General features: G+C 43.0%; 3 protein-coding genes across 9 annotated transcripts; 2 read left to right on the top strand and 1 right to left on the bottom strand.

Moving 5' to 3' along the window:
• Positions 1-10,640: 10,640 nt before the first annotated feature.
• Positions 10,641-30,627, top strand: STAT5A (signal transducer and activator of transcription 5A). 3 transcript variants are annotated; one of them, XM_081271349.1, is made up of 18 exons: positions 10,644-10,805; positions 11,121-11,277; positions 12,524-12,613; positions 15,388-15,562; positions 20,750-20,880; positions 21,090-21,241; positions 21,711-21,866; positions 22,205-22,384; positions 23,951-24,038; positions 24,140-24,262; positions 24,630-24,722; positions 25,434-25,640; positions 26,256-26,350; positions 26,446-26,576; positions 27,251-27,406; positions 28,023-28,077; positions 28,397-28,501; positions 29,397-29,705. In XM_081271349.1, exons 1-18 carry the CDS (start codon positions 10,678-10,680, stop codon positions 29,557-29,559), a joined length of 2,385 nt encoding a protein of 794 aa, XP_081127475.1. In that variant the 5' UTR covers positions 10,644-10,677; the 3' UTR covers positions 29,560-29,705. The 3 variants fall into 3 exon arrangements, with proteins under 3 accessions (XP_081127477.1, XP_081127475.1, XP_081127476.1); XM_081271350.1 differs by lacking the exon at positions 11,121-11,277 and having other exon boundaries at positions 10,788-10,805; positions 29,397-29,704; XM_081271351.1 differs by lacking the exons at positions 28,023-28,077; positions 28,397-28,501 and having other exon boundaries at positions 10,641-10,805; positions 29,397-30,627.
• A 1,723-nt stretch (positions 30,628-32,350) lies between these two features.
• On the bottom strand, positions 32,351-92,144 carry STAT3 (signal transducer and activator of transcription 3). Of its 5 annotated transcripts, none has more exons than XM_081271357.1 (24): positions 91,891-92,144; positions 60,219-60,372; positions 58,943-59,087; positions 57,357-57,455; positions 53,572-53,667; positions 53,348-53,429; positions 52,938-53,032; positions 52,638-52,789; positions 51,417-51,575; positions 51,181-51,273; positions 50,320-50,379; positions 45,702-45,731; positions 45,509-45,602; positions 45,368-45,415; positions 42,045-42,128; positions 40,872-40,970; positions 40,624-40,759; positions 39,834-39,886; positions 39,512-39,606; positions 39,254-39,393; positions 38,328-38,540; positions 35,159-35,201; positions 34,756-34,818; positions 32,351-34,127 (listed from the first exon to the last, which is right to left on the bottom strand). In XM_081271357.1, the coding sequence occupies exons 2-23, from the start codon at positions 60,344-60,346 to the stop codon at positions 34,794-34,796; spliced, it is 2,169 nt and encodes a 722-aa protein (XP_081127483.1). In that variant the 5' UTR covers positions 60,347-60,372; positions 91,891-92,144; the 3' UTR covers positions 32,351-34,127; positions 34,756-34,793. The 5 variants fall into 5 exon arrangements, with proteins under 5 accessions (XP_081127483.1, XP_081127482.1, XP_081127484.1 ...); XM_081271356.1 differs by having other exon boundaries at positions 34,756-34,868; positions 38,331-38,540; XM_081271358.1 differs by having other exon boundaries at positions 38,331-38,540.
• Positions 92,145-95,142: 2,998 nt separating this feature from the next.
• On the top strand, positions 95,143-126,392 carry LOC308636356 (leucine-rich repeat-containing protein 37A2-like; the record flags this gene model as incomplete). The annotated part of the gene is made up of 16 exons (XM_081271771.1): positions 95,143-96,489; positions 96,646-97,263; positions 98,863-99,557; positions 102,140-102,259; positions 103,241-103,312; positions 107,138-107,209; positions 107,793-107,873; positions 112,639-112,710; positions 113,431-113,505; positions 114,811-114,929; positions 117,056-118,686; positions 119,046-119,150; positions 124,498-124,547; positions 125,960-126,011; positions 126,092-126,231; positions 126,332-126,392. 16 exons carry the CDS (start codon positions 95,143-95,145, stop codon positions 126,390-126,392), a joined length of 5,310 nt encoding a protein of 1,769 aa, XP_081127897.1.
• Positions 126,393-130,029: the final 3,637 nt, after the last annotated feature.

Raw genomic sequence — 130,029 nt, 5'->3', positions numbered from 1 at the left:
CCACTCCCCAGCCGGAGCGGCAAGCACATGCTGCTTTGTTTGGGGAGGGTCGACCACCACTACAGGGCTCCGGCCAGCGCTCGTGGTCGTGGCAGTCCCCCCCCACCAACTCCGTGTCCCGCCCACGTCCCTCCCTCCGCGCCAGGGCCTGCGTTCTGGGTCCTCTCCCTTCACAGGCCGAGGTCAAAAGTCCACAGCAGCCCTGATCAATAATTATCTTGGGCTTGCTCCCGTGAGAGTGGCTCTGCCAGGTCTCCAGCCACACCACCCGGACGGGTGAGAAGCCTGGATGGAAACAGCAGGAGCTTACACTTGGCCCAAACGGACTGGATTCGTGCACTGTCCCAGGGTGAATCTATGGGGGGTCAGGGGAGACAGTTGCCTCCCCAGGGAAATCTTGCTAGCTCCCACCAGTCAGGGCTGCGGAAGCGACTGCTTTATCCAGCGGAGAATAAGCGGGATCGTCTCAGTAGGATCCAGGGGAAGAGGGTCTCCCAGATCCTTTCCCCCGTGGTGGGGAGGGGTTGCGGTGTGTGAGAAGGCAGCCTGAGTCACCCACTCTCCTCCCCTGCGTTCCATCTCCAGAGCTGGCCAGTGGTTTCCCTGGCAACCCTCCAAGGGCCAGCATTGAAACAAGGCATATCAGAGCCCCAGAAACCCAGCTGCAGGAGCAAAAGAGGAAAGACCCCCTTCTCAGCCCCACACAGAGGGCCCCCTTCCCTACCGTTTCCTACAAGTTGTCCCGCTAAAATTTTTCATGGCCAGAGATGACCAAGAGCTGCAAGCTCTCCCATAATCCTCTTTTGACAGCCCTTCCCATCAGCCTTCCCTTCACCTTCGGAATAACACCAGTCACAAAAGTCTTTGGGTCCTTAGCTGATCACAAAGCTCTTCTCCCCTAACCAGACTACTGATCCTATCACACAGTCTGGGCTAACACCTGGCACAGTGCTCTGCACAGAATAGATGCAGGCAGCTTGGAGGCTGGAACAGGAAGCAGGATGGAAGCAGCAACCCTGAGATCTCTGGCAACTCCTCTTGACAATCACTGCCCATGATGTTTTGACAGTAAGGCACACATTTTTCCTTGCAAGCCTTCATGCCTGCGCACATGCTGTTGCCTCTGCCTGAACACCTCCTGTCCTCTCACTGCCTGCTCTTCTGTGACCTTTGCTCTAAGAAGCATGAACCTCGCCCTCCCTGGTTCCTGCCTCACATTGCTGACGCTTTTGGTTCAGCACCTCTTGTGTTTGAAGAGTAATTTTTAAACATGTGTCTCTACCCCCCAAAGCAGACACAATATCTTAAGTTAAGTCCCCCCCACTCACACCCAGGCCTGAGTAGACACCTAATAGATATGCTATGTTCTAGGAATGGAATGAAAACTATAAGGACTACATAGGCATTAAAGGTCTAAAATCAGGCTCTGTCGATTCCTTGAGCCATGTGACTCTGAGCAGTTTCTGCCTCCATCTTCTCATTCATAACATGGCAACAATAACAGTATCTACCTCATAATGTCAGAAGAATTAAGTTAATGTGTGCAAAGTGCTTCAAACACTGTCAAGCACTATAATGCTGTTAACTATTATTGTTGTTGATTTTTTTAAGAGAGAGTGAGAGAGGAGAGAGAGAGAGAGAGAGAGAGAGAGAGAGAGAGAGAGAATCTTTAATATTTATTTTTTAGTTCTCGGCGGACACAACATCTTTGTTGGTATGTGGTGCTGAGGATCGAACCCGGGCCACACGCATGCCAGGTGAGCGCGCTACCGCTTGAGCCACATCCCCAGCCCCTGTTGTTGATTTTAAACTAAGATTATATCCTGCTTCCTAAGACTGACCAAGTTCTAGAACTCAATGTAGATCCCATGGTTGCTATGAGTGGCATCTGTGAGGCTGTCAGTTTAAATGTCCCTAAGGGTTGGGCAGGTTGCCACTTTATTTTTGCAGATCATGGCACATTTCTGATCACAAAGCATTTAGCTAGACCTGGCCATCTGTGTGTACCAACACGAAGGGTGGAAAGTTCTGAGATTGCATTAGCTAGACAGAAAGTTGTCATCCTGGAACAAGAAAGAAGGTTCTAACACCTGTCTCTGCTTAACAATTCAGATAAGGAGAGATCCTCTTCTTTGGGCCTCAGGAACATAGTCCTCTAAGTTGAGAGGACACCAGACTGAGACACAAATGGAGTGCTAGAAAGAAACTGAACAGGAAGCTGGGGTCCAGAAAGTTCCCAAGGATACATACCTGGAGATACAGGGGATCATATCTCAGTCCACCTTGGCATATCCAAGAGGAAAAAAAAGGCCTTAAGAGCCTGAAGTTGAGTGTACCCTTGGCCATACAACCCTCTGCTCCTGGCTAGGACTGACTGCGGCCTCCTTCCCTCCCTTTCATAGTTGACCATGCGGCTACCACCATTTCCATCCTCCCTCACTCCTGCCTAGCCACAGGGAAATCATGAGGCCATTTTCTGTAAACATAATTGAAATCACAGCCACAACCCCCTCCAGCTAGAACCCCATGTTCGTGTGGCTTCCCTTTCCAAATCCTGGATCCCAGGAATTGGGCTGGCCTGAGGGGGACCACATGCTACACATTAGTCAAGAAGGGCACTAGCAACAATTTCCCCTTTTCCATATGGGATAAACCAGTTCAGGCCCCCTGAGCCACAGGGTGGAGGCACAGGATATTCAGCAGCCAGTACACCAGAAACCCCAGATCTCTAGGGCCTCAGCATGGAGGGTTGTCATGGGTAGCTGTCTAGGAAGGATGTTGAAGTGATGAAGAGTTAGATATTATTCCAAAGCTTGGCTCTACAAACTCAACAGCTGTGTGGCCTCAATGAAACCACTTAACATCTCTGAGAGCCTCAGTTCCCCTCATGTGTAAGTCAGTTAAGAGGTCAAGCACAAGGGCTGGGGCTACAGCTCAGTGGTAAAGCACTTGCCTTGCATGTGTGAGGCACTGGGTTCGATCCTCAGCACCATATAAGGATAAACAAAGATACTGTGTGTTCATCCACAACGAAAAAAAAATTTTTAAGAGGTAAAGTATATGTTTATAAGTGCACATAATCTTTCTGGGGCATGCACAAGACCCTAGTAACTGTGGGTGTCCCTCCAGAAGGGCCATGGGGGACAGGAAAAGGGAGAGATTAACTTTTCACCATCGGTCCTTTTGAATCTTTTGTATTTTGTACCATATGTATGTCCTACCCATTAGAACATGAGTAAAATGGACATTGTTTAAAGGAAAAAGCAGAGAGTGCTTTTGAAACCAACTAAGCCCTGTGCCTGGCTTAAAGAAGATGCTCAATAAAAGAACATTTTGCCTCTTTCTTTCTCTCAGCCCAATTCCAGTAAGCTTACTGGGCCAGGAGGCAGAGGGGAGGGGAGGAGTGGAGGGGAGGGGAGGGGAGGAGTGGAGGGGAGGGGAGGGGAGGGGATGTGAGTGGTGAGTGTCTGGGTCTTTGCAGGACTCATCCCCTACAGAGCCTCACATGCTCTCCTGTGTGTGCCTCACCTCTCTGGGCTCCCTTCCAGTCAGAGCTAAAGGGGTGGCCTTCTGGAAAGCACAAGGGCTCCCCTTGCCTCCTGGGACAGGGTCACCATGTCCTCTCCACCCAGAGTCCTGAGGCGATGCTGCCTTATCCAGGGCGGGTGGGGCTGATGCAGGAGAGAGAGCAGAGTGCCAGTACCTTGCTAGCTTACTGGGAAGGTTAAGAACTCAAAAGTCAGCCCCGCACCGGGCAACAATGAGGCTGCGGCTGCTGCTGCCCTGGACAGAAGCAGGTCAGTGGGACTAGAGCACGCAGAGGCCAGGGCGGTAGAGGGGAACACCATTGGGTACTGTGGGTTGGGGTGAGAGAAAGGAGGTCTGCTCTCTGAACTCTTGGAGTTCTGGGAAACCCTGGGTTGTTTTAGGAACTTCTTAATCCAATAAACATTTCTGAAGCCTCTATTATGAATAAGCAGTGGGACAGAGACCTTTAGGGAACTAGTTAGAGCCATAAGAAGGGGCCCACAATGCAGATGGGATCGAGGGACAGAGGAGAAAATGCCTAGATTCACTGGTCTTATTATTGTGCCAGGCACTGTGATTGAGTCTTGTCATTTAGGCAAGTGCTCTACCACTGAGCCACTGTGACCAAGTCTTAACAGCAATCCTGGCAGGTGAGCCTTCTGTCTTTCTTTTGCACGTGAGGGTGCTCAGCTCAGAGAAGCAACTCAGTACCCAACATCACACAGCAAAGCCAGGGTTTGCATCAGGTCCTTATGATTCCAAAGCCTTTTTATTTTCCTCTAGGCTACACGGACCCTGGGAAAGATGAGGAGGATTTCACCAGGTGGCCAAGGGAAGAATGATATTCCAGGTAGGTTGAATTGAGTGCGTAAAAGTTTAGTGTTGAGAGGATGGTATAAGGGAGGATTGGATGGCTAGAGCACAGGGTGAAGGAAAACCCCTGGGTTGAGGCTGATGTCAGCGGCAGATGAAGACCAGGCCAGTAGTAAGAGAAAGAAAGGGCTGGGTCGTTGGTTCTGTGTTCGTTTTGACTTTATGTTCCCTATTTGCTCCTGGAGTAGGGAGTCCTACTTTGAGGCTTGGAGCAGGGGAATGAGCAGGGAAGATATAAGTGAGTATAAGATTTAAGAAATCAAGGAAGGGGGTTTGTAATCCCAGCTACTCGGGAGTCTGAGGCAGGAGAATGGCAGTGTCAAGCCAGCCTGGGTAATTTAGTGGGGTCCTATATCAAAATTTTAAAAAATCAATAAAATAAAAAGGGCCATGCCTGTAATTCCAGCAACTTGGGAGGCTGTGGCAGGAGGATCGCAGATTTGAGGCCAGCCTGAGCAACTTAGCAAAACCCTGTCTCAAAATAAAACACAAAAGGGCTGGGGATATAGCTTAGTGGTTCAATCCCCAAATCCAAAAAATAAAATAAATCAAAAGGGCTGGGAACGCAGCTCAGTGGTAGAGTGCTTCTTGGTTCAGTCCCCAGTATGACAAAAAAAATAAAAAGAAAGAAAGAAAGAAAGAAAAAAAAACAGAGAACAAAGGGAAACAGAGATGACAAGAAAGAAACCCCCTCCAGTCATAACAAAGGAAAGTGGCAGAGCCTGGTGGATGGCAGGGAAGGAGGTGTGTAGCCCTCTCCCACGGAACCCCCAGAGGGCTTGAGGTTGGGTACTGAGCTGGCCAAGGCACAAAAGAGTTCTTGTTGGGCTAGAAGGAGGAGAAACTAGCTCAGCCGGAAGAGGGGCGATAGCCATCATGGATGCGGATAAGAAGCCAAGTCTGCTCCGGACAGCAGCCAAGCCCTCCCAGCTGCCCATCCAGTCCCTCCACCAGGCTCTGCAACCAGGAGGACATGCGAATGGTGGGTTCCTCCCTGTCCACCTGATGGGGCCACCAGGATGGCCTTCAACTCTCCTTTCTGTGCCCAGAGAAAAGCCACCTGCCAGCTCTCCCCCATGGCAGCAGGTAAAGGAGGCAGGATCCCCCTCCCTCTGTCCAGTTCCATATGCTTCCCTCCCCTCATTCTGTTCCCAGAAATAGAGGACAGTCACCATGCCTCAGGCAGGGTAGCCTTGTGTTCTGTTGGTGACTTCACAGTAAACTGACTTCTCTGAAGAAGGTGGAGGAGAGGGGACAGAGGTAAGAATGGGCTTCACCCCATCCCACAGCTCCTTGCTCCTTCCCCCTTCCCCCACCCCCACCCCCTCCCCAGGTCTCCTCTGTCTTCATGGACAAGAACAGGGCAGCGTTTCTACAGGGAGATACTCGGTGAGGGGACTGGTCTCAGAGGTGGGGTGTACTCTGAGCGTGGCCTGTGGCTCCACATTAGGATCCTTATGGTTGGGGATACCATGGAGGTAGATAGTCCAAACAGAAGCAAGGTGGGGGCAAAGCAGGATATTAAAGGCCTCAGGGTGTCAGTTCTCCTCTGTCTGCCACAAAGTTCAGAGGGTACAGAAATATTTCCTGGGACTACCTTCAACTTTCTTGGGAAGCCCCCTCCCCATTCTGGCTCCCAGGCAACAGAAACTCTCCTTGAAGAAGGGATTTGGAGCAGAAAAAAACAAAGGGGTCTCTGTACCACCTCCTTCCACCTCCAGGGACAATCAGGTCAAGGTGACCTCCATCTGGTCTCCCTAGGATAGGGGCTTCACCCACTAACCTGGTCCCCAAGGGCAGGGCAGAAAGGGGACTTAGGATTATCGTTCCCTTCCACCATGAACTTGACCCATCTTCACATAACATACGTCACAGTGAATCATTTAACAAAGCAGGGCATGGGCAGCATGGAAGTGGAGGTGCCATGCTCTGTACCCCAGAACAGTCATGAGCTAACCTAACCTATGGAGACCTCTCCAATCTGCAAGTGTGCTGGGGTTGGGAGAGTTCTAGGAGAGTCACACTGAGCCCCTGCCTTAGGTCTGGGCAACTGGGATTGTGGTTCCAGCTGGGCACTCCTGGGCCAGACAGCTTCAGATAGATCTCCTTTGCGGATTAATCAAAGGGGATGATTCTGGCCCTACCTTTCAGATTGATGCGAGTATCAGTGGAATTGAAGAGTTCTACCATGTTGTACACACATGTGCCATGATTCAGTTCAGGATGTGTGTATATAGTATGCTAAATACAAACTAGGCTACAGATCATTACTATTCTTAGTAAAATATGGCCCATTTCTTTTGGGATCTGTATTCCTATAAGTTTTTTTTTCAAATCCTTCCTCACTCCTCATCTCATGCTACAACCTGGAATTTGGGGTGAAGGGCAATTGGGGACAATGAGACCAGCCTCTAACCCTGGTTCAATCCAGACTAGGCAGTTTTTAATCTTCCTGAACCCTATCCTTGAAGCCTCAGTTTTCTCCCCCATAGCATGGTCCCCTAAAACCACTAGGGTGCTTTGTGGTGGGAAATAGCAGAGACCAAACCAAGTGACTGAAAACAAAAAGAAACCCCAAATTTGACATTTCCGGGTAGTTGTGTTATCTGGACGACCACAGTCACCTCTGCCCCCAACCCAACTCTCTGACACTCTGCTCTCCTTTAATCCCTCAAGTGGCCTTTGCCCATCCTGAGAAAGCTCCAAAGTCCCTCCTCCTTCACACTGCATCTCAGAGAACAGAGGCCCAGAGAAAGGGAGAGAAAACCCAGGCAGAAACCAGGAGTCAGGGAGATGGTGGGGATCGGGCTGGGGGGAGAGGAGAATATCAAAGCAAGAGGAGGAAACAAATAGCAAGAGACACAAGATGTAGAGCCTCACAGACAAAGACCCAACCGGAGAGAGATAGAGAGAATAGAGCTAGCGAAACACCTGCTGGACAGAGGTGTGGTATGGGGGTACCTGAGGGCTCTGAAGACTCTGCCACTCCCTTTTAGATTAGCTTTTCCAGTTCTGTTCACTGACACCTCAATAATAGCTCTTTAGGACCCAGACTTACCCACACCTTAGCTAAGCCAAACCCAGTTCAGCCAGATGTTTGGTGGGTGGGAATTCCCTGCAGGAGTTCCCTGCAGGCCCTAGGGGAGAAGTATTCGGAGGCAGTTACCTGAAGTGGGCTGGCAAGGTCCCTTTTCTTAAGCAGCACCCTCATATCACCTTCTTCTAGGTACCTTGATGTGAATCTACAGCCAAAGTGGTCCTCTGCTTCCAGCCCTTGCTCAGAGGACTTGGAAACTCAAGGAATCTGCTCCCAGCCATTGACTTTCACATTTGCCTGCAGCAAAAGGCTGGTGGGCAGCCAGGCACGGTGGTACAAGCCTATAATCCCGGGAACTCGGGAGGTTGAAGATAGGAGGACAGCAAGTTTGAGGCCATCCTTAGCAACTTAGTGATGCCCTAAGAAAACTTAGTGAGACCCTGCCTCAAAAAAAAAAAAAAAAAAAGACTGGGGATATGGCTCAGGGATAAAACATCTCTGGGTTCAATCTTCAACACAACAACAAAAAAATCTGGTGGGCATACTTGGCAATCGAGGCCTGCCCACCTCTTGGTGAAAGATTGAGATCTGCCACCAACCAAGTCACTTCCTCTCTCCAGTGTTTGTTTTCCCATTTGTAAAATTGTCATGGTCACTTTCAGCTCCAATATTTGATTCTCACTCCAGGTGATCCCTAGCTGTATGTGTGTTTGATCCCCGGCCCACCAAAACTATTGCACAGGGTGGTAGGGAAGAAGGGAGAGAAGAGGGCTCGAGGAGCTTCCTCCTACCTAGGCACGCCCTCAGGAACATCTGAAAAGCAAGGTTTCCTCAAATCCTCCATGTGCTCCCTTTCAGTTTTCAATTCCTTTCCTCGTGATTCTGCCAACTAAGTCACTGTGGCCACACATGGAAGGCGGGGAGAACCCAGACATTTCAACTTCTGCAGAAAAACTTGTTTTTTTTTCCTCTGAAGTAAAAAAAAAAAAAAAAAAAAAAAAAGAAAAGAAAAGAAAGAAAGAGAAAAAGAAACAGAGGGAGATAGTGAGGGACAAGAAGGGGGGAGTAGGAGTGAGGAATGGAGAGAAAAGGGCAGATCCAAGAAGGAATTAGGGAGGGAGGAGGCAAATGAGAATTATTCCCCCAGGACACTGGGCCTTGGCTCAGCTGGGCCATGAGTGGGCAGCCAGGCTGGCCCCTCCTTTGGTACTGCCAAAACCAAATGCCAGGCAGAGAGGAGGCCCAGAAGAGAGGGAAGCTGGGCAAAGGGGATGGAAAGCTTCCAGGATAGCCTTACCCAACTCCTCAGGCCTTGTGGGGGGCGGGGAGACCCTTGGGGAAGGGGATTGTGACCTAGGCAAGGGTCTAGGGAAGAGATTCACTGCTGTGGCAAGGCATGTAGGCAGATGCAAGGTTGTCAAGATTCAAGACCACCTCCCTGGGTCTTTTCAAAGCTAGGGCCAGCCTCAGATGTGACCTGGCTGGGGAGAATGGAGGGGCAGATTGGGTTATGTCAGATTGGGTTAGGCCCTGTACGCACTGTGTGTTCCTGGGCAACCCCCTTTTCCTCCCTGGACTTACATTTCTTACCTACAAAGTTCAGGAGGTGGGGGGCAGAGGACTGAATCATATGATTGCCAAGGTTCTTGTCTGGTGCTTCTTCACCAGAGAGTTCAGACGGTGGGAGTAATGGAAGGAGGAAGGAGAGGAGGCGGTGGTAGTGAGGTTGGTTTCTCCGGAATCCCCAGTCCTTTCCCTCTCTTAAGTTTTACCTTTGAGGTCACAAAAGCTGTGGCCTCAAACCTACATGAAAACACACAACACACAACACACACACACACACACACACACACACACACACACCCTTTTCAATCTAGAAACTCAAAGGATGACACTTGCCCGAGCTGGGGGTCATCCCCAGCTAGTCCACCCTTCCCTCCACCCCTTCTGCGAATGAGAAAACTGAAGCTCTGGTTTGGGATTTTCAGAGCCCGGGATTTCCCTCCCAAGCTGTCCAGCGCTTCTTGCCCACCAGGGCCGGGACGCTCCCGTCGAGCCGCCGGCGAGGGCTGGCTGGGATTCCCGGGGGACCCAGCCGTCGGGGCAGCCCCCACGCGCGGCGCCGCCCCGCCTCTCCGGCCGCCTCTCCGGCCGCCGCCGCTGCGCACTCGCCCGGAGCCGGCGACCGAGGGCGGAGGCAGAGAGGGAGCGACAGGGGCTGGGAGGGGTGCTGGCGAGCGCTCGCGCGCTGTGTATGGTCTATCAGAGGCAGCTGACCTTTGAGGAGGAAATCGCTGCTCTCTGCTCCTTCCTGTAGTAACAGCCGCCGCCGCCGCCGCCACCGCCACCGCTGCCGCCTCCCCCGGGAGTCCGGACCCCGAGCAGGAGCCGCGGGCGCAGAGCCGAGCTCGCCGCCGGAGGGCTCAGGCCCCACCAGGTGGGTGGCCAGCGGCGCGGCCCGGGCGGCGTGCTGGGAGGGCCACGCGACTGTTGGCCCGGCGGGCACCCAGGCACCAGGCACCAGCCACCCTGGAGCCCGACGGCTGGGAACCAAGCAGAGATCGCTCCGGCTTGAAGAGGGAGTTTCGTGCAGAGTGTAGAGCGGAAGAGGGACGAGGGACCAGTCGCCAAGATGAAGGGAAGCGGTCCCCCGTGGGCACTGTCCTGGCACGCAGTGGAGGAGAGCGCTGTCGGGCCGGACCCGGAGAGAGGGTGTCACTGGAGCACAACCGAGGGGCATGCCAGAGACCAGTGTCCATCTCCCCAACCCGTTCTCTTTGACAGCCTCAGCCGCGTGCCTGAAGGGACCGGGCTGTCGAGTGGCAAATACTGCGTTGCCCTAATTTTGAACTTGGAGCATCTCCCCTTTAGAAATTAAGAGTCAGGGTCCAAGGCAGGGAGGGGGGTTTTTGCAGCCCTCTCCTAAGGGCCTATGGGCCTCTGCTGTCAAGTTTCTCTTTCAGTTTCTAAGCTGTCCCCCCCACTCTGGGGAAGCCCCAGTAGGGTGAGGGGAGAGGAAGAGGAGGAGGGCACCTGCCTCTCCATACCCCACCCCAAACCTCAGCGGGTTCCTTGTTGGAGGGGAAGGGCGGTCTTCCCCTCCTTACTGTCTTTTCTTCCCTCACAGGAAAAGTGTGTCTGGGGGAGACTGTCGATCTCCGGTGGGCATGAGAGGGCTGGTCGGGTCCCTGCTGTAGGAGGCACCTCTTAAGCCCTCTGTTTGCCCTAGGTGAAGGGCCATGGCGGGCTGGATTCAGGCCCAGCAGCTGCAGGGAGATGCACTGCGCCAGATGCAGGTGCTGTATGGCCAGCACTTCCCCATCGAGGTCCGGCACTACTTGGCACAGTGGATTGAAAGCCAGCCATGGTAGGACGTCTCTACCATCCAGGTCTCCTTGGTCTCTAGATCTCCTCTTTATAGTTTCTTGTGACTCTGCTGGTCCTGTCTCTTCTCTGCGGAAGGGGCGGTGTCCCTGGGAAAGGGGAACAGGGAAATTGGAGCCTCCGAGGGGACAGAGAATGTTTCTAAATTCTAAGCTGCTAGGAACAAGTTCTGTGGGCCCTGGAACACCCTTTAGTTAAGAGCCTGGAATTTCCATGTCACACTTTTAGTGCCTGACCTCCTTGCCCAAGGAGGTGCCACAGTAAGCCCCCCCCCCCCGCCCCCCTGCTCTGCCCCCAGGGATGCCATTGACCTGGACAATCCCCAGGACCGTGCCCAAGCCGCCCAGCTCCTGGAGGGTCTGGTGCAAGAGCTGCAGAAGAAGGCGGAGCACCAGGTGGGGGAAGATGGGTTTTTGCTGAAGATCAAGCTGGGGCACTATGCCACGCAGCTCCAGGTGGGTGTGAACACCAGGTCACCGGCAGGGAGGCACGTCTGCCTTCTTATTTTAGCATCAGAACCTCTGGGGGTTTTGCTGGCCTGGCCACTGACTCACCATGTGACCAGGAGCTTAGTGGCAACTTTTCTTCAATTTCCCCCACCCCCTCTTTCTAAGTCAGACCTGTTGGGTTCCCTTAACTTATTACAAAGCAAGAGGTAGGAGTGTGTGTGCAATGAGTGAACCCGCATTGTGGACAGATCAAACAGAAGGGATGGAGGAGACAGAGTCAGGATACCTTTGCTAGAGAAAGGAAGGCTGGCAGATTCTAGAAATAGGGAAGGAGGCATCTCTCTTGGGGCTCTTTTTATTATAGGTGGGACAGTTGCTGAAGAACAGAGTCGCCTGGGAGGCAAGAACTGGATAAAAGGGCTTTGAATTAAGGGTTGGAAGAAAGATGTAGCCTCTGGGGGGAGTATGGAGGAAGAGAAGGATGTTTTGTAAAGCAGGAAAGGGGTGTGGGTGGTAATCATGGTCAAGCATTTATTGGAACTCCCTTTGTTTTTCTTAGAGAACCCCTCTTAAATCCAGAGTACCAGGGAAATGAGAGTCCATCCCAGAAGGGGAAGGAAACAGGAGAAACCTGAGGGGAAACAAAATAGGAACCCAGGGGCAGGCGTATGGTAGAAAGTACCTTGACATTGGCAGTGGATGCTCTGGGCCTTGAGTCATCTACTCTCTCATTTATTTGACTCTGGACAAGTACTTAGCCTCTCTGAATATCAGTTTTCTTGTTCATAAAAGGGGATAATAATTTCTTTATGTCATAGAGTTTCCATGCTGTGAAAGTCAAAGGAAATGTTAGATTGAAAGTGCTTTGGGCTGGGGATGTGGCTCAAGCGGTAGCGCGCTTGCCTCGCATGCGTGCGGCCCGGGTTCGATCCTCAGCACCACATACCAACAAAAGATGTTGTGTCCGCCGAGAACTGAAAATAAATATTAAAAATTCTCTCTCACTCTCTCTCCTCTCTCACTCTCTCTTTAAAAAAAAAAGTGCTTTGTAAACTGGGTTTTCTGTCACTGCAAACCAAAGAAAAAGATTTATCAGGAATAAAAGAGAGATAGAGGTATCTAATGATGGCTCCTGGGGCTTCCTGGGAAAAGCTGAGGCAGGGGCTGAAGGAGAAGAAGGGGCAGAGGTGGCGGGGATCTGCATGATTGGAGCAGAGGGTGACCACTGGTGGCTGCCATTGCCTTCTTTCAGAACACATATGACCGTTGCCCCATGGAACTGGTCCGCTGCATCCGGCACATTCTGTACAATGAACAGAGGCTGGTCCGAGAAGCCAACAATGTGAGTGCCCTGGGGGTGTGGGAAGAGGAGCTGGTGAGTCCTGCCACCTCATGCCCTCCTCCCCTGACACACTGTGTTTTTGCAAAACTCCGGCATGTGGAGAACACCAAAGAAATAGGAGACTTGGGCAAATGTGAGAGGCAGTGCTGCATGTGGTGTGGAGTGACCCCGGGTTCAGTCCTCGGCTCAACCATTTACCAGTCTTGTGTCTTGAGCAAGTTACTTAACCTCTCTGAATCTCTTTTTCTTCTTTTTTCTCTCTTTTCTTCATAGTGCTAGGTATTGAACCCACGCCATCATGTATGCTGTGCAAGCACTCTACCATTGAGCACATCCCCAGATCCCTTCCATTGTAAAATAGGTGTACCTACCTTATAGGGTTATTATGACAACTAAATGAAATACCATGTGTGTCAAGGTTGGACAAACCGACCAATGAAACAAAAGAGGAAACCTAAACACATATGCATGCATGCACACACACACCTGCAAACTACCTCTTTGTCAGAGATGGCATTACAAATCACCAGGGAAAAAGATTTGATATTCAATAAATAGGACTGGGACCAAAATAAGAAATGGTACCCTGCTGGTGTCTGTGAGGAACACCAAAGGCAAGGTTTAGAAGATGGAAGACAGGCAGGCTAAGAAAAGCAAGACCCAGGGAGCAGGAGGGAGACCTATCTCCACTTTCTGAAATCTTTTTTTTTTTCTTTTTTTTCTTTTTTTTTTTTTTTTTGTGGTGCTGGGGATTGAACCCAGGGCCTTATGCATGTGAGGCAAGCCCTCTACCAACTGAGCTATATCCCCAGCCCCTCACCTTCTAAAATCTAACGGCAGCAAACATCTGCATGGACAATGGAAAATCCTGTATTGTCTGCAGTAAAGCAAAATTAATTTTGTAAAGTGACGTAATGAAAGACCTTAGGGCAGTGCATGAATCACAGTGGTATTATTTATTTATTATTTATTTATGTTATGGACACCTATTGCAGGGATTTTACAGTTCACTCAGTAGATGTTTATTGAGGTCCTACTATGTGTCTGATGCTGGGCTGGGACAGGAGAAACAGATAAAGGCTTTGTCCCTGCCCACAAGGAGTCCCAGCAAAGACAGATTCTCCAGAGGTGAGCCAAGTGCTAAGGGGACATATATGGGAAAAGTGCCATTTCAGATTGAGGCAGCTGGCAGGGCAGTGTCTTGAGGAAGGGGTGGGGCAAGAAGGAGGAAGGGAGGAAGGATGAGTTTTATGGTTCGGAGTAACAGCAGATGGGAGGGAAAGAAGGCTTCAGCCATGGAGTCACATTTGAAGTCTTGCAAGTAGCCAGTGTAGCTGAGGAGAAGGGAGCCAGCTGGGGAGTAAATGGGTAAAGTTGGAGAGGGAGCAGAGGCCAGGTTACAGAGGGTCTTGCAATACAACACTTGTGTCCTGAACTTATAATCACAGAGCTACCTGTGGACATAGAAAGGATGCAGCCCTGATTGAGAAACGCGTGTCTGAAGTACTGGTGTGGTCACATCAGGGGCACAGTCCTTCTCCCTTCCATCAAACTGGAGTTCAAAGCCTCAGGGACAGAGAGGTCATAGCACTTGAGGAAACTCACATCCTTATGCAAGAAAACAGACTAGCAAAAAGTGAAAATACAAGTAAAAGGCACTTTCAGATAAGAATCGTGCTGCTACCAGGCTTAATGGCACATGTCTGTAATCCCTGTGATGCAGGAGGCTGAGACAGGAGGATCTTGAGTTCAAAGCCAGCCTCAGCAGCTTAGAGAGACACAAGCAACTCAGTGAGACCCTGTCTCTAAATAAAATTCAAAAAAGGGCCGGGATGTAGCTCAGTGGTTAAGTTCCCCTGAGTTCAATCTCCAGGACCAAAGAAAGAAAGAAAGTAGTGTTGCTGTAAATTGGCCCCACAGGGAAGGCCCCTCTGAAAAGGAATGAGTTAAAGGACTTGCCTCAGAAGGATTTGGTGTCAGAATGTTCTAGACTGATGGAACAGCAAAGGCAAAGGCCCTGAGGCAGGTACGTGCTTTTGTATTCAAGGAACAGAGATAGAAAGTCCAGGTTGCTGGTGTAGTCAGGCAGCAGGGGATCTGGGTAGAGGAAGGTAAAGGCTATCCTCTAAGCTGGCTGAAACTATACAAAAGAGTTTGGATTTTTTTTCTGAGAACATTTCATTGGAAAGTCTGTGAATTCAGTTAAGTGTTAAAGGATCGCTGAGGTCCAAGGAGGCCTTCTTGGTATACCCCTGATAACTTCATTTTGGTGTCCCCAGGATACCACCTGTTTGAAGTTTGGTCTCCTCGCTCTTCCTTGAGTCATAGGAAGGTCTCGGGTGCAGTGTGGATGGTGTGTGTTCACAAGCCATACCATGCTCTGAAGCTTCAGCACTTCTAGATTAGCTCAGTGAATAAACCTGGAATACGGAGTTGTCCCCATCAGTAGAAGACCCAGTTGACATCTGGCCTGCAGAGTTGACGTTTCTCCAAAGGAAATTCAGTGAACCCTCTTTGGGATACACTGGCGGAGGCTTGTTCTGAAATAGAAATTTCTTCTATGAAGATGCCATTATCTACCCCACTTGTTTCTCTTCTTTCTTTCTCCTTTCTGGAAAATGACTGTCTTTCTGACTCAGGCGACCCTTCTCACCCCAGGTTTGGAGTTTGGGGTCATAGCATTAGCGTTCCCCAAGGCCCGAGGTTTTCTCCCCTCTTCTCTGCCCAGCACTCTACTCCTCGTCACTTGTGACTTCCCCTCAATTTGTCTCTAGTGCAGCTCTCCTGCCGGGATCCTGGTTGACGCCATGTCCCAGAAGCACCTTCAGATCAACCAGACCTTTGAAGAGCTGCGACTGGTCACACAGGACACAGAGAATGAGCTGAAGAAGCTGCAGCAGACCCAGGAATACTTCATCATCCAGTACCAGGAGAGCCTGAGGCTCCAAGGTGAGGAAGAGGTTGTGGGGCAAGGGAACCGTGCATGTCCCTGGTGTGGGAGTGAGGAACATTCTGTGAGCAGGGTAGGGGCAGGGTCAGTGCCCATCTCTCCAGGACCTTGCCCAAAGTCATGGCTCCCTGCCAAAGACTAGATTCTAGGCTAGGCCTTTTGCATGTGTGATTCAATTCAGCGTTTATGACAAGCTTGTAGAGTAGGAGATAGCTGTGTTGTTCCTATTTTTCAGATGGTACAGAGAGTTTCAAAGAGAACAAATGGCTTAGCCTAGGGTGCCTATAATTTATAGAACTTGGTCTCAACTACAGCTATGTTATAGAATCCCTGTCTTACTAAGCTAATTGTAGGTATTCAGAGACTATCTAAACAAATGGAGAGATATGGGCAAAGTGTGTCTTAACCAGAGAGAGGACATGGGAGGGGAATTTCTTGGTTGAGGCAGGCTAGGGGGAGGTACTTCAGGAGTGGCTCACAGGTTGTGGACCTGGGGTAGGGTAACATTGAAAAATTCTCTCTATCCTAGGGCTATAGTTTGCCAGTGGCTGTCATGATAACAGTTCAGGGAAAGAAAAATTGACTTAGAAGGAATGAACAATTTGAGGCAGTTTAAGACATGGCGCATTTGTCACTCACTCTAGACTGACCCTAGAGATGTACCACTCCATTCTAGAGAGAACAAGAAGAGTTGTACTAACATTTCCCTTCATCTTTCTCCTTCTGGCTTTTGAGGTAGAAACAGGTCATTGATTTTAAATCTTTCTTCCATACACACACACACACACACACACATACACACACACACACCACAAACACACACACACATAAACATGCATATATGTATATTTTAATGTATATAGATTATGTGTATATACATCACACATATAGAAAAAGGTTTAAAGATATGATTTTTCCTCTCATTACTGCTTTAGCTGTACCTCATAACTTTAGATATACTGTGTATTGCTATCATTCACTTTGAAACTTTTCTAATTTCTCTTGTGATTAATTCTTTTACCTTGTGTGATATTTAGAAGTATATTATTTAATTTCCAACTATTTTGGGTGTCATATTGGTGTCATGTTGTGACTGATTTCCATATTGTCTTGTTATTGATTCCACTGTGATCAGAGAACATGCTCTATATGGTCTCAGTTCTTATAAATTTATTGAGACTTTTTTTATGGCCTATCATATACTTGATTTTAATGAATGCATCCTATGTATGTGAAGAGGATGTGTATTCTGTAGTTGCTTCCTTTAAAAATAGCAACAATATGCATGGTACAGTGAGTAGGGACTTTGCCTGTAATCCAGGATACTCTAGACACTGAGGCAGATTGCAAGTTTGAGGCCAACCGAGGCAATTTAGTGAGACCCTGTCTCAAAATAAAGTTTTTTAAAAAGGGCTAGAATGTAGCTCAGTGGCACACTGCTTGCCTAGCAAATGTTATGCCCCAAATTCAATCCCTAGTAACACCAAAAAATAAAATAGAATAATAATAATAATAATAACATTAGCATAAAAGGTAAAATTTTACAAAAACAGACTACCAAATATGTACAACATCTATGTTTTCTGAAACAAAATTTAGTGAGAAAAGCTGAATTGCTTTGCATATAGTCATGTGCTGTATAAAAATATTTCTATCAGCAATTAGCCATATGTATGCTGTTATCTACCTCATACCCTACATGTGTGGTAGGCTATACTGTCTAGGTTTGTGTAAGTACGCTTTTACAATGAACAAAAATGATACCTCTTGATGTTCTTAGAATGAAAATATCGTCTAATGACACATTTCTCAGAATGTGTCCTCATTCTTAAATGATGGATAACTGTGTTTGCAAATCTCTTCAGGGTAGGTTAAATAAAACACAGCTGGGTCTTGCTTTCAATTTGTTGTAGTATCTTGTAACCTCTAGAAAATTTCACAGTATACTTATAAAAATATTAGGGTGAAAAAGTAAAATAAGATCTTATGAACTTATGAAAAAATTTTTGATTTTGTGGATATCCTATAAGGGTCTCAGGAACCATCAGAGGTTCTCTTGACTACACTTTGAGAATCACTGATCATGGTCTTTGTTGTTTTGGGGTTTTGCCTAATTGTTTTATTGGTTGCTAAAAGAGAGCAATCAAATCTCCTATTACAACTGTGGAATTGTCTACTTTTCAATTCATTTTGTAGGTTTATGTATTCTGATATAGATACATTTATAATTATTATAATTTTCTGAGCAATTACATAATCATTATGAAATGTCTCTCTTATTTTCTTCTGATATTCTTTGTTTTGAAGCTCACTTCATAAGATATTAATATAACTATTTCAGCCTTCTTTTTCTGTATTTCCATTAGCACATTTTTATCCAGGCCTTTTTAACATTTTTTTAGTTGTAGATGGACACAATACTTTATTTATTTGTTTATTATTATTTCATGCTGGGGGATCAAACCCAGTGCCTCATGCATGCTAGGCACGCACTCTACCCCTGAGCCACCAGCCCCAGCCTTATTCAGGCTTTTTAAAGATTTTGTAATACAAAGGGCATATTGTTGAGTTTTGCTTATTCTGACAATCTCTGCTTTTAATTAAGATGTTTTGTCCGTTAACATTTAATGTAATAATTAGTGTATTTGTATGAAGGTCTGACATCTTATTTTTACTTTTTTCCATATTTTTTATTGGTGCATTTAGTTTTACATAATAGTGGGATTTGTTGTGAGATATTTGAACATGCACACAGTACAACAATATAATTTGGCCAATATAATTTCCCAGTATTTTTCTCTTCCCCTTTCCTCCTCCCTCCCCTGGTCCCTTTTCTTTACTGATCTCCCTTCAATGAGGACTGACATTTTAATATTTGTTTTCTGTTATGTCCTGTTAAGTATCTATTCCTCTGTTCCTCATTTTGGCTTTTTTTTTTTACTCCTTTAATTTTTTCCAGAACTCAATTTTAATTGTTTACCATCTCTTCCTAACCCTGCCCTATTAGTGCTTTCTGTACCCTGACCCAGCACAGTGACTGAAACATCGTAAATGTTGAATGAATGTTGGCAGGATGCTTCTAGCATGTCTTCCTCCATCTGAATCCACCCCATACTGACCCAGAAAAAAAAAAAAACCCAGCTCCTTCATAAAGTGGAAACAGGAGATTTCAGGCTATGGTTTCTACCTAAGTTCTTTGATTACAAGATTTATGAACCTGGATGTGGGTTTCAATTGCCCATGTGTAGGTTTAGGTTTAGATTCTGGTTTAGGTTTGCACCCACCGTGTATATGGTGTCAGTTCTGTCTGTTTTATCTGCCTCACCATTGCAAACACAGACTATTGATCTGTTGTGCAAGTGAAGGCCCAAGTCCCCAGGAGAGAGCAGTTACCTCAGATCCATTTGGCCTCCTTCCCAGAAACACCTGCATATGGCCAGGAGAGACTAAAATGGGTCACTTGCATGGGGAGGCTGGGTACAGGTGTTGGGATCACCACCACCCTTCCCCTCCTGTGGGCCAGCAGGATCCTGGGGGAGCCATCGGGCCCCTCTGCTATGTTCCAAGCAAGGGTAATACTCTTCCCACTCAGTACCTTCCAATGAGATTGGAACCATATTTCCAAGTTCTGGTTCTCTGTTTTTCCTGGATGTCCAGCATTGCTATTGTCTGTCCCAGCTCTGGGGCAGGGACTAGGTCAATGTGATGTGGCCCTCAAGCCAGCCAGGAACTTGACTAAGACATCCAACACACATCTTCTTGATTCAGTCTGAGTAAGGATGCTGTACTGTTCACAAGCGTTATTGGAGCTGTGCGTGGTGGCGCACACCTGTAATCCCAGCGGCTCTGGAGGCTGAGGCAGGATTGCAAGTTTAAAGCCAGTCTCAACAAGTTAGCAAGGCCTCAGCAATGTAGTGAGACTCTGTCTCAAAAAATAAAAAGGACTTGGAATGTGACTGGTTAGGCAACCCTGGGTTCAATACCCAGCACCAAAATAAATAAATAAAGAGGGTTATAGGAAGGGAGTAATAATCCCAGCACTGGGGAGACTGTTTTGTTGCAGAGGGGGATAGGTTTGCAAGCTGAGGAGGTGGGCAGGTAGCTTTAACTGTGGGCATGTTTTGGGGTTATTAATCCTCAGGTAGTTCTTGCTTTACTCGTTTTCTTTCTTTCTTTTCTTTTTCTTCTTTTTTTTAGTATATTTTGTTTATTTAGGTTTTTATAAATTTTATTTTAATGTGTTGTTCAGGATCAAACCCAGGGCCTCATGCATACTAGGCAAGCGGTCTACCACTGAGCCCCAGCCCCAGCCATTGCTTTACCCATGTCTTAAGGATTTGTTCATAGATGTTTTGAAAAAGGTAGGAAGGCCTCCCTCCCTCCCTATTCTTGCCATCAGTGGGATTCCCAGCAGCTGGTGATGCCTCCCTCCACCCTCCCTTTCTAAGGGAATCTTGCTGAATTGTGTCCTGGAGGCCCTGGGTATTGTCCCCATCTTCTGTTGATTTCCTCCCTCCTCTCACCCCCTTCTCTCCCCGTCCCTTTGCATTGACCTACCCTGGACAGACATGTCAGATGCTTTGCAACCCCTAGTGAGACTCACCACTGGGGAGGCACTGCCAGTTCAGGGATGAGACAAAATAAGGGAGCAGGGCCTCCCAGACAAGGTCCCCTGCACATGAGGGTGGGACCCAGCAGCTGCTTGTCTCTGTCACTCTTTTATTCTCGTCCTACCCCCCAGTCACCAATAAGGACCAATCTACATAGAATTCAGGCCTGCCTGGCTGCTCCTTGAGCATTTTCTGCATCGTCATTCCTTTAAAGTCCACGGCAAGGCACTGAGCATTTGCCAGGATTCTCCCATTTTACGCGTGGGGAGCGGAGACACAGGAAAGAAAGTGATTTGCAGAGTTCTCCCAGAGGGGTTTGGGGGCCAGCAGGGTCCTGAGCACCCACTGCCCAAAAGGGAGGCTGGGTCAGGAGGCCAGTGACCAGAGCCCAGAGGCTGCCTTCTGAGGGAGCGTGTTCATCTTTGGGCACCGGCGACTGTAGGTAGGAAGCCCCACTTGCCATCAGTGGGGTGTCTGACCCTGGAGGTCTTGCTCCAGAACAAGTGAGTGGGAATGCTGTGGGCTTCCTGGGGATGCCAGGAGTGATGGTGGTGGGTGTCGTGTCTCCTCCTCCAGCTCAGTTTGCCCAGCTGGCCCAGCTGAACCCCCAGGAGCGCCTGAGCCGGGAGACGGCCCTCCAGCAGAAGCAGGTGTCCCTGGAGGCCTGGCTGCAGCGGGAGGCACAGACACTGCAGCAGTACCGCGTGGTGAGTAGGATCCTGCTTCTCTGGTGACTGGATGGAGGGACAGAGCCAGGGAGAGCAGGGGGCCAGACCCTCTTCTCTGGGGTCCTGTGAGGGCAGGGGTCAGAGAGGGAAGGGACTGCTGGGCCTGCCTGGCTCCCCGGGATTGTAGGGGAGGCCCTGCAGGGCTGTTCCCTGGGAGCCCAGAAGGGCTGCTGTCCCCCTTCCCACAGGAGCTGGCCGAGAAGCATCAGAAGACCCTGCAGCTGCTGCGGAAGCAACAGACCATCATCCTGGATGATGAGCTGATCCAGTGGAAGCGGCGGCAGCAGCTGGCCGGGAACGGAGGGCCCCCCGAGGGCAGCCTGGACGTGCTGCAGTCCTGGTGAGGGCTGTGGGGAGGCAGCAGGGTGGCAGAGCTTCAGGGTGTGCTGCCAGCTGCCTCTTCTGCCTCCTGCCTTGGCCTGAGCAGCAGGCTCCTTCTGTCTTGTGACAGCCCTCATCTCACCAGTGTCCTGGTTTAGATATGGACTTTGTTCCCTGTTCCATTTCTCCAGGGACGCAGTCAGTCACATGTTGGGGAAAGGGACAGGGCTTTGGTATGCAGTGACTCTTGGGCTGATTGGACCCAAATCAGGGTGGCCTCCGGTGCATCCTCTACTTCTGGAAGGCAGGAGTGCCCTGTGTACCCGTGGACCATGGGGTGGGGAATTGCTGTGCCATCCTGGGTGGGTCCTTGCTGTGCAGGTGCAGCTGTGTTGGGGGGAGGTCTCCCTAGGCTGGGAGCCCCCAGGCTCTGTCCCAGGGTGGGGAAGAAGCCATCATTCCCATGTGGGCCCTGGGACTCCTCGCAGGTGTGAGAAGTTGGCCGAGATCATCTGGCAGAACCGGCAGCAGATCCGCAGAGCCGAGCACCTCTGCCAACAGCTGCCCATCCCTGGCCCAGTGGAGGAGATGCTGGCCGAAGTCAATGCCACCATCACAGATATCATCTCTGCCCTGGTCACCAGGTGACTGCTGCCTCTCCACCGTGCCCAGGGCAGAGCAGTTCTCTTGGGGTTGGCATGTGGGAGGCCGCAGGTGCCATCCAGACCACAGGCTGTGCCTCGAATCCTCTCCCACTGCATCTCCAGTTGCTCTGGCTGCTTGGGGCGGCCCTGGCCCAGTTTCTGGTGTGGACACTGAGGGAGGTGCCTCTGCTTGGCTTCCCCTTCTTTCTGGGAACAGAAGCCTCGTGTTGTCCTTCGCCTGCTAGTCCTGTGGGAGGTCCCTTTCCTCAGAGAGAGACTCTTCCCCCACTCCCACGCCTGGATCTCATCGTGTGTCTGGTCACTCATGTCCCCTGCAGCACATTCATCATTGAGAAGCAGCCCCCTCAGGTCCTGAAGACGCAGACCAAGTTTGCGGCCACCGTGCGCCTGCTGGTGGGCGGGAAGCTGAATGTGCACATGAACCCCCCCCAGGTGAAGGCGACCATCATCAGTGAGCAGCAGGCCAAGTCCCTGCTCAAGAACGAGAACACCCGCAAGTGAGTGTGCCTGTCCCTCCTGCCTGCATTCCCCATGCTGAGTTTTGGAGGTCCCATGTACTGGGGCAACAGGTTTGCTTCCTCTGTGCCTGTGTCCCACAGGTCCTGTCTCCTTGGTTCACTCTGCTCCCAAGTACAGTAGACTCAGGGAGGCCCCTCTCAGAGAACTTTCTCCGCCTTGCTGGTTGCTGGAACTTAGTAGGTCATCAAGTATTGCGCTGCCACATGACCTGTTCACTGTGCAGAGCAGTAGGGACACAGCTGTTTCTAGACTGATCTTATGAGGTCCCTCAGCCATTGATTAACAGAGCAAGCTGCTGACACAGAGAAGTGATTACTAGTGTATGTGACCAGGGGCACCTTCAGGGCATCCTGGAAGGGGGTCATGTTGCAGATGGTGGTCTCAGGTTAGCAGTGGGACAAAAGGTGGCTAGTGCCCGAGCTAGAGAAGAAAGACTTTTCCAGACACAGAAACTGTACTATGTCCTGAAGGAAAAGTATAAAGAAAATACATGTGGTCAAGGTTGGGGCCCAGGGGGCAGGGAAGGCTACCCACAACTTATGTGGTGAATGAAAGAATGAGTTGCATGGGAGACCTGGTCCCGTCCTTTATCACCCAGTTAAACTGTTTCCTGAATGCCCAGTCTGTGATCTAGGGAATGTGTGGTAAAGGAGCTCTCAGGTTAGCTGCGGAATCAGAGAATAGCACACTTTTTAAAAATAAGGTATTACCAAAAAGTGTGAGAGAAAATTAAAATAGTGATATCATAGCTTTCAGATGTGGGAGCAGGGCAGGGTGTTGAGCAGCACTAGACAAGTCAAGAAAGGTCTTCTGTGGAGACAGTTGAGCCAAGACTTGAATGAGCACTCAAGAGTGTTTGGGGTAGTGACAAGAGCAAGTGCAAAAGTCCTGAGGTAGGCACCAAGCCTGCCTTGTTCAGCAGTCAAGGCCAGCGTGATTTGCCTGTCCTGAGTGAAGGGAGGGGAACTCAGCCCAGGGAACAGGGCAGGGGTTGATCATGGAGATCCTTGTAGGCCGTCATCAGGGTTTTTATTGTAACTGCACTAGAAGCTGCCAGAGGTCCTGAAAGCCCCACCTCAATCTCAATGTCAGTACTCAAGAAACTTTTTTTTTTTTCTAATTTGATTCTAGGGATTGAACCCACTAAGGCACATCCTCGACCCTTTTTAGTTTTTTATTTTGAGACAGGGTTTTGCTGAGTTGCTTAGGGCCTTGCTAGGTTGCTGAGGCTGGCTTTGAACTTGCGATCCTCCTGCCTCAGCCTCCTGAGCTGCTGGGATTACAGGAGTGCACATCTGCCCCTGACCCAAGAAACTTCTAACCTGGTGCTAGAGACCCAACCTCCCCCTTAGAGACCTTGCCTTGGTCTGGCAGACTGATGGAGAAGACAATATCCCAGAGTGACACCAAGGAATACTCTTAGCGGGTGGGGAGAGGGGCTCCTGGCAAGAGCCAAACGCTGTCAAACGCCAGTCCAAGCTGTGGACAGGATGTTGGTCCTCACGGGGGCCTGTGTGAACTTGGGGTACCCCTCTCCTTTGTAGCGAGTGCAGTGGCGAGATCTTGAACAACTGCTGCGTCATGGAGTACCACCAAGCCACGGGCACCCTCAGCGCCCACTTCAGAAACATGGTGAGCACAGGGCCTGGCCTCAGAGGGAAGGTCTGCCCAAGGCTGAATCCTCGTAACCAGCCAAAGTCTCCCCTGTCCTCTTCTGGCCTCCTGCCCTGCAGTCGCTGAAGAGAATCAAGCGCGCTGACCGACGGGGTGCAGAGTCTGTGACAGAGGAGAAGTTCACGGTCCTGTTTGAGTCTCAGTTCAGTGTTGGCAGCAATGAGCTTGTGTTCCAGGTGAAGGTGAGGCCCCCCACACCCGTCCCCATAGGTCACCCAGAGAGGTAAGGGACCTGTCTGGTTGATTTGGGAAAATCAGAAATCTCTGACTCCTCTAAAGTCTCAGTGCAGTCGTCCCACCCCGCGGTCAGAAATCCCACTCTGCAGGCACCTGTTTGTTGTATTATCACCTGGTGCTGGCCCAGGCAACTTAGTCAAGGACTGAGAAAAAAAAAAAAATTTGTGTTTTGGGTCAGCTTGTGCTTAGCATTTGTTGGGAAGGGCCTGTGCTTGGAATTGTGGGTAAGGAATGAGGGCTGGGAGTTTTGTCGGGGCAGAGAGCAAAATGGTGCTCAGTCCCTTTCACCTTTCTTTTCTTTGACTTCCATAGACCCTGTCCCTCCCTGTGGTTGTCATCGTTCATGGCAGCCAGGACCATAATGCCACCGCCACTGTGCTGTGGGACAATGCCTTTGCTGAGCCGGTGAGTCCCTACAGGATTTCCACATTGTCCCCCTGGGCCCCAGAGCTCTCCATAGGGTCAGCCTTCACTCCATGGGCCCCTGCTAAAGGGGGTCCTGACCCCAGAACCAAAGTGAAGCTGGATGAACAAGTGCCCTGTTCTCAGGCCTGTCCTAGGGCTGTCAAAGTTCCAGGTTTCTGGACTGGACTCTCTGAAGTCCATGAGCCTGCTCTTTGGTCCCTGGTCTCTGAACTTTGTTTGCCTTATGGCTGGGATGCCTGATCCCTGGGTCTGGGTCTCCAATCCTGCAAGCCCCCTCTCCCTGTTTTCTTTCTTCCTTCCTTTCTTTATTTTTTTGTGGGGGGGGATAACCAGGGGTTGAACTCAGGGGCACTCGACCACTGATCCCCATCCCCAGCCCTATTTGGTATTTTATTAGAGACAGAGTCTCACTGAGTTAGTTGCTTAGCACCTCGAAGTTGCTGAGGCTGGCTTTGAACTCAAGGTCCTCCTGCCTCAGCCTCCTGAGCTGCTGGGATTATAGGCATGTATGTCATCATCCCCCCACCCCGCCCCACATGCCCAGCTCCTTCCTCTCTTCCCCCTTGTGTTTCTGTATCCTTTCTGGATTGTCCTCCATCCTCTCTTGGTCTCTGTGTGTCATGTGTATGTGTAAAAATTTCCAGCTCTCTCCATCTGCCTTTTCTTCCCGTTTCTCCATCTCCCTCTCAGGGCAGGGTGCCATTTGCCGTGCCTGACAAAGTGCTGTGGCCACAGCTGTGTGAAGCTCTCAACATGAAATTCAAGGCCGAAGTGCAGAGCAACCGCGGCCTGACCAAGGAGAACCTCGTGTTCCTGGCGCAGAAATTGTTCAACAGCAGCAGCGCCCACCTCGAGGACTACAACAGCATGTCAGTGTCCTGGTCCCAGTTCAACAGGGTGAGGAACCTGGGCTTCCAACTGCCTGCCTGAGACTACTGGGGTCCTGTCACTTCTCCACATCAGGGACAGGCTGATGCCTGGGGCTAGAGTCCCACCCTTCACCTTCCACCCCCAAGCACTTCTTCCTACAATCAGGAGAGATGGGGGCTTAGACCCCAGGAAATACAGACAGGGGCCACAAGGAATTGCACTCAGCTGTGCAAGCTGGAGCAGGATGGTGGAAGGAACCTGGGGCTGGGGTTCAAGTACTAGATCTGTTAACTAATTTGCAGGCCCGTTTGACCCCCTGTGCTTCAGTTTCCCATCTGTCACATGAGAGGGTGAAGGAGAAATGTCCTTGGAAGGCCATCCAGCCTGGACAGTGCTTTACAGCACCCACCCCCAAGCCAGGTGAAATGGCATGTGCCTGCAATCCCAACAATTGGGGAGGCTGAGGCAGGAGGATCACAAGTTAGAGGCCAACCTCAGTAAATTAAGCGAGAACCTGTCTCAAACAACAGTTCACCCTGCACCAGGGGGTCGTGTGGGACCCTTGTGTCTAGAAGCATGGGGCAAGTTCACTCTGGGTGACTTGGACCCCAGCCTTGACTCTGGGTTTCCTGGGGCTCTCAGGAGAACTTGCCAGGCTGGAACTACACCTTCTGGCAGTGGTTTGACGGGGTGATGGAAGTGCTAAAGAAGCACCACAAGCCCCACTGGAACGACGGGTGAGGAACAAGATCACAGAGCCGGGAGGCAGGGGGACAGCCTGGGGACACCAGCTGTCGGCCCAGCAGTAACATCACATGCTCCATGCACCCAGGGCCATCCTAGGTTTTGTGAATAAGCAACAGGCGCATGACCTGCTCATCAACAAGCCCGATGGGACCTTCTTATTGCGCTTCAGCGACTCGGAAATTGGGGGCATCACCATTGCCTGGAAGTTTGACTCTCGTGAGTGCCCACGTCACCCTCACTCCTACCCAGGGGCTCTGTCTCCCATGTCCTTGCTCCCCATCCTCCTTCAGGCCTGTGTCCTCAGAAGGCACCCACTGGGAAAAGCAGGAACTAAGCTCAGCATGGGAGGAGTGTTGCTTGGAAATGTAACCACTTCCTAGCATTTTTCATCTTGGAGAACCTAAAATTGCTGGCCCCACAGACTCCAGAACTGCTGAGTGGGTCCCCAGATGTTTCATGCTGTCCCTGCTCTGCCATGGTTGGCCTTGCTGGTGTCTACATGCCCAGTTTGCTAAGTAGAATGTTCCAGTGTCCGCTTTCCCATGCAAAAAGGCATGCAGGCTGGGGTCATAGTGTGAGACAGGAAAAACCCAGGTTTCTCTGTGAGCCCTCCTGAAAACCCCATAAGCCAGGGCTGGGGCTGGGGTTCAGTGGTAGAGCACTTGCCTAACCTGTGTGAGGCACTGGGTTCGATTCTCAGCACCACATATAAATAAATGAAGTCCATTGACAACTGAAAAAAAAAAAAAGTTAAAGAAAAAAACCCAAAAGCCAGATGCAGTGGTTCATACCTGTAATCCCGGTGACTTGGAAAGCTGAGGCAGGAAATTCACAATCATGACCTTCTCCTGTGGGAGTAGCTTGCGGGAATGAGGTTGTTCCTTTCACAGCTGACCGCAACCTGTGGAACCTGAAACCATTCACCACGCGGGATTTCTCTATCCGATCCCTGGCTGACCGACTGGGGGACCTGAGCTATCTCATCTACGTGTTCCCTGACCGCCCCAAGGCTGAGGTCTTCTCCAAGTACTACACTCCCGTTGTAGGTGGGTCCTGATGCCTGACCCCCTGGGCCTTTCCCAAGCCCCTGAACAGAGCCATAGGGTTGGGCAGTGAGGGTTCCCCAGGAGAGACCAGATGCCGTTTCCCCTGTAGATTTTGATCCATGGGACAATGAAGAGGACCTCAGGGCTCACAACTGTGGGAGAGGAAGTGAAACTTGTACTAGTTTTTTTTTTTTTTTTCTCGGGCAAGCTAAAGAAGCTGAATTCTCACTTTGCAGGGTTGGGGGAGAAAGCGGGATGATTCCCATCCTCACGGACCTCTGACTTTCTCACCCCACCCCACCCCACAACCTGCCCCCAAGTTGAGTGTAGGAAGCAAAATGGACAGGTTTCTCCTCTTCAGCCTCCCCGGGCTGCGGCTTCTTGTTTCTGTCTCTTGTCAGGGGTGGGAGCAGGAGGAGGGAGAGTAAAACCAGAAAAGGAATCAGAGATGGGACTAAAGCCAGGGGGTGGTGACCCTCAGCAGGTGTTTTTTTGTGAGTCCTTGGGAAATCTCATCCTGAGAAGGCCTCAGGGTGGTGCGGGCAGGAGGCGGAGGGCATGGCTGGGCTTCTACTCACGTGCATCTCCCAGAGACCTTGCTTTTCTTTCCGTCAAGGGGGCAAGGCGGTGGACGGGTATGTGAAGCCACAGATCAAGCAAGTGGTCCCAGAGTAAGTGTCCAGGGCCCAGCTGCAGGCCTCCTGCTGCCTCTCCCTTCCCCACCCTGACACAGCCACCCCTAACCCTGGGCCAACATCCCTGATCCCCTGGGAAACCTGGCTCAACCCTGGCATGGGAAGGGACTGGACCTGATTGTGCTGTGACTGACATCCAGGGCTCCATTCCCATAGCTGGGGACCTTGGGCCCGGTGGGACACTTTGTCCTTGTACACCTCAGAAAGGACCTAAAGATTTCCTCAGAGCCCCTGCCCAGGTCAGCTGCCAGCCAGCCCCCAGGCAACGGAGGCCATGTTCTGCTTCCCTCTGCAGATTTGTGAACGCAAATACAGACGCTGGAACCAGCGCCACGTACATGGACCAGGCCCCCTCCCCGTCTGTGTGTCCCCAGGCTCACTACAACGTGTACCCACAGAAGTAAGTTGTGTTCTTCTGGGGTCTATGGGGAGGAACTGGGCCCTGGCCTCAGGCTGGAGGCCTGGAGGGCTGGTGGGACCAAGGAATCCGGAGCTCCTCTAGGTCTGCAACCACCAGGCTAGGCCTGGGTGGGTAGAGTTTTTTACACAGGTGAGGCTGTTGGAAGGGTTTGATTCAGGGTAGCTGTGCATCAGAGGGGAGCAGGGTAGAAAATGGATCCTTTCTGCACTGTGGTGGCCTGGGAGGAGCAAGCAGCAGTGGGACCGCCACAGGCATGGCAGTCAGGTTGCTTACACCATAAAATGGAGTGAACACCTGCCTTAAGAGGCTGTGAGGACTGGTTAAAAGCTTTTTGTGAGTCCTCAGTGAAAGATGTGTATGAGGTCATTGAATGGCATCACAGGTGGGTGCAGTTCATCAACCCAACCGCTCCGCTTACAGATGAGCACAGGGAGAGGGAAACGACTCCCTAGATCATGCTATGAGGTAGCAAGAGATTCAAGTGAGCTGGGCACGGTGGTGCAGGCCTATAATCCCAGTGGCTCTGGAGGCTGAAGCCTGAGGATCCTGAGTTCAAAGCCAGCCTCAGCAACTTATCAAGGCCCTGAGCAACTCAGTGAGACCCCGTCTCTAAATAAAATATAAAAAAAGGCCTGGGATGTGGCTCAGTGGTCAAGCACCCCTGGGTACCAAAAAAAAAAAAAAATGCAAGTGGAAGTGGGATGTATCCCAAAGAACCAGTGAGTGACTGCTATCCAGCCTAGAGGAAGGGGTCCCTCCAGAACTGTGTCTGTCCTCATGAGACTAGGATGAGTGGGAAGCAGGCTGGGGACTGTCCTGGAGGACTTGGGGCTAAGAGACATGCCAGTTCCCCTGACATCCTTCTGTTCGCCAGCCCGGATCCCGTCCTCGATCAGGATGGAGAATTTGACTTGGATGAGACCATGGATGTCGCCCGGCACGTGGAAGAACTCTTACGCAGGCCCATGGACAGTATGGACCCCCGCCTCTCCCCGCCTGCTGGTCTCTTCACCTCTGCCAGAAGCTCCCTGTCATGAATATTTGAATGCCACGCTTCTCTTTGGAAACAGTATTCAATGTGGAGACTCTGTTCCAGTTGTGGTCGCAGCACTGCTGTGTGTACTGATGCCTTTGTGTGCATGCGTTTGGGTACGAGGTGTGCCCGCCTCGCCCTTGAGTGGCTGAAGCAGTGGTGGCCTTTTGGTTCAGATCAAGACCTCCAGGAGCCCAATGGGTCTGTCTGTCTCATGCAAGAGATGGAGCTTCTGTCATTGTAGGTACTCGTTGCAGGCAAACCTCTTCCTCTCGTGTCCTGTATCTGCTAGTAGCTATTTAAGTGAAATTATTCCAGAAAAGGAAAGGAGACAGGTAAATGTTCTAAGCTGCAGTTTTACTCCTGAGCTAGAAGCTTCGTCCTCCTGATGCCTGTGTGCATATATGTACACAGATGTGCATCTGTCCCCATGCACATATGGTGGTCTAACTGATGCTTTCCCTCCAGAGGGAGGAGGAGGTTCATTCTTGATATTTCATAATGTAGTGAATGTGGACTCCAGGTTTTTGGTGAGCCCTCTGAGAGCATGTCTAGGCCGGAGCCATTTCCTAACACAGTGAAGTGGGTTCATTTGAACCAGAGCTATTGGAGCTGCTCTGAGCACGTAGTGTCTTGGCCTCTTGTACTTGAGTCCAGGCTGTGGGGTTCCCTGCAATATCCCCTTTTCCATCCTGCCCTGGGCTTCTTTCTTGCCTCTGTTTGCAACCTTGCTGATGAGAAAGGAGGAAAAAATTGTTTCAGGACATGGTGGGTGAACAGAAGGCCTGAGATTTGCAAGGCTGATGCCATCCCCTGGGGAGAGGGGAACTGCAAGGGACAAGCTGCCACCTCCCAGTTGCTGCAGGCCCATGGAGTCTAGAGTGAAGGGTTAGAGCCGCTCCACTCTGCTAGGAGGTGGAATCTGGAACAGGCCTCATGTCCAGAGAAGGCCTAACTCCAGTCTCAAGTGCTCCTCCAAGGTTACATGACATGCAGCCAGGGCAGCTGACAGCAGAGATTGGGAGTCCCAGGTTTAAACCTCTCTGAAGGGAAGTGGGGACAGAAAGATGGATTCTTTTGTACTTTGTACATAGACCACACATTTGTGTAAACAGTGTTTTGGAATAAAATATTTTCATAAATTTTCTGTCTTCCTCCTGGTTTGGGGGACTGGTGGTGGTCTCCCTGGCTGATGACAATCACTAGAGCTGGAGTTGTTTCGTTCCTATGTGGTCTATGCTGTAAGTTTTAGTCTGAGACCGCAACTCTGCTCCCCTCTCTGTCTACTCTAGGAGTCTGACCGCCCCCAGAATACTGTCAATGCTTCTCAGAGGGCTACAGCACTAGGTAAGGGGGCACACATGCCCAAGAACACAGAGGCTTGAGGTCTAGAGAAAAGAAGGGGAAGGACTCACTGGGGGAGGGGGCCCATAGGATGGGCAGAGCTGAGCTCTAGGCCCCTCTTTTATCTACTGCTGCTAAGAGCAATCTTGAAGCTGGCATCTGAGGGTCAGTGTCAAGGTGATTGTCAACCCTCCTGGGGCCAAGGCAGCTGAGAGCCAGTAGGAAAGTCCATCCTCCCCTGGCCTCTTCCCAGAGACCAGCAGGTGGCACCATCCAACTGTCGCTCTGGCGTGAGGAAGGCTGGCCAGGGAGGAGAGAGGACCAGCTTCCCACCTGTAGGCTTCCTAGTCCCCAGCTGTGGTCAGTCTAGGAGGTGAGGCTGGGGCCTTGGAGTGTGGGGTGGGGGAGTAAGGAACTGTGGACAAGTTTATTCAGAACTCAAAGCAGGGTTGGGGGCAGGGGCTTACAGTCTGTCCCAGGGAGGTGCAGGGGCCCAGAGCAGACTGGCAGACGGTAGAGGGTGGGGGTGGGAGAGAAGGCAGGCGCCACCACCCGCCCCAGCCACACTATCTCTGGTTGCATCTCTGCAGGGGAAATGCAGTATCTCACACTGGCTCTGTTTTCATGGCACTGGGGCCGTGAGTGGGGGCAGGGGGGATGCTGATGCAGAGCCAGCACTGGTGTTGGTGGCCTTTCCCTGAATTATCGCCACTGACAGCCCAGGGGCCCCACAGCAACTAGCTAGTGAAATGTCTGTGTGTTGTTCCCACTGAGTGAACTGAAGAGAAGGCGATAATGGGAAACTGTAGCCAAAGGCCTTGGGAGGGAATCTACACCCCAACCCCCCTTTAGGTAGCTTATCGGACCCCAGACAGGACACAGCAGCTTTGGGAGGGAGGAGAGAAGAGAAGAGGGAAAGGGCTGCTTTGACACCTTTGTGTCACTGGACTATGACCCTTTGCTCCTGGGTTACCTCTCACCTGGAGGCTAGTGGCTAACATAAGATGGGGGGCCAGGCATCACCTCAGGAATGAGAGGTGAAGGAAATCTCAGTCCTGGAGCTGGGGCCTCTTCCTCCCAAGGCCCTCTTGCTCCTACCCCAGCTGGGCCTGAGTGGAAGACCCCTCCAGACAGAAGCAGGGCAAAAGGAGCCTCGTCAGCACAAATGGAGCTGCCACGCTATTGGACAGTTCCTATATATAATTTTTATTTCTGGAAGTTAAAGTAGATACAGCAATATACAAAAAAAAAAACCACAATAATATAAATTTTTACACTAGGAAGTATACATTGGAATTCAAATGCAGTGGCTAGGGACAGCAGCTTACAAACCACGGGAATCCCTTGGCTTGGCTGGGGACCGGCAGGGGACAATAGACAAAAAATGGGCAGGTCCTGAGGACTCTGTTTTTTTGAAGGGGGGGCCAGAATAAGACTCGGCTCCTGTAGAACTTTTGCTATATATAATCAGTTAAAACCAGACGAGCATGCTACCTAAAGCCATGAACTTTATAATACCTGTTCCAGAGAAGCCCAAGCCCTTGCCCTAGGTCCCTAGGGATTAAACCCAAAGGTAAGCCCCAACCTCACCTTTCTACATAGTCTCTCAGTTTATGAGTTCAGCTTATTGTGTACTGAAGAGTGTTACTGGAGAAGGGAAAGCTCCCTACACAAATAACCATCTTGAGGCCAGAGGACACAGGTGGTCGAGGCAAGCCCTGTTCATCCTCACCCCCTTAATCCAGGCTATAGTTAATCTGGGTCTAACAAACAGAATTCTAGACAATCTGATCAACTGAGGCAAGGTGGTTTTGAGTCGCCAAATCCAGCCATGCCTCTTGGTCAGAGAAGGCTCATGTCGCCAGCTGCTAAGCGTTCCAAAATGCAGGGCGGAGGTGTGCTGACAGGCGGAGGCAGGCACTGACAGGAAGGCCAGAGCAGGTGCAGGCATTCTCATTGTTCTGCCTCACCCGGGGGCCCCAGAGGGGGCAGACAGTCACCAGCTTTGGGGGAGGCCAGGTGTGTACACCTCACAGGAGGGACAGACCTTGATTTTATCAGTCAGCCTTGGCCCTATATTAACAAGTGAAGAAGGGGTACAGGTGCCTTTGGATGTCACCAAGAAACTGGGATAAGAACCATATTCCCTGAGCTTAACTAGACACTTTGTTGGGGACCTGGAGTCTGAGTCATGTTTAACCTATAACTTCTCTCTTTTGGGACAGGGGTCCTTTAGACGAGGGAAGGAGCTGTGCCACTAGCAGGGATCTGTGGGAAAGGAAGCCAGTGGGATCCTAGGCCTGATAAGGAACACGCAGGAACAAGCTGGCTCTGAACAAGGGCCAAAGTCCAAAGAGAAAGGGAGCAAGGATTTTCAGGCCCCCCTCCCAGCCTTACCCTCTAGCAGGCCAACACACTCCAAGGAAAATAAAATAACAAGAGTCTGGGATGTTTGGTTCTCCTCAACCCTCCCAGTTCAAACCCAATAGCCACGCCATAGCTTCGATGTCTTTTAAGGGTTTGATCTGATACCCATTTCAGGGTTTATATAAATTATCAGCCTGAAGATAGCTGAATGCTTAAAGCACCAAGGAGGCCATGAACTGAGTCTTCTTAAATGCAGAAAGGCTATGCTGCTACAGTGTGTTTTGCCCTTTAATTATTATTATGTTTTTAATTTAGGGGTTTAGATAGTCCTATCTTCTATTTGGACGTTAGCAAGGTTAAAAGTGCAATGCCAAGAGTAGCAGCTACAGGCAGCCTGTGGCATTAGCTCACAGAAATGGGCAGAAGGATGCCGATGGCACCAGGAGGCACTTGTCTAACAACAAATGACAACAATAAGCTGCTGAGAAAGAGGGCAGGGGAACAAAAGAATACAAGACATTTCCGTTTTTCTCCCGCTGGCCACCCCCTTCCATGCCCCCATCATGGTCTCAGAGAACGTTCTTCTTTGCATTTAGATAAAAGCACATCACCCACACTCACTCGTTTCTCTATTTTAAAAAGTGCCCAGATTGCTCAAAGATAGCAGAAGTAGGAGATTTGAAAAAAAAAAAAAATCTGGAACCACAAAGAGGAGCTTCAGATGCTCTGGGGTTTGGCTGCTTAAGGGGCGGTGGAACACGGGTAGGTGCCTCAGTCACATCTCTGCAGCTTCCGTTCTCGCTCCTCACATGGGGGAGGTAGCACACTCCGAGGTCAACTCCATGTCAAATGTGAGGGACTCTGAAGAGAGAGAAAATGTTGGTTCAGCCACCTGACCCTGAAGCAGGCAGGGCACATCCCCCCAGCCCTTCAGGGGACAGGGCTCAGGTCACCATGCTCACCAGTCTTCTGCCCCTTCAGGCCAAAATAGGGTCAGAAAAGCCAGATTTCCTCCCCTTCCTACAGGGCCCTGCCCTCTGGAAGGGCTCAGCTTCTTTCCTACCTGACTCATTCCCAGCTCTCCATGTTTCAAGAAGATCTAAACATGGCAGCCTTAGGCACCAAGTGCCTAAAATGTGACTAGTCCAAATCAAGGTGTGTTATAGTTGTCAAAAGCCTACATTTAGAAGACTTGGGATAAAAAAAAATGCAAAACTAATTTTTTTCTTATGTGTTGAAATGACAGTACATCAGATTTACTGGGTTCAATAAAATATATTGTAAAAATTAACTTCATCTGTTGCTTTTTACTGTCTTCAATAGGGCTACTAGAAAAATTATATTTATATTCATGGTGTACATTCTGTTTCTGCTGGAGAGCTCTAGAACCTCCTCCTACCAATGTGGTGACAGGCTCTGTATACATCAAGATCACGGAAAGTGGGCCGACATGCCTCACAGGGACAAAGTCTGAGCACCAAATACTCACCAAACTGCCCTCCTGCTGAGGGCTCAGCACCTTCACCATTATTTCCAAACTGCATCAATGAATCTAAAGTGCGGGGGGACATCGGCAGGTCAATGGTATTGCTGCAGGTCGTTCTGTAGGAAATGGGGAGCGGCAGGAGGGGAAAGGGCCGGGTTGACAAGACACAATGGAGGAAAAAAAAAAAAAAGAACAAAACACACACACACAAGCCATCAAACTCTGGTCTCCAACAGAAAAATAAAAGCTCAAGCTTTTTAACACACAAGGTCACTCTGAGTGCTAAACACAGCCCAGGAGCTTCCAACCCTTCATGGGATACTCTCACCCGGTGTCCTCCCTATTCCTGGGGGATAACTGAGGACATCAGAAATGAATGCAACATTTGGGAAAGGAAGCCACTTACGGTGTCACACAGATAAACTTGGTCTTCAAGTATGGGGCAGCACCTGAGAAAAAGAAAACTGGACTTACTGATGGTGACCTATGTGTACAGGACTGAAGGAAGCTGTTGGCCTCATTGATGCAGACATGAAACTCCATCCTTATACAGATTGTCTGAAAACCTCCATCTGACCACAGGGGTTGCCCTTCCTCATCACATACTATTTGATGTCTCAGGCATTTGCAGTCTGAAGTCCAATTCTTCATACAAGGCTTTGCCGAGCTGCAGAGACTGTGGTATACCTTGTCTCACCTGAGCCTAGACTAATGGCAACCTTGTGTTCAGTTTTTCCCTGGATTATATAAACATTCAACTGTCTCCATGTGGTCTGAAGACTCTCCTCTTGCCTGGTCATATCTCTTAGATAATTTCTCTGCCTATAGGAACCAACTCTATATAGACTTGGCATAGTGTTCCACCCAGATACCAACATGACCCAGTATTTAAGAGAACACGAAAACAATGGCTTCCCAAGCTGAGGGTTTTATTTCTATTCCTACAAGCACTATAATCTGCCTCTATCACACCTTATTTTTCCCTTTCTCTTTCTTTCTTTCCTGGGGATTGAACCCCAGGAAATGTAGCTCGACCACTGAGCTACATCCCCAGCTCTTTTTATTTTTTGATACAAGATCTTGAGAAGTTGTTGAGGGCCTTGTTAAATTGTTGAGTCTGCCATTGTCCTGCCTCAGTCCCCTGAGTTGTTGGGATTATAGGTGTGTGCTACCACACCTGGCTTCTCTCACACTTTTCTAGGAGGATATTAGTAATCTCCCAGTTGGATAAATACAATAAAAAAAGGGCAGCCTGTATACACAGGGGAGATGTCATGTGGTGAAGTACAACTGATCCAACTAGAAGTCAGGAGACCAGAGAGCCCAGGGACATCTTCAATAGCTAAGAGTCCTGGGGCGAGGCACTTTCTCAAGTAGAGGATGAAAGAGGTTCTGATCATCTATAACCCCAGTCATTTGTAATTCTGATTCTGTTGTTAGAAATGTGACAATTAGAATCAATGAATTTTGGATACTGAATGCTTGCACTAAGAAGTCCAGGAGCCTTGAGAACCCTGGCAGAAGTCCAGGACCTTGAGGATCCAGGTGAACAAACTACATAGGAGGCAAGGTGTTTGAGTCAAGAAAAGCACAGACAGACACATGGGGGGATGGACAGAGAAACTGAGGGATCAGATGCATGATGAGAGTCTGAGAGGGCACCAAGGGGAAGCCTGTAGGTGGCTAGCCAAGTTTACTTTTTGACCAAGAAATAGGTTAAAATCATTACAGAATCCAAAGAAACTGTGGAGGCAGGGTTCTGGTGTCATAAATTCAAATCTTTTGGTCCAGACCTGAGAGGAGCTGACATCCTAGAGAGAAAAGGATTTCATTCTCCAATGATCAAGGGAGCTGAGAAAAATAGCTTTACCCTAAGAGGGAACTGTGGAAGCCAAGAACTAAAGCCCAATAAAGAAGAAAAAGCTGATTTACATGTGGCACCATACAAGGTTGTGAATGTACTTTATCTAATTTATAAGTGGCTCAGAATCCTTCCTTCAGGCCAAAAGAAGATACTGTGTGGGATTCTGGTGGAAAAGTAAGGAGGAGGGAAGAGTCCTGGAAAGAGGATCTATCTCTGAGAAACTTTCATACCATAATGCTCTCAAGATGGAAAAAGAGAAGAAATGGTCACAGGTTCACCTCCCTGAGAGTCTCATTTGAAAGTTCCTATCCTCTAGCCACACTCTTGCCAAGCTCCTTTGCTCACTCACAAGGCAGGCACATCTTAGGTAGTTAGTTTCTTTATTGTGATCAGTGCCTGGCCCCCAAGGGAATGTCTCCTGACAGGAAAGGATGTGCCTCCTGCCCATAGGATGGATGGAGATGGAGGATGCAGCCTCAGACCGGGAGCTGGGATCTTGAAAGCAAAATTAGTCCAAAGGACCAGCACTTAAACCTCAATGTCCTGTGCAGAAAGAACAAAGAGTAGTGTGAGAAAGGCTGATAAACAGATCTCCTAACTGAAACACAAGGTGGAAAGAGAGATAAGCAGTAGACAGGAAGTGAAAGCTAAACTCTTCCACACTATGAACTGAACTCAATACCAGAACAAAGGGAAAAGGAAAGTCAACTGTCAACCAGCTCAAATTCCCTCTTCCAAGTCTCATTTCCCCCCACCCTGAAAAATCCTTGGAGGGAATTCCTGTAAAAGGGCAGGAGGGCAACCAGTGGGGTTGTGCGTGTGTGCTATGTGAACAAGAACAGTTTTTTGGTTTTTGTTTTTTAAATATATTTTTTTAGTTGTTGATGGACCTGTATTTTATCTATTTGTATGCGGTGCTGAGAATTGAACCCGGTGCCTCGCACATGCTAGGCAAGTGCTCTACCACTGAGCCACAACCCCAGCCCAACAAGAACAGTTTTTTGAAAAGCAACTGGGGCAAGGAAGTCAAATCTCCAAAGGATTACTTTAAAGAGCCCACTGTTGGTTCTATAATTACAAAACATTAAATAAAGGGCTGGGGGTGTAGCTCAGAGCACTTGTTGAGCAAGTGTGAGGCCCTGGGTTTGATTCCCAGCACCAAATATATAAATGCAAAGATTTGGCAAATACAGGCTCCTCATCAGGATGTGGACAGAGACTAGAGAGTCAAAGCAGCAAGCACTGAATGGGAACAGACCAGAGGACTCTACCTCCTCTATGCTTGGGACAGCCCCAGAGACTAGAGGCTTAACGTAAACTAACTTGTATTTAACTTTTATACTACATACGCTCTTGCACATTGAAAAATTTCTTATTTTTAATAGCTGTACATTCTAAATACCAATTTCACACCCCTCTCACCAGTTTTTGTCCTCCCCTACAAACTTGACACTCCCCACTCTGTCGCAAACCAGGCTGCGATGCCACTAAGGACCATCTCCTCCAGCAAGCCCTCCTTCAGCTCACCTGACAGTGGCCATGCATTTAGTGATAATAAAAGAAAGCACACCAGACCCAAGGCAGAGTCTCAAACCTTCCGATATCTACTAGATAAGAGTTATTTGGACATTTGCCTGTCTATCCTCTAAGAATCTTGTAGTTTCCAACTTCCCCCAAGAAGTAAATGCCATAAATGTGGAAAATCAACAACTACCTGGGTCAGCTTCAGGATGCTCCTGGCTTTCTGGCCGACAATACTTTCCAAATGCCTCCTCCTTAGGAATGTCAGGGTAGAGATAGACCAGTGGAGACACCAGGATATTGGTAGCGTCCATGATTTTATAGCCCATGATGATTTCAGCAAATGACATATTATTCAGTTGCTGCTTGGTATATGGTTCCACTGACTGAATCTGGGTCTTTCCTAATGGGATTTGGGAAGGAAAGATAATGAAACCCATAGCCAGTAATCTCAGAGAATATGGCTTGTTTATCTTTTCTGAATGAAGAGTTATGCCAGCCCAGAGTTTGATACCCTGAATAGCCATCCAGTTGTGGGGCACCTTGAAAACGTTGAGATTGACTCTCCCCCGACTCTCCTTTTTTCTTTTGTGGTACTGGGAAGTAAATCCAGGGGTGCTTTACCACTGAGCTACATCCCCAGCCCTTTTTTTAAAAAAATAGTTTTTTTTTTTTTTTAATTTTTAGACAGGGTCTCACTAAGTTGCTAAGGCTGACATCAAATTTTTGATCCTCCTGAGTGGCTCAGGTCACAGGCATGTACCACCATGCTTGGCTTAGGCTGACTTTGAAAGGCTATTTAGTTGGTTCCCAGGCTTAAGATATATTAATAAGTTAGGGAAGAAAGGAGATGGGATAAAGAATAAAATTTAAATCTCAAATTAAATCAACAAATATCAGCCACTGGAGCAAGCAACCTGACAAAGCAATTCTTCCGCTGGGAGAATCTGAAGAGAAGTTACTCAACTGTATACAAAGCCTGGGATCAGGAGAGGCAAGTTTGAGGCCATCTACGACCTCCAGGGGGCAGTCGGTGCTTGTGTCTAGTGTCTAGTAGCAGCCAAGCGGTGACAGCAGAGCAAGAGCCAGGGGTGGGGTAAGCAGAGCCAGGCTTACCACTGATGTCCTTTTCCACCCAAGTGAAAGTGACTCCTCCTTCTTTGCTGCTTTCACTGAATCTCAGCAGGAAGGTGCCTGGGGGCTTGGTGCTCAGGATGGCCCGCTCCCGCTCCTTACTGATGAAGCCCATTATGTACCTGGAGCCAAAGAGGGGCAACCACATTGTTAGAGGGCATCCCCAGCCACTGGCTTACTGAGAGAGCACGCGTGACATGTTCGCATGGTGCCCTCTGCCAGGCAGGAGTTTCAACCTACCCTTCATTCCAAAGGGCCAAGATGTACTTCTTCACAAGGTCAATGATATTGTCTAGCCAGACCCAGAAGGAGAAGCCCTTGCCAGCCATGTTTTCCTAGGGAAAAGAATAATAGGAAAGCTAAGTCCACCACCATCCAGCCTTTTCCCTCTTGGAACACAGTATACCTCCAAAGTCCTTCCAGCCCATTTACCCTCCAGGAGGTCCCACTGGCTGCTGGAGGAAGAGTTCAGATCTCTAGGCTTCGCGTCCTCTACAACTACCTCCCAGATGAGCACTCCGCTCCCAAGAGGTGACCACAAGAATTTAACAAGATCACTTACTTTGCAAAATTTAGCCCATGTGATCTGACACCCTGAATAGTTCACACCAGGTCCTAAAGAAAAAAAAAAAAAAACAAGTAGAAAAGTTTCAGCTTTGTTCAAGATCTTATTTCTTAAAAACAGAAAGTACATATATTTGCCCCACAATGGGCCAGGAACCACTGGCTTTCACGTGTGTGAAGGTAGCCATTGTGTGTGCATGCCTCCGTACATGTTTTGCACAAACACACATGCAAACACATATGCCCATATCTGTCACCGGATTCCCACACCCGAGTTGCCCTTTAGCCCAGCAGAAGGTGGGTAAGTATCAAGCCCCTCTTCCTAGCCTGCTGTGGTGGTCTGGGGACCAGGCACACACTAACCAGCTCACAGCTAGGATTAGAAGGTTGCATTTTGTAGCAGCACAGGACAAAGCTACTTTTAACTTTGAGTCTAGATAACACAAAAAGTATTCTACTTAAATTTTTTTTTGAGGGGAGAAAACTTAAAACCTAGCCTGAGTTTATTGAAGAAATGGATGGGAAATGTCAAGCCTTTAGTTCCATCCTCTAACACACACTTAAGGTATCTTCTAAGGTCAGACAGGGTACTGCCCTGGAAGGGCGAAGAAGACAGCAACCAAGAGAAAAGAAATCTTCCTCCCACCTCATAAAAAATGATCACCAGGATGCAAACTTGCTCAGTGCCCTGACTTCCCAACCTGGCACCAGCAGGGTGCCTTGCTCAAGCCCCCAGGCCAGATTCCTGGTCTGAGGAGAGCAGCGGGGTGAATAGGCAAGATGTAGACCTAAGAGTTTCTCTGCCAGCGTGGTCAGCTGCTCGATGCTCAGGCCTCGCTTGGTGGTGGAGGAGAACTGCCAGCTCAGCACCTCAGCCACTTGATCCCAGGTTCCAATTGGGGGCTTGGTGAAAAAATTCACGTTCTATTGAAAATAACACATTTGCTCATTTAGATGAGAGGGTAGTGCTAATGACCTGCCTCAGGTACCAAGAAGTTACAAGAGAACGTGGTTTCCAAGAGGTTGGGACACTAACCTTCGGGTTGTTGGTCAGCATATTATACCACAGGATCGAGGCCCAGGCATTTGGCATCTGACAGATGTTAGAGATCACCACAACTGGCAAGGAGTGGGTCTGTGGAGTGTGTGGGGGATGAGTTAGGGAGGCAGAGGGGTTTTCACAGCTTCCAAAATCTCCATATTGCACAGGTTTGGAGTAAAAAAAAAAAAAAAAAAAAAAAGCACACCTGCTGATAATTCTGGGCAAGAAGGAGGAAGACAATGACTCTCAATGAGTCAGTGCAACGCCCAGAGGGAAAGCATGCCAAACCCAGGCCCGGGGCTTGGCTGGGTCTGTACCAGTAACTTGTACAATCTGACAGCTCAAAGTCTGACTCAAGCCCCAGATCCCACCCTCCCCACTTTTTTTTTTTTAAGGAGGAAAGATGCATTTTTTTTTTTTTTTTTTTTTGAGGAAAGATGCATTTTGACTCATGGTTTCATTTTATTTATTTATTTTTCTGTGGTGCTGAGGATCAAAGCCAGTGGTAGGCAAGCACACCACCACTGAGCTACAACCTCAGTCCCAGATTCCCCATTTATAAGACTTGGAAAAGACATTCTCCAAAATCCCAAGAATCTGCATTTTCCCATGAAACACAGCAGACTCAGAAATCAAAGCCTAGGATTCCTGCTTTTCCTAGTCTAATTCAATTTAAAGATCCAGAAGGCATGCAAAAGAATGCAAATGCCGTGATTTTCTGCATACTCAAAACAGTGGCTGCTGGGGCTGGGATTGGCGGTACAGCACTTGCCTAGGACGTGCAAAGCCCTGGGTTTGATCCTCAGCACCACAGAAAAATAAATAGATAAAATAAAGATATTGTGTCCAACTACAACTTAAAAAAAAAAAAAAGTGGCTGCTAAGGATTTTGCCCAAACTTTCTACAGTTGACCCTAATCATTTCTAAATACAGTTTCTCATATCAAGCCTGCCAAAAGTCAAGTGTTCACATGTTTTCTGAGCATTCGAGCAAATTTTATTCTTGGATGGGACACCAAGAATCTTTTGGAGGAAAAAAACTAATAAATAAATATTGTACTTAGGAAACTGTGTTCATTCCACCTTCTCTAGTAATAAAATCTCACTAGACCTTCTTGTCCTGAGTCACCCCTGCATGTAAGGCCACTCCAATTCTGCGGAACTTACCTCTAGGTCGATCTTGAGGCCTTGGTGATACACCTCAGTCTCAAAGGTGATCAGGTGCAGCTCCTCAGTCACAATCAGGGAGGCCTACAATAGCAAGAAAGACACTCCTCTTCAGAGAGAAGGGAACTTGGTATCAACAGCCACAGTCTTAGAAAGTGACACTCCACAGCCTTACTATGCAAAGAAGGGTGAGCCATAGGATGGTCACAGACAAATTGCCAAGGACACATACTGAGCACATGCTCTCTTTAATATGTGGACTCTCCGATGCTGACCTTCAACCTGACCTTTCACTTGGTTTTTATTATAATATCGTACAAATCCTACAGGTTACTTATAAAGGTGTAAGGCATAAAAAACAACAAAACAATGGACACTCCTGCCATTAGCCGTGACAGATGCCTGTCATCCCAGTGCTCAAAAGGCTGAGACAGAAGGATCACAAGTTCAAAGCCAGGCTTGTACGACTTAGGAAAAGGCAAAATAAAAACTAAAAAGGGATGGAGATGGAGCAAAGTGGTAGAGTGCTATAGGCTCAATCCCTACTTAAAAAAAGAACATCTGTGAATCTGCCGCCCAGTTTGTTGACTGGATTTTCTTTCTTCTCTTCTTCTGTTGTTGTTGTTGCTGTTGTGCTGGAGATCAACCCAGGGCCTCATGCCTCCTCTACCACTGAACTACATGAACTACACCCCAACCACCCAGTTTAAAAGACCATTACCACTGAAATTCTGCAGATGTTTTTCCTCTACTCCATTTCTTTCCATCTTCCTATAGAAATAACTGCCATTTTATTTTTGGATTTATCATTTCCTAGCTTTTCTTTACAGTTTATTTATTTCTCTAAACAATCCATATATTGTTTAGTTTGAGATGATTGTATACTTCAGACAGATGGAATCCCAATCTGTATTCTTCTTGGCTCACTTTTCACTCAATGTGAAATTTGTGTGGGCACCTGCAATTTATTCTTTTTCACGGTTATATAGTGTTCCATTATAGGACTACACCACAACTCAGTTTTCCATTATAATGTTAATGAGTACTTCTTTAATTTTAAGTTCTAAATTAAAACTAAGTAGCACTGATATTTTGTAAATGTCTCCTGTTACTCTAATGCAAAGATTTCTCTATTGTTGAATCCTGCGAATACCTCTGCTTGTTTATTGGGTATAGTTTTAAAAAAAAAAAAAAAAGAGAGAGTGAGAGAGGAGAGAGAGAGAGAGAGAGATTTTTTTAATATTTATTTATTTTTTTTTTAGTTCTCGGCGGACACAACATCTTTGTTGGTATGTGGTGCTGAGGATCGAACCCGGGCCGCACACATTCCAGGCGAGCGCGCTACGGCTTGAGCCACATCCCCCCTATTGGGTATAGTTTTTTTGTTTTGTTTTGTAAGAGTCAGAATCTCACTATGTTACCTGGGTCGGCCTCAAACTCCAGGGCTCAAGTGATCTTCCTGTCCCAGGCTCCTGAAGAGCTGACACTTTAGGTGCATATGCCCAGCTATGTTCCTTTATTATAATGGCAAAATATTTTCAAAAGTGACTAACAATATTTACTCCCACCAGCAGAACAGCAACCTTATTTTTTTGTTTGTTTGTTTTTGTCTTTGGTACTGGAGATTGAACCCAGGGGTACTCTGCCACTGAGCTATATCCCGAGTCTTTTTTATCTTTCGCTTTTAGACAGGGTATCACTAAGTTGCTGAGGCTGGCCTCAAACTTATCATCCTCTTGCCTCAGTCTCCCAAATTGCTGGGACAACAAGCGTGTGCCACAACACCCAGCAGCACCTAATTTATTTATTTATTTTTAAATATTTAGTTTTTAGTTGAACACAATATATTTATTTATTTATTTTTGGTGGGGCTGAGGATCCAACCCAGGGCCTTAAGTGCTCTGCCGCTGAGCCACAACCCCAGCCCCATCAGCAATCTTATTTTTAACAAGAGTTAGTCAGAAATAGAATTACAATTTTTTTTTCCTTTTTGGTGCTAGTCCTCAAGTTTGCTAAATATATGCTTTATCCTTGAGGAACATCCCCAGTCCTTTGAATTTATTTTTAAAATACTCCTTTTCTGATTATGGAGGTAGTATATTCAGTTTAATATGCAAATATAACAGATAATATAAAATAACCTTGTCTATTAACATCATCACTAATATATAAGCTCTGTGGGTATATATGTCTCCAGAAGTTTTACTTTTGAAACAGGCTCCTTAAGTTGCCCAGGGTTGTCTATACTCCTGGACTGAAGCAATAAATCCTGCTTTGGCCTCCTAAGTAGCTGGAGCTATATACATGGGCAACCATGCCTGGCTTCAGAAGTTTTAAACATATGTGAATACATGTAAAATTGTGTAATGCATTTTTTTTTTTTTTTTTGGTACTGGGGATTGAACTCAGGGGCTCTCTACCATTGAGCCACATCCCCAGCCCTATTTTGTATTTTATTTAGAGACAGGATTCCACTGAGTTTAGCATCTAGTTTTTGCTGAGGCTGGCTATGAACTTGCCATCCTCCTGCCTCAGTCTCCCAAGCTGCTGGGATTACAGGCATGTACCACCACACCTGGCCAGTGTATTTTTTAAAAATGCACTACTCAAATTATTTTACATCTTGCTTTTCTTTTTCTTTTTTGACTGCTAGGGATCAAACCCAGGGCCTCATACGCGCTAAGCAAGTGCTCCACCAATGAGCTACAGCCCCAGCCCCAGTTTTGTTCTTAAAAACATTTGATACAGGGCTGGGGATGTGGCTCAAGCAGTAGCGCGCTCGCCTGGCATGCGTGCGGCCCGGGTTCGATCCTCAGCACCACATACAAACAAAGATATTGTGTCCGCCAATAACTAAAAGAAATAAATATTAAAAAAAAAATTCTCTCTCTTTCTCTCTCTCTCTCTCTCTCCTCTCTCTTTAAAAAAATAAATAAATAAAAAACATTTGATACATTTACACCCTTTATTCCATCTCATTTGGAAAAACAGGTCAGTAAAAATGGAGCCAGCTGGCAAAAGATGGAAGGGAATTTGGAAAGCCCCAAGCAAGGTGGAAAGCGTCCCTCCTACCAAGTGGGTGTGGATAGCAACTCAGCAGGGGACTTTCCACTTCTCCTAAATGAGGAGCTAACTCCCCAGACAGTTCTCTGGCTCCAAGCCAGAGAACTCCACTGCATAGGGCCTTCTGAACACCTCAGGGTGGCCCACAGTGACTTTTCTGAAGTAACAGCTTAAAGCCTCTAATTCTGGGCAATAAGAGGACTCTCTTTCTCTCCCTCAAAAGAACCCCACCTCATTGGCTTTCATACCCAACAACTTACATCACAATTGGCGCGGCCCCCATTTCCACATCTTTGCTCTCTGAGGGTCTGTAAAAAAAGAAAAAGTCATATGAAGCTGTCCCAGACCTTCCCTTGGCCAGAGGCCCTATGTGAAGAGGGGTTCGGGCTCCTCTGACATACCAAGTGCTTGAATTCGGCAGAGAGGCTGCCATTGTTGGACTCTTCCATGTTCATCACTTTTGTGTTTGTGCCCAGAATGTTAAACTTCCGGGATCTGAATCACAGGAGAAAAACCAACCACAAGGGTGACTGAGTGGCCAGAGGATAATGTTAGATTAAACAAAACAAAAGGAAGCTTGTAGGCTTAACTTACCCTCTGAGAGCTGCAACGTCCCCAGAGTCTCTGTTAAGAACACAGATTAAGATTGGTGAGAGGACAGGCATTTCTTCAAAGATCCTACTCTGTATTATTTACATGGATGGTGCTCCTGGGAAATTCTTCAATTTAGTTACATTTTAGATGTGAAACATAAATCCCTGTACATGCTTAAGTAATAGACACTCCAGGGGAATCCTGGTCTTTACATTCATCAGAACATAGCATGCCCACAAACCAAGAGTCTAGAGGTGAGGACATGATCTACTTATAATTCTATTCTAGGCTGGACTTATATTTTTCTATAAGATTCAGCTGAACATGAGTAAGAAAGCACATGACCTTAATTGCTGCAAGCAACCATGTAGCTACCCAGAAGGGAAATTTGGAGGGCAAGAGATGGTTAATAATGGCAGAGGAGAGAGACAGATCTTGGATCCTTGAGGACTTCTATGAGTCACTGATCTCACCATCATTGGGAACTTGCCCAAACTCTGCATTTCCAGTTATACTGGGTTGCAAATATCCTAACTTAAGCCACGCTGGATTTTCTATAAAGGTCTGCTATTTCCTGTAACTCAGAGCAAGCACCTTCTTTGAGACAGCTGAAAATATTCTTCCAGTGTGATCACTCTATTTTAAAATTCTGTTGTTGAATATATCATTTTTAAAATATTGATTTTTTAGTTGTAGTTGAACACATACCTTTATTTTATTTATTCATTTTTATGTAGTGCTAGGATCAAACCCAGGGCCTCACATGTGTGAGTTGAATGCTCTTCTGCTGAGCCACAACCCCAGCCTGAATATATCATTTTTTATATAGTCACATTTCTTAGTCCCCCTGCCCCCTTTTTTTTTAATTGGGAACCATTTTAAAAGTTCTTCTCTATTGTTATATATTTACCTACATATACAGAATTAATAATAGGTACTGTTTGTTAAATAGAACATTTTATGTGTGTTTATAAGAGAAAACTGATTAATTTTAAACCATTCATAAGACTTCTTTCCATACATCACATCTTATTTCTTTGTTTATTTGTTGTACTCCTGACAATTAAACCCAGGATCTCAAGCATGCTAAATAAGTGTTAAGCTACATTTCCAGCCACCACACATCACATTTTAAAACATAACAGTTCGCATGATCAGAAAGTTCCCCCTCATGCCTAACTTATGCTTATGTATTTATTCATTTATTTTTTTATTTGCAGTACTGGGGTTGAATTTGGGGGCGCTCTACCAATGAGCTACATGCCTAGTCCTTTTCTTTTTTCTTTTCTAATTAATTTTTTAGTTGTACACAATACCTTTATTTTGTTTATTTATTTTTATATGGTGCTGAGGATCAAACCCAGGGCCTCGCATGTTCTCTACCGCTGAGTCATAATCCCAGCCACCTAGCCCTTTTCTTATTTTTTATTTTGAGACAAGGTCTTGCTAAGTTGCCTAGGCTCGTCTTGAACTTGCAATCCTCCTGAGTTGCTGGAATTACAGGTGTGCACCTGTACATGTATGTATATATGTATGTATGTATATAACACACATATATATGTATATGTATGTACGTGTATAGATATGTATATATATTCCTTTTTAGTATTACTATTTTGTTGTATAATTGGCAACCAATAAACTCTGCTGTTTAAAATGTGCAATTTTTTTTAGTTATAATTGGGCACAATACCTTTATTTATTTAATTTTTTTTTATGTGGTGCTGAGGATTGAACCCAGCACCTCGAACATGCTAGGTGAGCACTCTACCGCTGAACCACAACCCCAGGCCCTAAAATGTGCAATTTGATCAGGTTAATTTATGGATATATATACTATGTCCAACTGTAAAACCATCAGCACAATCATGGAATGTATCAATCACCCTCAAGGTTTTCCTATGACCATTTGTAATCCATTTCCCAGGCCTACACTCTACTCTGCCCTTGGCCAACCACTGTTTTCTGTCACAACAGATCATTTACATTTTTAGAACATATATATTTTTATATCTCTTTTGGGGGGTCTGGTTTCTTTCTACTCCGCATAATTATCTTGAGATTTATTCATGTGTTACAGCTATCAATCAAGCTTTGCTTTTTGTTGGTGAGTATATTCTGTGGATACAGTACAAATCATTTATTCAAGCTTTGCTTTTTGTTGGTGAGTATATTCTGTGGATACAGTACAAATCATTTATTCATTCACCTGCTAATAGACACTTGTGTATATTTGCTTTCATTTTTCTTGGGTTAATACCTAGGAATGAAAGGACTGCATCATATGGCAGACGAAGGTTTCACTTTTTAGGAAACTGCCAAACATTCTTCCAAAGGGGTTGTGCCATTTTCCCATTACATATTTATTTACCTATATTCTCAAGATACCCTTATTAAATTCTAAATATGTTAGAATCTATTCATACAGACTGTTAAAAGTAAAATTTGAACCAGGTGCAGTGGCACATGCCTGTAATCCCAGTGGCTCTGAAGGCTGAGGCAGGAGGATTGCAAGTTCAAAAGCCAGCCTCAACAATAGTGAGGCACTAAGCAACTCAGTAAGACCTTGTCTCTAAATAAATACAAAATAGAGATGGGGATGTGGCTCAGTGGTCAAGTGCCCCTGAGTTTAATCCTCAGTAAAACATAAAATTTAAACTTCCCAATTGAATCCTTAATATAAAAATCCCCCAAAACCACCTGCTGAATAATCCATCTTCTCTTCACTAAGGTGAAATTTCATTTTTAAACATACTAATTCCCATATAAACTAGACGTCTATTTCTAGATTTCAGATTTTGTTTCAATGATCAATCAACTTATTTCTGTCCTAGTTAACACACTAAATTAGTAACTGGAACTTTGTGTCACATTTTAATATCTAGGAGGGCAGCTTCTCATACCACTCCCTCTCCCAGGTGTTTTTAATTAAAAAAAAAATTTAAGGTGGATATGGTGGCTCATGTCTGTAATCCCAGAGACAGGAGGCTGAGGCAGCAGGATTACAAATTAGAGTCCAATCTCAGCAATTTAGCAAGGCCCTATCTCAAAATAAAAAAATAAAAAGGGCTTAAAAAAAATAGAATAGTGGTTGCCAGAAACTAAAGGGAAGGGGAAATGAGGGGAAGTTGTTCAATTGGTATGGAGTTTCAGTTTTGCAAGATGAAAAAGCTCTAAAGACCTATTGCACAACAATGTGAAATACTTAACAAAGCTGAATTGTATACTAAGACATGATTATTATGGTAAACTTTACTATAAGTATTATATTTAATACTAATTATAAATCTTTTTATTTAAAAAATAAATTGCTATCTTTTTCATAAATAAATTTGTTTACTTTTTCAGCTACAGTAAGAAGATAAAGAAATCTTTTTCAGCTAAGATAATAGAAAAACACATTATGGATTTTCAAGAACCCTATTCATATTTTGGTTGTTCCTATATTAACTAGGAAGAATCAACAACTATATAGTAAAATCAGGAATATGACTTTTCTCACTTTTTTAAAAAAAATTAGAGTATTATAGTTATACATATAGTTGGGTTTATCTCATCACTTTTTTTTAAATGTTTATTTTTTAGTTTTTTAGGTGAACACAATATCTTTATTTTTTATTTTTTTTATGTGGTTCTGAGGGTTGAACCCAGTGCCTCACACATGCCAGGCAAGCACACTACCACTTGAGCCACATCCCAAGCCCCTATCTCATCACTTTTGAAACCATCATTTCCTCACTAAAATTTCAGCTTTCTTCAAATAGATCATAAATATTTCTGTTAATTTATCATAATATATTTTTAACTTCTGTTGTTTATTGTGATATCATGTTTCTATTAAAAAGCTAAAACAAGGTTAGTTATTCATTATTGCATATTTATTATACCTACACCTTTGTCAATTTCCTTGATTTCATTAATAATTACTTTCCAGTTTATTCTCATGAAATTTCCTGATAATTATATTACCTAATAAAAACAAGTATACATTTTTTTCTAATCTCTTCAAAGGATAAGTATATTTTAGATTTTGAAAATATTGTCATTATATGGTATTTTTTTTTTTTTTTTTTGGTGGAGAGGTTGCTAGAAATTGAGCCCAGAGCCTTTTACATTCTAGGGAAGCACTCTACCACTGAAGTATATCCCAAGGCCCAGGAACATTTTTTTAAATCCATTCTTTTCATATACTATCCATTTGGCATATATGTATAAGTTACATTTATAAATAAATACTAAATAAAGAAAAAGAGGGACTGATGGTCACAGCAGCTATCCCAACTCAAGTCTAAACCACCAGCATTGTTCTGGCATGAAAAAAATATACTATAAGGCTTCTGGAAACATTTGTTCACAAAACAAAGATTTCTGAACAGAGATAGTCTCTACCATCAAACTGTATCTTTCAAAGTTCTCACTTCTCTGTTCCTCATTTGAAAAAAAAAAAAAAAAAGGACCAGGGCTGGGCTCAGTAGCAGAGTGCTTGCTTACTTGTGTGAGGCCCTGGGTTCTATCCTTAGTACTTCATAAAAAAATAAACAAATAAAATGAAGGCATGTTGTCCATCTACAACTACAATTTTTTTTTCTAAAAAAGAACTATGTTTAGGAATACTTACTTGTCAATGCACACTTTAATCTTAAGCTGATAATTCAACTCAGGGAATTTGACCAGCAACCTATTAAAAAAAATAAATAATTATTTTTTTTAAAAAAGTCAGTATGCTCCCCCACCTCAAACCTCCAGTTTAGATAATGTAAAGTTCATAATTCCTCATTTCTAAGAGGTAAAGAAGTCATAATCCCAAATTCATCCTCCAGGCAAGGCCATCTTTGATCTTTAGCTGAACATTACCCACTTTGGCCAAAAGGTATAGATAAAAAGCCTAAGAACTAAGGACTTGGTCAAAGTTATAGAAGTTTCACAAAAGGATAATAAAAAACATTTAGTGAAAAATATCACAGGAACATGCTCTGTAGCTGGTATTATTTTTATTAAACTTGTAACTCAATACCAAGCTGAAGGTGATTCATATCTGTGATCCCAGTGACTCAGGAGGCTGAAGCAGGAGGATCACAAGTTCAAGGCCAGCCTAGGCAACTTAGTGAGATCCTTTCTTAAAATAAAAAATAAAAAAGGGCTGAGGATGTAATTTACTGGAGAATGCCCCTGGGTTCAATCCCAAGTACTACACACACACACACACACACACACACACCATGCTGGCAAATTTCATACCCACAACATCACTGCCTGTGAGGCCTGAAAAAAACAACCCTGAAAGCAGGTGCAGTGCTGGTGCCTATAGTTCCAGCTACCCAGGCCAAGGTGGGAGAACTACTTGACTCCAGGATGTGGAGACCAGCCCAGGCAATACGGTGAGAGCCCATGTCAGGACAAAACAAAACAAAACACCAACTCTGACTCTAAAGGTATCCTTCAACAAAACTTCCACCCAAGCAGAAATGCCATGGCCTACCTGACTTTAGTGGTGAACTGGACACCAGTCTTGATGACTAGCGGCCGGTCAGGATGCATGGGCATGCAGGGCTGCCGTTCAACCACAAAGGCACTGAAAGGGAAAAGGTCAGCTTGTCACATACTACTGTGGTAACAAGTCTTTTTTCTGATCCTCTGAAGTCAGTTAATCTCTCACCTCAGGACATTTTTTTGGGGGCGAGGGGATGAGAGAAGGTGACAAAGATTTTAAGTTACCTTTTCATTAAGTTTCTGAACAGCTCCACGATTCTCTCCTCCAGCATTGGCCGGTGCTGTACAATGGGGTCCCCTTTGTAGGAAACCTTTTGCTGCAACTCCTCCAGTTTCTTGATTTGCTGGCGGGTCTGAAGTTGGGATTCTGCTAATGAGGTGATCCTGCCAGTAAAATAGGAAAGTTTCCAGTTACCTGGTAAATAGACACAGGTGGGAATGGGAAAGAGAAAGGGAGGGGCATACCATAGGTATAAATACCACTAAGAAAGCCCCTCAAATAACAAAGGGGAATTTTCTTCTATTGTGATAAAACATACATGGCATAAAATAGACAATTTTTAACCATTTTAAGAATATAGTTCAGTGACATTAAGAAAAAGGAATTTATTTGCTTTTTTTTTTTTAATAATCCCTTCCTAAAATTTCGAATTTCAAAGATGGGATTGGACATAAAGGAAGAAATGTTAAAACTTGCAGCATTAGGAGACACTGGTGGAGTCATCACTGGAACATGAAAGCATTAGACTCCGATTCGGTGGATATGAACTATAAAGATTGGCACTCACTTTAATCATCCTAACTTGTCCATATGTCAAAATGTGAAACTGGGAACTAAAGGAGAATAGACAGCCTAAGAAGACTTGGATTTAAGCCAAGCTTACTCCTGTGCAGGTTTGGACAAGCCTCTTCACCAGGGTAGGTCTGGTGCAGGAAGGAAAGGGGTCGATGTGCATGATTCCCACAAGCCCTTTCAATGTCAACTCTCAACAGATATTATGCTTCAAAATGTTAATAACATGCACAGAGAAAAAAATGAGCAGAGAGCCCTGTGGTGGTGCACACCTGTAATATCTGCAAATCAGGAGGCTGAGGCAGGTAGATCACAACTTTGAGGTCAGCCTCAGCAACTTAGTGAGGCCCTAAATAACACAGAGAAACTGACTCAAAATTTAAAAATTAAGGGGCCAGGGTTGTAGATCAGTGACAGGCATGAGGCACTGGGTTGGATCCCCAGGACCACATAAAAATAACAAATACAAAAATAAAGTTAAAAATTTTTTTTTAAATAAAAAGAACTGGAGAAGTAGCTCAGTGGTAAAGTACTGCTGGGTTTAATTCCTAGTACCCAAAAAGAGATTGTACTAACTTTGTGGGCCTATGGTTATGACCATAATTCAATTCAGTTTCTAAAAGGAAAAGAAAAGTTTCTCTTCCAACTGTTACCAGTTTTCCAGACGATCCAGGCAGATGTTAGGAGGGCCTCCAATGCAAGCAATCTGTTGCCGCCTCTTCCAGTCAGCCAGCTCTTCGTCAGTAAGCGTTTTCTGCACATACTCCATTGCTGACAAAAGCCCCGCCAGTTCACTCACGATGCTCTGGTTGGAAACCAAAACAAAGTCAGAAAACATTTCCCCACACTGTCTCTAACCACATTCTTTAGTCAGTTCCAGAGAAGGAACTTATTAGAAACCAGTTCTGCCACAAGACATGCAAGGCACCAGGGAAGCTGTCCAAGGCGCTTACTCTCCGCATCTGGTCCAGCGCTGTGAGCATCTGCTCCAGCTGCTGCATCTTCTGCCTGGTCACGGACTGGTTGTTTCCATTCAGATCCTGCATGTCTGTAGGCAAAGGAAAGACCCCTTGACCAGAGGGAATACTCTCAGCCTTCAAAATAAGGCTTCGGAGCCATGTGCAGTGGTGCCCGCCTACAGTCCCAGCTATTCAGGAGACTGAGAGGTAGGAGGATTGCAAATTCAAGGCCAGACTCAGCAACTTATAGCAAGGTCCCATCTCAAAACACAGACAATAAAAGAGGTACCATTAAGCAGCAGGAGTCCCTCACCTCCCACCATAAAGTCTAACAGAGTTAAGACAAACAAAGTCTTTAAACTCACTTTCTATGGGAGATTTTAACGTCTCTAATATTCACTTGCCTCCTTGACTCTTGAGGGTTTTATAGTTGAAATCAAAGTCATCCTGGAGATTCTCTACCACTTTCATTTTCTGTTCTAGATCCTGTTTAAAATAAATCAAAAACAGAAGTAAAATTTAAAAAAGGTTTCCTTGGGAAAAAAAAAAATTCTGAGAAAGAAAATGTGCATGTAAGACCCACTCTCGATATCCCCAATCCAAGCTTCTCAGCCAGGACCTACTTTACCTGTACTCGCTTTCGAACATCCTGAAGGTGCTGCTCCAGCATCTGCTGCTTTTCTGTCACCACAGCAGCTGTGGGGTGGTTGGCCTGGCCCCCTTGCTGCCAAATAGTGGGTAAGCACACATATGAACACAGAGAACATGGGGGAAGGAACACCCCCATCTGGCCTCCATCCCTCCCTACTACCCTTCCTTGCTATCCCCTGCCACAAGGAGAGGAGAGGAAACAGAGGCAGCGGAACTGTGGGCAGGGTGCCAAGGAATCCCTCATGTTTTACCTGTGTCACTGGCTTTTTACCAACAGATCATTCTATATACCCACTCTGGATTGAACTAGGAGTCCACATGTTGAACTAAGACATGGTCCCTGCCCTCAAACAGTTCATGGGTAAGGATATAAAGAAATTTCAGAACAGACTGGGGTGTAGCTCAGTGGTAGATTATATGCTTGGCATGCTGGGTTCAATTTCCAGCACTACAAAAATAAATAAATTCAGAATACCTGATGATAGCAGATGTCAATCTACTGAAACATGGTGTGCAAACATTTCTGTGGAATAAAAGCACCATCCTGCCCTAAGGATGAAATTCCGTATCAACGGATGTGCTCTCAGGGGAGAAGGAGAGGCTAGTACCTTGAAAAGATCAATTAGTCCATAACATTTTAGGATTTGCTAGGTTTTGTGAAAGAGCAGTAATAAAAGATCTTGGACAGAAAAGACCATGTAAAAGCCAGAGATCAAGATAGTGTGATAGTGGCCCAAGGACAGAGATGGCAATAAATGGGGCAGATCTGAGAGTCCAGGAAAGATGTTATCTACCCAGGATTTCAAGCTAGAAACCCTTAGGCATCTGATTTCTCCCTGATTTCACACTGACTCATCAACCCTCCTGGTCCATTCCCTGCTATCTCTCAAACCGACCTTGAGTATCAAGGCTCAGTTCAAGCCCCAACTGCTGTTCTCTTTGCTTCTAAACTCTCTTACTTCCAATCTGTTCTCTACCTTTCTACCAGAAGTCTCCAAAATAGGTCTGAACATGCCAGTTTAAAAACTCCCTCCCTTTCCCATGCCTAGCCAAGCAAAGATAATACAAACTTCTTAGAAATCTTGGGAGGGCAACCCCTGCCCCTAGTTACTCTCCCAGGGGTGGTAATGACTCATTTATTGGTAAGATTGAGAGAAAGACTCTCTCTGTCCAGAGACATGTCAAAGAGCCCAGTCCTGGAGCTTCTGCCTGCCTCTCTCACTGTTGCCTGCCTCAGCTTGCTTGGGGCAGGAGCAGGTCCTGGTTTCTAGAGGTCTCCTTCTTTGTATTCAGCAGGTATCAGTCCATGGTCTCTTAAGCTTTGTAACCCCCTTCTCTCCACCCCAAGTTCTAACTCGGGCAACAGGTGTTAGAAAGACCCTGTGGTTACCAGTTTAAGCCATGCTTTCCAGTCTAGTTCTACCAGAAATATAGCTATTTTCATTTGCATTTGGCTCCCATGTCCTAGTTCTCTATTGGTGCTGTCTTAAAGGGAGCAGAACCCAAAACACAAAGATATTGCAAACAATCTGATAACAACTTAACTTGCCCTCTCCATGACTCAGTGACCCCTAACCAGCCAGACTGCGGCAACCACCCATTCTTCTCTGTGTACAGTGTGCTCCCACACTTCACCTCCTGCACACACTGTCCACTCAGCCTGGTGTGCACCTCTGCCCAAGTACCCGTTAACTTGTTCACCTTCACTTTCAATTCAAAGGTTCACTCTCCTGTGAAATCCTCTACAACTTCCTTGGACAAAATGACTCACATCCTCTTCTGTGTTTTTCTCACTTTGAGTATTTGTGCATAATCTAACTAGCTTCAGAGCCCCTAAGTAGCAGGGATTACTTTTTTTTTTTTTTTTTTTTTTGGTACCAGGGACTGAACCCAGGGATACTTAACTAGTAAGCCATATCCCCAGCCCTTTTTAAAAAATTTTGAGATGGGGGTATCACAAGCTGCTTAGGGCCTTGGTAAGTGGCTGAGGTTGGCTTTGAACTTGCGATCCTGCCTCATCCTCTGGAGTTGCTGGTATTAGAGGCATGCACCACTGCACCCAGCAAATTGTATCTTCTATTTATGCTTTTACCTATGCTGGGCATTTAAGAATGTGCCACATGATATAAATGGAGAAAAAAAGAATGAAGCCTGGACTGAGGCCACAAATATCCAACTTATAGCTCTCTATCAGAGACTGTGAATGTTTTCTCTTAGGGCCAGATGATGAATGTTTTTTGCCTTCTGGGCCACATAGTCTCTGCTTCAAATACTCAGTTGTGCTACTGTGGCATGAAAACAGCCACAAATAATTCATAAATGAATAAATGTGGCTGGGTTCCAAAAACTTCATTTATAAAAATAAGCCATATGCAGCAGCACTGCCATGCCTACAATCACAGCCACTTGGGAGGCTGAGGTAGGAAGACTACTTGAACCCAGGAGTTGGCACCAGCCCGAGCAACCTGGCAAGACCCTGTGTCTTGGAGATGTGGGGAAGAGGCTAGATTTGGGCCTTTGACAGTTTTCAGACCCTGGGTCCTACAGGACTAAGAATATTCTTTTGCTTTCCTACCTCCCATGATAAAGTTAGAGCCTCAAATTGACTTAAACCAAAATGTTTTTGTTTTTTTTTTTTTATCTTGGGGAACAGGATGAAGACATGAAGGTTCTCATAATACATAATACACACAGGCAAGTGCCTCTTAGCCTCTCAGGTTGCAGGTATGGAACAGTGAGTGTTATCAGTGTTAGCTTCTCTTTCACCCACATCTGAGTATAACAGTTTTCTGTGAAAGTTCTTTAGTGGGTTCCCATTTCTCACAGTAGTGGTGATATTGGTGATGTTGATTAATAGCAGCAGCAAAAGGCAGTTAACACTTACTTCACACTTCTGTGCCAGATACTATTCCAAGCATTTTACATGTATGAAGTAATTTAATTCTATGATGTAGGCACACTGTCGTTCTCTTTAGAGGAAGAGTGAGTAAGTAGTTTTCTTAAGATGCACAGTAAGTGGTAAAGCAGTAGGATTCAAACTCAGGGAGTTTGGCCTTTGAGATGAACTGCTCTTCCAAAGCCCAGTTACTAGGTGTGACTAATTAAAAACACTTTCATGTGGTCCCTGAGTCACTTAGGTCCCCTCACCCAGCCAGATACTGAACTTGCTACCCTGCTCCCAAGAACATATGTGTTTATGTTTCCATCTCTGAACACGATCTTCTTTGAGCCCAGTGCTCTCTCATCATCTGTCAGAGTTAGTTTTAAGGTTCAGCTCAAACACAGCCTCCTCTTTCTGTGATGCTTTCCCCACAGTCTAGGTTGACTTAGATGATCTTTCTTTTATCACCTTAATAAATTGTTCTATTAAAAAAAAAAAATGCCTGGAAGGGTGGCCCAGCCACTCAGGAGGCTGAGGCAAGAGGATCATAAGTTTGAGGCTAGCCTCAGCAACTTTGCAAAGACCTAAGCACATTAGTGAGACCCTGTTTCAAAATATATTATATAAAAAAGGCTGGGGATGTGGCTCAGTGGTTAAGCACCGCCGGGTTCAAATCCCAGTACAAAAAAAAAAAAAATATCATGGTATTGGCTTTTTTGGCAGGATGGGTGGTATAACGCTTTTAATGTATTTTTCAGTGTATTTTTATGGCTACTCTATTTTAAATGTTTTTCCTTTGTTCCGAAATAGTTAATATTGCTTGTGCAATTGTTTGATTTTCTGTTTCTCCCAATCTGATGCTGTTTCTTCCTGGGTCTCACCTGGGCTGCAGTGGCTGCAGTCTGGAGGAGGCGGGACTCTTCCCACAGGCACCTGGCCACTATTCGAGCGATCTCCATTGGCTTCTCAAGATACCTACTCTGTATGTAGGAGAGAAAGACAATGAAAAGCTGCAGCAGACTTTGGAAATGTGGACTGAATTTTGTTAACTTACAACTAATTTCTATATAAACTGAGGAAAGCCTTATATGTACTACTTGAAACAACAGCTGAAGGCCTCAAAGCCTGGCAGAAATCAGTGGGGAAGATAGGAAAAGAGAAGAAGAAAGGTGGTTACAATGATAACAGACAGCATATGAGCCTGGGTCTTTGGATAGTATGTTACCCTGGTCTTACAGGGAGGTACCTGATTTTGTCTAGGAGTATTAACTTTCTGGCCAAACTTTTTTTTTTTTTTTTGTACTAGGGACTGAACCCAGGAGCACTTTACCACTGAGCAAATCTCTAGCCCTTATTTTTTTTTATTTTGAGACAGGGTCTTGCTAAATTGCTGAGGCTGGCTTCAAACTTGCAATCCTTTACCTCCAGAGCTGCTGGGATTACAGGAGTGTGCCATCATGCCCAGCCAATTTCTAGTCAAACTTTTTTTTTTGGTACTATGGTTTGAACTCAGGGGCACTCAATCACTGAGCCATATCTCCAACCCTATTTTGTATTTTTTTATTTAGAGACAGGGTCTCACTGACTTGCATTTGCTAAGGCTGGCTCTGAACTCATGATCCTCCTGTCTCAACCTCCCGAGCTGCTAGGATTACAGGTGTGCGCCACAGAACCTGGCTCTGATCAAACTTTTAACAATTAAAATAAGAATCGCTGGGCACCGTGGCACATGCCTGCACCCCCAGCTGCTGGGGTGTCTGAGATGGGAGAATCGAGAGTTCAAAGCCAGCCTCAGCAACAATGAGGTGCTAAGCAACTCAGTGAGACCCTATCTCTAAACAAAATACAAAATAGGGCTGGAGGTGTGGCTCAATGGTCAAGTGCCCCTGAGTTCAATCCCTGGTACCCCAAAAAAGTAAATAAATAAAAGTAAGAGTTTCCCAGTGGGGGCTGGGGTGGTGGCTCAGTGGTAGAGTGCTTGCCTAGCATGTGTGAGGCACTGGGTTCGATTCTCATCACTGCATATAAACAAATAAAGTAAAGGTCCACTGACAACTTTTAAAAAAAATTGTCTGGTGCAGTGGCATATATCATATAATTTCAATGACTCAGGCAGCTGAGACAGGAGGATATCAAGTTGGAGGCCAGCTTGGGCAATCTAGTGAGACCTTTAGCAACTTTGCAAGACCCTGTCTCAAACCTCTTGTGAGGGATAGGTGTTACTAGCCTGCTAACATAATATGATTAACATTACAACAATCACTTTATTACTTCAACTGTGACATGAGAAGTCAATTTCTGGTAATGATGCTTAAGGGTAAGCATGCAGAAAATTGAGAAAGGGCTAATTCTTTCTCCTTTGATAGGCTCTCATTATTTAACCAAATAAGGAAAGAAGTTCTTCCAGGAAAGAAGCTAACACCCTACTCTGTGGATCCACCGTCTCCTGTACATTTTCCCATCGCACCTGAAGGAACTGCTTGATTCTTCGCAGATTGTGCTGATAGAGAACATTGGACTCTTGTAGGAAGCGGCTGTATTGCTGGTCAATCTCACCCAAGAGATTATGAAACACCAATGTGGCATGAGATTCTTTGCTGGCAGCATATGCCCTAAGAAACACAGTAAGAATAATTCTGAAACCTGCGCGTGCGCACGCGCACACACACACACACACACACACACACACACACACTTAGAAATCACCATGAGGAGAGATTAAAAAAGGTAAACCTGATGCTATAACCCAGTTATCATTTTCCATTTTCCTTGCTCAGAAACAACATAATTATTAACAATTATTCCACATATTATTGCCCCTCTCATAGTATATATATATAATATTTGAGCAAATTGGACAGATATGTGGTTTTGCTTTAAATTCTCATCAACTCTGTGATCAGATGATTAGTACAAATAAGCACTTATTAATATAATAAGCAATGGCCTATCTCCAGCATCTCTGAATCACATCTTCGCCCCTCACCAAATCAGGTATGTATTCTGAAAAAAATAGGTCATATTAATAGAGGCCTGAGTTAAATCAAAATTAATAGATGGACCTAAACATGTTAAAGAAAATAGTTGTTATTATCTCCTATATGAATGGAATCTATTTCTCTTACCCAGTGTCTCTTTCCTATAATCATGTGTTGACTCAAATTTCTTTTTTTTTTGAGAGAGAGAATTTTTTTGTAATATTTATTGTTTAGTTTTTGTCGGACACAACATCTCTATTTGTATGTGGTGCTGAGGATCGAACCCGGGTCGCACGCATGCCAGGCGAGCACGCTACCGCTTGAGCCACATCCCCAGCCCTCAAATTTCTATCTGTAATGGAATTCTCAAAATATTTCTACTACATCACTGGAGTACAGGAATACTTTTGGATCTCAAGTAAATAAGATCCAAATGAACCTTCAACACATCTATCACCAAGCAGTCTGAGTTTTTTTTTTTTTTAATATCTATTTTTTAGTTTTAGGTTGATACAATATCTTTATTCTATTTTTATGTGGTAGGTGAGGATCAAACCCAGTGCCTCATGCAGGCTAGGCAAGCGCACTACTACTTGAGTCGCATCACCAGCCCTTTTTTGTATTTTATTTAGAGACAGGGTCCCACTGAGTTGCTTAGCGCCTTGCTAAATTGTTGAGTCTGTTTTTGAACTTGTGATCCTCCTGCCTCAGCCTCCTGAGTTGCTGGGATTCTAGGCGTGCACCACCACACCCAGCAGGACTTACCAGTCTTGACTCTCGATCCAAGGTGCAAGAAACTGCCGGAGCTCCATTGGGAAGCTGTCACTGTACAGCTGATGAAGCTGCTCCAGGTACCGTGTGTCTAGCTGCTGCAGCTGATTCCACTGGGCCATCCTGCTGAAATCAGGGGGGGTCCCAACTGTAAACCAAAGTGTTCATATGGTCACCACAAGCCCCAGTGGACGTAAATAATCTGAAAATACCCCATCTACCCAACACAGGTATCAGGTCTATGATTGGGGATAAAAGACGCATTGGGAAGAATCCTACATATTTTTCCCAGTTTAGAACATTAGAACAGTAGATACATATTCACAATCTTTGTCTCTGGAACATCAGAGTGTGTGTGTGTGTGTGTGTGTGTGTGTGTGTGTGTTACTTACTAGGGATTTAATCCAGGGGTGCTCTACCTCTGAGCTACATCCCCAGTCCTGTTTTTTATTTTATTTTGAGACAAGTTCTGACCAAGTTCTGACCAATTTGTTGAGGCCGGCCTCAAACTTGTGATTCTCCTGCCTCAGCCTCCTGAGTAGCTGAGATTATAGGTATGTACCACCAACATAGCTTTTTTTCAGAAGATAACAAGTAGACATGATGCCAAGTTTTAGAATCCATTATCTACTAGAAATATGTGTAGTTGAAAAATCACTTAAGTACAAGATTTCTATTTCCTCGTTTATAATATGAAGATCACATTTCCTACCCCTCAGGGCCAATGAGATAATATTTCTAAAGTTCCCAGCTCCATGCACAGCACACAACAGATATTTAGCAAATGTCATTTTCTTTATTTCCCCACAACACTTCTTTTAGGTATAGTGTAAAATATACCCAGTGTACTAAAATACAGGATGTGGATGTTCAACAAAGACCAAGAGGGGCAGGGGCTAGGGCTCAATGGTAGAGCACTTGCCTGGCACGTGTGAGGAACTGGGTTCAATCCTCAGCACCACATGAAAAATATATGAATAAAATAAAGGCATGCTCTCATCTACAATTAGAAAATTTAAAAAAAAAAAGGACCAAGAGCAAATTCCAAGTCTACATATTTAAGAGGATAAATGGCCAAGTGCCCTGGGATTCTCCCACTCAATAAAAAGTAATTTTGATTTTTTTTTTTAGTTTCTAAGTCTGGGATGAGGAAGAAAGGGAGCTAAATACCAGGTATACAAGTCATTCCTGGTTTCACCAATATGCCAGTAAAATGCTCAGGTGTGAGAAACCAATCCAGCTAATCACTTTCAGTCCTCTCTGTGAATAGTTCGAGTCACAGAAATGTCAATACAGATTGACAAATAGTCTTAAGAAAATCTAAAAATAGCTACAAGTAAGTGCCAAAGACTAAGAAGTGGGACATGCACACCAAACACTAGCTGGAACAAAGCTCAGGCTCCAAACCCAAGCCTTGTAACCATGGCTGTAGTAACATCAGTAAGAAACCAAAGGTTTAGATCTCTTTTAAAGTACTCACATGAGGACCAAGTTAAAATCTGCCTAGTAGACCAAAAGCATCAAGATCTACAGTCTGCTTCTCAGGATCTTATTTACATAAAGATCTGTATTCGAAATTTATGTAGATTCTACCACATGCCAATGTACTGAAACTCAAGACTCTATAGAGCAAGCAGTATAGTCACATTGTGGCCACTGAACACATGTCCTCAGCCCTCTTTATTTGGGGGCAAGGTCTCACTAAGTTACCCACGCTGACCTTGAACTAGGGATTCTCCTGAGTAGCTGGCATTTATAGGCATGGACCACCACATTAGGTTGCCCATTTCCTTTTCACTTCTTTTAATATGGCTATTAGAAAATTTAACTTCATATATGTGACTGACATTCCATTTTTATAGGACACTGCTGCTAGACCATAACCAAGAAATGGTGGTTCTCCTAATTGAAAGCCCAAAGAAATAGTTATCAGTTTATCATCATATATTCCAGTGTTATAAATCCATAAAAATAGAATATTTCATTGTGTATCTTGGATAGAAATGCAGAGCTATTACAGACTACTCCTTCAAGTTCCGAGTTAAAACCATAAAACTGCATCCTAGTACACCTGCTCAAATATAGGAGAATGTTGAAGTCGTATATGCACATTTGCATTTTCAAATAACATACCTTAAAAAATGATAAGTTGTTGAAAACTGTCTGATTAACTTTTAGTTCGTAACTCGGAAACTTTTTGTTGTTGTTGTTGCTGCAGTTTGGGTGTTTTAGTTGGGGACAAGGGAGGTCCAGTGTATAATAATAATGCTATTTCTTAAACTAGAGACCACTGCAGGGTTTTTTTCCATAAAATTAAAGCACAAAATGTGATGTATTTTATGTTCTACTTTCCAAGAAAAGCACTGTCAAATATTCAAATAGTTATCTCCTTTAAAGGCTGCTAAAATACAAACCATATTTAATTAACAGCAGCCTCGGGGCAATTAAACCCAACTTTCTTCATAAGAACAGGATGTTGGGCTGGGGATGTGGCTCAAGCGGTAGCGCGCTCGCCTGGCATGCGTGCGGCTCGGGTTCGATCCTCAGCACCACATACAAACAAAGATGTTGTGTCCGCTGAAAACTAAAAAATAAATATTAAAAATTCTCTCTCTCTCTCTCTCTCTCTAACTCTCTCTTTAAAAAAAAATAATAAGAACAGGATGTCCTTAGGAGAAGACTAGCCCCATTGTCTGTGAAAAATCATCCCCAACTGGCTCTACTGTAATTGTTTTACTGGAAAAAAATTAAGAGTCCACTTTATTATCCCATCTCCATTCTGTTTTTTCAAATTATAAATTAATCTAAAGAGTTCCACTAAATTCTAACTAAAATATTTCTTATCTACAAAATAATTCTAAATCTGTGATTTAATAATCACTTCATCAAACCCTGATCACACAAGGTGATATGCATAATTTGATCACTGAGTACCACTGTGGGTACCTGAGAGAGAAGCCATCATTCCACAAAGCCCTGGTTAGGGCATTTCATGGGGCTTAACTCTCAGAGCATTTACTAGGCTTAGGTTAACAGATTATAGATGCTTGTATATAAAGGAAAGGTAAAGTGTAATCCTATTTTTTGTAACTGAAGAGAAAAGAAAAATAAAAATGAAACAGCAAGTCACTAAACACTTTCTGGACTTTTTAAAATATTTATTGTTTAGTTTTTTAGGTGGACACAATATCTTTATTTATTTATTTATTTATTTAGAGAGAGTGAGAGAGGAGAGAGAGTGAGAGAGAATTATTTTTAATATTTATTTTTTAGTTCTCTGCGACACAACATCTTTGTTTGTATGTGGTGCTGAGGATCGAACCCGGGCCGCACGCATGCCAGGCGAGCGCGCTACCGCTTGAGCCACATCCCCAGCCCATTTATTTTTATGTGGCGCTGAGGATCGAACCCAGTGCCTCATGCATCATAGGCAAGCACTCTACCACTGAGCCACAACCCCAGCCCCACTTTCTGGACTTTTTGAAATAAGAATTTCTCAGCCTCTTGGGGATAACCAATCAACAATAAGACAAACAATTATTGCCCCTCGGGGAACTTATTACTGTAATAAAGATTAATAAAAATGTTCCAGGTCACAGCTCTCATTTACATACTTTAAAAAAAAAAACAAGGGATATGTTGAAAACACAGGACCACTTACAAAGGGGATTTATTATATCACTCAGAACACTTCTTTCTAAACTGAGACTTGTACTTCACATCCATGCACCAGTGGATTCACACTAGAGGTAAGAGAACATGAAGAGGGGGGTGGAAATCAGGTGCACACGATCATCTAGAACAGAAAGTGGTCTAAAGATAATTTCTGTTCCAGGAGATTCTTCTTTGGGTATTACCCACACATTATACAAATATTTTAAACAGAGTTTACCCATATTTTACCTGATGCTTACACTATTAGCTCCTCTTTGCCATCAGGAAAAGCCTAGTAGTGACTAAGGCAACCAAAGTATAAAATAACAAAGAAAAACACCTGTATTAATTTCTATAGAAACCAGTCTTCTTAAAAAGGTACTTTAGGGCTGGGGTTGTAGCTCAGTGGCAGAGCACTTGCCTAATATGTGTGAGGCACTGGGTTCATTTCCCAGCACTGCGTATTAAAAAAAAAAAGGCCCAATGACAACTAAAAAAATATATTTAATAAAAAGGTATTTTAAAAAGATGATAAAAGTAATACTGTTCGCTGTGGAAAATTTAGAATATAAAAAGAAAAGAAAAGAAAAGATAAAATTACCCACTTTCCACCATCCTACTGTCCAGAACTACAATTGATATGTTGATGCAATTTCTTATCTTAGAACATGTGTATGTACATATGTGTGTGTGTGTGTACAGAAGGAATCATGGTATTAATTATAACTTCATATTCTTTTTTAAATATTTATTTTTAAGTTATAGGTAGACACAATATCTTTATTTTATTTTTATGTGGTGCTGAGGATCGAACCCAGGGCCTCACACATGCTAGGCAAGCGCTCTACCTCTGAGCCTCAGCCTCCAGCCCGCTTCATATTCTTCTATGAAAAGAGATTTTTGTTTAAAGGCCACACAAAATAGCTCTCTGGTTCTACTAGTGTTTTTAATACAATCCTGCAAATCCAATTGAGAAGCCACAGAATTTATTTAATTTGCAAACTCTATTTTATTTACTCTTGCTATAAAAAATTCCAAAAAGGATTTGAGGTGGCTGCAAACTCCTTAAAGTAGATTAGGAAGGGGGAAATGAGAAAAAGAAAACACGATTAAGGCTGGAGAAAAATATTCACCTTTATAAATTCACTGTAGGATAAACTGTCATGGATGGCAGATAGTCCACATTTAAATACTGAGCTTTAACTATTTAGGCATTCATGATTTAACCACTCATAATTACCCTAAACATAAAGACTTGGAATGTCAAATGAAAGTTAACTCAAAATAAGTACAATTATAAAGTAAATATGTAATCTTATTGCTTGCAAGTCCAAACAGTACCTTTATAAGGCTTAAGACTGCCTTTTTAGGTTTAATCTGCCTTTACAGTAAGAAATATATGTTATAAATCTAATTTTGAGGGGGCTGGGGTTGTGGCTCAGTGGTACAGCGCTTGCCTAGCATGTGTGAGGCACTGGGTTCGATTCTCAGCACCACATGTAAATAAATAAAGGTCCATCAACAACTAATAAAGGGGCTGGGGATGTGGCTCAAGCGGTAGCGCGCTCGCCTGGCATGCGTGTGGCCCAGGTTCGATCCTCAGCACCACATACAGACAAAGATGTTGTGTCCGCCAAATACTAAAAAATAAATATTAAAATTCTCTCTCTCTCTCTCTCTCTCTCTCTCTCTCTTAAAAAAAAACAACTAATAAAATATTTCTAAAAAAAAATCTAATTTTGATTTCCAAAAAAAAAAAATTAACACTTGAATGCCCAATCTAAAACAAATTATAAATGTTGTAGTGTTCAAATATGTTCAATTACAAATAATAAGATTTGTTTTAAAGTTAGAAACTAACTCTTCCCAGTAAAAATGAATATCAGGATATATGAGAACTTGTTCACTACTTATATGAAGTACTAAAAAATACTAAAAGAAGTATTAAATCACTGGACAGTAGAGCTCAGAGAAGTAAAGGAAATGACTTTTTCTGTTTTTCATTGTTTTTGCAATGCTGGAGTTGAACATATGGCTTGCCTCATGCCAAGCCAGCACTCTATCCAGGATCCAGAAACTTTTTATTGACATTCTGGAGAACTCCTAACTCAAAAAAGCTGACTATTTCACTTTCTCCTTGTTAAAGTTCAAGAATCTCAGGCCGGGAACATTATTTTTCTCCATTCCAACTCCTGACATGCTTGTAAGGTCTTACCACCATCACTACCATTACCATTTATATAGTTATCTGGTTCATATCCAGCAATATGAAGAATGAAATATATCAGGTTTACACTAAACTTTAAGAGGCAACATCCACCAAGAATGCAAATGGCAAAAAGGAAAGAAAATCTAGTGCTCTGATTCATGAAGAACAAGCAGGATTTTAAAGACAAACCGGAATCCGGGTGGAGTGGTGTATTCCTGCAATCCCAGATACTTGGGAGGCCTAAGCAAGAGAATAGCAAGTTCAGGGTCAGCTTGGACAATTTAGGAAGACTCTGTCTCAAAATAAAAAATAAAAAGCTGGTGGTGTGGCTCAGTGGTAGAGGGCCCCTAGGTTCAGTCCCCAGCACTATAAAAAATAAATAAATAATAAATAATTTACATAATACTTCTTACCACATGACAGGCACCATTAGCACTTGACATACATTTATTGACACCTTTCATCCTTACAATATATGAAATAGACACTACTTATATCTTCATTTTACAGAGGAGAAACTGAGGGACAGAATATTAAGTGATTTACCCAATATCACATAGGGAGGAAAGCCTTGGGGCTGGAATCCTAAATCAAATAGTCCTTACCCCCCACCTCCCCGATGAATTCTTGCTATTAACCACTATGAGAATTTTAGAGCTAAGCATGGTGATACACACATAAAACTGACATGGAGAGCTAGAATTGTGGTCAGTGGTAGAGTGCTTGCCTAGCATGCATGAAGCACTGGGTTCGATCTTCAGCATCACATAAAAATAAAAAAATAAAGAAAATTAAGGTATTGTGTCCATCTACAACTAAAAATATTAAAAAAAAAGTGACTTGGAGGATGATGAGGCAGGAGGATTGCAAGTTTGCAAGTTCAAGGCCAGCCTGGGCACTTTAGCAAGACTCTGTCTCAAAATAAAGAAATAAATAAATAAATAAATAAATAGCTGGGACTGCAACTCAGGGATAGAGGAGTTTTAGTTGATTTCAAGTAATCCCTGAGTCAACCATGATATCAATCCAAAGTGATCTTATGGTATTTTAATACACATAACAGTGCTTAGATTAAAGAATCTGTAAGTCTCCCTATAACTGGCCCATGTCTGGAATGTTATTCCTTTTGTGTATATCACAATTTAAATGGCACTCTAAAAAAATAACCAAACACATTCAGGGATGTCACAAATCAGTGAGTGAAGAATCCAAGACTTGGAACAAATTTGCCAATAAAGAGAAGTGGACAGCAGGAAGCAAGATTAGGGAAGAAAAAGATAAATTACAGCTTCAAATACTTGGAGATCTGTACATGACAAGGTCAATCACTCCAGAACGAGAATCTGTTTCCCCATAACATCCACTTCTCAATTCTGCCCCTTGGAGTGTATATAGAGGTTCCACCTAGAATTACAGGGGTCAATATCAACAAATGAGGTAGGGGGAACGGGGAGGGGAGAGAGAAAGAGAAGGAGGGAGGGAGAGACACCGATTGATTAAAAGTCTGGGAACTAAAAGCAGAAGCCAAATCTGAATCTCTGAGAGTGAGAATCAGGTTTTGCAATTTAAAGGTTCTTCAGATGATGTTAACTGATGTGCAGTCCAAATGAAAAGCTTGGGATCAGAGCAGAGATCAGGGCTTAACTCTGGATACACATCAGAATCACCTGAGGAGTTCTGAAAAGACAGATGCTGGTTCTTAGCCTAAATCTATGGAGTAGTAACCTTCAGGGATAGGGTCTAGGCAGCTGTAACAAAGCAGAACACTATACAGACTGTACAAAAAGACTATGGCATGAGATGAGGTTTGGAGAAGGCTCTCTTAAAGCCACACTAAGAAATCTGAACTTCCTTCCAATGGAGAAGTCTGAAAAGTTTTAAGCACAAATGACAGCTCCATTTACATTTCAGAAAGATACCTCAGGCTGCAATAATCAAGGTGAAAGATAGTAGGAAATATTTTGAGGTAGACATTTTCTGGAGATAACTGAAGCAGTAGGGATGTCGGTTGCGGTGGCACACACTTGTAATCTCAGTGACTCCAGAGGCTGAGGCAGGAGGAGAAAACGTTCAAAGCCAGTTTAGCAACTTAGTGAGGCCCTAAGCAATTCAGTGAGACCCTGTCTCAAAATACAAAATTAAAAGGGCTGGGGATGTGACTCAGTGGTTAAGCACTCCTGGGTTCAATTCCCAATACCAAAAAAAAAAAAAGTAGGGATGACCAGGCTTGGTGACTGAAGGGCAAGGTAAGTCTGAGAAAGGGAGAATTAAGGGACAATCTTCCAGGTTCCTGTTACATATGGTGTCCAAATGAAGGTTAAATGCTCACTGGAGAAATGTCACAGCAGTAATCTCAACACAGAGAGGGCAACGGGGCTGGATGGCCTCTGAACACTGTTTAGTCTATAAAGTACAACCAGCCTCGATTCCTTCAAGATATTAGGGTTGCTGCAACCAAGAATAAATGCTATAGTAAAAGAAAGTTGATATTTAACCAAAAAGACCAAACATCCAGGGTTTGTATTCCAATTCACTAATGAACCCTGCCTTTCCTTTCCCTCTCAGGAAAGGAGTCAAGTTGAAAGAAAATCAACCAGAAACCTAAGAGCCAAAATACACCTGGGCCAGCACCAGAGCTTTAATGGTCTGGCACATCTGCCTGCTTCCCTCCAGGCCTTTTTCCACAGTGTGGTTGGAGAGACCTTTTCAGCATGTAAACATGATCTTGCCACTCCCCTGCTTAAAACCCCACCAAGCATTGTTCTTAGGCTGAAAAAAAAAAAGTGTGTGTGTGTGTGTGTGTGTGTATGATATATATCCTATGAAGGAAGGATAGTGTGGATACTGGAGCCATACTGCCTGAATTTGAATCCTGACTCCATCACTAGTATGCAACCTACTGCCAGTTATTTATGCTCTTTGTGCTTCCGTTTTCTCATCTGGAAAAAAGTGGGTGAAAATCACATTCACAGGCAGAATCATTGTAGTAACTGACTGAGTTAATGCAAAGTTCTTAGGACAAGGCTGGCACTCAGTACATCTGTAAGCATTATTAAAATGACCAATGGCCTAGCTGGCCTTGCCCCTCTCTCAGCTGCCACTGCTTGCTGGCTGTTCCTGGCCCTCACTTGGCTCTTATTTCAGCTCCTCAGAGACACCAAGCTCCTTCCTGCCACAGGTCTTCGCAGGATGCCTTCCTTCTAACACCATCGCTGGGCCTCTGTTACTGGAGTGGCAACCACCCTGCAGTACTCCAAGGTCCATGGGGATTGGAAAAGTCTCAGCTTTTGCCTACTGTATGTCTTGCCACCTTCCCAGCCTCAAAAAAATATGTAGTTAATTAAAAAATATGTAGTTAATTAATTACCCACTGGAGTGAATTACTACTACAAGTACAACTATTACATTCAAGGGTAGCCTCAAATTTAGAAAGACCCTCAGCAACTTAGTGAGGCTCTGTCTCAAAATAATAAATAAAAAGGGCTGGGGATGTGGTTCAGTGGGAGAGAGCCCCCAGGTTCAATCCCCAGCACCCCCCAAAAAAGATTTTACTTTTGAGAATAGGGCTGGGAGTGGGAGTGTATGTCAATGGTAAAGGGCCGCTGGATTCATCCCCAATACTACTCAATAAACAAGTAAGTAAATAAGTAAGCAGCAATATAGCCTCTGAGAAATAATCATAGGTCAGGCAGGCAAATCATCATTCAAGATTTCATAGCTTGAAGGCAACCAAAGAGAGGAAAAAGACAAATTGCTGGGAAAAGCCTTTTGGTACGATTATCCTTGGCCAAAGACCAAATAAAAAGTCACAAAAGCATCCACTACTTTAAAATGCTATGTAAAAGCCTAATGCAGTGGCACGCACTGTAATTCCAGGGACCCAGGAAGCTGAAGCAGGAGGATTGCAAGTTTGAGGCTGACCTGGGTAACTTAGTGAGATTCTGTCTCAGAATTTAAAAAAGGATTGGGGATGTAGCTCAGTGGCAAAGCACCCTGGGTTCAATCCCCAGTACTTTAAAAAAAAAAAAAAAGGGCTGGGGATGTGGCTCAAGAGGTAGCGTGCTCGCCTGGCTCGCCCGGGTTCGATCCTCAGCACCACATACAAACAAAGATGTTGTGTCCGCCGAAAACTACAGAATAAATATTTAAAAATTCTCTCTCTCTCTCTCTCTCTTAAAAAAAAATAAAATATTAAAAAAAAAACTGTCATCATACACTGACAGTTCCCAAATTTACAGCCCATTTTCTTTCATGAACATGATTCCTATATCCAGTGGCCTCCTCAACATCTTCGCTTGGATATCAAAAAAGCATCTCAAACCAGCCCCTTTGTTGAAAACTTCTGGCCTGCTTCCCCTCTACTCTTCCCATATTAGCAAGTGACAACTCCATCCTTGCACATGCTCAGGCTACACATATTGAGACAAGCCTTGACTCCAGCCTCTCTCCTCCTAACCTTCTCTGCTCCATCCCTCCCTCCCTCCCTCCACATCCAGTCCATGAACAAACCCGTTGGCTCTACCTTCTAAGGATTCCTAGAATGGAAGCACAAGTTTGAGGCTGGCCTGGGTAACGACTGTGTATTTCTTTTTAACTTGTCTCCTTCCATTACCACTACAACCTTAGTCTGAGCTACCAGCATCTCTTCCCTAGAAGGCTAGACCAAACTCCTGATGGTCTATATGCTTTCACCCTCACCCCTCTAGCCTTTTATACTTAGTCTTCTTTCAACCTGGGAAGTTCACACCCTCACTTCATTAGAGTCTCTGCACCACTGTCCATAGACAGGCCTCAATTTACTACAGCACATCTCCCCTGATGAATTTGTCTTCACAATACTCATCCTCCTTCAATATGCAAATATAGTTGTCTTCCAGTATCTGCCAGAGATTGGTTCTAAGACAAGATCCCGTGGATGTTCAAGTCCCTTAGGAAAAATGCCATAGTATTTGCATATTACCTATGCATAACTTCCCAAACACTTTAAATTACCTCTACATGACTTAAAATACTTAATAAAATGTAACCATTATATAAAGAGTTGTTATGCTGTATTGTTTAGGTAATGAAGACAAGGAAAAGAATCTGTACATGCTCAGTGCAGACACAATCCTAGGCCTAGCCACATGGTACCTGAACAGGATTCAAGCAAAGCTCAAACAATGACCACGGAGACACTGAGGATCTGGGGCCTGGGGGTAGACTACAGGAGCTGCCCACCATCACTCTGTTCACAAGGATTCAGTGCTAGGGCCAACTGTGTACTTCTTTTTAGCTTGTCTCCTTCCATTATCACCAGCTAGAAACTCATGGTTCACAAGAACAAAGACTTTCTTCAGTTCACTGCTATTTGCCCAGCAAACTGGAATGCTCAAATATTTGTTGAATAAATTAATAAAAATTAATTTTTTTGTTGTTGTTTGTTTGGTGCTGGGGATTGAACACAAGGCCTTATACATGCAAGGCAAGCACTGTACCAACTGAGCTACATCCCTAGCCTTAAATACGTTTTTAAAAAATCTGTTATAGGGCTGGAGATATGGCTCAGTTGATAGAGTGCTTGCCTTGCATGCACAAGGTCCTGGGTTCAATCCCCAGCACCACCAAAAAAAAAAAAAAAAAAATCTGTTATATGTTTTTAGCATTGAGAAGACTGGAGTAGCATAAGAAGCTAATTCATATAAAGGCATAAACTGGTCATTCTTAAGCAGAAGCTAATAAATACAATAATTTATGGAAATATACTTTAAGTGGTAAAGTTTCCCAGTAAAGGATTTATACTAAAATATAAGCTTCAAAAGAAAAAAAGTTTAAGCATAAGATTTTTCCTATAATGTTAAATTCTTATAGAGTTGTTTCTCTTTAAGGTGCAGTGATGAGACTTGAGCACCCCTCATCCTCCACAAAAGGTTACTTCGTGGCAAGTGTCTATTGGTAGTACTTGAGAATCTTAAGAAATAAGACCATAACTAAATATTGTCACTGAAGTAAAAGAGCTCATAAAATAACACCACGTGGATAAGTAAGATTAGAAATCATCCCAAAGTGATAGATCTAAGATTGAACCTACAGTCCATAGTAAATCTCTATCTCCACTGTCTGCTTTCAAATGCTTTATCCTCAAGAAATGTGAGCTCCAACTCAATAAAAAAAGCATTTTTGTTATTGTTTCTTTGGTACCAGGGATTGAACTCAGAGCACTTAACCATTGAGCCACATCCCCAGCCCTTTTTATTTTTCACTTTGAGACAGGATCTCATTAAGTTGCTTGGGGCCTTGCTAAGTTGCTGAGGCTGGCTTTGAACTTGTGATCTTTCTGCCTCAGCCTCCTGAGCCACTAGGATTATAGGCATGCACCACCAGGCCCAGAATTTTTGTTGTTTTTACCAGCTCTTAAAATATAGACAATCCATGGGGCTGAGGGTGGCTCAGTGGTAGAACACTTGCCTAGCATGTGTGAGGCACTGGGTTCAATTCTGAGCTCTGCATATAAATAAATGAATAAAACAAAGGTCTGTCAACATTTTTTTAAAAATACAGAAAATCCAACCTCCTCCTCAGGCTGGGGTTGTGGCTCAGCGGCAGAATGCTTGCCTGGCACGTGCGAGGCCCTGGGTTTAATCCTCAGCACCACAAATAAATAAAATGAAGGTATTAAAAAAATCCAACCTCCTCATTTTACAGATTTGGATACAGACTAGTGATGTGAACATAGATACATCCAAAAGCCAACCTCTCAGCTTTTAGTCTAGGCTGTTTTCCCCTAACTTAAGAGGCAGGAAGTACATCAAGCCTCTAACTCTACAACTGGAAAAGTGTACCTAGAGAAGGAAAAAAATAAAAGGTCTAATTACAGAGAAAATCATTTATCCAGTCAGGAAAATGGCATCACTATTGTTATTCTCCTGAAATGTTTTCTTGCTGGCATTAAGAAAAAAAAAATCAAAATATTGTGACCTCAGCAGATAAAAAATGCAAAGAACCAAATGCATAATTTCTCAGAGGTTTTCTTGCCAATCTATGACATTTAGGCCATCCATAGAGGGTCACTGGTTCACTGAATATTTGAGTGCCTCTTTACCAAGTTCTTTGCTAAACTGAGGAACACAGAAGTGGAGAATTCAGGACATCTACCAAGGTGTCCACCAGGACAAGAATGCACACTCTGGAAGGCATTCATGGAACACAACTCCAAAATAATAAGGTGCTCCTACAGGTTGTGCAATCCAGTCCCCACTGTCAAAGAAGATACTGGATACTGTTTTAAAAGAAAGGCATACATATAACAAGATAATTGCATGAAAATGAGCTAGGTGCTACAACAGAGGGCATATATTTTATGAAGCATCATGGTTCTACAGACAGGTCATTCTGGAGAGGAAGGGGTGGTCAGTCTAAGTAGAGGGAATAGCAAGTGCAAACAAGGACTTCTCCGGAGAACACGACACACATTTCCTGGTTAAGCATAACCCAAAACCCTACAAAGAAAAGCAGAGGCAGTGGATATAAACTCACAAGGACAAAGAATGTGCAATGACAGTGGACAAAAGATGTCAATGAAATTCTAGAATCCAGAAAGTACAGGGATGGTAACTGACCTAGCACGCTGAGAAAACTGAAAGTGTTTGCAGAAAAGAGCTCTGAGCTCACTGTGTAAACCCCCAAAGCTTCAAGTTGGAGGTGGTAGATACGGTTGAAGGCTAGGACAAATGTATCAGCTGAAAACAGGAAGATGGGTGGAAAAATCTGTATAAAGAACATTTCATTTCCCCAGATAACTACCTCTCTCCAAACTCAGCAGAAGACAGTATACTTATTGTCTAAAGAAAGCCAAGTAACTTGGGGACACCATGCACAGATGAGGGCAAGACAGTCACAAAACTAAAACACAGACATTAGGTGACAGTCTACACACATCAACTTCTAGAACCTGGCAGCTGAAGCCCCCAACCTCCACAGTAAAGCTCTGCCTACAACAAACCTTGTTCAACAAGCACATTGACTGTTCAACCTTTTAGTAAACAAAACCAAGAACAACTACACTTTTGAAGAAATCTCCAACATGAAAAATAGAGAGGAACTCTAACAAAGAGGTAGAACACTTGCCTAGCATGCATGAGGCCCTGGGTCCATTCTTAGCTCTGTAAAAAGAAGAGAAAAGAAAAGAAGGAAGGAAAGAAGAAAAGAGGAACTCAGTAATCAGAGAATATAAAAAATAGACAAAAACTTCATGAAACTATAAAAAATATCCTCAGAGAGGTAAATTATACCCATTAAACAGAAATAGGATCAAGGTGAAAATTAAAATGGCAAGTGGGGAAAAGAACTCTTAAAAGTGGAAATGACAACCAGAATTAAAAAATGAATAGGCCAGGCAGAGTGGCACACACCTATAATCCCAATTACTTAAGAGGTTAAGACAGGAGGATTGCAAGTTTGAGGCCAGCCTGCCAACTTAGTAGGACTCTATGTCAGAAATTAAAGACTATGTCAAATTTAAAAGGCGATGGTGAGGGATGGAGTTGTGGCTCAGCGGTAGAGCACTCGCCTAGCACATGTGAGGCCCTGGGTTCGATTCTTAGCACCAAATAAAAATAAATAAAATGAAAAAAAATAATTTTTAAAGCAGGGGGGGTGGTAAGTTGTAACTCAGAGGTAGAGTATCCCTGAACTCAATTCCCAGAACCAAAAAAAAAAAAAAAAAAAACTAAATACATGGTTTGAAAGAGCCAAGGAAGCCAAGAAGAAGAAGAATGGGAAAAGAGAAGGCAATAGGGGAGGAGAGCACAAACCAACCACCCTGAGATGATCTGTCCAGAAGAATCATTATCTGACCAAGAGGATTCTCAGAACAAAAAGGAGAACAATGGCAAGAAGACATCTCAAAGAAATAAGAATTTCCCTTTCTGACTGAAAGGGAATCATCTCATACACTCAGCCCAATGAATGAAAACAGATCCACACGAAGGTCTATCCTGTGACATTTCAGAACAGTGGGAAAACAGAAGTTGGACAGACTTCCAGAGAAATTAGGGAGGATCAGAAATCACAACAGCACCAGACTTTCAACACAAATACTAAAGGATTTAAAGCCAACCTGAGGGGCTGGGGATGTGGCTCAAGCGGTAGCGCGCTCGCCTCGCATGCGTGCGGCCCGGGTTCAATCCTCAGCACCACATACAAACAAAGATGTTGTGTCCGCCGAGAACTAAAAATAAATATTAAAAAATTCTCTCTCTCTCTCCCTCTCCTCTCTCACTCTCTCTTTAAAAATAAATAAATAAATAAATAAATAAATAAAGCCAACCTGATACCAAAAGTTCAGTACTTGTCACAAATATCAATCCAATAACAAGGACAAGGTTTTGAGAAAAAGGAAAAAGAAGTTCTATAGTTTTGCTAACAAAAGAGAATACATGTGGGACTCCCAGAGGCTATGATTTCTAAATGCTACAGGGAACAGTGGGCTTTTAAACAGGGGATACAAATGCTGCACTCTAACGGTGCCCTGTCAGGTATCAATTCATTTGTAGCCTTGAGAGACAGCCTAGATGTCCAGGTCCAGCCAAGAAGTCTGGATTCCTTCATTCGTGTGGTCCATGAGCCAAAGGACAGATAACAGCCTGGTTAATCTTGCTGCGCCCATGGTTAGGGAGGGAGAGAGGGAGAAGAGGAAGGAAGAAAACATGTCAGTTATAAAATAAACCATGGTGGCACAGCAGCAAGTGTTATATTCAAAGCATGAAGTGGACCCCTGTTGCAAACTGTGTGAACAATGCCTTCCAAAATGAGCTAAACTCAGCACCCACCCAAATGATCCTTCAGGTGTGGAGAGAGAACACAGATATTTCAGATACCAAAACTCCAAAAATTTTGTTTCCACCCACCTGTCCTTGCTAGTGTGTTAGTAGATTATGTGCCTCACCACACAGGCAGCAAAGCTAGAAAGAGAGGAAGAAAGTCAGGCACAGGAGAGTGACAAAAGGTGACCCAGACCTTGGAAGGACTTAGGGGCAGGGAGAATAAGAGGTCATCAAGAAAATCACGAATGATGTATTATCAATGTGTTTCAGTGTTTAAAGTCAAATGCCTAGGCAGCAGAATACAACAGACACTAGTATGGCAATATGTAAATCAATGGAAGTGTAACTGATGTGATTCTGCAATCTGTACACGGGGTAAAAATGGGAGTTCATAACCCACTTGAATCAAAGTGTGAAATATGATATATCAAGAACTATGTAATGTTTTGAACAACCAACAATAAAAATAAAAAAAATAAAAATAATAAAAATAAAAAAGTCAAATGCCAAGCCCTTGGGAGACCTGCTGGAACCATATGGAGAAAGTTAGCTATAGGCATAAGAAAACTAAACCAATTTTTAAAAATAAAAATACTGGGGCTGGGGATGTGGCTCAAGCGGTAGCGCGCTCGTCTGGCATGCATGCAGCCTGGGTTCGATCCTCAGCACCACATACAAACAAAGATGTTGTGTTGGCCAAAAACTAAAAATAAATAAATATTAAAAATTCTCTAAAAAAATAAATAAATAAAAATAAAAATACTAACTCCAGATAAAATAAATATATATGTGTGAAAAGGAACAAAATCATGCTTGGTTTATATTAGAACAGTATTTAATCAATAAAATGCACTATTCAGTGTTTTAATTAAAAATTATGATGCTTATGTTGTGAGCTTCAATGATCATAATAGGAAGTTCAAAGGAGTCTAAAATTTGATATATCAAAAATACCAGTATAGCAGGTGTGGTGGCACACGCCTATAATCCCAGCAACTACATAATTGCTATAAACCTCCGACTCAGGAGGCCAAGGCAGGAGAATCACAAGTTTGAAGCAAATTAGCAAGGCCCTAAGCAACTTTGTAAGACCCTGTCCCAAAATAAAAAATAAAAATGGCAGGGGATATATAGCAGCTCAGTGGTAAAGTGCCCCTGGATTCAATCCCCAATACCAAAAAAAAAAAAAAAAAAAAAATAGCAGTATAAACGTCACCTAGAAGCAGAAGAAAAATCTCAAAGTGTTTCAGGGCTGCCTCTGGGAAGCAGAGTTGAACGTGCGATGGAATGAGACAAGAGATAGATGTTTTCTTTATTTATTTCTTTACTACTACTACTACTACAGAGGACTGAAACCAGAAATACTCCACCTCTCAGTTATATCCCAAACCCTTTTTATTCTATTTTGAGACACGGTCTTGCTAAGTTGCTCAAGCTAGCCTTGAACATGAGACCCTCCTGCCTGAGCCTTCTAAGCCACTAGGATCACAGTCATGTGCCACCATGCCCAGTCTAAGACTGTTTTCAACATAAGCATTTCAGCATTCTTTGATTTTTAAATTACTTATATGTACTGCTTTGATAAAAGTTAACATTATTTTTAAGTGAAATGCTTAGTATCAAAATAAAATTCTAGGGCTGGGGTTGTGGCTCAGAGGTACAGTGCCCGCCTACCATGCCTGAGGCACTAGGTTCATCCTCAGCACCACATAAAAATAAAATAAAGATATTGTGTCCACCTATAACTAAAAAATAAATATCTTTTTAAAAATTCTAAAAATAGGTAGCACTGGTCATGTGACCCACACCTCACTCTGTGACCCCAGTGACTCAGAAGTCTGAAGTAGGAGAATAGCAAATTCAATGTCAGTCTGAACAATTTAAGGATAATTTGTCTCAATAAAAAAGGGCTAGGGATGTAGCTTAGCTGTTAAGTGCCCCAGGGTTCAATCCCGCCCACAAAAGGTAGTATCTTTTTATCATCCCTCAGAAGGAACCTCCTTTACCAACTCATTTACCCATTTATCTATTCACCCTTAAAGAAAAAAAAAAAACTACTCTGTTCTCAAGGGCAGGATAGAGATGGTGAACAAGACAGACAGGTCTCTGCCCTCACAGAGATAGAGAAGACAAAGAGTAAACTAGTCAGGCAATGACCATCTGTGATAAGAGCAGTAAAGATGACAGGATAGTGACTGGGGTCAAGATGACATACTTCAGATAGGGAAGGCTTCTTCCAGGAAATAAATGCTTGTTCTCAATCCTATAGGAAAACTCTCATGTAGAGGGGCATTAGGGATTGAACTGAGGGGCATTCTACCACAGAGCTACACCCCTGGCTATTTTTTTTTTTAATTTTTAAATATTATTTTAGTTGCCAATGGATCTTTTTTTTTTTTAATTTATACGTGATGCTGAGACTCGAACCCAGTGCCCTATACATGCTAGGCAGCACTCTACCACTGAGCCACAACCCCAGCCCCACCCCCTGGCCATTTTTATTCCTTATTTTGAAACAAGGTTTCACTAAATTGCCCAGGTGGGCCTCAAACTATGATCCCCCTGCCTCAGCCTGCCAAGTTGCTGGGATTACAGGCGTGTGTCACCACATCTACTGAAAACACACATATTTCTGTTAAATCTCAGCTTGGAGTTTCCAGGGCCAAAACAATAGTAAAAATTCAAACTTTGAAATGAGAGGCCTCTACTCTTAGGCTTTTTCCGCCCCTGTACTAGGGATCAAACCCAATGGCACTCTGCCACATCCCTGGCTCTTTTTACTTTTTATTTTGAGACAAGTTCTCCCTAAATTGCTGAGGTTAGCTTCAAATTTGCAATCTTCCTGCCTCAGCTTCCCCAGCTTCTGGGATTCTAGGAATGTACCAACCTGCCCAGCTTTTTTTAGGACATTTCCAAATACTCATCAAGACTAAGGCCTTATTTCCTGCCCAGAGTGGCTGCTTGCTTGCTTGCTTGCTTGCTTTCTTCCTTCTTCCTTTCTCCACTCCTTTCTTTCTTTCTTTCTACGGTGGATTAAACCAGGGTCTCCTGCATGCTAGATAAGCACTGAGCTATTCCCCAGCCCTTAGAGTAACTATTAAACTAAAAATCCTTGGTGATGGACATAGATAAGTGCCACACAGGCACCCTAACCCCTACCATTACAGGCTGGCTTCTACTCCTGTCTTTGGTGAGATCATGGTTTTTTTTATTTTGTTTTGTGAGTACCAGGAATTGAATCCTCAGCACTTAACCACTGAGCCACATCTCCAGCCCCCTTTTTTTTTTCTTTTGAGACAGGGTCTCACTAAATTGTTTAGGGCCTAGCTAAATTGCCAAGGCTGGCTTTGAATTTGTGATCCTCCTTCCTCAGACTCCAAAGCCACTAACAGGTATGAACCACCATGCCCAGCTCAAGTTTGTTTTTGATTCTGAAGACTTCATTTTTTCCAGCATTTCTAGATGTTTTGTTATCAGAGGGTTTTCAGGGTATCTATCTAGTCTACATAGAGGGGAAACAGAAGTCAAGAAAAAGAAAAGTAAAGAGATTTGAGAAAACTCTAGAGGTAGATCCAACAGGACTTGCTGAAGTTTTGAATGGAAGCAGAAGTTATGAGAGAAGAGAATGAATTAAGAATGACCTTAGATTTGGGGTTTGTATAATGGGGTAGACAATGAACTACCCTTTACTTGGATGGAGAAATTAGATGAGGAGAACATCTAAGGACAAGCTTGTGGACAGAAAGCTAAAGAGTCATATTTTGGACAAGATAAACAGAAGGCAACTACAAGGTATCCACGGGGAAAAGTCCAGTAAGCAGTGGGATGCAGGAGCTGGGAGCCCAGAGATGCCCAGGCATCTGGTGGTCATCAGGGTGGTTAAAGCTTTATCAGAGTAAAGGCCAAAGTCATGGGTGAGATCACCTTGAGAGAGAATATGGGGAAACAGAAGGAAAGAGACCCAGAGACAAAGAGGCCTGAGGTACTTCAATATTTTGAGATCAGGGAGAGAAAGATGACCAGTAAAGGAAACTGTAGGGCTGGGGATGTGGCTCAAGCGGTAGCGCACTCGCCTGGCATGCGTGTGGCCTGGGTTCAATCCTCAGCACCACATACAAACAAAATGTTGTGTCTGATGAAAATTAAAAAATAAATATTAAAAAAATTCTCTCTCTCACTCTCTCTCTCTCTCTTTTAAAGAAAATATTTGTTTTCTTTAGTTGTAGATGAACACAATACCTTTACTTTATTTATTTATTTTCATGTGGTGCTGAGGATCAAACCCAGTGCCTCACACACAGTAGGCAAGCACTCTACCACTGAGCCATAACCCCAGCCCTAAAAAATACAATTTTAAAAGAGCTGGGAATATAGTTCAATATAGAGTGCCCCTGGATTCAATTACCAGTACAGTAAAATAAAAAGGAAAAACTGGGCAAAATATCTGAACAGCCGGGCGCCACAGTGGTGCATGCCTGTAATCCCAGCAGCGGAGGCTGAGGCAGGAGAATTGCAAGTTCAAAGCCAGCCTCAGCAAAAAAATGAGGCACTAAGCAATTCAGTGAGACCCTGTCTCTAAATAAAATACAAAATAGGGCTGGGGATGTAGCTTAGTGGTCGAGTGCCCCTGTGTTTAATCCCCAATACAGGGGGAAAAAAAAAAAAGATCTGAACAGACACCTCAAAGAGAATATATAGAGGCTGAGGTTGTAGCTCAGTGATAGAGCACTTGCCTAGCATGGCTGAGGCCCTGTGTTCGATTCTCAGCACTACATATAAATAAATTAAATAAAGGTCCATTGACAACTAATATATATATATATATATATATATATATAGTTAAATTCTTTTAAAGAGAGAGAGAATACACAGATGACACAGAATGAAAAGATGCTCAACATCAAATGCCATTGGAAATTGCATATTAAAACAATAAGGAGATACTACTATACATCTATTAAAACAGCTAAAATCCAAAACTTTAATGACGTTAAATGCTGGTGAGGATACGGAGTAACAGGAATTCTCATTCATTGCAATTTGGAATACAAAATGGTACAGTCACTTTGGAACATGAGTTGACAATTTCTTATAAAACCAAACATACTTTTACCATATGATCCAGCAATTGTGCTCCTTTGGTATTTACCTGGAGGAGTTGAAAATTTATGCGTATATATTATGCATGAATGTTTACAGCAATGAAAAGAGATGAGCTAAGCCACAAAAAGACATGGAGCACATGTGTGAGACTCTTGATTCAATCCCCAGTACTAAGAACATTTTGTTTTATTTTATTTTACTTTATTTTATTTTATTTATTTTTGTGGTACTGAGGATTGAACCCAGGGCCTTGTACATGTGAGGCAAGCACTCTACCAACTGAGCTATATTCCCAATCCACTAAGAATTTTTTTAAAATGAAATTATAATTCAACAATGTTAAGTGAGGATTGGTCATAACTTAGAAAAATGCACACTTTGAAAAAAGAATTAATAAATTAAACATTATTCCAGTTTCTGAGATCTAAATTCTAAAAGTCACACCCATACAGAACTAATCTGAAGCGCCAATTCACATTGAATGTCCAATTAGTCAGAGGACACCTTGAGGGGACCAAGATAATGCCACAATCCCTATCAATAAGTATCATTCCCATTTTACAGATAAGGTCAGAAAGGTTAAGTGACATATACAGATAATGGTTAACTCAAGCCAGAACAACTTGAGCCTTCAAACTCCAGGGCTAGGCTAATTATCCGTTTTTAAGTCTTATCTCTGCTGTAAGATCTCTGACAAGTAAATTTCTTTTTTAAAATTTGTTACACAATTATAAGAAGAAAATGAGAACTTTACTCATGTTGCATGTAACAAATTAAAGTTAACTTTATTAAGACATGTCTGAAATAAATCAACACTTCTTATAAAATTTATAAGACAATGCCTCACTCCCCAGGTACTTAAGATTGAAAACCAGGGACACTCTCCCACTAAGCTATATCCCCAGTCTCTTTTTATTTATGTATTTACTTATTTATTTATTTTAATTTTTATTTTTTAGACATGGTCTCACTAAATTACCTAGGCTGGCCTCAAACTTGTAATCTTCCTGCCTCAGCCTCCCCAGTTGCTATGATTATAGGCATGCACCAGGAAGAGGGAAACTGAGGCAGGCTAAGGCAAATTTGAGGACAACCTTAGCAACTCAGCAGACCCTGAGCCACTTGGTGAGACGCTGTCTCAAAATTTAAAAATTAGCTGGGTGCAGTGGTGCACACCTGTAATCCCAGCAGCTCTGGAGGCTGAGGCAGGGGGATCGTGAGCTCAAAGCCAGCCTCAGCAAAAAAGCAAGGCACTAAGCAACTAAATGAGACCCTGTCTCTAAGTAAAATACAAAATAGAGATGTGGCTCAGTGGTAAAGCTCTTGCCTGGCATGAGTGAGGCCCTGGGTTCGATCCTCAGCACCACATATAAATAAATAAAATAAAAGATCCATTGACAACTAAAAAATATTCTTAAAAAAGAATGTATATAAGGGGCTGGGGATATAGCTCAGTTGATAGAGTGCTTGCCTTGAATGCACATGGCCCTGGGTTCAATCCTCCCCAGCATCACCAAAAAAAGAATACATATAGTATCCATAAATAGGTATTAGAAAATACCTCTTAGAAACTATGGTTTAACAATTAAAATTGACAAAATTTAAAAATATTTATTAATTCATTCTTTAAAAACAATAAACTTATTGCATGCTAGTATAAATAACATTTTTATGAAAAATAACTAAATTTTCAAAACCTTAGTAAAAGAAAAGTAGTATTATTGAACATTATGGGTATCTAATATCTGGCTTAATAGAAAACAGCTGGATTCTCATAACTGCTTGCATTCAGTCTGTGGCAATATGTTGTCCTGGTTGAAGTACTTGAGAAAAATTTGATTTCATACAGATATACTATTTGGAACATGGAGGAATTTCTGTCTTTTCAGATCATTCTGAATATTCTTCTTTAATACTACACCAAGAATGAATGATTGACAGTTCCTTAAAGTCAGTTGCAATGTGGAATCTGAGACCATGTCAATACACTTCTCATATTCAATTACATTAAGATCCACTAGTCTACCTTGCATTTTGAACACAAGGTCTGCCATGTATGATTTTATAATATCATGCATTAGACATTTTGAAAACATTTCAGAGATACTCAGGCAGGCTTTCAAATGCTGACATTTCATTATACACCAACCTCCAAAATTGCTTTTGTTAACACTGAAAAATGACATTCAGACTGGGTGTGGTGGTGCACACCTTTAATCCTAATTACTTGGGATGCTGAGGCAGGAGGATTTAAGGCCAGCCTGGTCAACTTAGTGAGGCCCTGTCTCAACATAAAAAATAAAAAGGATTGGGAAAGTAACAACTTAATGGTAGAATGCTTTCTCCCAACCCCCAGGTACCACCAATTAAAAAAAAAAAAATTTCAATTAGAAAAAAAAATCATTTTCATTAGTTTTGGGAAGCTGTCAAACTCACAGTAGTGAATATAAGTTTTCTCAAATTTTGATTTTTACTCTAAAACCCAAATTTTATCATTGGTTACAGATATTGGCAGTTGTTTTCCTTAAGCAGACAGCTTCCTTTCTTTCATTTTTAAGAAAATATCTGCCAAATTCCCAGCTGGCCTCTCAGTTATTCTTTCAAGTAAAAATAGTATTTCATGAAAAAAGCAAACTATTGAAATCACAACTCAAATCAGAAGTGCTTTTCCTTGCCGGGCACAGTGGTGCATGCCTGTAATCCCAGCGACTCTGGAGGCTAAGATAGGAGGATCTCAAGTTCAAAGCTAGCCTCAGCAAAAAAGCAAGGTGCTAAGCAACTCAGTGAGACCCTGTCTCTAAATAAAATACAATATAGGGTTAGGGATGTGACTCAGTGGTTGAGTGCCCCTGAGTTCAATTCCCAGTACCACTCCCTGAAAAAAAGTGCTTTTCCTTGAGACAGCCATCATACTTTAGTATATAGCAGTGTTTTATGTTGTGCCTCCCAGTTCATTACAGAATATCAAAGACATGTCCTCAAGGGTCGACAGACCATGAATTTAATACTGCATATTGTTTCATCAAGGATATCCTTAAACAAAACCAGTATTTTTTTCCTGAGTGAATTGAATATAATGTCTACTGGTATATGTGCAAATGTCAATTAAGTTAAAAATGCAAATATCTATATTATGAAAATTGTTTTGTGTTTGGGTTTTTTTTGAGGGTTTTGTTTGGCTTTTGTTTTTTTTATTTGTTTTGGGTGCTGGGTATGGAACCTTGTGCTGCTAAGCACTGAGCTATAACTCCAGCTCCATATTGGGTACTTCTAACCCAGGCCATCTCAGCTATTTCTGCAGACACAGAAATATTTCGTTAATGAATAAACTTAATTTTTTAGAACACTTTTAGGTTCAGAGCAAAACTGAGCATAAAACAAAGAGTTTCCATATAACCCCTGTCCCAGTCACACATACAGCCTCCCCAACTATGGACATTCTGTACCACAATGGTACTAGAAACAGGAATCTTAGCCGGCTCTAGGAACCTAAGAATCTCCAATATAGTAATTAGAATGCTAAAGCTTCCACAGGTTTCTATTCTCTTACAGTGTACGCCTATACAGAACCTGGCCTGATACATGAATTCACATTGTATATTTCACTCTAATGGAACTAGACAATAACACACAGAACCAAGAATAGGTATTGATATTGGCTCTAGAACACTTCAATTATCCCACCTGCCCATATGCATCATAAAAGAGTTACCATCCTAATTATGTTTAATTTTGATTGTTTCAGTAAATTTGCTTTCCCTAAATATATTGATTTTAAAAAAAAGCCCACATACAATGCAAAACTGATTTGTCAGAGAAAATCAGTCTGAGATTAAATATTTATTGTGCCTGAACCACAAGTAGAAAAAATTTTCAAAGGCTGACTATTTTAATGCTAACTTGATGCAATATTGCACTTTGGTTTACAGGAGAGGTAATTACACAGCTATCGTCTGGGTTTTGAGGTTTTGAAGATTACATTTGGGGCAGCAGGGATAATGAAAGAAAAGTCTAATGCTTTTAGATTCTGCCAGAAAAACAGTGCTTGTTGAAAAGTAAAACAAAATTAACAGTAGAAAAGATGAGAAAGACATAAATTTTAAGAAACTTTCACCCAAGCAAGTGCTCAAGTTCAGTCTCAAATTCGCTCATACCAAGAGGTCAAGATACCACAAACTAATGCAATCAATCAACAAAACGGGAAAACAGATGTTTGACACAGGCGGGCAGGGTTTTCCTAAATTAGGCTCACCTTTGCTAATCCAAATCAGTTTTCAGAAATGGCGTCTACAAAAACTACCCAAACATCCCCCTAATAATTTACACTCCTCCTCCACAATAGGGAAGCCATTATTTACCAGAAGTTTTACTTTCTCTTTCAAACCCTGCTGGCTTCCTCCTGCCCCACATTTGGCCAAGAAACAACTGGGTAGCCTTTTCCTTTCTGTCTTCTCCAGTCCAAAATTAGAGAATTGGGGTGAGAAAAATCTATTTTATGGAGAAGCCAAGTGGTTGTTCTTATCTGCAAGGTTGTTTTGAATACTGATTAATTTGCAAAGGAAAGTTGCAAGGACAGGAAAATAAAGCTCTACACCTCTGATTAACCACAATTACATACATACACACCCTCATACACACTGACTCATGGAACACACAAACACACACATATAAATGTGAAGGGACAGCTAATTCAGCTGAGTAGTACACATCAAATCAGCTCCCAGATTCAAACAGATCATCCATACCACCTGGGATGCCTACTCACCCCCAAACTAAATGATATAACAGCCAGGTGCAGTGGCTCAGGCCTATATAGCTCTAGCTACTCAGGGACAGGCAGGAGGATCAGTTGAACCTAGAAGTTGGAAGCCAACCTGGTTAACACAGAGAAAAACAAAAACTGTTTTTCTGTCTCAAAAACAAAACATTGGGCTGCCTAAGGATATAGCTCAGGTCTCGAAGTGCTCGCCCAGCATGTAAAAGGGCCTGAGTTCAAATCCTTATCACCACCAAAAAAACAAAAGTTGTCCCATTTTCCCAGCCTGACCCAAAATAAAGTTCTTCTGATTGACTTTTTTCTGAGAAACACTCCTCTAACCTTTCAAACCTTCAATATTATCTGTACTTTTTGTGTCAAGAAAAACCCCAAGGGACTATTCCTAAGTGGTAATCAACTTTTAATGTGTTGAATATTAAATAGGATGTAATCAAAGCTTTTGGAGAATGCAAAGAGACTTATCACAAGGGCCTTTGTGTAAACAGGAATTTACAGTTTGCCATGTCTATACCTTTTACGTGAAGGCCTCGGTCTCCTCTACCACAGTGTAAATCCCCAGTCCCTATTCATTTTGTTTTTTTCCCAGTAGCTTAGAATCTCCCAATTACTCTTTCTTTCCTTTGGGTCATTAATGACTACCATGAATCATAACTTACCCAACTCTGTAGTTAGATACTGCAGTTTTTAATAATAGCAATTATTAGGATTGAGTGTTAGCTATTTCCCAGGCACTACACAAAGTACTTTATGGTATATGAATTATCTTACTTAATCCTCACAACTATTCTATCAGTGGACCTGGTATCTAGATTGTGGATACAGAAACAAACCCAAAGAAGTTGAAGCACCTGGCCCAAGGTCTAAGAGGTGGTGGATCTGGGATTAAAGTCCAAGGTCTCACTCTTTTAACCCCTATAGTAACTGTACACCAGGAAACCCTCAAACACACTGCCCAAGTATCTAAACACTACAACAATAGTTTACCTTTTTAGGAAAGCTCAAAATATAAGTTCCTCTGCTGATGCAATTTAAGTGGAAGGTGAGGTGAATGTTCAGTGATTAGTAAAGTTATTTATTCCTTTTTTTTTTTTTTATGGTACTGGGGAATAAACTCAGAGGTACACTACCACTGAGCTACATCTCCAGACCTTTTTCTTTTTTATTTTGTGACAAGCTGCCTCAAACTTGTGATCCTTCTGCCCCAGTCTCCTGAGGAGTTGCTGGATTACAGGTGTGGACCACTGCACAAGTCATTTATTCCTACAGATGGGGCTAGCAGAGGGAAAGCCAGATAATTCAAACATTATTTTCTTTTGGGAATAGATTTGCTTTCCTTATTATTCTTTTGTTAGACTCTTAAAATGAATTTGCAATAAACATGTCCAAGATAAACTGACAAATAAAGCTGAAAAAAATCTGGAGAAACATACCAAATTATAGGTACAATAATAAATTTAATTTTTTATAATATCCTTATTACTTTGTAAAATGGACAAAACAACTTATTTTAATGACATTTAAACTCCATTATTGGGAAGGGACCAGAGACGTGTAACTCTGTAGCCTCCTTTCCCCTCAGTTTAGTTCTCCTAAATTAAGAACTTCCACTTATAGCTACCTGAATACAGTATGCTGTTTTAAGCCTCTGCACACTCATGTTCTTTCAGCCTTGAATGCAACTGTTTACAACTCAACTTTGTCAGAATCTCCATTCATCCTACAAAACCCTATTCAGGTGTTCATACCTACTAAAGCCCCTCTGTAATAAAGCCTTTTTCTCAACCATTAAGAGAACTGATCTCTTTTCTTGGACATTTAATAGGAATTTAGACTTACAGAGCTCTTACCATATACTAGCATAGTGCTTAGGATTTTTATCTTTTTTTATTGAATCTTCAATAATACCTACAAGAAAGGTACTCTTAGCATCTTCTTTTACAGATAAGAAAACTAAGGTTCAGATTCTGATTAGGCAGCAGCAGACCTAAGACCTGATCCCAGATCTATTTGATTCCAGAGCCTGAGTCTTGAACCACTACTCTGTCATGTCCCTTGCCCCAAATCCAAACCCACAAAGCACACCCCCTGGTCTCCACAACATTTCTAATTCAATGAAAACAAGGATGATTTCTCATTCTCCTTGGATTCTGCCTAGCACAATAATTGGCTTTCAGTGTATATGATTGCTGATCTGAATTAATAACTGTGATAATCCTAACACAATAAATGAGAACTGGCCATATAGAAATTCATTCTTCCAAATACTGTTCATTTTAAATATTGGAAGCATTTCAAACAATGGACCACCAAATACCATCTGGCCAGCCTGACTACAGTGCACCAGAGTAAGCCAAGGTCACCAGCAACAAGTATATATGTACCGTATAAATTCTTTTCACCACAGTCAACAAAGTCAGAGATAGCTCAGCTATGTTATCCTGCCATATCTTACAGAGATTATTTCAGTTGATTTTTTTTCTTTTTTCTCTTTTTTTTTTTTTTTTTTTTGTGCTGGGGATTGAACTCAGAGCTTTGTGCATGTAAGGCAAGCACTCTACCAACTGAGCTATGTCTCCAGCCCCTCAGAGACTGTTTCAGAACACCAGAGAGTTCTTCAGGATTTGGGGATGTCCCTCAAGTACTATTTAGGTGATTTTAAAAATAAGTTACCCAAAAGTTACAGTAAAAAAAAAAAAAAATTAAGGGGGCTGAGGTTGTAGCTTAGTGGTACAGCAATTGCCTTGCACACATGGGGCACTGGGTTTGATCCTCAGCACCACATAAAATAATTAAGTGAAACAAAGGTATTGTGTCTATGTTCAACTAAAAAAAAATTAAGTATAAAAGATATAAAATGTGATTGGTGGAGCTCAAGGTGTGGATCAGAGGTAGAGCATTTGTCTAGCATGTGTGAGGCCCTGAGTTAGAGTCCTGGGACAGGGAAGGTGTGGGGAATGATATGTAGCCAATCAAAAATCCTCAAAAAAATACTTCTGCACTTACAACACTCTAGGCTTTTTTCACTTCTCTTTGAATGGTGGCCCCATGTGTACGGTCAGACTCAAGTGACAACTCCCCTAGAGCAGAGGGCATATGCACTGAATTACTGAATTACTTTGTACAAATTAGAGCACCAGGCATGTGCCTGACACAGGAGGTACTCTATAACCCTAAATTTTGGCCTCAAAATCCTTTAAAACCTTCCCTCCAGAAGGACAGAGTTACAATTCCTTGGTCTTATATTCAAGGCCCATTTACCTTCCCAAATTCTCAAGATTTTATGTTATATCCCCATACCTTGTCACCCCTTGCTCTTTATACCCATTATTTGGGACCCAGTTCAATCTCTCCTTTGGCAAGAAAGACTACCTAGACAACTCCAAATCTTGTAACCTTTCATTACTCTTAAGACCTGTAACTTTCAAAGACAATGGAAATGTTCTAGATCTGTACTATATGTTCTTTTGTATATAATAGCTACCTATTGGACAGCACAGGCTAATGCCTCAATATCTCTTTGGTAACACCAACCTGCTGCATTCTATGGTTAAAACATTCATCAAATCACCCCAGTAGACTGAAAATTCTGTACACAAGACACATCTTATTTTTCATAGCAACTCTCATGAAATTGATAAAAGTAAATATTTGCTTATGTACATGCCAGTTTATCAGAAAATATCAGCAAAAAGGTGCTGGACTCAGGCATCTACAGTGATGTTCACTTCTGCCCCATCTGAATGTCATGACACACACAGACAGGAAGGAAAAAGCAACTTTCTGAAGACACAAATGACCACTGATCAAGCCACAAGGTACTCTGGTTGAAATGACATTTAGGTCATAACTTCCCTTTACCTAAAACTTGCCTAAACATCTCCATTAGCAAGTAGCTAAATTCTGATGGCAAATTATGCTGACAAAAAATTTAATTTCTTCCCAAGTTAGAAGCAGAATGACCTAAGCCAGTCCTATTTGTACAACTTTTTTTTCACCTATTTATTAAGCATATATCTCCCTTGGAGTCCTTCAGCCTACTGGTAGGATCTCATTGTGCAGACACATGTAAGAAATTCATTGACACTTTTCTCAGTAGGGCCTATACTGGCTCTAAATTAAGACCCAATATTTAAGTATCGACAGTCAAAAGAACACAAGATATATAGAAGGCACAAGTTTCAGCACTATGGTACTATTACCTTGGGCAAGTGTCTTGTCCCTTTGGCCTCAATTTCCTTATCTTCAAAAAGGAATTAATATTAGGCGAAATACCTACCTCACAAACCCTTTATGAGTAAGTCATAACCATGGTTATTCTTCCCAAATCAACTACATAGATAGATAGATAGATAGATAGATAGATAGATAGATAAAAGATTCATGAATTTGCTAATGGTTCTTTGTGGAGTATATGCTAACAAATGGACTAAGATCAACACTCCAACATTTTTTTCCCCAAATTTCTTCATCCCATCCCACTATGCAAATGTATGAGCAAAAATTCAACAAATACTTCAGTCTGGCACATGTAATAAGGAAACAAACATGTTGACTCAGAGAACACAGACATATTTAATATAAAATATAACAGAAAAGTGACTGAATCAAGTCATAACACAGTCTAACTCCTCATGTAAAAATGTGAGATTTACTGCTTTGATTTTTTTTTTCAAACCAATGCTTCATCAGAACAGCCAGCTAAAAATTCACAATCCATACACAGAATAAATAAGCCATTTAGATATTAAAAAAAACAGCAGGTACACACTATCTACATGTTTAACAAGGAAAAAAAAAAAAAAGACTGTATTCCAACTACTTGGGAGGGTGAGGTAAAAAGATCCCAAGCTCAGGGACAGCCTGGGCAACTTAGCAAAACCATGTCTCAAAATAAAGTAAATGGATGGGGATGTAGCCTAGTGGTAGAGTGCTTGCCTAATATGTGAAGGCCAGGGTTCAATCCCAATACCATTAAAAATAAAGTTAAATTAAAAAAAAAAAGACTAACCACTGGTTTCACCAACACCACCCACTTAATATTACACAGTGATATGTACTAAATGTGAAAAAAGCAACTTGGGTGAGAGTTTGAATTTTGCTAATTTAAGTGCAACCACACCCCTCAACAGGTAAAGTTGGCACACCGGGCTTGGCCAAGGCCAGCCTTTCTTTGTTTCCCTCTATTCTGCATTTACCCAAGATCTTGGCTCTGAGACAGAAAACTCCCACTCTTGATTGGTTCATTCTGTCCCATGCAATTAAGCAACACCACAATCCAGTAAACGCAATGGCTCAATTATTTATCTTCTAGTCGAGTTTACCTGGTGTTTATAAAAGAACAATGTCAAGGAGGAAAGAGGTTTATTGCTCTCTAGAACGGGCCTGACCGGGGATTTGTCTTATTTTATATTTTTACAAGGTGGGGAGATGCATGGCTTAACCTAGAAAAGGATGGGGATGGGGAAGGATTTATAGAGTACAAGTCTTTCAGTTTCCCTACAAGAAACTTGATTCTTATTCAATAATCCTACCCCAAACCAGCCAGCCCGTGAGGCTATAGGGGTATACCTATTCCCACCTCCGGAGGGGCACAGCTGGCTTCCGAAAGAGCAGGAGCAGGGCAAGGCGGAGGAAGCGCTGAGAGGGCGAGGCAGGGAAGAGGCTCTTTCCAACACGCGCTTCCCCCAACACACACCACCAGTGATCTCGGCCGGCGTGACAGTCGCTCCGTGCCCCGAACGTCCCCAAAGCCCCAGGGAGCAGGAAGTCGGGGGGCTGTCGCTCTCTCCAGCCACCCCAACACTAGTACGCCCTCGCTCCATGATTCTGCTCCCTCGAGCTCATTCCCACTCTTCCTCCGCTTATCCCCTTTTCCCCAAGACAGAAACTTCCTTCCAGTGCCCCCTTCTCTTCCGAGACCACTCCTGTCATCCCAGGGAGTTGTCCCTTCAGGGCGACCCTCGGTGTCTTCTCACATCCCACCAGCTCCACTGAAGCGTCGATTCGCAACTACCCCCCAAAACACTTCCGAAGGCTCGCAGTCCCTGCGGCGTCCCCCAGGGTCCCCAGGCCGGCCGGCCGGCAGTCGGGGGACGGGGCCCCACCCTTCGCCCCCTTCACCTGTTTCTCCAGCTGTGAGGCCCGACAGGCCGGGGCTGCGCTCGCGTCGGGTGCGGGTGGCCGGACTCCCTCGGGCCGCCGGGCCTCTCCTAGGCGACGCAGAGGGGCAAAGCCGAGCTGGGGTGCTCGTCAAGGATCCGGTTGGGGCTCCTTCCCTCCGCTGCGACGTCGGAACCCCAGGCTCCCCCTCCCCGTCTACTCCGCCGCAGCTCCGGAAACCGCTGAATTACAGACCCTCCAGCCAATCCCCACCCAGCCCCTGCCTAGCCAAGACACGCCTCATGCATAATTCATGAGACGGCCAGCTTGCTCGGCCACCCAGAGGCCCCAGAGCATGGCTGTACATCCAAAACCCCACCCACAAACCAATAAAAAGAGCCTCTAAGAGAAAGGGCGGAGTCAAAAGAAGACTGGGTACGCCCCTGTGTTGGCTGTTCCAAGGGCTTAGTGCTCCTCCCTCCGTAATAACCAGGGAAGAACCCAAGCCCTGGGCACCGAATCACGGGGGGAGGGTGGGGAAATGACCGGAATGTCCTGCTGAAAACTCAGCTGAGTTCCTGGCAGTGCGTGACGTCAAGACACTTTAAATGCCCTGCTACGGCTCCCTGCTGCCCGCTTTCCCTTTTCCCGGCCCTTGGCACCACGTGGGGAGAGGTTAAGAGCTTCTTACCACGTGGGAATCAGCCAGTTCAGACTCCCAGTTAGCACCGGATCCTCAGGGGGCCCAACTCCTGAACTAGGTGTCTGAGGACAACAAAAAAGAACATGGGCGACTCCTGCCTACTTTGAACTTTGGTTTCTGCGTGAGTCGGGCACACACACCCGGAAATATGACGCGAAAATAGAGTAATTACTAGATTGCGTGGGGAGAAGATAGTGGATATAACCCCGTCCTCGGTTCCATAGCTTCAAGTATCAAATGTCAACAGCTAAGTTATTAGCTGGTACGCAGAAATGCAGATAGTATATATATGAGGACTGACATGTATAAACAGTATTTGACATGTTTAGGCCTCTGTGTTACTGAAATTCTTTTTCTTTTCCACCGCGCCTACTTGATGTGCAAGTTTTACTGAATTGAAGCCAGTAGCTCATAGGAAATGTAGACATTTTGCCTTACACAACAGGGGATGAACTCTGCATAACGGAGTGATTTTTGTGTGCTGATACTATCATAGTTTTTAAAGACACCAGTTGTATTTGTGTTTGCTATATTCGTCTAACACAGACATAAAGATAAAAATCTAACTGGCTGAGATGGCTATAATTCCAGCACCTAGAGAGTGAGGCAGGAAAATCCTAAATTCAAGGCCAGCCTCAGCAACTTAGTGAGGCCCTGTCTCAAAATTAAAAATGAGAGGTTGAGAATATACCTCAGTTGGTGCACTGCTTGCCTAGCATGCACAAGACCCTGGGTTCAATCCCCAGCACTACCAAAAAAAGAGAGAGAGAGAGAGAAGGGCTGTGGAGTTGGGGATGCACCTTGGTGGTAGGACACCTCTGCGTAGAATCTCCAGTACCAAAATAAAATAAAACAAATAAAAAAAAATCTAAAAAGGGTTCATTATCTCACTATAGCAATTTTTTTCAACAAAACTAATAAATGTTCACGGTTTAAAAAAAAAGTTCAAATAAGTTGAAAATGTTAAATGAAATCTTCCCCTCCTTTCTCCATCAGTCCTTCTCCCTAAAGATAGCTGTTCTTATTAATTTCTGGTGAGAAAATCAATGATTCTTAACCTTTGATGGGTCACAGATCCTTCTGAGAATCCAATGGAGACTGTGAATTCTAGCCTCAGAAATGTACAGCACAAACTGATCATGGTGATGCACTCCTGTAATCCCTAGCTACTTGGGAAGAATAGGCAGGAAGATGCAAATTAGAGTCCATGCTGGTCAATTTAGTGAGACCCTGGCTCAAAAATAAAATGAGCCCAGAGTGGTAGCACACACCTGTAATCCCAGAAGGCTGAGGCTGGACAATCACAAGTTTGAGGCCAGCTTCAGCAATTTAGGGAGGCCCTGTCTCAAAATTAAAAATAAAAAGGGCTGGGGACTTAGCTCAGTGGTAAAGTGCCCCTGGGTTCAATCCCCAAAACCAAAAATAAAATATGGGGGCTGGGGATGTGGCTCAAGCGGTAACATGCCGCCAGGCATGCGCGCGGCGCTGGGTTCGGTTGGATCCTCAGCACCACATAAAATAAAGATGTTGTGTCCACCGAAAACTGAAAAATAAATACTTAAAAAAAATTCTCTCTCTCTCTCTCTCTCTCTCTCTCTCTCTCTCCTCTCTCTCTCTCTCCTCTCACCCTCTCTCTCTCTCTCTCTCTCTAAAAAAAATAAATAAATAAATAAATAAATAATAAAAATAAAATATGCATGCTTGTAATCCCAGCAGCTTGGGAGGCTGAGACAGGAGGATCACAAGTTCAAAACCAGCCTCAGCAATTTAGCAGGACTAAGAAACTTAGCGAGACACTATCTCAAAGTAAAAAGAAAAAGGCTGGGGATGTGGCTCAGTGGTTGAGCACCCCTAGGTTCAATCCCCAGGGCCGGAAAAAAAAAAAGAAAAGGAGAGGACAGGAGATGTGGCTCAGTGCTTTGGTAGCCCCAGCCTAACAGAGTGATGAATTATCAAACATGAAATAGGATACAGAGAGTTTAGAGCAAATGGCAACATTTTGGAATAAATAACCTTAATGTGTAGTCTGCCTGTTAACCTAACTGGCCCTCGTTTTACAGGTCACTTGCTTCTCTTGGAAGCAGTATAGCCAAGGGGAGGAAGAATATCTCTCGGATTTCAGCCTGGAAGAGGAAGAATTCAGGCCGCCAGAACTGGACCAGCACTACTGAATATCCCCAGAGGCTCAGTCCTGTGACTTCCTTGGGAATCTCTGCGGCCCTCCACCCAATGGGCTGCTAGAGTCCCGGGGCCACCCACATCTAGGGCCCAGATCCTGCTTCGATGTAGGGGAGGGGGCCTATGGGGGTCGATTGTGGCCCCTGCCGGGGGAAGGGAGGCTTGGGTTGGTTGATTGTGGGAAAAGGCTCCCCGTCTGAGCGAGCCTAATAAAGGTTGAGCCTAATAAATGTTGCCTAAACAAAGGTGTCGTAAATAAAGGGCGGGGCGGGGCGGGGCGGGGCCACGGGGTTGCCCAGGCGCGAGTGTCAAGGGGCTGCCATAACGGTTAGGCCCGCACAGGCACGCGCCCCATTGGCCTGGGTCGCTGCGCCCCCGAGCCTCCGAACGTCATGTCCCTGCTGCGCCTTTGGGCACCAGGGCTTCTCCTCACGTTGCAACCATTGTGGCTGCTGGTCCAGGCAGCTCAGCCTCTGGAGTGGACCCAGGACCCTCTCCAGCTGACCTCTGAGCACCCAGGACCTATCAAGCCCTGGTCTCTGCACTCCTCTGAACTCCCACCCTTATCACCCCATGCGCTTACACCCCCGGCCCCGGGAGGCTTTGATGACCTGGGGTCCTCTGCTCGCTCCCAGATGTTGGACTCACCACAGAAGTTAAATGGAAGTTTGCTTCCGTTCTTGGGCAGGGATTCACCTGGAGAGCCGCCCCCAGAGGTAGATCAATTTGCTGTTCCACGTCAGGATCTGCATCAAGACAAACTAATTCGGCAAGAGAGGCTCCCAGAATTGGTTCCAATGCTAGATGGGGATCAGAATCAGGTCCTAGCTCTACCTTCTCGACTCAAAAGTAAGATTCATACTGTCAATCTAGATCAGTCTACAGATCACCAGTCATTTGAAGTACTTGTTCCACCTCTAGATAGCCAGAGTTCAAAAGCAGCAAAGTTTATTGTTTCACCACTGAATCTGAAGAAGGAAGTAGCTCAGCATCTGAGATTTGCTAAAGAAGTTGGTGGAACTCCAAAGCAATTTGCAAAACTTCAGGTTCAAAAAAACTTGGATGATTATGTATATCCAAGTACAGATGTAGCTTATTCTGGCAACCTACCTCCGGAATCCCAGGAGAACTCAGATGAGTCTCCAGAAACTCCTGACCAGGTTGAACCTTCTCTGGAGGCCCAAGAGACTCCTGAGGAGCTCCAGTCCTCTTCGTCCCAGCAAGAAGTTCCTGAGGACCAGGAGGCTCTAGGAGGTGAAGCATCAATGCATCATAAACTTTCATCTCTAAGAAGTGACACTCAGCCAGTTGTCACAAGTAAACCTGCAGATCTGGTTACCGTAACTCCGCAGGCAGATAAAGAGATTCACCTTCCTTCAGGCCAGGAGCAGGCCCCAACCCAGCCTTCAGAGGGTCTTGAAGTAGTAGAACCTTCATCAACCCAACAAGAGGCTCCAGCTCAGACTTCAGAGCTCTCTGAACCCTCTTTATCTGAGCAAGAGACTCCAGTTCAAGCTCCCAAGTCCCCTATGGAGAATATAGCTGAAACTCTACCAACTCTACCTGTAGTTCCATCTCTAGGTCAGGATCAAGTTCATTATTATAACTTGCCCAGTGTTACAGGTAGGCCTGCAGACGTGGAAATTACCATAACTTCAGAACCTACCAAGGAGGCCGAATCTTCTCTAGCCCAGCAGGAGGCCCCAATTCAGCCAGAGGCCTCTGTTCAGGAGGCCCCAGTTCAGCCAGAGGCCCCAGTTCAGGAGGCCCCAGTTCAGGAAGCCCCAGTTCAGGAAGCCCCAGTTCAGGAGGCTCCAGTTCAGGAGGCCCCAGTTCAGGAGGCCCCAGTTCAGCCTCCAGAGTATGCTGAGGAGGTAGAACCTTCTCTAACCCAGCAAGAGACCCCAGCCCAGCCTCCAGGCCCTCCTGTGGAGACTGAACCTTCTCTCAGTGAGCAAGAGACCCCAACTCAGCCTTCTGAGTCTCCTGGGGAGGACCAGTCTTCTGAAAGCCAGCTGGAAGTACCAGTGCAACCTCTAGACTTGCCCAGTGTGACTGGTAAACCTGCAGATGTACTAATTACTATAACACCTGAACCCACTACAGAGGTGGGAACTTCTGTGATCAATGGTGAGGCTATAGTTCCTCCCTCAATTCCAACTAATGAGTTAGGACCTTCTGCATCCCAGCCTGAAGCCCCAACTGTGCCTCCAGAGCTCCCTAACGATGTAGGTCAACCTCCAGAAGGTGAGGATGTGACAGGTTCTTCTCTAGGTTCTGATCAAGCTGAGTCTCCTACTCCAGAATTGAATAATGAGGTTGAAACTTCAGCGCAACAGGAGACCCTAGATGAGTCCTCAGTGTCCCCTGAGCAGTTGGAACCTCAGCCAAGCCCCCCTCTAGAGGAGGAACAACCTCCAATTGATCAAGAGGTCCCCAGTCAGCTTGAAGAGCTGCCTGAGGAATCTTTATCAAGTCAGCAGGAGAGCTCATCTCTGCCCTCAACGCCCCCCGTGAGTGTTGAACTTCCACCAGTCCAGGAAACACTCCCAACTAAACCTCCAGAATCCACATTTGTCTCGACTATTGCTTCATTCAGTGATTCCATGTCATTTTCACCTCAAGATCTAGAAGTAATTTTCAGAAGTGGGTCTTCAGATTTGCCTAAAACCACAGTTCAACATGTGGCTCTGATAGTTACTGTACCTTCAGAAGCCACTAAAGAAGTTGAGCCAGTTTCCACCCAGCAAGTTACATTTTATCCAACCCAGTCTAATGCCCCTTCCCAGTCTCCAGGATTCCCTGAAAACTTTGGATTTTCTTCAGCCCAACAAGCAACCACAACTCAGATGGAAACTTCAACTCAGGTCCTAAGTCAGAATAAAGCTCAGGATTTAACATCACCCAGTGTTACCTTTCAACCTTTGGACCTGGAACTCACCTCAACTCCAAAACCCACTAAACATTCTACAGCTGAGAAGAAGCCTGAGGCTCTTTCATTGTTCCCTATGGCTACTGGAACGTACCATATATCTCTTCCAACGGTCCCTGTATTTGTTTTTCCAACCATGAAGGAAACTTCAACTTTGCTTCCAACGTATCAAGAAGGAATAATTCCAACACAAGAAACTTCAACTCAGCCACAGGTCCTAACTGAGAATCAAGTTCATTTTTCAACAGTACCCAGCTTTACATTTAAACCTGTGGAAGTGGAACTCCCCATAACTCCAGAGCCCAATGTGGTGGTTGAAAATCCTCTACAGCCCCACCATGTAGAAATCCCCATAACTCCAGAGCACAATGTGGTGGTTGAACAACCTACAGCTCCTCCAAAGCCCCACTATGTGGAAATCACCATAACTCCAGAACCCAATGTGGGGGTTGAAAATCCTACAGCTTTTCCTCTAAAGCCCCATGACGTGGAACTCACCATAACTCCAGAGCCCAATGTGGGGGTTGAACAACCTACAGCTTTTCCTCCAAAGCTCCATGACGTGGAACTCACCATAACTCCAGAGCCCAGTGTGGGGGTTGAACAACCTACAACTTTACCTCCAAAGCCCCAGGATGTGGAAATCACTATAACTCCAGAGCCCAATGTAGGGGTTGAACATCCTACAGCTCCTCCAAAGCCCCAGGATGTGGAAATCACCATAACTCCAGAGCCCAATGTGGGGGTTGAAAATCCTACAGCTTTTCCTCCAAAGCCCCACTACGTGGAACTCCCCATAACTCCAGAGCCCAATGTGGGGGTTGAACATCCTACAGCTCCTCCAAAGCCCCACGACGTGGAAATCACCATAACTCCAGAGCCCAATTTGGTGGTTGAACATCCTACAGCTTTTCCTCCAAAGCCTCACTATGTGGAACTCACCATAACTCCAAAGCCTAATGTGGGCGTTGTACATCCTACAGCTTTTCCTCCAAAGCCCCACGACGTGGAAATCACCATAACTCCAGAGCCCAATGTCAAGGTTGAACATCCTACAGCTTTTCCTCCAAAGCCCCACGACGTGGAAATCACCATAACTCCAGAGCCCAATGTGGGAGTTGAAGATTCTACAGCTTTTCCTCTAAAGCCCCATGAGGTAACACTTCTACGTCCTCACCAGGGAACTACAAATCCTCCTCCAAACCCCCCGGAGACAACATTTCCACATCTAGATCTGGAAACCACAAATCTTCCTCCAGAGCCCCCTGATGTGACATTTCCACGTCCATACCAAGAGACTACAAATCCTCAAATCAACCACGAGGAAACTTCGGTCATGCCTCAATCTTTTGAAGTGGAAATTACCATAACTTCAAAACCCAACATTGATGTTGCATCTTCTCAAACCTTGCCGGGGAAGCCAATTCAGCTTCCAGAGCCATATAAAGAGATTATAGCGAAACCTCCTGTATATTATGAGATTACACTTCCAACAATAAGTACAGCTCTGGTGTCGGAGTCATCTAGTGTTGGAGTTCAACCTCCAGACGTGACAGTTACCCTGACTGCACTACCCAGTGTGGCAACTGAAAGTTCTACAACTCCTACAACTCTTTCAACAACTGAAACAACTTCACAGCAAACAAATATGACTGAATTCACAATTCCACAAGTGGAGCCAGACCAAACCACAACTCATTTCCCCGAAATTTATGCCACAGAAAAGGAAGAAAATGTCACCAAGAACACTAATATATGTGAGCTCTGTACTTGCCAAGATGACACACTGTTGTGTGTTGGTCTCGCCCCAATGCAGAAACTCCACCGAGTGCCTGTGCTAGAGCCCTACAGCTACAATGGCACCTTCGCAGTCTTGTAAGAATCACCTTTCCTCATTTGTGCTCTGCATTCTGTCTACCCTTTTCCTCAAGGGTCTCCTGGGCCTTTCTCATCTCCCCAACCCACATTGATTGACTTTTTGCTTTTAGTTTTTGCTTGTCAATTCTCCATATCCTCTTTTTCCTTCTTACTATTGTGCCCTTTCTCCAGTCTTTCACTTGTGATCATCCTTTATTTTCTTACCCATTTTTATTTAGCCCTATCATATCATTGCTTAAGCTTTACCATTTTGCTCCATCTGCTTTTCAACTCATCTCATTAATGATGATACAACCAAGTGGTTAAGAGTAGATTCTAGAATAAGACTTTGAACCCAGATCTTTCATTTATTAGCGTTGTGACCTTGGGCAAAAAAGCTCTATGTCTCAGTTTCCTTATTTGGAAAATGGGGATTATGATAGTTACCGGTTCATAGGATTGTTGTGAAATTTAGATGAGAGAGTACATGTAATACTCATGTCGGTGCCTATCATATATGAATACTAGCTGTTAATATTATTATTCAGTCCCTCAGTTATGTCCAGAATTCATCTTAGCCTTGGCTTTCATATAACATCCATTTTGTGCCCAACTGAGGGCTAAGTACTATGGGAGCCACAGAAATATGACATTGTTTACAGAACACAAAAATGATAGGTGGGAAGAAGACTAAAAATTGAGATGATATATAATTAAGTAATAAAAGAGGATGCAGACCACATGTGCTGTAATTCTTCAGAATCTTTCATTACTGAAGTAGGGATGTTGGGAAAGCTGTACAGATAGGCTTAAATGTTACCTGGTGCTTGAAAGTGGCTATAATTTTAAAGAAAAAAACGGGAAGTATATCTACACAAAGGAATGGCTGCAAGAATGACCAGGATTTGGTAGACTAGTGGGCCTACAAAGTATTGGGTTAGAATCAATGAAAGGTAATATGAAAAATCCTAAATATCAACTATAGATGTTTGAAAGCTACACAGTGAGAAATGAAGAGCCACTGAAAGTTTTCAAGCAAGAGATAAAAATAACTAAAACAGGAAGATAATTTTATAATCCATTTTTAGAGTGATCTAGAAGAGAAAGCTTAATTCAATGGGGCCACCTAGAAAACTTTAGCAAAATCTATGAGTAAAGCAAGAAGGAGCTTAATCAGAGTGGTTGTGATAGAGTAGAAAGAAAATCCTGGGAGTGCAAGGGGGAGTGGGGGAAGGAGGAGGGAATGGGAATGGGAAAAACAATAGAATGAATCAGATATAACATTCCTATGTTCATATATGAATACACAAGTAGTGTAACTCCACGTCATGTACAACAACAAGAATGGGAAGTTATACTCCATGTGTGTATGATATGTCAAAATACATTCTACTGCCATAACTAAAAAGGACAAATAAAAGAACAAAAAAATCAAATTCCATCAATTTATTCTGTTTGATAACAAATAAAAATGCCAGGTTTTAAAAGTAAGATATTAAAAATATTTTAGGGTATGACTTTAGTCTGTTAAAAGGAAAAAAAAATCCTGGGAGCTTTAGAAGAATAACAAATGCTTTAATGATTGACTAAAAGAGTTAGGGGATGAGGTGTACAGAAAAGAGAAAAATAAAATATGGCTCCACGAGTTTTGTCCTGGATAAAAAATGAGAATGCTGGTGATGTAGCAGGTGGAAAACAACACCAGGAAGGAAAGCCAGTTGGAGAGAAATGAGTTCACTCTTAGCCATTTCTTAGTGGGGAACATAAAGCCCTCAGAAGGCTTCTGGTTGAGTGGAAATGTCCACTAGGCCTTTGTCCACTAGATGAGCAGGCTTATCCTCCAACCTCAAACGCCAAGAAAAAGTCTAGGTAAAGATGTATAAACAGAAAAGTTATTGCTAAGGGATAAGAACAGAGTTTAAAAAAAAAAGTTGAAGGTATCTGCAGAGTTGAAACTGAACATAATTTAACAGCTTCTTTAAATATGTCATTCATAGATACATTCTCACATTAAAAAAAAAAGTCAACAGAAGTATATTGGATCAAAGTGAAAATCTATACCTCTATCCTTTTTCACCCCTTGTCCATGCCCTACCACCCATAAGATGACCCCTGTTACATATTGGTGTGTGTCTTTCTTTCTGCTTTCTCTTCTATGCATAATTTTCCCTGATGAAGTTTAAAAAAGAAAAAAAACACTGTGATTCATGCTTGTTTTCTATGCAACATGTTCAAGAGATCTTTCCACATCAGCACACAATTAGAATCACATCCGTGATTTCTAATTGTCCTTATCCTCCTAATACCTGGAGATATTTCAACAGAGGGCACTTAGGCAAAGCTTTGGTGTCACTTGCAATGTGTTTCTTAATTCATATTTGTTAATATGGTAAATTCTTGCCCATTTTTCTGTTGAAATTCGACAGATAGGAAGTTAAACTTCTGCTTTATCATTTGTGCCAGTGGCTCATATTATTATCTTATTGTGAAACGGGGAAGCTGATAGTTCTGAAAATTAGAAAGCTGGGTTTTTGTTTCGTTTGTTTTTTCTATATTTGAATGTTCTCCATGAGTTTTCCATGATTGTTTTACTTTTTCTGTTCATTTTTTCCCCTACTTATTCAAAAGTATAAACTGTTTCTTCACAGGAATTTCCAAGGAAACGTTATTTCTTACATTGAAGAAAACATATGGAAATCTTACCGTTGGGCTGAGAAACTGTGAGTATATTCTCTCCAAACATGAATACAAAAAAAAATGCATTGTAAGATCCTTCTTAGTCTAGAATGTTGAGGTCAATTCTGTTAGAAAAAGGTTTTCCCCTCCATAAATCAATTCAGCCTGTATTGAGTGAAATTTGGTAGTTATTTTAAAAATTAAATTTCATGGGGACTGGGTTTGTAACTTAGTAGTAAGTAGAGTAATTGCCTAGCATGAAGCGAGGACCTGGATTCCATCCCCAGGACCACAGCAAAAAAATAAATAAATAAAAATTCAATTTCGTGGACCCTCTTTGAAGTAAGTAAAAAACAATTTAAATTTATTTTCCATTTTGTAAGTAATACATAATTACATTCTTAATGAGTAAATATGAAATAACAGGTAGTGATACCATCCCTGTGCTCTAACCCTCCACCCCTGAGGAAACCACTACTCTGAGTTTGGTATATATACCCTTCTGGATCTTTCCCCATGCATTTGCCTACACACATATTTACATATAGCAAAATAGGTTTGTTGCATGGTTTTATTATCTTTTTTTACATAAATGGTAACATTCATGCAACTTGACTCTTTCACTTCATCATATGTCAGGTTTCTTTTTAGTACACAGAACCTACTCTATTCATTTGAACTCATGCATAATATTCCATAGTATGAACATATCATGATTTATTTAAAAATAATTCCCTTACTGATGTATGTTTAGAGTGTATATGGTTTTCCTGTTCACATGCATAATGTCAATAAACATACTTCTTTGTGAACATGGGCATATAATTCTATAGAATAGAAATGAGATTTTGGGGGGTGAAGACTATTGTAGATATGAAATTTTAGCTACCCGAAAAAAGGCTATGCCACCTTATACTCCTGGCAAGAGAATATGACAACATTCATTTTCTCATACTTTTTTACCACTGGATATTCTCCATCTTTGTGCTGAATTTTGGTCCAGAAATAACCTTTTCATCTTTCAGAATTCTCAGTGAAAATTCCCTGACTGAATTACACAAAGATTCCTTTGAAGGCCTGCTATCCCTCCAGTATTTGTAAGTTAGTTAATCATATTTATCTGTGAGTTATGGGTTATCTAATGAATAAGGGGTTCATATTAGATAATCTGTAAAATCTCTTCCAGCAATTAAATTCTGTGATTGTGTAAGTTTGTATAGATTTTAACCCATCTCCAGCATTAAATACCTCCTAAGCATTTTTAGTTTTAAAAATTATATAGACAAGATACGGATGGGAAAAAAAAACTCCACTTACAGTGGAAAAGTGGTAATAAGATCAGAGCAATTACTAACACTCATATGAACCTTGTTTTATAAGTGTTTCATGTATTTATATCTAGTTTACAGCCCATGGATCAAAACCAATCCACAGTCAATTTTTATACAGCTCATTAACTAAGAATTATTTTTACATTTTTAAAATGCTGTAAAATAAATAGGAAAGAATATGTAGCAGAGATCGTATGTGGCCTGCAAAATCTAAAATATTTACTATCTGGCCTTTGCAAATAAGGTTTTAAAAAGTTGGATTAGTAGAACAGCGGGAATTAAAGTTAACCTCAGTTTGGTGCCTACAGGAGAGAAAAAAAAATAGGCCACCTATATTCATTTGAATGCCATTAATTAGAATGTTTTAACAATTAAACTGAATTAAATTAATGCTTAAAGACTAAATAACTAGCCAGCATGATGGCCAGCATGATGGCATACACCTGTAATCCCAGTGGCTCAGGAGGATGAGACAGGAGGATTGCAAGTTCAAAGCCAATGTCATCAAGGGCAAGGTGCTAAGCAACTCAGTGAGACCTTGTCTCTAAATAAAATACAAAATAGGGCTGGGGGTGTGGCTTAGTGGTTGAGTGCCCCTGAGTTCAATCCCTGGAACAACAAAAAAAGACTAAATAACTAAGTAAGTAAATTACATAATAATATTTTCAAGACTACCAAGCTACTGAAGAACATACCAGTATTAAGGATTTCAATGCAGGAATTGACATACCTTCATTAAAAATAGATATTTGCCAAACACAGAAGTATAAAGAAGGTCAAGTGTCATATGTTTTCTCTCATGTGGGGACACTAGAGAGGAAAAAAGAAAAGAAAGATGGGGGTGAGGCTCATGAAAATCAAAAGGAGATCAGTAGAAAAAAGGAAAGGAACCAAGGGGTGAGAAGAAGGGAGAGAAGGGGGAAGTGCTGGGGAATGATATTGGCCAAAGTTTATTGTTACATTGTGTGCATGTATGAATATGTAGCAACAAATCCCAGCATTATGTACAACTATAATACACCAATAAAATATGTGAAAAAGTTGGGCATGGTGGTACATGCCTGTAATTCCAGCAGTTCAGGAGCCCGAGGCAGGAGGATTGCAAGTTCAAGGCCAGCCTCAGCAATTTAGCAAGGCTCTAACCAACTTAGTGAGACCCAATCTCAAAATAAAAAATTAAAAGGGCTGGGGATATGGCTCAGTTTTAAAGTGTCCCTGGGTTCAATCTCAGTATCCCCCTCCAGAAAATAGATATTTGAAATGATGGTTAAATGGTGTAGCTTGAAACGTTTACACTAAGTAAGCAGATCAGAAATGCCTATAACTTTTCATTATTCACAAAATTAAAATCTCTCTATTATTATTGTCAAGGAGGGAACACTTACATAGTATTTTTATCTGGTTAAAGATAATTTAGGTTCTTTGCTGTGATAGCTTCATTTTTATCCTTTGTCTGTGGTATCTAGATATGTGTGGGTCATTAACCCTATTAAGCTAACTAATGATGTTTTTAGTATATATATTCTTTTTTCAGATGTAGAAGGCTTAAAAGAAGTGAGTATAAAGAGCTTCACATGATACTAAAAGTAGTCCTTTGAATTATCAAACCTCCTAGGCCCTCAGGGACGATTGCTTTTGTATTGGTGGTTTTAGTCACTTTTGCCTCAAACAAACATGGTTTGGAGAAAACAAATGAGATAACTGCTTAATGGAGTAGACTTTTCATTATTTCTACTATGTAAGACTTTGTTAGCTGATTATTTCATGTTAGCATATATATTTGCATTTATTTAAAAAAAAACACTAACCAATAAAAAAGAGCTCAAAAGAATATGCCAAACACTGTTCCCTAGTATTGGAAGGACAAAGATGAGTAAGACAGGTTCCTCTTCTTTAGGAACTTAGGGGCTCACAGAGGAGACAAGGCTAAGCTCAAACCATAATGCAGCAAGTACCCAGTGGATGACAAAGTGCTAATGAGGTGCAGCAGAAGGGCCAGCTGTGAAGTCACAAACTGCATTCTTTTTTAACTAGTCATTTTTGTCCCCCTCCTCACTCCCTAGATATTCATTTATTTTATAAATATTTTAGTTTCTCAAATACTTGTGTCAGTTTTAAACCTGGAGGGCAACACAGATGAGCAAGACCCAGTGCAGGCTTTCAAAGAGTTTGTATCAGAAGAAATGGGATACAAAAACAATTGAATTGAAAACAAATGGCTATGGGCACTAAGAGGTATAAATTGTGTCTACAGCACAAAAGAGGAGAAAAGATTTCCAATTGGTTTAAGGAAAATGTTCCTACGGCAGTGCTGTTTCAACAGGACCTCCAAGGGCCTCACTCTGGGAATCATCAGATAGGCATCTAAGGGAAAATATACAAAGCTTACAAAGGGAGAGTGGGAGAAAGGCAAAACACAGAAATGTGTTTGAGGAGTGCCATGGGCACCTATAGGGCACAAGAGGGAGAATGGAACCCAACCTTCTAGGACTTTGAGTGCCAAGCAAAGGAGCCGTGGTGGGGAACCATCTGCAGTGCTCTAAAACAACCTTGAGTCTCAGATTCACCTGGAGGACTTTGTAGAACTTGGTTCTGGATACCACCCTCATAGTTACTGATTCAGTCATTCTGGAGTAGGGCTGAGAATTTTGCATTCTTCAAAAGTTCCCAGGTAATACTGGTCTTTAAGAACCAATTCTAGACAGCCTAACTGGTGACTGAGTTCGGGACTGATTAGAAAGGGAGAGCCTAGAGTTGGAGACACCAGTCATGACAGTTCTACCCATCCAGGTGAAAAGTGAGGAACAAGCTGAAATCTGTGGAAGTAAGAGAGTCAACTCTAATCAGAATGGGTGTTTTCAAATAAAAATCCAGTTCCATGTTGTTTTTCATTGTCCCATCACTACACAGCCGAAGCAGGTACTTCATGGAGTATTAAGGTAATATGAAACCAAAATGAGTTTCCATTAGTATGATAGAAAGTACAACTCTGAATTAGTTCAAAGACATGTATTAATTAGAGCAGTAACTGTCTTTCAAATGATTGGAAAGGTATCTTTTTCTTCTAGTATTAAAACTGGGTTAGAAAAATAGAATAAAGGACTAGGGGTATAGCTCAGTGTTAAAGTGCTTGCTTAGCACGCACAAGGCCCTGGGTTCAATCCCCTGTACCACACACACACACACACACACACACACACACACACACGTGTGAAAGAAAAACGAAATTAAGCCAGGAACATGAGAATATTCCCTTTAATTTTAAAAATTACATGCAGAAATTAATACTTGTAGCTCATAATCTTGAACTTGATAAAACTGTAAAAGGTCACATAATAATTATCCTACTGTCAGGAAAGACTATCTCAAAACCTGTCAAGATATAAAGTTGTATATTTTACTTATGAAAGTGAGACTCAAGAGAAAAGTGGGCAGGGTTAAAAACTCTAAAATATTAAAATATAAGTCCAAAGGTTTAGAATTTAAACAAAAACTAGGTATTCAATATTATCAATTCTGGATTCTATTTATTCATACTAATTAGATAGCTAATATCTAATCAAGGCAATATTTTCCTTTTACTTTTCCTAGAGATTTATCCTGCAATAAAATACAATATATCGAAAGAGGAACATTTGAACCACTACCTTTTTTGCAATTTATGTAAGTTACAACTTGATGAGATTTGAAATTTTATAAACCCCCTTGCTACTCATTTGGAATTATGATTAAAATTTATTAGTAAAAAGTTACTAAAGTTATATAGCAAATCTTTTTAGTATCTAGCAAAGATAAGTATGAGAATTATTATACATGGATTGAAATGAGTCATTACAGAGCAGTGGTTCAATTAGTGTGATTTTATACCCAGGTGACATTTTGGCATCTAGTGGCCAGACACCAGGGATGCTGCTAAACATCTACAATATACAGGACAAAACTCCACAACAAGAATTTTCCAGCCCAAAATGTCAATAGCATTGAAGTTGTGAAGCCCTGTTTTAGAGAAGTAAAATATCACAAGTATTTTTTGAGCATTCACTGTTTTATAGCTAAGGCTCTGCATGTATAAACGCAGAAATATAAGTCATAAGTCCGGATCTTCCACAGCAAGATTTCTTTAGTGTGTGGAAAAAGTATTGAGGTTACATTTCATCATATATAAGTTAGAATCACTGCCAAATGATAAATGTTCTGAAAAAATATCTTTTTTCTTCTCCTTCTTCTTTGGCTTTCTTTTTTGTAGAAACCTTGGTTGCAATTTACTCACAGAACTGGGCTTTGGAACATTTCAGGCATGGCATGGACTGCAGTTTTTACACAAGTTGTAAGTGAAATAGAAGATACACGCATGTACAAAAAAAACCCCCAAAACTGTGTGTTAAAAACGTTATACAGTTATTGGTTAGCTTGATGTAAGCCCTGTTTTATTCTGAGAAGTATGTCTTAAGATCCATTCATTCTTTTCAAATGAGGAAACTAAGGTACAGAGAAGCCAAGAGACTTGTAATTTATATAGGACATGCTCTGCTTTCCCTAGCACTGATCTCTGGCATAGATAATAGAAAGCATCATGCAAGCAACACCCAAATTAGCATTGCCATGGTAGTCTCAGTGATGATGCTCTGACATGTGAATTGTCCTTGAATTTCATTTTTGAGTTTAACTCTGATTCAATCTCACATTTAGAGTCCCTAACTGCTTAAATATATGCAACAGGGCTACAAAGAATGAAGTTTAGCATAAAGCCCTCCAGGGAGCACAGATGCAGGTGCTTTCTCAATGGAAAGCAGAAACAATTGGCTCAGGGGACCTCTCTCTCCAATCACCCAGAGCATTATTTTTCTAAAAATACCTGCCTCTGAAGTCATGAATTGTATGTAGGCAGCAAGAGGTGTGAGAAAGATGATGTTTATGATATAGTGTAAAAAACATTTGTAAAGAAAATACATTGCTCTGACCTAATTACATATACTTTCTTTCCTGACTACCCTCAACAAGAAGTATGGGTTTTATTTCCTTTCAGCTCAAAAGGAAATTTTGTTTTTACTTATTTATTTGATTTGTTTTGTTTTTCGGTGCTGGGGATGGAACCCAGGGCCTTGGGCATTCTAGCCAAGCACTCTGGCACTGAGCAACATATACCCCTAACCCCTGAAAGGGATTTAAGACTCAAGGTGAAAGTTCTCCCCTCAACTCAATTTTGGAAAAAATTGTTCACCTGTCTCATGGATCAGAAATCCAGGTTCACATGGTTCATTTTGGGTTCCATGAAGGGATGGTTATGGTATGCCTGGAGCTGGATTAACTTTTCCTTCAGATGCTCATTTATTGCAGCCACCTCCTCCCCCTCATCAATTTGCTGAAGCCTAACTTGGGGAAAGAATATGGAGAGTCTACTTTTCAAACAAAGCAGGGATGGGTGGTGGGTCAGAAAAGACTCATAATGGAGGAGGCACCAACTTATCTCTAGTTTCTGTGTTCATCTGAACAGAAAAAGGCATTTGCTTCATGATGAGAACTCAGAGCCAACTGGCAATGGACATTAACACTCATATCATGCAATGCGAATGGAGCTCTGCCTCTCAGACCAATTCATAGTTGCTTTCATAGATTGGCACATTGAGCCAGACAAGGTGCACAGCTGTGGTCCCAGCCATTTGGGAGGCTAAGACAGGAGTTCAAGGCCAATCTGGGCAACATAGTAAGACCTGTCTCTTAAAAAAGAAGAAAAGAGCTGGGCACAGTGACACACGCCTATAATCCCAGCAGCTAGGAGGCTGAGGCAGGTGGATTATGCATTTAAAGCCAGCCTCAGCAAGTTAGCAAAGTCCCTAAGTAACTCAGTGAGACCTTGTCTCTAAATAAAATACAAAAAAGAGCTGGGGGGTGTGGCTCAGTGGTTAAGTGCCCCTGAGTTCAATCCCTAGTACCAAAAAGAGAAGAGAGGGAAAAAAAAAAAGATTGGCACAACGGTCACGATCCACCAAGTGTGTATTGGGAGCTGAGCACTTTTGTTTTGGGTAAAATTTTTCTAATAGATAAAGCCATTTTGCTTCAGGAAACACTTGCCATAGTGAGAGATAAGCCTCTTAAATTTCTTTCCAAAGGCAACTTGCCAAGGGAAGATGCCGGTAATTTTATGATCAATATGAATGTACTGGGGTGTTTATAAGTTAAAATACCAATTTTCCCTGAACTATAAAAGTTTGTTCAGAGGTCTCAGCTGATGTAGATATATCATGAATTGAATGGAACCTAAGCTCTGGGTCTCCTCCCTTGCACAGGTCTCTTCTAAGGTTCTGATTGGGGCCCTCGCAATTTCTTTTTCTTTTTTTTTCCTTTCCTTTTTTTTTTTTTTTTTTTTGTTGGTACTGGGGATTGAACTCAGGGGCCCTCAACTACTGAGCCACATCCCCACCCCTATTTTGTATTTTATTTAGAGACAGGGTCTCACTGAGTTGTGTAGTGCCTCTCCGTTGCCAAGGCTGGCTTTGAACCTGCGATCTTCCTCCTTCAGCCTCTCAAGCCACTGAGATTACAGGAGTGTGACACCACACCCGGCCCTCCCAATTTCTATATACATAAATTTTCCATTTTTTTATCAGAGGTCATTTCCCAAATTAGATAAGTTTCAGGCCCCACAAAGTCTGGATTCACCTCTGGGTTCCATGTAATACAACCTGGTAAATCTCTCGAATAAGGACTTTCTATTATTGACAAACACTGATGCAACAACTTAGCAGTATGTTAGACTATTTTGAACCTGAAAAAAGATGTGCCAAGAGCTTATTAGTAAAGTACCACTGTTTAAATGGTAGTAATAATCATATCTCTTCCAGATGAAATCAAAGCTAAGGTTAAAGTAACATCTGTCTTCTGTCTTAAACCCCCCCCTTTTTTTTCTTTATATGGGCTTTGGGGTCAGAAATGAGTTCAAATTCCAGCTTTGCTTCTTACTAGTTTGGTGGCCCTAGGACAAGTTATATAACCTCTCTGTGCCTCAGTTTCTTCATTTGTAAAATGGGGTAATGATAACATTTACCACATAAGCTTATTATGAGGATTAAATATGAAATGCTGATCATAGATGCCTGGCAGCCTAATAGATGTTAGCTGCAATAATTATTCTTAAAAACTATAAGTAAATAGCAGAAAGATCAGTAGAGTAGAAGGGAGAGAACAGGGGGAAGGAGAAGAGGGGGAACAGAGAGTACTAGGGACCGAATTAGAGCAAATTACATTACATGCTTTTATAATTATGTTAAAATGAATCCTAAAATGTTATGAATAATTATAAAGAAACAACTAAAAAAATGTTCTAGCCAGGTTTAGTAAGACATTCCTATAAACTCCAGTAGCTCAGGAGTCTGAGGCAAGAGGATCACAAGTTCAAAGCCAGCCTTAGCAACTTAGTGAGGCTGTATCTCAAAACATAAAAAGGGCTAGAGATATGGCTCAGTGGTTAAGTTCCCCTGGGTACTATTTCTGGTGACCCCCAAAAAAAGTGTTCTGTAGGAATACACTAATGATTCTTGAGTAGAGTTAAGCTAAAGTCAGATTTTCTTTTTCTTTTTTCCTATTTCTTTTGTCTTTTTCTTTTCTGTTTGCTTGCTTTAATGAATTGAAGAAATATCTTTCAGTATTTTAAAGTAAACATTTGCATAAAAAATAAATTCACACTGGGAGGCTGAGGCAAGAGGATTGCAAGTTTGAGGCAAGCTTCAGCAGTTTCAAGGCCAGCCTGGGCAACTTATCAAGACCCTGTCTCAAAATAAAAAATAAGAAGAGCTGGGTATATAGCTCACTAGTAGAGTACCCCTAGTTCAATCCTGCATACAAAAAAAAAAGTTTATTTCTGGTGTTGTGGCACATTCCTATAGTCCCAGCTACTCCAGAGGCTATGGCAGGAGAATCACTTGAGCCCAGGAGTTCAAGGCCACCCTGAGCAACATAGTGAGATCCCATCTCAAAAAGAGAGAATTTATTCATTTTATTTACATGTAAACATAATGTTATTTATTTATTCAACAAACATTTATTAATACCTAGAAAATTTGCGGCACTATACCCGGCACAGGAATGACAATGATAGTAACATGAGATCCCTGCCCTCTCCCTGCCAGGAGACTGACAAGTCAGCAGGTGATTACATGCCATGGGAAAAGGCTCTGAAGTGACAGAAAAATACCAGTGACAGTAGGTGCTGGGAGCATGACTTCTACCAGTTCCATTGCTTAAAACTTTATCCTCTTTCCTTTGACTTCCAAGCCAAGGAATTGGTTCTATATTTTTTCTTAACTAAGTGAATTAGACCATGAAATGTTTTAAATTTCTAAAAATGAAAGACAAACACCTTGAACTATGGAAGGCACTAAAAATACTGTTTCCTATAGGGCAAGGGCTTCCCACTAGTATAGTTACTTCTAGGGTTTGGTTTTTTTTTTTTTTTTAAAGATATACTCTTTTTTTTTTTTAGAGAGTGAGAGAGAGAGAGAGAGAGAGAGAGAGAGAGAGAGAATTTTTAATATTTATTTTTTAGTTCTCGGTGGACACAACATCTCTGCTGGTATGTGGTGCTGAGGATCGAACCCAGGCCGCACGCATGCCAAGCGAGCGCGCTACCTCTTGAGCCACATCCCCAGCCCTACTTCTAGGGTTTTTGACCTGAAAATTCTTTGCCATATTTTTTCTTTGTGTTCACTTTTTTCCCCTCCTTTTTTCTTTTTCTTTCTCTTTTCCACTTTATCTTCTAGAGAGCTGGATAATTCCCAAATAAAAAAGTGCCTTATAAAATTCTAAGGGTGATTTATATATAAAGACAAAATATTTTTTAAACATATAAGTTCTTTATAAAAAAGTAGTCTCGGGCTGGGGATGTGGCTCAAGCGGTAGCGCGCTCGCCTGGCATGCGTGCGGGTTCGATCCTCAGCACCACATACCAACAAAGATGTTGTGTCCGCTGAGAACTAAAAAACAAATATTAAAAATTCTCTCTCTCTTTCTCTCTCTCCTCTCTCACTCTCTCTTTAAAAAAAAAAGTAGTCTCATGCATGTTGAAAATATAATTTTAATTCCATTGCATGTTTCAGAATTCTCAGTCGTAATCCTCTGACAACTGTTGAAGATTCATATCTTTTTAAATTGCCAGCATTAAAATATCTGTAAGTATTACAACAATTTTAAACTCAAGATATGATTTCTGCTCTTCTTGTTTACTTCATCAAAGGGTTAAGTATTTTGTATTAATACTAAAAAGTCATAATTTTAATTTTAATTAGTTACTGGAGAAAAATGTTATGGTAAAGAAGAGTTAAGGAAGGATATATCATGGGGCAAGACAGCCATCAGAAGAAGGCAGCCATATTAAAGAACACTTACAGATATGGAACATGTAAACACATGTAAGAATATATTATTTATCCCAGAAAGCAAAGAGGAATACATGTATATTATTTTTAAAAAAGAAAAAAAGAGGGGCTTGGGTTAAAGCTCAGTGGTAGAGCGCTTGCCTTGCATGCGTGAGGCACTGGGTTCAATCCTCGACACAACATAAAAATATATAAATTAAGATATTGTGTCCATCTATATCTAAAAAAAAAAGAAAGAAATGATGCAATATGAAAATAAGAAGTAAGATGATGATTTAAAAAAGATGTAAGTTCTATTTTTCAATGCCAAGATCATTATTTGATGGTGCAAATAGTAAACTTACGTATCTTCAATAAGAGCTTTATGGAATTATCTTCTATGCGAAATAAACTCTTAAGGCAGCTTGTTTTATGAGAAGCCAAAATAGAAGTTATCACATGTCCTTGAAATATTTTTTCAAGTATAGAATATTTATTGGGGTTCATCATGAATATCTTGGCTTTCTCTTTCAGAGACATGGGAACAACTCAAGTATCGCTTTCGACAATTGAGAATATCCTCCTGATGACTCTTGAATTGGAAAAACTGTAAGTTATTTTTTTTCTTAGATTTATTTTACTTGATTTTTTAGGTCTCTTTTCATATCTTGAATTTAAAATTATTTTAATACATTATTTTCTTAACTTTATTGAGGTATAATTTTCATGTAATAAAATTCACACTGTAAGCGTACAGTTTGATGTATAGTAATGTAGTTACCACCACCTGATGATATAGAACATTTGTCATCCCCAGAATAGCCCCTTACATTGCTTTGCATTCATCCACTCCTCCTACACCAGCCCCTACAAACCACCAAATCTTTTATCTTTCCCTATAGTTTAAAATTTTCCAGAATGTCTTATAAATAAAATCATCTAGTAGTAGATTTTTAGCTTCTTTCACTTAGCATAATTCTTAGCATATCTACTATCAGAATAGAAGAGTTGCAGTTTCTCCATGTCTTCATCTAATCCTTGTTTCAAGTTATTCCTTGTTTCAAGGAATAATATTTTTTTAGCCTTTCTACTAGTAGGAATGTAGTGGTATCTCATTGTGGTTTTAATTTGCATTTCTTTAATAGCTGATGATATTTAATATCTATTTTTATGCACGTTTCTTCTCTTTATGCTTTTACATGTTCAAAGTGTCCAGATTTGGCCAATGTGATCTCTATTGTTGTTTAGCCACACAATGTGAGTTAAACTAAGCTATTGTTTATGCCCAGAATAATGTCTACCATTTACCACTCTCAAACGGAATTGAGATATGGACTCTAGTAGTTGGAGACTTATTCAGATCCTTCTTAGAATTCTATCTTTCTGTGCACTCCTAACCCAGAGCAAGATTTTAAGTTGAAAGGAGATGTTTTTACTGTCACCCAATTCTAATTTCTTTTTTTATTTAGGCCTTCCATACCCACTGCCATGCTTTCCTTTCTGGTGGGCATCTCCCTCCTCCTTCCTATATATTTACAGTATTCAAGAGCCACATGCCAGGCACCATGGCACATGCCTATAATCCTGTCTGCTCAGGAGGCTGAGGCAAGAGGATCATGAGTTCAAAGCCAGCCTCAGCAACTTAGCAAGGCCCTAAGCAATTTAGTAAGACCCTGTCTCAAAAAATAAAAAGGGCTGAGAACACGGCTCAGTGGTTAAGCACTTTTGGATCCAATCCCTGGTACAAAAATAATAATTAAAAAAGCAGTTTACCATTGGTTTCTATCCAACTTGTCCAGGCTATATGTATCAAGAACTCCTTTCTACACTGTCCTGTGGTAGCCTTGGACTGTTCTTCTACTACTCAAGTAACTCCTTTTCCATTAACTTAATCCTCTGTGTTTCTATTTATAGGATCTTACCTAGCCATTTGGCCTGCTGCCTCTGCCAGTTTAAAAATAATATTGAAGTTGTCTGCAAGACAGTGAAGCTGCAATGTGACAGTGCATGTCGGACAAAAAATACACGTTGCCGTGAGTCTGAATTGCCTGATGAGAAATGTCTTAACTTTTGTTTTGTTATTCAACTTTTAACTGGTGATCATAGATTTTTCAAACTAATGATGAAACTGCTTTATTTTTATTTATTTATCTAGAATTCAACTCCCTAAATTTCTGGATTGCTCTCTTGCTCAAAGTGTGGTTTTCAGCTATAATTTAATAATATAGCTATTCCATATGCCTAAGGATGAAGAGAAAGGAATAGAAGGGAGAAGGAATAATATTAATGGCCACACATGGTGTCCTGTGCTTTCTGCTTGGTACTTTGTCTTCCAGTGATAACTTATTCATATAGTACAATGCAGTTAGTAAGCTATTTTTTTATACACTAGGTCTCAAGTGTCCTCTGCCTTATAGTGCAGGCATCAATCTATTTTGATCTGTTTGTGCAACTTTATAAAAGAGAATAAATATTTTATTTGAAGCCTAGGAGTTTCTGATTCTATAATAAGAAATTGCACCTAGACCATCCAACTCTGAACTTCTCTTAATCTCAAACTTTTCTATCCTCAGGTAATTCATGTGCTTTCAAATGTTTTTGTGTGTATTAGGTTTATTAGCACTAATTTCATGACTTTCAAAATGTGGTTGCTTTCATATCCAAATAGCTCAAAAATAGGTCTCTACCAGTGATCTTGGGCAAATTATAACTAATAGCACTTTGCTACTTATTACATACATATAACTTATTTTTCAAAATGATTTTTCACCAGTTACATTATTTCCTTTTCCCCCAGAGGTGAGCAGAACAAGTATTTTTCATCTCCATTTACAGATAAGGAAAACAAGATGGGAGGTGTCAAGTGCTATAGCCTTGAACCCAGGTCTTCTGTACCCAATTCTAACCCACATTCCTCTTTTGTCTCCAACCTTACCTCCTCTTTGACTCTCACCACACAAAAAATACTTTTAGTTCTCCTGGGAAAGAAACCAGCTATTGCTGGGCATGGTGGACTGCAATCCCAGTGGCTTGGGAGGCTGAGGCAGGAGGATTGTAAGTTCAAAGCCAGCCTCAGTAACTTAGTGAGGCCCTAAGCAATTTTGTGAGACCATGTCTCAAAATAAGAAAATAAAAAAGACCTGGGGGTGTTGCTCAATGGTTAAGTGCCCCTGGGTTCAAATCCCAGGTACCAAAAAAAAGGAAAAAAGAAAAATCCAGCTACACAATGGTACACTTGACCTCATGTAGTTAGAAGCTTTGGATGATTCCCAGAGCTAAAATTGCTAGTTTTCACATCTAATATGAAAACAGGGAAGGCTTCTGACAAAAATAGCTTTTCCATTACTGTACTTCAGAACCTCAAGTATTGTTTATCCAGAAAATGCTGTTATTCTGTAGATTTATTGCACATTCAGCATAGGCATAGAACCAGGCAAACATAAAAATCTTTTAACTCACATCCCAGTTCCCTGCCTTAATTTAGGGAAAGAACCAGTATGGATATGGTGGGGTTTTTTTTTTTTGTTTTTTTGTTTTTTTGTTTTCTGTGTAGAGGCATCTGTTATGGAGCCTAAGATGTATGGGGAACTGGGGCCAGGTGAAGGAACTGGGTGAGTAGGTGGAAAGGACATGTTCAGATGAGGGAGGATGTGTTAACAGAAAGAGCGGAGCCTGTGCTTTAGCATCTTGGTTCTTATTCTCCTTGGAAGAATGTCCTTTGTCATGATCATCTGTGATGGTGGCAGGAACATGACACACTGAAGAGGTGGATAGAGGAAGCCTTGTGCCCCCTCTGTATCTGAGCGGGGACAGCATGGGGTATGTAAATGTAAGGAGACACAGCTGATCTGTAGAGAATCTCTCAGAGCCCATGAATATTTCTCTTCTAGTCTTGGGCTTTTATTGAGTATTGGGCAATTGGCTGTCCTAAACAGAGTTCTTATATACAGTGTGGAATATTCTGAGTTAAGTAGCACTTTGTCAAAAAAGATGTCTTTTTTTTCTTTGTGTTGTTGCCATTTCATAGGTTTAATTATGAAATTATTTTTCTTTCTTCCAAATGACACTTAAATGTTTGGCTGGAATGTATGGCTGTGGACTGACAAAAAGCTGTCCATCAGTCTTCTGTTATCAAAAGTAGTCTCTTCTTTTTTGACAGTTCAAGATGCATCTGTAGGGAATGCAGAAGGATCATTCATGAAGGTGTTACAGGCCCGGAAGAAGAACACTAGCACTGAGCTTTCTATTGAGCCTGAAAAGCCAGCTTCAGATAAAAATGGTGTCAACTTTTCGGGATTCTTAAATGAACAGCTAGACTTCAATGATGAAAGTGATGTTATAAGTGCATTAAATTACATATTGCCATATTTCTCAGAGGGAAATCTAGAAGATGTAGAGTCAACATTATTCCCATTCATTAAACTGCTTTTTTCAAACGTACAAGATGGAGGTAATGCCATGGAATATTTGAAGAACAATACAAATAACTCCTCTCTTTCAACTGCATCCAACAATTCAACTTATAAAAACAAATTAAAGAAGCTTTATTTTCTGGAAAATTTGTTAGATGCAGAAATTCAGGAAAAAATTGATGAGGTGAAAAAAAAAGAAAAAACTGCCATGCTTATGCAATCTAGGCTTTTAGGTCCCAAATTTAAACGCCAAATCTTTCAAAAGAAATTGGAAACTGCCCAACCACAGGAAAACAGCCTAGCAGAGACTGGGAGTGTACAGAAAAGGCTGCGGACAGTGAACAGAGTCATCAAGGGGCCGAAGGGCATACGGAAAAGACTCTTCAATGAAATGAGAAAACAGAGTATGGGAAGGAAACAGAGTGCAAATCTGTTGGGCAAATCTCCCACCTCCAGCGTTTCAAAATTACAGCCTGAGATCAGAGACAAAACAAAAGACTTAACCGACACCCTTTTTGTTTTAGAAGATGCAAATGCTCGAGTTAAAAGCATGAAGGCTGATAAACCAGTCACGCGTTCCAAAAAAACTCACAGCTTTCATAAAACTTACCCTCTTGCAGCCCACAGAATACCCAAGGCCAAAGTGAGTCGAAAGTTCAGAAAGGATAGTTTGTACAATAGACTGATGCTTGCAAAGAGGCCCCCATTCTCTGCACTAAGGAGCCTCATAAATTCTCCCCCACGAGGGGCCTTTTCATCTTTAGGAGACCTGAATTCTCAGGAGAATCCTTTCTCAGGACTACCTGCTCTTTCAGAACCTATAGAAAGTGTTCCTGCAGAAAACAATACTGCAAAAATTCCTTCTGAAGCAAACATTACTGTGTTGGATGAACCCACCTCTGAAAATGCAACCTATGAAAACGCTGCTGCAGAGGCTGTAGATTCTGCTGTGACTCCTTTCAACATAATGCCAACTGTTCAACAAACCAATGAGACACAATGGGAATACCTCAACGCGAACACTGACTCACAACCCAAGCCTGAAGACTTATCCTACCCATTGAGGGCATCCCCAGGTGATCAGTTTGAAATTCAGCTAAACCAGCAACTTCGGTCCCTCATCCCCAACAATGACGTGAGAAGGCTCATTTCTCATGTTATTCGGACTTTGAAATTGGACTGCTCTGAGCCCTATGTGCAACTGGCCTGTGCCAAGCTCATCTCCAGAACAGGCCTCCTGATGAAGCTTCTCAGTGAGCAGCAAGAAATCAAGGTGTCCAAGGCCGAATGGGATACGGACCAGTGGAAAACTGAGAACTATATCAATGAGAGCACAGAAGCCCAGGGTGATAACAAAGAGCATGAGGAGACAAGTGAGGTGAGGGCAACTATTGAACAAGAAGCCCAGACTTTTTCATCATTTAGGTTATACAATTGAAGCATTCAAGCAGGAAGACCAGGGGCTTCTAGTCCACATCTTGTCTTGGCCACATAACTTTGCCCAAGACAGTGATCCCCATTTTGTTCCATTAGAGAATAAAGTGGACTTAACACACAAGATAAACAAATAATAGGAAAAAAAATGTGTGATAATAAGATGTAACATATTAAATTTGGTGTGTTCTTTAAGAAACTGCAAGCTATTCACCTGGAAGAATGGAAATTTTGAATAGTTAACTTTCATCCTTTCCAGTCTCTTTTTTACTTAATAAAAATTATTCTTTTTCTTTCTTTTAGCTTACAAAAGGAGTCCCGGGATATGGTTATAACAACAAACTCATCTTGGCAATATCTGTGACTGTAGTGGTGACAATTTTGATTATAATTTTCTGTCTGATTGAGGTAAGGACAACAATCAATTCAGGTTCCAGAATACATCTTATCATTGTAATAGATTTAGAACGTATACCCTGAAAATCAAAGCTCCTTCCCCACCTACTACTTGACATTTCTCTTCAGTCACTAACACTGAGTTATGCTTTGTTCTTTTATTGAAAAATATATTCTAGGGATTTTTATTTGTTTTACTTTTTGGTACCAGGGATTGAACCCAGGGGTGTTTGAACATTGAGCCACATCTCCAGCCCTTTTTTGTATTTTACTTAGAGACAGGGTCTCACTGAGTTGCTTAGTACCTCGATCAATTGATGAGGCTGGCTTTGAACTCATAATCCTTTTGCCTCAGCCTCCCAAGCAGCTGGGATTATAAGTGTGCTTCACAGTGCCCAGCCCCAGAGACTTTTAAAGGAACTTCATTTCCAGGGAATCTTTGAGAAATTGAAACCAAGAGAACAAGCTATAATTTCTTAAGAAATTAAGACTAATGTGGCCAGAGATGTCATCGTAGCAAAATTTATCCAACCCAAAACCATGTCCACAATTTGTTACTCTCATTTTTGTAAAGTTTTGATATACTCTCATTCTACCACTGATTTCTTTCCTTGTTACTGAAATGACAAGAGATGACTTCACTCTCAAGCAGCAGTCATTACCCTGGGGTAAAAGGAGAGGGCTAAAAGATAAAAGTGCTATATGTAGACTCAGTGGATCCACACAGCTTCCTCCTCCTCCAGTGTGTGAGGTATTGTCTAAGTAGGTGTTCAGTTAAAGCACTGCAGCTAAATTCTCATCAGGCTACTACAGAGCAGGTCCTAGTGATAATAGTATATTCCTGGCTTTGGCTTCTGTTTACCTTCTGTTTGCTTACATGATGGTTTATTACTTTTCTCAATAGGCAGGTTTAGAATATTAAGAGTCATTTAATAAGCTGACAATCTTGATTCTACCCTCCCAATTCAACCACCCAACTTAGCTAGTTTGCCTTTTCTACTGTAATAGCAGTCCTCCATTCCAGCCAGAGCAGCCTCTCCATATACCCGTCACACCATGCTCATTCCTTGCCTATCTAAAATTCCCTTACTTTGCCATGTCTGTGGAAGTTTTATGAATCTGTCAAAAACCAACTCAAGTTCATCTTTCTTCACAAAGCCTTCTCTGAATACCCCAGTTCTCCTGGACCTATGCCAACTATGAGATTTGTCTCCATTTCTTGAGGTGATTGTGAAGCTTTGTCCCTCCCCTCAGAATTTAAATTTTTGGTAAACAATTTTTTAAAAGATGGCTATAGGAGAGAGAAACACCAACATCTCTGCTCCATTAATGGAGTGGAACAGAGATATATAAGGATCAGATGGCTCAGACTTGAATAGAAACCTGACTGAGTATATTACATATCTACAGAAAAATAGGTCCAGGCCAGGAGTGATGGCACACACCTATACTGCCAGTGACTTAGGAGTCTGAAGCAGGGAAATTGAGGCCAGTCTGGGCAACTTAGCAAGACCCTGTCTCAAAATGAAAAAATGAAAGGGCTGAGTAGCTAGAGTAGGCTAGGTTCAATCCCCAGTACCAAAAAAGAAAAGAAAAATATGTCTACAGGAGAGCTGGTCAGTAGTAAAAGCACAGAAAAGACAAGAAAGAAACTGGTTTGAGGGCTGGGGTTGTGGCTCAGTGGTAGCGTCTTCACCTAGCATGCATGAGGCACTGGGTTCGAACCTCAGCACCACATAAAAATAAAGACAATAAAGTCCATCAACAATAAAAAATATTAAAAAAAAAAAGAAACTGGTTTGAGTAGTGCCCATCCTAACATTTTGCGAGAGTAGCAATGGATCCCTGGGCAGGTGTGGAGTCAGTTTCACTGGCCGGACAACCCCTGGCCAGGAGAGGAGATGAATGGATCTATCTACCTTAGCCTTTTGTTCTAATTCTATTCTCACCAAGTAGCTTTCCAGTTGGGCTTAAGTATGCCTCAGAGGCCTCTCTACAGAGAAGCATTTCCCTTGTGGTGTAGACAGATGTTCTGTTTGTGGAGCAGAAGTATTTCTTACTATCTGGTCATTTTCTGGCAATCTGTGTTGGGGTCAGTCCTGTAGCATCTATAAGGTGAGACTTCTCAGAAGAAAAGAAGTAAGTTCTCTCTTAGTGAAGACAGAGTCAAATTTCTAAGCCTAAGGGGTGCTTACACATGGGGTCAGTTTGCAAAAAGCCTCTGGGAAGATTATCACTGGCCATTGCACAGATGGTATGATCTGCATCTCTGGGTGGCATGTGACCTTTCTTGGAATTTCTGTAAAATTTTATACTGATTTAAATTTGTTTATACAGCTGGGTATCGTGGTGCATGGCTATAATCCAGTGACTCAGGAGGCCAAGGCAGGAGGATCACAAGTTCAAAGTTTGCCTCAGTTAATTTAGTGAGGCCCTAAGCAACTTAGTGAGACTATGTCTCAAAATAAAACATAAAAAGGGCTTGGAGTATGGCCAGTGATTAAATGCACCTGGGGTCTATCCCTGTCCCAAAACAAATTTGTATGTACAATTCAATCTTATATTCGTGTTTATTTATATTTTTATTATTTCCTCTCCCCACTTAGATGATGAGCTCTAGGAAGACAAGGGAGGATATAGTAGTAGATACTACTATAGTGGACAATATGGTGTTCAAAAGAAAAGAGATGAGATATTATGTCAATTCCACAATGAGGAATCATGTAATCCAGTATCTGAAGTAGCATACAGAGTCTAAGCAATAGACTCAAGTGACCCTAATACGTTTGCATATATTTATATGCATGCATGTTATGTGTTAAGAATCAAACCCAGGGCCTTGGGTATGCTTTGCCACTAAGCTACACTCTCAGCCCCTGAAACTTTTTAAATGTCATCTTTTAATATTCAAATCACTGGGGGGCTGGGATTGCGGCTCAGTGGTAGAGCGAGCACAGGCAGGACCGGTTGGATCCTCAGCACCACATAAAAATAAAGGCATTGTGTTTTGTTCATCTACACCTTAAAAATAAATATAAAAAATTCAAATCACTGGGGAAAAATGAATTAATAGTAATAGAAGCCTAATGAAGGAGCAAGTAACAAAAGATGCCTACTTTTCACCTTAAACATATTTCAGTAAATGTTAAAAAAAGAAAGAAATCATGATAGTAGTAGAAAAAGAAAATAGAAGCAATATATATATATTTTTATAACCTGATGGAAAACAGCTTTCTAAGTCTGATAGCACAGGCAGAAACCTTTAGCAGTCTTTAGCAGATGTGACCATCCTATCTCTGATGCCCATTAGCAAATAGTATGTATGGATGTGAAGCATATAGAACAAACAGTTTCCACATGTTATTTTATTTAATCCTCACAAAAATCCTGTTAGGAGAATATTATAAACCCTCTTTTACAAATGAAGGAGATCAACTGTCCTCGGTGGCTAACCAAGAGCAAAATTCCAGTTCCTATTACAAAGCCTGTTCACCTCCTTAAGAGACAAAAATACTGGGAAATATTTGAAATGTTGAAATACAAAGAAAACCATTGCAAACCATTGTAAGGACTAACATGGATTTATAAAACTTTTTTTATACTAAATATGTTAGTCCTTAAGAAAATAAATCCATAAGAAAAAAAGACAAGGGGGAGGGCTGTGAAGAGTAGGTGTGTTTCTAGTCAAGCCACCCACCTCTGTCACCAGCACTGCCTTGTGGCCATGGATGAGCTATTGTTATAACGAGAGGTCTCTGTTACCTCATGGAATAAAGGTGATTTCAGATACTTTCTTCTAGTGCTTTTCTAACATTGCATTTTTATTTATATTTTTAATCCTTCTGGAATGTGTGTTTTGTTTTAGTATGGTTGGAGTAGGGAATTTTTCCCCCCTACATGAATACCCAGTTGTTTCAAAACTATTTTATTTTATTCTTAATATTTTTTTGGTTGTCAATGGACCTTTATTTATGTATTTATTTGTTTATATGTGTTGCTGAGAATCTAACACAGTGCCGCACACATGCCAGGCAAGTGCTCTACCACTGAGCCACCACCCCAGCCCTTAAAACTATTTTAATTAATGGTTGATTCTTTCTTCACTTATGTAAAATACCATCTTTATCTGGACTCTTTTTTCCCATTGATCCAGGTGTCTTTTTCTATACCAGTACTAGCATCACACCACTTAATTCCAGTTGCTTTATAACATATTTCAAACTATATATTTGGTAGGGCAAGCTCCTGCTCTCCTGATCATTTCGTACATTTCATTACTATTCTTATATATTTTCTCTGCCAAAAGAAAAACAAAACAAAAACAAAAACAAACAAATTTAAAAAAACTGTCTTTGAATTTGAATAGGACTACATTGAATTTGAAAATGAATTTGTGAGTTAACATCTTTACAACATTCTGGGAACATGTAATCTCATGCCATATATTCATTTCTTCTTAATGTGCCTCAAAAGAATTCTAGGGCATTTATTTATTTATTTGTTTGTTTGTTTGTTTATTTATTTATTTATTGTGGTGCTAGGGATTGAACTCAGGGGCACTCCACCACCGAGCTGCACTCCCAGTCTTTTTTATTTTTATTTTTTAAAAGGAAGCGTTTCCTTCCATATTTTATTTTTACGCAGTAAACCAAGTGCCTCACGCATGGTAGGCAAGTGCTCTACCACTGAGCTACAATAAAAAAAAATTTAAAAATATTTTTCATTTATTTTAAGACAGGGTATTTCAAAGTTACCCAGGCTGGCCTTAAACTTGATCTTCTTGCCTTAATATCTCAGACTGCTGGGAATATAAATGTGTGCCACCACACCCAGCTGAATTTTAGTATTTTCACTACATAGATTTTTTTAATTGGATCTTTTTAGTTATACATGACAGTAGAATCCATTTTGATATATAGTTTCAGTTCCTTCCCCCATTTATGCCCCCATTTATTTTTCATACTACATTGATTAAGACCTCCTCAATGAGGTTGAACAGCAGCAATAATAATACTCTTATTCTTGATTTTAAAATGACACTGTTGTTTAAAGTTCTGGCAGACATGTTTATCAAGTTAAGTAGTTCTTTCTTTTTCTACTGTTAAGTGTTTTTATTAGGAATTATCTGTTGAATTTTATCTAAAACAGTCAATAAAATATATTAAGTGCCAGCTGCATGCAAGACCCTAAGCTAGGTACTATGGAAGAGTCAGAGAACCATTCAAAGGATAGAATTCCTGCCCTCAGAAAAGTTATTATCTCACTGGGTAGATAAGACAAAATAAATAAAAGGAATGAATAGAGACTTGGAAATTAGTGGTCATTGTGATACTTATGACTGTATTTTCTTCCAAAACAGATTTATTCCCATAAAGCAGCAGCAAAAGATGATGAAGAAAAGGCCTTAGGGTAAATATGAGCCCGGCAGTATTTAAATGAGAATTTCATTTTATTTTTAATATTTATTTTTTAGTTGGACACAGTATCTTTATCTATTTTTATGTGGTGCTGAGGATCGAACCCAGGGCCTCACACATGCTAGGCGAGCACTCTACCGCTGAGCCACAACCCCAGCCCCTAAATGAGAATTTTAGAACTCATCTATTTCAATCTTAACAGTGAGGAAACTGCTAAAGGCAGGAAGAATACTTCCTCTCATGTCTCCCCTGGCTCCAGGAAAACTAGTTCCCCAGCCTGCTGAGGTCAAAGGCACTAGCAGGGATGCATCTGCTGTTTCCAGTCCTTAAGGAAAGAAGAGTGGAGGGCAAGAGGTTTGGGCTGTGCCTGCTCCCACTGTTCACGTGCATCACACTCAGCTGGAGCCCTTCTTTGAGGTTTTCAGGGACAGGGAAGGCCTTGGGTCATTAGCGTGCTGTGCTATTCCCCTTCCAGGCTGGCAGAAGTAGAAGTGGAATGTATGAGTCCTTTCTCCAGGTGGTAGGAAAACTTTACCTTCTTGCCTTACTGGTCACCTTCTCACCCCCACTCTCTATTCCTTTTACCTAGATTTCATAGAATTTTAACAGGGAGCTTAGAAAGAGTAGTCTGTCTCTTCTTTTTATAATAAGAAACGGAGAATAAGAAAGGGAAAATATCTTACCCTGTGGTCACAGTGTCAGAAAATGGTTCCTTTCCAGCTAGGTACTTCTCCATTAATTATACCCACACTTGGGCTGTGAGCAACATTTGATATTGTGAATTAGTAGACACATTTCTATGTAAACATCAGCAGTGTTTGAAACAATGCACAGGTTTTTTTTTCCTATTGTTTTTTGTTATGTATATGTCTAAACTGATTTTACAACTCAATCATAAGTGACAGCCTGCAATATGGAAATCAGTGAGCTAGACAACTTTACTAATTGGACTTTGGTATTTACTTGATGTAATTCAACTTGTAGGATAAAGCAGCTAGGAAATAGAATCACCTTCTCCCTCAAGAACCAACCTGCTCCCCACCCCAAAATGATGATACATGTGAGCTTTAAGTCCAAAGAGGACTGATGTGAAAGGCTCTGGAGAGAGTAAAACACTTCAGCCCAGTATGGTTGTGTACTGTACAAGGTACTTAGCCAAGAGGGTAAGCAGAGTTGCTAATCCTGCCTATGCTCATGTGGCTCTTTGGGAACATACATAGAGAGTTCTGGTAGCCCAGCATGCAGGGAATTGTTTTTAGGACCCCAGGTCTAGCATGATTTTGCTCATTGTGCTTATGAACTAAGGTATAGGCTTTGTCCTAAAAAGACCAAAGGTGCACATTACAAAAAGACATGAAAAATGGCATCCATCACTAATTGTCTTGTGCATGTGTTTCCCCCCAGGAGCTGTTTCGGGTCTCTGTGTAGGAGAAGCTCAACAGAAAGGGAAAATCAGGTAAATCTGAAGAGGACCCAGTGCTGTGGCCAGGGAAGGCAGTGGGAAGCAGAATTAATGTTCCCCTTTCTGTTTTCTAGGAGGGCTTTTTCTGGTTAAGGCGGCCACTTTGGCTTAGGGATATGTACAGACCTCTCAATGCCACACGTAAGAAAAACATGGCACAGAAGCTACATGACAAGGACTCCTCTGATGAGGATATTTTCAATAAGGATGCTGGGTAAGTGACTGGGGGTGATATAAATTCTCAAATGAAGAGGTAAGGAAAAGCTTAATTGCTCCTTTCAAGAGTAACAACCTTGGCTTTGTTCTTCTCCCAGGGATGAAGCCCCATCACAGACCTCTGCTCCTCCTGAGGGTGGTGAAGGGGGCGGAGAGTAAATCTGTCTTGCCTCAAGCGACTGGCAAATTTTATTTTCTAATATTGGCTTCTCATCAGTGCTTATAAAATACTTATTTTTCTCAATCCTAGCCATGTGGTAAAAAGTAACATGTAAGTAGTTAAATATGTGTGTATAAACAACAAGGGCATAGGGGGATCCAACATGGCCGCTGAGGAAACAGCGATTCTAATGTCTCCACTTTAATGAGACCAAAAAGACCCTTTGGAACAGCGGCAGTCTACATATAGAGGAACTTCTAGCAAAATTCCGTGAAGAGAGGCCCTGCCGGGAATTGGTAGGTCAATTAGAAGTGTCAGTTTGTGGCCGCCGGGACTCGGGGCTCGGGGACTGCTGTCGCCTCCCCGGCCCCGGGCGCCGCTGGGGCCGCAAGCCAGAAAGCCACGGACTGGGCCGCGGTGTGGCTAGAAGCCGGGAACGCCGGGGGCGGAGAGAGCGACCGGGGCAGCGCTGGCTGTGGATACGGAGGCGGAGAGAGGCGGGGAGCCCAAGGCTGAGACACACTGGAGGGAACGAGCTAGTGTCCCGTCATCATCCCGAAATAGCTAGCGAGAAGAGGAAGATGGCGGCGGGAAAGGAGTAAGCCTCTCCATGCTCCGCGCCCCTTGTAAGGGTCCGGCGAAGCGTCGGAGAAGGAGAGACCACACAAGACTAGCTCCATGCAATGGCAAGGGGGATTTATTAGGGATCCGTTCCAGCGCGCTGGGGCTCCGTGCTCACTCAAGAAGGGAGAGCAGCCCAGAGCCCAGAGCAGAGGTCAAGCAGAGCTTAAGTACACTTTTTGGAGAGGGTGGGGGGCTTTGCATACATCAGAACAAATCATCATGAGGCGCGGGAAAATTGAACAACAACTCTGATACATGATTAGTCCATTCATTGGCGGGAACAGGCTGGGCAGGGGTGATTGGTCACTTCTAAACTGGGTACACATTCAAACTGATTGGTTCGGGCCCTGTGACAAACTGCACAGGGCCCTAGGCTGAATGGCCAGTAGGGCGTTGTCTTAACTATCTCAGGAATCTGGGTGTAACAGAGGAATTTAATAATACCTCATCTTTTACATTTTAATTCAAGCTTTCCAGCTTAGAAACTTTACCCTTTCAGGACCAAGTATGCACCCCCCACTGAAAGGGTACATACATGTAGAAGAGGAGGAGTGTCCAGGACCAGGTGGTACAAAACATGGCTGCCTCCATTTTACCAAGGGCTAAATAACAGCTCAGAAGACCAGATCTTAACTGAATCCTGAATAATAGTGTAATACCAGATTCGTGGGACCCCAGTGGACCTCCAGGAGCTGAATCCGATGCAATCACACAAGAGTCTTTATTGCAAGCTTGAGCCTGGACTCACATGCAGCGGTCCCAGGGAGTGAGTCCCGGTCCTTTGTCCAGTGAGATTTTATAGGTTTTGGGAGGATACTCTATGCGTCACAACATCACACAGCAAATCATTCCATACCGCAGGAAAGTCAACAACTCTTAACATTGATTAGCATATTCCCTGGCGGGAACAAGTTGGGTAGGGGTGATTGGTTAGTACAAGAGGGGGATTCCTTTCAACTGATTGGTTTAGGCCACGAGGGGTGTACGTGCTGAACTACATGGTTTCCCAACACGTTATCAACCAACATAAACTACTGGGGGGTCATCTGACATCCCAGGTATTTTCCCTGTCTCATGCTGATTGGTGGTTTCTAGGGGATTGCTATGGGTCTTCACCTAGCCTAATAAGTCAGGGACACCTGGCTCCGCAGATCTCTCCTGTTATTTACAGACAAACAATTCAGCAGGGTGGGTATGTGCTTAGGAGTGCTCTGTGGGTTTTTCTAAGGACAAGGGTCACACCTCCTTCCTTAGGACAGGCCTTGAGGTAGAAGCTGCTGTTATTTTTCAAAAATGTAGTCACATCAGTTTCTCAATAGAAGTGGATACAAGGCCAGTGGCTAACGCATTTAATGAAAACTGTAATTCCAGTAAAATATGTCAGACAAATGAGACATTTTTTTCAAAGAAGATAAATCAGTCACAGTGGCACACAGGAGGATCACAAGTTTGAAGTCAGCCTCAGCAACTTAGTGAGACCCTGTCTCAAAATGAAAAATGAAAAGGGTTGGGGATAGAGCTCAGTGGTTGTCGAAACGGGCAAAAGGTGCGACTTATGCAGTTGAGGGGGAGAAATAAAGAATGTCCACGTGCTTCTGCCCTTTTCAATGTTTTATTCACTCAAATCACTCAATAATTTCACTCTAGGGCTGGGATTGTCGCTCAGTGGTAGAGTGCTCGCCTAGCATGTGCAAGGCCCTGGTTCAATCCTCACTGTTGAGAGCCACAGCCAAAGGGGCCCCAGCAAACTTCCAGCTGCCAGCAACCAGCTGCCAGCTGATGATTGGCTCACAGCGGCCCCAGCAACATCTAGATGATTGGCTCCTCTGCGGTGATGTTCATTGGGCTGTTTCCCTGCCCTTCAGACTGCCGGCTGATGATTGGCTCACAGCAGCCCCAGCAACATCTAGCTGATTGGCTCCTCTGCGGTGATGTTCATTGGGCTGTTTCCCTGCCCTTCAGACTATTGCTTCATTCAGTGATTCCATGTCATTTTCACCTCAAGATCTAGAAGTAATTTTCAGAAGTGGGTCTTCAGATTTGCCTAAAACCACAGTTCAACATGTGGCTCTGATAGTTACTGTACCTTCAGAAGCCACTAAAGAAGTTGAGCCAGTTTCCACCCAGCAAGTTACATTTTATCCAACCCAGTCTAATGCCCCTTCCCAGTCTCCAGGATTCCCTGAAAACTTTGGATTTTCTTCAGCCCAACAAGCAACCACAACTCAGATGGAAACTTCAACTCAGGTCCTAAGTCAGAATAAAGCTCAGGATTTAACATCACCCAGTGTTACCTTTCAACCTTTGGACCTGGAACTCACCTCAACTCCAAAACCCACTAAACATTCTACAGCTGAGAAGAAGCCTGTAGCTCTTTCATTGTTCCCTATGGCTACTGGAACGTACCATATATCTCTTCCAACGGTTCCAACTTCAACTTTGCTTCCAACGTATCAAGAAGGAATAATTCCAACACAAGAAACTTCAACTCAGCCACAGGTCCTAACTGAGAATCAAGTTCATTTTTCAACAGTACCCAGCTTTACATTTAAACCTGTGGAAGTGGAACTCCCCATAACTCCAGAGCCCAATGTGGTGGTTGAAAATCCTCTACAGCCCCACCACGTGGAACTCCCCATAACTCCAGAGCCCAATGTGGTGGTTGAACATCCTCTACAGCCCCACCACGTGGAAATCCCCATAACTCCAGAGCCCAATGTGGTGGTTGAACATCCTACAGCTTTTCCTCTACAGCCCCACCACGTGGAAATCCCCATAACTCCAGAGCCCAATGTGGTGGTTGAACAACCTACAGCTCCTCCAAAGCCCCACGACGTGGAACTCACCATAACTCCAGAGCCCAATGTGGGGGTTGAACAACCTACAGCTTTTCCTCCAAAGCTCCAGGACATGGAACTCCCCATAACTCCAGAGCCCAATGTGGGGGTTGAACAACCTACAGCTTTTCCTCCAAAGCTCCACGACGTGGAACTCACCATAACTCCAGAGCCC

The sequence above is a fragment of the Spermophilus citellus genome, assembly GCF_964194105.1.
Source record: "Spermophilus citellus genome assembly, chromosome: 17".
Taxonomy (NCBI): domain Eukaryota; kingdom Metazoa; phylum Chordata; class Mammalia; order Rodentia; family Sciuridae; genus Spermophilus; species Spermophilus citellus.
This window is presented reverse-complemented; position numbering and strand designations above follow the sequence as displayed.

Coding starts and splice junctions, on each gene's coding strand:
- STAT5A (XM_081271349.1), top strand. CDS start 10,678: ATGGCGGGCTGGATTCAGGCCCAGCAGCTGCAGGGAGATGCACTGCGC. Junction 24,039..24,139: donor GCGCCCACTTCAGAAACATG/GTGAGCACAGGG, acceptor CCTGCCCTGCAG/TCGCTGAAGAGAATCAAGCG. Junction 28,502..29,396: donor TACAACGTGTACCCACAGAA/GTAAGTTGTGTT, acceptor TCTGTTCGCCAG/CCCGGATCCCGTCCTCGATC.
- STAT3 (XM_081271355.1), bottom strand. CDS start 60,346: ATGGCCCAGTGGAATCAGCTGCAGCAGCTAGACACACGGTACCTGGAG. Junction 50,380..51,180: donor CAGTTCACCACTAAAGTCAG/GTAGGCCATGGC, acceptor TTTTTTTAATAG/GTTGCTGGTCAAATTCCCTG. Junction 45,732..50,319: donor ATTAAAGTGTGCATTGACAA/GTAAGTATTCCT, acceptor TGTTCTTAACAG/AGACTCTGGGGACGTTGCAG.